Source organism: Lagopus muta, chromosome 3 (genome assembly GCF_023343835.1).
Source record: "Lagopus muta isolate bLagMut1 chromosome 3, bLagMut1 primary, whole genome shotgun sequence".
NCBI lineage: Eukaryota > Metazoa > Chordata > Aves > Galliformes > Phasianidae > Lagopus > Lagopus muta.
Window position 1 is genome coordinate 39,204,264 of NC_064435.1, and position 144,179 is coordinate 39,348,442.

The following is a 144,179-nucleotide window of genomic DNA, read 5'->3' on the forward strand; positions in this document are numbered from 1 at the left end:
TTCAAGACAAGAATCCTATTCACAATTTTGATGGTGGTTAGATTACACTTTTAACATATTTTTCTTATTCTCCTAAAGAGCAAATTCCAAAGCTGCAAAGCTCTGAAAGAGGATTCTGCCAGAACCCACGCCTGATCTCATCAATGAATATAAAAAACCTCCTCAGAATGAGTAATGAATGCAAGTGCACTCGGAACAGTCAGATTTTTTTAAAGTGATTTAAAACTTAGCTTAAATTAGTGTACTCCTACAGAATAATTTAAATGTGTAATTAAGAACGTTTGATAGGTAAAGCCTCTTTTGGAGATGCAGAGAACAATCTTTCTACTTTATTCCATTAACTGAGGTCAATGACTAATTCAGTGAATTGAGACTCTGAAAGCTAGAAGAAAATGATTGTTTTGTTTCCACTTCATTCAGGAATAAAAATGAAAGAAAAAAACAAAAAGCACTGAATGCTATAGCTTGCCAGGGCAAGGAAGAAAAGTAAATTCAATATGTCAATAAATAGTATTTTCTTTTCACATTCCATCTTCATATAGGCACAAAGTGAGTAGTATATATTTAGTTTAAGGATTCTATTAATTTAAATATAATTAATAAAATGTATTAAAGGAAGAGTTTCTGCATCTTAAATTTCAAGTTTATGTTAATAGAAAGCTTGTGGGTGGAGGGAGTTTGTAGGCTAATATAAAAGGGGATATGATTTATTTTTTTTTTTTAACAAAAAAGAAAGGAAAAAACACAAGTTCCTAAATTGCTGACTTAGATCATATGTAATTATACTTTTTCTAGCTTTTGAAAAGATAGACTACACATTAAAATCTAAATATGGAAGGACTGGACGTAGTCCGGAAGTGTACAAGTCTGTCTCAGGGCAGTCTCTGATGAAGGATCTTGCTGCAGGTAGTGTGCTGGGAGCTGGGGTGACTTATGGCCTGGGTTTCCAGATGGGTACACCCCAAAATTCTGTCTCCGGTCAATTTTGCCTCTTGAATTTCCTTTTCTGTGCTGTTCCAGGGGATACAGTGAGAAGTAAAGCTCACTGCAGGGGCTGTGATGAGCTGCAGCCTCATAGGTAAGCCTACACCCCTTAGCTTACAAATTATTTCTTTATTGTTACTGATCCAGGACAGTAACTGACACAAATCATGTACGGATATGAACAGGAAGACCATGAAGTTTTTTGAACACTGTTCTGCAAACGTGGACAACATATCTTGTGCCATAGCTGTAAAATGAAAACAACAAACAAACAAAAAAAGTTTTCTAGAAACATGGGCCAAATGAACTCCTGCATAATTTCTTCAATCCAAATATCTGCTTATATAAACTTCCTTGTTTATAGGAATTAGACAACATTTAAAACTGTAAATGTATAATGTAAATGTGACTTAAGTGCTTATATACATGTGTGCATAAAGCTGCTACAAGTTAAAAAAAAAAAAAGTCAGTTCTATTCACAATAGCATGAAATACTTAGTAATGCTAATACAACAGTGTCTTTTATATAATTGCATATAGCATTACTGCTGTTCTTTTAGTGCATTACTTCCTCAGCCTTGCTGTGTTCAGCATCCCCTGCGTGTTGTGAAGAGGTGGTGGGAAAGTTCAGCCTGTGTCCCTTTCAGAGCTCCCCTTTTTTACCACTTCTGAAAGTATGTCCATTCTGACTATTTCATCTGAGTTTTAAATATCATTTGCGCATTACTTCTTGGGACCAAAACCTAATCTCATGACTTAGATGTTAAATTGAAGCCAACTGTTCCCTCATGCACAAACCTTGGGCAATAAACTCAAAAAATCGTGTTACTCACTTATGAATTCAAAATGCGTGTAAAAAGAATTACAGAAACATACTGGGAAGAGTCACATGATGTTCAAATTACTGGTTAGGAATGATCCATAAAAGGGCCCAGAGGGAGTGGCATGCTTTCAAAAATGGCATCAGCTGCTCCTGAGTCACTGACCATTCAAAAACAAATTACTGAGAGCTTACAGACCAGTCAGTGCTCTGGTAAAAAAAAACAAACTAGTGACCAATCTGGATGTGCCACTGTGCCCTTAGTCCACAGTGACAGAGCTCCCAGCTCACTTGCCCTTGTAGAGCAGCCCATTCATTTTGCTACCCAACTACAGCCACACAAACACAAGGTTGAGGAAATGGATCCCTTGATACACCTAATGTAGCACCCCAAATTAGAAGCACATAGTGAAAACCTCCTTCAACTTCCAACTTCTGATCAATCCAACTTCTGGTCTATTTTACAGAATGTGAAAAAAATGCATAGGTGACAGTATATGAAAGAACAATAACCTAAACATGGCACAGTGCTTTGAAATGTGAAGAATTATCTCCTTTCCTTTGATATATCCTGGAACAAAATAATATTCTTAAAATATTTCTTTTCAGGGCACATGTACTAGATAAAATGTTAAACTTTTGTTTGTTATTGTTCAGACAGTCTCAGAAAAAAAAGCCCTGTAATTAGTTGCTTGACACAAAGTCTCTTGGATTGCTTTGAGAGGAAGCAACATAATGAAATGTTACAAGAACAAGCCAGATCAACCTGCTCTGCTGGCAGCTCTTTGCTGACTCCTGTTTCTCCTTCAGTCCTTCCTGAACTGTGCTGAAATCAAGCTGTCCTGCACGTGCTGCCCAAAACCAACAGTGCCTCAGTGCCCAGAGCCTTCCTTAATGCAATTGCTGAAAGCCTGAATTGCAGAGGTTGTCAGAAAACTATCAGGCCTAGTGGCACTGCAGCCTGTGTTGGAATACCTGCTATCAGCTTCTCCTATTGATGTGCAACAGGTCACCTCAGTATTATCTCCTTGGCCAGACAACTTTAATGAGCCTCCCTGGTACTTTAACTAACTGCCTGAAAGGAGGTTGTGGCAAGGTGGGGGTCAGACTCTTCTCCCAGGTAACAATGACAGAATGAGAGGGAACAGTCTTAAATAGCACAAGGAGAGGTTCAGGTGGGATATTAGGAAAAATTTCCTCTTGGAAAGAGTTGTGAGACACACATGGGCTGCCCAGGGCATGGTGGGGTCACTGTCCTTGGAGGTGTTCAGGAAACATGGAGATATAGCACTGAAGGACATGTTAGTGGGCATGGTGGTAGTAGGTTGATGGTTGGACTAGAAAATCTTAGAGATCTTTTACAACTTTAATGTTTCTATACATTTCAAAGTTGTTTTTTAACTTTGGTTTGTCCCCACTTAGAGTATGGACAGTGCTTGTTTTGTGAAGCTTTTCATGTTACAGATCACCCCATTGCATTCAAAGACTTTATGAAGGGGAAGGACATTTTTGGTGATACAGAAAGCAGAAGTTAACATCTGTAGAACTGGAGCTTGATCACTGGGATTAAATTAAATCTGCCTTGAATTGCTGTTAGAAACTTGTATGGTATTTCCCATTAAAATCAGTCTGCTCCTCTCAGTACCGTTCTCAACTCCATTTACTGCTGTACTCTGAGATGAAAACACCATCTTTCAGGATGTGGGTAACTACACCATGCTTCCCAACAGGATGCAGAAGCCAGAGAGTGCTCATCTATCTGGTGCCATAAGGCACCTGGTGACACTGAGGCCTTGTTGCTTTCAACATCCCACAGCAGCAATGTTTTCCAAGTACAAACACTTGGCTGCACAGGCTGTGGGTGCTCAGAGCTGTCTGTAACAGCACAGGCAGACAGGCAGCTCTTCAACCCAGCAGCAGGAACTTCTGAGGGCTCCCGTGAGAGCCAGAAACCTGTCCCAGCTTTTGAGAATGGGTATCTTACAAGCTGATGAACTAAAAGCAAAAGAAGTTAGGTGTAGGGCTGTGCATGTGAGTCTAAGAGAAAATCTCAAGACTGAATTTTGTATATAGCCAATCTAGTTATTGTACTAAATGCGCTTGTCCTGCATGCTGAAAATGAGGTGTCATGTGCTCCCCTCTGCATTCCCCTTATGTGTTTGCCTCATAGGCTGGCTGCAGGATTGCACTTTGAATTCTGCTGTGCCATGACCTGCTGCTTATACTGTATGGAAGAGGTGCCCAATCTTTTGGCTTGCCTGGGCCACACTGAGTGAACAGAAATTGTCTTGGGACACAAACACAAAGGTTGCTCCAAAAGTAATGCCTCTTGTGTTTCCATGGAACTGCAACTGATTCAAAGAGCACAATAGCACTATTTGATAGAGCAAATTCTCAGCTACAAAACACTTTTTCAACATAGTCACCACCATTAGCTATGCATTTTCACCAGCAATGAACAAGAGCATGCATGCCGCACTCATAAAAATCTGCACCAGTGGACATGATCCACCCTTGCTGTCACTCCTGCTGAAATACACCACCCACCATCTTACTGTGCTCACATCCACTGTTTCATCTCCATAAATGTTCACAAGCGTTGAATGGCAGAGGCTGCCATTTTTTCCACATGGAGGAATTCAGTTCCACACCTTTGCTTCATCTGCCAGTACTTCCATGTCAGATGCCATTTTGTCAGTGCTGCTTCACTACCATCTGTCAGACAGCAACAACATATAATGGACTGTTGGTGGGAATGTTCAACCTGTACTACCATGCCACCAGCATCTGCCTCTGACATTGTGGGCCAAGAAAAAAAAAAGCAGGCATTACTTTCACAGCAGCCCTCATAAAATATATACTGTAGTTCACGTACATAGGTAACAAAAATTATTTTAATCTTTAGCATTTTTAATTAAAACAAAACAAAGCAAAAAAAGACTAACAAAAACACAGAACTAGTGGGATATATGACCCTGTTGTTGTGAAACTACCACATCAGTCTAGTTCAACGGCAGCGGCTGCAATTCTTATTGAGCTCTCAAGGTGCTTGTCAGAGATTTTAGATGAACTTTTACTCCTCCTGTACTTCATCCTTGAAAACAATTGTTCACACTTGTTCACAATTGTTCACAAATGTGTGATGACATGAATAACATGTGAAGCGAGGATACTTTTTCTCTGGTAAGAGAGGGCTTATAAAATTAGAGACATGGTCAGATTTTTAAGTAGAGCATCTGATTGGAACTCTATATGGTGCATTAGAAAATTCCCATGTAATGTATTTATGTCAACTGAAGTTGCAAATATACCCCAAAAAAAGATTTTTTGCAGTCTTGAAACCTGTTCTCAAATTCTTTTATCAAAATGGAAAGCAAGACTGCAGAGTGTTTGCTGCTCACAGGGCTGCGTTTAGCCAATGAATGCATAAAAGTATTAGCTATAACTTGAGTAGTACTGCACTGTGCCCTCCCTGTGCCCTGGTTCCAGCTCAGACAGCGTTAATAGTGCGCTGACTTTTGGCTGTTGCAGGACAGTGGGTGCCTTCCCAGGGTCGGGCCCGCATTGCCTGCTGTATGGTAAAGCAGTGTTGCAGAATGCGTGACCCGGCCACGTGTTGCACTTTAAGGGAATACTATGCAGAACACCCCTAAAACCCACATGCAGTTCAGAGCGAAGCTTCCTCACACCTCTCTAATCTGCTCTCACTAAAACAGGCTAAAACTCCATGAGGAAGCCTGAAGTAAAAGAGAAACCACAAAGCAACGTGTGCAAAGTTCATTTTCGATTTCTCAGGACAGGCACGAGAGGCCGAATACGGAGCAGTCTCACGGCAGACTGTATCAAAGACCTTCCGAGCCCCCAGGGGCCTCAGCGCTTCCCTACGACCCCCGCGGGGAGGAAGCGCCAGGTCAGCAAGGTGAGCGCACCCTTCAGCTAGGGAAGAGTCGGTCCGAACGGAATACAACCACCCGCGTCGCAACCCGCGATGGAGAGAGCTAAATCCGGACGGACCACGGGCACCCCTCACCCTCCTACGGCCCGAGAAACGGCTTTCGCCAGCACCGCCGCTTCCGCCCCACGGTTCCTCCTCCGGGCCGCCCTCTCCCGGCATGCGCCGGCGCCGGAAGCCGCTGACGACAATAACAAACATCGGCGGCGGCTGCGCCTGGGCTCCCCGGACCCGCTCTCCCCGGCCGGCCCCGCGTCGTTCGCCCCTCCCTGCCATCGCCGTCCACCCGAGCGCAGCGGCCGCCGAGGCGGCCCTCGCTCCCGCCGCGCCGCGGGGCCTGGCCGCGCCGGTAGGGGGGCTCCGCCGCCGCAGGATGCGCGGGGCCGCCGCCGGACCCTCGGGTGAGTGGCGCCGGGGGAGGCGAGGGCCCCTCCGCGGCCCCGCTCCGCCTCCTCCCCGCCCGCCGCGGGCGCGGGGAGCCTAGCTGGGGGCTGCCGGCGGGCCTCCTTTACTGGGGCTATCGCGAGGGGCGGTGGTTCAGAGGTTGGCCGCGGGGTGGGCGGTGGAGCGTTGGGGGCTGGGGGTGGAGCGCGGCTCGGTGCCGGTTGCAGCCCCGGGGCGGCGGGGGAGCCCGCGGGGCGGCGGCGCCCGGCGGGCTGCGTGCGGGCTGCGGGAGGGCCGGGGCGCTCCCTGCCCGCGGTCCGCTGCCGGGGGAGGGCTGCGCGACGAAGTTACTCCGGAGAATGACTCAGCCCGTGCTTTCGGCCGGGCTCAGCGTGCGGCAGCGCCGTGTTGGCCGGTGCGCTGCCGCCGTTTCCAGTGTTTACTTATCGTTGTTCTCGAGGAAGCATGTGCCGAGCTCTCCCGTTGTTTTCTCGTTACTGCTTGTGAGCGTGCTGTCAGGCGGCTCTGTGGGGCTGAGCTGCTGCTCGTCCTCAGTGCCCCCGGAGTTGTGAGTGACTGCTGGCTAAGGGTAAAGGCGTGTGTGGGACAGCTGCAGGGGCAGATCCTTGTGACGCCTCATCTTTATCTAGAGATTAAAATGATAAATTGTGCCTAAAAGCAAAACACTCAGAAACAACCACCAAATGTTAGTTTTTTTCCTCCTTAAGCAGTAATTATTTCAATTTTTTATTTTTATTTTTATTTTTATTTTTATTTTTATTTTTATTTTTTTTGAGGAAAGATTCTTTTTGTCTGAAGAAGGCTGTTCCGTCAGTGAGCCATTTGATGAGTTCACTTTAAAAGTTTCACCTTTGCCTCATGATGGGAGGGAATGAGGAGGTCGTGTTGCTTCTGCCTCGATGTAAATGTGTGAAGTAGTTGGCATGGCAGCCTTTAGGGAAGATGCTCTTGAAATTGGTTAGTTCACTGCACAGTAGAAGATATCTTATCTCTGTTGGACAGATAATGCAGAGGCAGCTCCCAGTTGAGGTTCATATTGTTGGGCAGTATTTTTAGGATGCTAGGTACGAAACGTACTTCAATAAAGGAAACACTGATTATATGTTTAAGTTGTGAACTTTTCTAAAAAAGAAAAAATGCCTAAAACAGTCTAGTACCTTGGATGTTTTTAGAAGATAAAGTAAATGAACAAAGAACTGTGTTATCTATTTTCACAAAAGCTATAGTGTCAAGGAGAACACACAAGAAAGAAATGAGACATTACTCACTAAGTTTAGTTTAAATGAAACTAAAGAGAATCTAATGGTACTTACTTTAAAAGCCATCTAAAGCTCAAAATGGTTTTATTTTATTATACTGGGAGTTGTGAAGAAAAAATTAACTTATGAATGTGGAGTAAGGACCTTCAGCTGTGCCAGTTATAGATCCAGAAATGCAAGCAGGAACTTTTGGGATAATGCATTAGTGTAAGGTAGACTTAACTGCAATTTGGAAGTCTATTACCAATGTGCAGTTTGTATGGTTTTTGTTTTTTTTTCTCTGTAAGCAAAACCAAGTTGTGCTATAGTCTGTTGACCCAGCATTCTGCTTGACACAGATTTGGGTTAGTAGTCTCTGGGATCCTACTCAAGGGGCTGGCTCTGTCCCCATGTCATGTTACCATATTTATAATTAGAAGCATACGAGGCAGATTTGCATTTACTGGAGAAGAGGACATTGGTTATTTTGAGTTCTTTTGTGGTGTCTGGTTAAGACATTGCTTGTCCCTGTGAGATCTGAATGCAGCTAAGATTATGTATGGTTCCAGGAGAGCTAAGGTGAAAAGTATAATTTCTAAACCATGCTTAAACTTACGCTTTCAGTTATTGTGGTTAAATAGGGTAGGTGTATATGGAAGGAGAGGAATAGCATAAGTCCTGCTCCTTTTGATAAGATGGTGATGGAGTGGGATTGTTTGACAGAAATTTTCACTATCTTAAACTGTAGTGTTGGTGGTTGTCAGTGTGATCCTTAGACCCTTGTTTTTAATCTAGCAGCTAGTTTGAGTAGAAGGCTGACTTAGAACGGTGTGAAAATCTAGAGATTTTGTATTGTACAGAGTGGATTTGCTTTTATATTACAGTCAAGTGAAACAAGTCAAAATGAAAAACTGTTGTCTAAGGTGGGTGCTGTGAGCCATAGCATGCATACCCGGCTGTCATCTGAGCTACTCCAGAGCCATTTGGACACTGTCCCAGCTGTCATGCCTCTCCTACATGTGTATTGCACAAGAGCAGTTGTGCTCCTGATGTTGGGTTCAGAGCTACATGACATTACTTGAGGAATTTCTGAAGAGGAAAATGAAATGGTGAAAAGGTGAAATTCTTTGAAAAATTACCAACTTTGCACTAGACCATAAACTGTTGATATTCTCAGCAGTAGTGATCAGTGAATAGCAAACACTTGTCTACAAGAAGCATGATTGTAATAGTATTGTGTTATACCACCTGATTGAATGCACTGATACCAAACAGGCAAAAAAAGTATCACTAATATGGAAATTACTAACCTACCTGCTAGAGTTAGTGTGCATTTTGTAGCTGATTTGTCAGAGTAGTGGTTTGGGAAAACATTTTGAAAGATTCTCATGTGGTCTCTTAGTCATAAAAATGACTGATGATTGAGAAATCACTGACAGTAACTTATTTTATGAACTAGTGAAGGATTCTGTGGCTGTTGTTAAAGTCACTTGTCTATGAATTAACTTCTATTTCAGATACACTTTTAATTTAGTTTTGAGTTCAGTTGAAACGAAAGTTGGAAGACATTGGGTGTTTTCCTATGTGGGAAGAACTGGCAGTGGATGTACTTCAGCAATGCTTTCTAAAGCCAGTGGTATTTTAATGTATCTAAGTTGTTAATAATAAATAATATCTAAGTCTGAATTCTTGGCGATTGTTGATAGAAATATCAAAACAGATTTGTTGATTTAAAATTTTCACTCAGATTCAAATAGGGCGGATTGCAGTTGACTGATCAGGAGAACTACTGGCTGTCAGGAAAATTCTTGCTTATCTTCCATCTGTCTGCAGGTGTGTATTTTCCAGTAGGGTTCTGAGCTCAAACTGTGTACTCAGGCAGTGGCAGTTACTAGTGCAGCTTTCTATATCCATCCAAGATGTTGACATTTTCTTCTGGGAACTGATTTTGCAGCCAGGCCTGCTGCCTTTATCACATCAAGGTGAAGTGACTATATATAATCTATAGTAGTTGGTGTGTCTAGATCAGCTATTGAAGAAAGGAGTAGCCTACTTTCTGTATGAAATTACTTGCTGCTCTGTGATGGGCATTGTTCTCCAATCTTCATTGGTTACCTGTTGATTGAAAAAATAAAATACCAAACCATTTAGTTGACTTGGGTTTCAGATGTTCCTGATCTGTTTTGCTGTGTTATACTGTGTTCTGACTGCAGAGCTCTTTTTTTATTTCCTTGCTATGAAACAACTCGTTACCTCTCAAGGGTGGTGTTTTTTTTTTTGTTTTTTTTAGTGGTATTTTTACACTTACGGGATATTAAGAAAGTTTTGTTAGTGTTTGGGAAATAGTATGTTCAGCATTAAAATTGCCAGGTTTTTTTTTTATTTGGACAGAGTGTCTGTATGATAGTCACAGTACAGCAGTCTTCATTATTATGCTTGGTGATGCGCTTGAAAGGCTAGCGTTGTGCTTTCAGTTTGAACAGGTTGAAGGCAATCACAGAATCATAGAGTCATAGATGTGTATGTAATGTGTATTTCTGAGGTAGAAAGTGGCACTGGAGAAGTAATGAAAGACAAGTTTTACTTCCATTGCAAATTCAAAAAATCATACCTTTCAGTGAAACAGTTAGTTCTAAATGGCACTTTTGAGATCTGATATCTGTGAACATTTGAGTTAGCTGCTCAAATGGATTGTGCTCATGTTCTCATTTGTATTTGATGGAACTTATCTGCCGTGTTTTTTTGTATGAACGAGTATGTTTGTGCTACGTTCTGTCAAATGAGCTCTTTTGTCTGATATGGATTTTGCAGATATGACTGCAGCAACTTCCAGTCTTCTAACATATTCTGATACTTCAGGGATTACAAATGTCAGTATTCTGTCTCACGTTCTGTTTTGGGTTCATTTATGCCTGCTATTAGTGCTGATATGTCAAAAGTGTAGGTATTTCATCCTTATTTGGTGTAGTTGTGTCTGGAATGGCAATTTATACTGATAAATTGTGCTTTTAGTGATAGTTTTAGTTCCATTCTCCAGAGTGTATATTTCTATTAAATTCAGATGAAATGGAGGTTCTTATGTAAGAATATATTGTGTAACTGGACTAGCAGCTCTTTTCAAACATATTATGCTTATGTTAGATTGCAGGTATTCTGCTTGTAAATTGGAGATGACTTATTTGCCTATTCTAATTTAAAACACTTTGTATGGATACTTGTATTGCCTACTGATTGGGTTTGCATTAAGTTCCTTTCAGTTAACATTTCTTTAAACGAAAAGTGAGAATATCATTTAAAAATTCTCACATACCAGTCAGAGCAAAAGAGGGGGTGGAGTGTGTAAATTTGCCTTTTCTTATGTCATGTGAAAGACTCGAAGGCAAAATACCAATAAGCTGAACAAAGCATGTGTAATACAACAAAGCAATTTCACATGAATGTTCTGACTGCAAACACCACAACTGGGGTTGAATAAGGTAGAGGTGTAATTGTAGTGTATAAACCTTTGTGGGTGTGGGGTTGGGTTTTTTTTAATCTCTGAGATTGTCTATTTCTTAAGTTGGTAATATTCCACAGAGGCATTTATTAATATGCTTTGTTAGCTGCTTTAAACTGCCAAAGATTTATCCAGGAAAAGCAAAGAAGGCCTATTGAAAGCTACTAAATACTTTCTAGAGATATTATGTTCTTCATACCCATCATGCAGTTTTTGTCATTTCTCAATATGTTGCTCTTATCTTTTAGATTTGACAGTAGAGGCCTGAAGGTTATTTTTAATTGTGTAAAATGCAAATAGCTGACGTGCCAAAAATCTAGTTGTGATTTTCTTGAATGTCTTTGTAGGAAAGATGGGGTTTATGTCAGTTCTGCAAGTAACTGGTTCTTTGCTTGTCTGTTTCATGTAGTTGTATTTTAAAAAGAATTTGATAAATAGGAGGTGGTTCATAGGTGAAACACTAACTGTGAGGAAAAAAGTTTGGAAGCTGCTAATCATTTGAACACTTCAGCAAGACTGAGGTTGATTCCTTTACTGCTGGAAACTTTAATGTTATTCTAAACATTTACCATTTATAGGAAATTAATTCGTGCCTGATGGCATGTGTAGTTAGGAATTGGAGTGATGCCTTTTGAAAATTTGAGTGATAGTGCTGACTTGGTTACCTCTTGTATCCATCATCTTTTTTCCTGTCCTTAGCTCTGGGATAATAGTTTGAAGGGCTGTGTGGCAGACAGCAGTCCTTGAAGGAGTTCAAAGTTGTTGCAACAAAGTGATTTAGTTTACAGCGTGTAACTGGAAAGTTGAGCTGCTGAAAGCTGGTGCAGGGAGAGGATCAGGACAACTGGCTGAGGAAAGAGATTCATAAGGCTGGTGCTCAGGCTGTAGTCAGTGTTTTTGATCGTGGTCTTGGTTAGCCAGAGGGAGGGTTAGTGAAGGAGAAGCATTGGTGCTGACTTGTCTGATCTTGATCTAAGATGGAAAGGAATGCTCGTTGGCTGTTTCTTGCGGAATTGTTTGCAAACACAGTAAGATTTTACATGCTAATTATTTTTCAAAAGTTCATTTCTATAGGGGATGCCTTCCCACTTGTAGGGAGTTAGTCAGTAACTTGAATAAAACCACCTGAAGCTCTACATACTGAAGAGCACCATTTTTTGTAAAGTATTAATCACCGTAATGTGAGAGAGAGAGGTAGTCTGCATTTGCTTTTGAAATAGCAAAGTTATACATTTAAAAAAAGAGGAAAACTGACTCAGCCTTCAGTTAATTTTTGTCGAAGACACAGTTGCAAACAGCTGTGGAAAGACTGTTTCCATCAGTTAACAAACTACTACAAAAAGAGAATGCTTCTACAAAATGTAAGCTGTTTCCTAGCAATAAGAATGTCAGAAAACCTTGGCTTGTTTTCTGACTTGCATTTGTTAACCAAGATGCAGAAACTTCACTTTCTGACAGATGAGATGTGAGGTTTGGGGTTTTGTGAAAGCTAGTAAACTCCCCCCCCCACACCCCCTTTTTTTTTTTTTTTTTTTTTTTTTTTAAACTATTGGAGGGGAAAAAAATTGTCTGATTCATATGTGGATTGTATTTTGGCAGTTCCTCAAATACTATGAACAGAATAATATAAATAGATTCTAACCCTCAGAGCTGAAGTTTTATAATTATATACGTATGGAGTCATGACACAATGTCTAATAATATGCTTGTTGCTTCATAAACTTATTTGAAACTATTTATTTCCTAAATTCATAAGTTCTTTCTGAACTTGCAACAAGCTACACTGTTTTGGACTACATCAGTTTTAAAGCTATTCCTTAATACAGTGTTTTCTTATTGTTGTTTCTGCCCTAATGTTGCTTTTGATCTCTTGCTCTTCCACCATTGATGCTGAGGATCTGTGGAGGTGTCACTCCACCTGTACTGCTGAACAGGGAAAACAGAGGTAGCTTCCATGTTATTCAGAGTTGCTCCCGCATTCACGTGGTGTAAATTATATTTCCTGAAACTGAAAAGCTAAAGATGGAGTTGATGTTTGCAAAATGCATAATACAAAACAGAACAAAACAAACAAACAAAAAACCAACCCTCAAAAACCAAAAAGAGAAAGAAGTAAAACTGTGCCATACTTCTGAGTTTTGAAATTCCTCTTTAATGAATTGGGAAGTAGGGACATTTGGCACATTTCCTGATTGCAGTGCCGAAGTGCAGCATCTTTCCTGTTTTAAGAGCATAAGAGACTTGCTTGACTGACCAGTTGGTGAGTTTGAGAACAATGCAGTGACTGCTGGAGATGCTTTATTTAACTGGTTCTGTGCCTGTGCACATCTCAGTGCTGTATAAATAAAGCTACATGTGGCACTAGAAGCTGTTGTCTCCTCTGGACCTGAACCAACAAGAATGATCAGAGGTCTATAGCACATCCTTAAAGAGAGGCTGAAGTAGCTGGGCTTCTTTAGGCTGGAGAAGGACTGGTCTCCAGGGAGACCTCAGTGTGGCCTTTCAGGACCCAAAAGGGGCCTAGAAGAAACCTGAAGAAGGGGCTCTGTGTGAGTGAATGCAGTGACGGGACAAGGAATAATGGCTTTAAATGGAAATAGAGTAGATTTATTTTAGATCTTATAAGTAAATTCTTCTCTGTGAGAGTGGTGAGGCATTGGCACAGGCTGTCAGGAAGCTGTGGATGCCCTATACCTAAAAGTGTTCAGGGGCAGGATGGATGGGGCCCTGGGCCCTGATTTAGTGGGTAGAAACCTTGCTTATAATAGGGGAGTTGAAACTGAGAGGTTTTTAAGGTCCCTTCCAATCCAAACCACTCTGTGATACGTTAATTTAAGTGTATTTTAAGGAGTGTTTTCTTTGACCAGTCAGTTGTCCAGATAATGGTATGCATTTTCATTGTGTTTTTTGTTATTTGTTTGCTTGTTTATTTAAACTAAGCTGTTTGCACTACTAAAAGCAGTGGTAGAGAATGTGTACTATCCTTGTGAGGACATCTTGTCTGTTCTAGGTGATCATAGTGGCCTTCTGCAAAATGAAGATGCCTCTGATTAGAAGCATTAGTAGCAGTATTGAATAAAGCTCCTTTTAAACATCACTTTACATGAAGAAAGTTGTTTATTTCCTTAAGTTCAGCCTTAGTCTCTATGTTCCTTTTCCTTTGATATTAGGAAGAGTGCTGTAAAATCCTTTACTTGTGAAGTGAGGTGTGAAAGTTAGACAAAGAGATCATTTTTAGAAGGGCACCTGAAAAAGCAAAGGAAGTAGAGGCAGAATACAGATTTGCAGAAGAAAGATTCAACTGAAAGGAACCTTACATTCTCCTTGAGGGGAGGTGTATTCCAAATGAGATAACTCAGTGAGTAAGAAATAGCGCATGAGGTTTTTTTGTTGTTGTTGTTGTTGTTTTTTAGCATGTGATGGACTTGCCAGACTTTGCCTTGAATGAATTACCCTTTTGACAGGTAGAAATTCTATCTACATTGATCTACTGTGAGAAATTGGACTCATGTAATCTCAGGTAGTATTTCTGATTCATATGGAAGCAATATCAATTATTACCGGCAATGTAACCTTAGTGAGTCCTCAATAAGAAAATGTTCCTTTATCAGCATTATGCAGGTGATGTTCCTAAACAGCTACGTGAATGCCTGATAATTAATGATGTGGCATTGCAAGCTTCTGAATGAATAGTGGGGGTACTGCCTTGCTTGACTACTTAGAACTAGTTCTGTCTGTATTTAGAATTGTATTTCTTTCAGTCTGAAGATATGTGGGGGTAGTGTGGAAGGAAAGAGTTCGGACTTCTTGGTCTTCTCTGATCTCAGAGATGAAGCACTGATGAGTACAGCACTTTGCAGATATGAAGTAATGCTTCTCCAGGCACTAAAAGCAAGGTACCTTTTACTGCTGATGTGTTTCTGTAAAAGGAATGCAAAACACTTGGGATTAAAAAAAGCAATAACTTTGGCATCGTTTAGTTTAAATTCTAGCTAGTTAAATTAAAATGTTTTGGTAACTCATATTGTTAAAATTTGGTTCATAATGCCCCTTTAAGCACAGTCAGTGTAGATAAACATTCATTTTTGTCTTTGTCCTGCCCTGAATGCAGATTTTATTGTTTTGAGTTTGTAAAGTTGGAAAGAATTGTACTGTGAAGCAGTGGAACAGTCACAATTGGGTAATGGAGTAGGGATTCTGCAGTTAATGGCAGAAATGGATGGCTAATGTAGCCATAGGATTATTTATGGAGTGCTGTGAAACCCATGACGTCTGTAGTGTTTTTACAAAAGGGAAAGGTCTGTAAACAGACATTCATTTCCTTTTACAGATGCAGGAGCAATGAATGTGTTCTGAACTAAATAAGCTACATTTGAAAATTTCTGAACAACGTGCATTGAAAGTATTGATCAGCACAGACTTAAAAAGTTGCCAGTTGTTTCAGAGTTTATAGTGGGTAGGACAGTCTTGTAAGGTGAAGCAGATGTAGTTCTATGTACATGTTCTATGTATGCAATGTAAACACAATGTAGAGCAATGAAATAAATGTTACATTGTCAGCATAGCATATTCATGGCTGTTTTTGGTGTTAGGTAATGCAGCAACATACATATTTGAATTAGTTTTTGGAGGTTTTTCTACCACATTCTATTCTGACCTTTGTTTTTGTCACCTCATTCTTTTTCTTATATTTCATTTCTACCATATTCTGTCTGTTCTGGGAATTGCTACCGCAATTTCTGTTTCTAAATTTTCAACACTTAATGATGCTGCTGATAATTCCTGGCTGGTTATCATATAAATTTCTATAATCTGAAAGATAATGTATACTATAGACGTAATGCTGCAGGACAGTTTCCAATTACACAGTTAGCCTCTTTGTCTTTGGTAGTTAAGTTCTTTACTATGAGAGTGGTGAGGTGCTGGAACAGGCTGCGCAGAGAGGTTGTGGATGCCCCGTCCTTAGATGTGTTCAAGGCCAGGTTGGATGGGGCCCTGGGCAGCCTGGTCTAGTATTGAATGTGGAGGTTGGTGGCCCTGCATGTGGCAGGGCGGCTGGAGATTCATGATCCTTGAGGTCCCTTCCAGTCCAAACCATTCTGTGATTCTGTAGTTGTCAAATGTTGTAATTTTTCTACTTCTATTAAAAAAGAGGTAAATAATTTCAGCACTGAAGCACTAAGAAGCTTGAAACTTAGTGTACTGTGTCACAGAAAAGACTGAAATTCTCTTAACAGCCTATTGAAATAATGCTAAGAGTAGTAACATGTGTTTGTGGATATATATTCTGTTGAAACTTGATGGTTGTTGGCTTTCACTCTAGGCTTAAGTGGAAAACTTTTTTGTAATTGTTGAATTATATTCTTGAATTCTAGGAGTAAACTCAAAAAGCAGTGGGATATGTAGCTGACTTGGCTTGAATTGGCCTACTTTAACCTGGCTTCTCGAAGAAAAGAAACTTGGACAACTGTGAATAAATTTAATGCATCTCCTCCCTTAACTAATCTTGGGCTTTGTTGGTCAGCCAAGCGTTGTCCAGAGAAAAGAAGGGTAGCAAGAGCTCTCAACATTAGTTTTCTTAAAGAGATCTGAAAGCAGGCAGCTGAGCTTAGTAGTGTCCTCAGCAGGATGGTTTCTGCTGGAGGGAGAGCTGCAGCCTGCCCTCAGTAGGGCAGAGGTGCTGGCACAGCTTCCTGGAGAAGCTGTTGATGCCTTATCTCTGGGAGTACTCAAGTCCAGGTTGGATAGGGCCCTGGGCAGCTGAGCTGGTGGGGGGCAGCCCTGTCCATAGCAGGGGACTTTAACTGGATGATTTTTAAGGTCCCTTCCAAACCCAAGCCGTTCTGTTATTCTTTGAGTGCACAAATTTGTCCTGCCAGTCGGTGTAGCCCAGTTCCCCAGGACTGATTGCTAGCTTGTTTGTTGAGTGATAGAAGCAATGCTTGATTTCTAACTTTTTAGTGGTCTCAAAGGAATTAGAATGATAGCAGTTATAGTACTGGGGGCCACCTTTGTGCTAGTAGTTTGTTACAATTTGTGGTAATGTCCATTACTGCAATCTGAAGCAAATGTTGCGAATGTTGCTGGATATACTTTGTCCAGATACAATTACTGCCAATGGCCAAAACAGGGACGCTTCTATTAATAATTTTGCAATAGTGATTCTTAAACACATTGCTTTTTCCATTTTATTGCATCTTTGCTTCTGAGTAGGTGATGTCTGTACCTTTTGAATAGGTGGAAGGAAGGAGGCTCAGGAGAAAGGAAGACAACTTCAAAGCTCAGATAACTAGCTGCTGACAAAGTGACATCTGTTTCATGCATGTAAAATACAGTTGTGTATTTTTCTCCTTGTTCATAATGTTTGCAAATTTGGGACAAAGAGTTTGTTTTTGATTTACCCTTAGTCACGGGTTGTGTAAAATGAGTTACATGTTCTAATGTTTTTTTGGGGGCTTCAGCAATCCTATTTTTAGTAATGGATTATCACCCTTTATAGCGCCCGATCATCTTCTCAGAAAGCTTGCTAGGGCATTAACGGGGTAGAAATAGTATTTGTTGCAATTCAGAATTTGAGCGTGCAGTTTGCTGACTGCTGTTGTGGCAGTTGCACTCAGTGGGTTACTGAGCCCAGTTGTCTGCCGCTGCTTTTCCTGCCAAGGGTTCCTTCTCCTTCAGCACTGTTATCTGAGCAGTAACAGTTAAAATGAGCTATCTTAGCTTTAAAAGACTGCTGATCTGGCTCACTTTGGTTGTAGTTGTAACAGCAGTTCTGGAAGAGGAAGCCTCTGGCGAGGGTGCCACTGACAAGCAACCGCATCTGGTAACATCTTCAGTTCATAAGAACAACAACAACAAGAAAAAAAAATATATATATTGCAAATAGGTGACTGGCTTAACAAGGTTACCTAAAGGAAAGGAGTGTTTATTCCTGAAGGTGCTTGTTGGACACATCTGCAAGGTAGAACTGTTGATTACACAGCATAGCATACATGCCGTTTTACTCTGATTTCCCTTAGATCAGTTGTGTTGTGACTTTCTGTTTCACTGTTAGCATCATGTAAGAATTCTGCGCTGGTTCTGAAAAAGTAATTTCAGCTGATGGAAACTCAGGCAGTTCTCTTTAGTGAACTAACTCTCTTGTATGCACTGGAAAATGTTACAGCTATTTAAATGCAGTTTTTGTGGAAAAAGACTCAGATGTGTAGCAGTTTTGAGTAGACTTGTGACTAGATGGCATTGTTAATAAATTAAAAGAATACCACTTTTTTTTTTTTAATAGCATTGTCATACATATATTTCGGTGTTTGTTGCAGCGGTAGCCATAAAATCCTGATATTTTAATGATACCTGTAGTTACGTTCTGTGTATTTTCTTTACAGATCTTCTCTGGTTTTGAACAGCCATGCTACTCTGTTGCCAAAATCGAGTACAGCAAATGCTCATTTATTCTCTTGTATTTGAAGAAGGTGATAGCTGTGTGTAGCGCCTGAAGGTAACTCTTGCTTTACTTAAAGTGGGGAAGTCTGAGACTGCTGATGTATGCATGACAGATGCTGCCATAAAATATTTGATCTTCTTTCAGTGCTTTAAGTGGTTAGCTGTGGTGTTAAGAATGAGATGGATTGATTAAAATTTCTCTTTCTGTACATGAACAGAATGAGGTTTCTGGACAGATTATCACCAGATTTTGCAAAGTAATTTTTATATGGGAAGTAAATATAATGCAATTATTTGACTAAGTGGGAAAGAGGTGTTCCCTGCTGCTTGTGTTAACATTATATTTAATGTGTCTGTTTCTAATTTTACATGGAACATAGTCATAAATAATGCCTGTTGTGGAAATAAGTTTCTCTGTACTTTTAAGTCCCATTTGTTATATAGCTTAGGGCAGAAAAATTAATAATGAATTACTGCTGGTTTGTTCTTGAGGTTTGATAGTTTTTGTCTGTTTAGTAAGTTTCTTTATGGAATATATTCTCTACAGAGGTGATTTTTTTTATTTGACATGGTTCTCCTTCCAATATGATGTTCTTTCTTGGTAATATGCATGTCTCTGCTAGTTTATGTGCTACAATTAATACTTGAAATATGTGAGTATTCATGGAAGAAAACTAAGGACTGTCTGGAATTGTTTATCTGGTAGAACTACCTTCCTAGCCCTGCAAACTTCAATAGTGGTTTTGTTATTTTCCTTTATGGATTATGAGACTTTTTATTCTGTAGACAAAAATAAATGCAAATTCAAGCTCATTTTAGAATAATACAGTTAGCTGTGTAGATCTTGTACGTGTTCTTATTTCAGGGAAAGGAGCATCTTGTACTTCCTGTGAAGTAATTTAATGCAAAAAGTCTTTTCTATAATGGTCCAGAAATATAGCTGAGACTGAACGTCTACATCTTACTGTTTCATAACCCTTTTACATTAAAAAAAAAAAATTGCAGTGCTTTAGTGATTGCAGTGATAGTGTACTTTTGCAGCCACTCCATTAGCGCATAAGAAATTATTCACAAATTTAAGAGTTTCTGTGGAGCAGAAGAGAAATAGGTGCAGAAGTATGAAGCCTTTCAAAGACAAAATAACATATCTAAGAATGTCTTACAAAGCAATTAAATGTTTTCTTCTGATGTGTATACTGGAAAAAAAAGCGCGTATAGTCGTTTATCTAGAAATTTGTGGGGCACAGGAATGAAAGTATTCTGAAATGCACTGTCTTTTTTTGATCACTGCATAGTGGCTAGTAGTAACTAAGGCTATAGAGTTAGCTAGTGCTGAAAACAGAAAAATCTGTAGATTTATTGGTTGTGTCTGTCTGTAGTTAACTAATCATTTTTAAAAACTACTTTTCTGGGGGTTTGATGTTCTCTTTTATGTGAGTGGAAAAACAACACCTGTGGTAATAACCAGTAGCAAGGCTTTGTTGCTGTACATTGGGAGATGAGTACTTAGACCATTTTGTTATTTGTGAAGAGCAGAAAAGGTAACTAGAAATAACTTTAGCAGGGGAATTAAAAACGTATTTTATAATTTAAAAAAAAAAAAGCCAGGTAATGATCTGGGATGTTGCCCCTCTTCAACTGAAAGTTGTCTTCCCCTCCCTTCCTTGTCCATCCCCACTGTAACTTTCCATATGTTTCTCTAGCCCATTCACAAGTCAGAAGGCTTCCTGTGCCCACAGTTCTTGTAAGAGAAGCATCTGTATGTTTAGTATCAAAGAACTGGAATATGAAAAGCAGTGTGTTCACCCTCTATATAGCTAAAAGCTGTATAGCACATACTTCTTATAACTTCTATGTGAAACTGACTTTTTTTTTTTTTTTTTTTTTTTTTTTTTTTTTTTTTACAGTTTCTAAATGATTTTAGCAGTGGAAGTGATAAACTTCAGAAACCTAAAGAAATCATCATGAAGCTATATGTATTTCTGGTCAACACTGGAACTACTCTTACCTTTGACACAGAGCTTGCTGTACAAAAGTAAGAAAGTAAAGCGATTACTTTTTTTTGGAAAATCTGTCAGAATTATATCTGGTCTTCTGTGATCTTTTGCTGAATAGCATTTTTATGTTTTACTTATTGGCATCATAAGATTACACATTGTTTTTCTACTCACAGTATTTTACATTTTCTGAATAAAATATGTGTTCCATATAGACTGCGTAGACTGAATGCTGAAGAACAAGTATGTAGGTATCTGTCTTATGCCCATGGTGGAAAAACTTGGTTCTGTTATATAAGACTCTAATGTGTGTTACAACATTGTGTATGTAAAACATGGACTTCCGCACTGCCAACTGCTTGATACAGCAGTAGTTTAGATTCCCAGTGAAGTCCCAACAACTTGACTATTACTGTTCTTTTTTCCATTGCACAATAAAAGCATCTTGTAATCTTAATAATGTTTTATAAAGACCTATATGTACTAGGTATACTGAAACATGTTCCGCTGTTTGAGAGTACTGGTCTAATACAGTAGATCTTGTATATCATCATCATAGCTCATATGTTTGGTGCCAACCTTCCAAGCTGTTTTCCTGTTCTGTCAGTGGTGAATGACTAACAGGTAACAGATGTGTATGCTGAAACATGGGCTAGATAATGCTGCTTAAAAGACTTCCATGAAAGTGCTAAGGTCCACTGTTTCCTTCCTCCTGAATTTCTGTTTGTGATTTTCATGACTCAGCAAGTGAATTTGGATTTTAAAACATTGGAGTAGAAGGGCCCTAACAGTGTACATAGAGTGATTTTTTTTTTTATTTTATTTTTTTATTTTTTTTGTTCTATAAAAATAGAACTGCTGGGGATATTACTGAGGATGAGATAAAATATTTCATCTCAGCCATTTTGGATCTTCTGGGTCATGAAGCTTGTGAAGGGACTAGACTATAATACATGTGATGAGTGTCTGAGGGAACTGGGGTTGCTTAGCCTGCAGGAAGAGAAACCGAGGGGAGACATCATTGCTCTCTACAACTACTTTTAAGGAGATTGCAGTGGGGAGGGTATCAGTCCATTTTCTCATGATAGGACACAAGGAAATGACCTCAAGTTGCACCAGGGGAAGTTTAAATTGGAAAGCAGGAGAGCATAGATAGGCTTTGGAATGGGCTGCTTGGAATGATGGTAGTAGATTTGCCAATATTAAAGAGATGTGTGATTTTTCCAATTGATTTACAGATATGTCAATACCTCTGTGTGTTCTCTGGTACACTAAGACGTTCTGTCCTAAATTACAGTGAGGTACAACATCTGAACTGCCAGACAGGGTACCTAATGGCCTGACATGAGCCAACTTTTCACTGAGTCTGATATTTTTTTGAAGAAAAATGGATGGACAAGACAAAATAAAGACTGTTCAGTTGATCAGTTTAACTTGACACGTGTTGATGTTATCTTCTTGCCCCTGTTTTTTCTAGCGTGGCTGATCTGAAACATGCAATACAAGCAAAGTATAAGATTGCCATTCAGCACCAGGTATTGGTAGTCAATGGAGGAGAGTGTATGGCTCCAGACAGAAGAGTGTGTAGTTACAGTGCTGGAACAGTAAGTGCACACTGCATTCATAATCTAAACTGTCCTTTAAAGAGGAAGGAAAAAAAGTATTCTACTGAGGGATTTTCAAGTATTTTTTCTTCAGCTTGCTGCATTCCTTTACTTTGAGAAACTTTTTTTTAAATGTGTACAGCTTGTAAATGTAGAATGTTCTGAAAACGTTACTTGTATGATGGAATAATTGGTGATTGAACAGTGTATTGTCTTTACTTAATACTTGGTTTCATTTTCTTTCTGAGTGTAGGACACCAACCCAATTTTCTTATTCAACAAAGAAATGATTTTGTGTGAGCGTCCACCAGCCATTCCCAAAACCACATTTTCAGCAGAGAATGAGATGGAATTGAAAGTGGAAGAATCTCTCATGATGCCTGCAGTTTTCCATACAGTGGCATCACGAACACAGCTTGCTGTGGTAAGTAAATTCTTAGTGTACTTGAACAACAAAGAACAATAACCTTTCTGTATATCAGATTGCTACCTTGATACAAACTTTGAAATAGTTTGAAAATGGCATATTGGTGATGGTGTATTCATCAAAGCCTTTGTCTTTAAGATTCAAGGTAGGTACTAAAACATGCTTGCTCTTCAGCATCTTCAAAGCTTCTTACAAAAGCAAATCTAATACAGCTTAATGGATGCATGTGTTTTCAACATTTGCAAAATAAAAGCAATCTGGTTTTTGTTTTGGGCTCCTGCCCTAACGCTTTGCCTTATTTTCAGTGTCTTTACTCTGCCTCAACCTGAAAGAAGAAAAGTTAGTTTGGAAATGCTGTTGACCCGGGTAGAAAATTTGTGGTATATGTTTTCAAACTGCCTTTCTGATCTTCTGTTTCATTTTATGCATCTAATCAACTGGTGAGGAATTCATAAAACTGAACTTCCTTTTCCCAAAATGCATTCAGGTCTTTTCTTACTGAGTAGTCACTTCTAGTTGCATAGAAAGTAAACCCAGAATTCGAGGTTGATTATTGCCATATTACTCTGATAAGGAGGGACTGGTGCCCTGCTACAAGAGCAGTAAGGTACTGTGTATGTGCTACGAACAGCTGCATGTTCAAGAATGTGGCACAGCATATTCAGTAGCTGAATTGATTGATTTTTGCTGATAGTATCCTCACTTTTCAGATTTGGCATTCCAAATTTAACTGTTTCTGCTAACTAAGGATTATTTAAACTTCCAGCTGCTGGGACTGGGGGAATGGTTATGTTAACGCAGACTGAATAGTTGTATATGGTTTTAGCATGTTGGCTTGGTAATAGTTTCTGAGTTTCAGTAGCAACTTCTAGTCTAAAAGAATATCTAACATTTGAAGTGACTGTTCTTTTTTTTTCTGATTTCATACAGCTGAATTCAGAGGAAAGTGTCAAATCATGCATGTAGTATGAAAGTTTTGTTTTGTTTCTTTGCTTTTTTTTTTCCCTTGGCCTCTCAGGAATGGATGAAGGGGAAAGTCAACCTAAATAATCTAACACTAACTTTTTGTCTGATTTAAGGTGAGGATTGAGTCCCATAAACACTCTCTATTACCTGTTGACAGTTCTTGCTGACTTAGTAAATAGGACCTTGAGTAATTAGGATTCTGTGAATCATATGACTCATACTGGGAAGAGTAGTGATGTGAATTCATCTAAGAGTAGGAGGGTTTTCATCTCTACTACTTACTTGAGGAGTGTGAGAATTGTGTGGATTTTTTTCCAGCAGCTGAGACTGAAATGTTCTAAAACTGTTTTTTTGTGAGGTGTTAAGAAGATTTTATAAAAGTAATTAAGACAAGTATCTGTTAAATGTTTAACATATTGATGGATTTGATAGAAAAAAGTGTTATATTCTTCACATATGTGCTTTACTTGGTGTAATGGAAGTGAAAGGTGATGTTACCATCTCTCATTTCTCACTGTTGATATTTTCTTTACTTCTTTTACTCCATCTCTGAAGGGGAAAAATTAAAGTGGCAGTTATGTGATCTCGAAAATTTTTAACTTCAATTTTGGCCCACTGAAGTTAGTGTATGCTGGTAAATAAATTGATTTAATTATTCTGGATTAAGCTTTTTGTATTCCAGGAGTTGATTTTTAGTTGGTTTTTCTTTCTTTTTTTTTTTTTTTTCATAAGTGCACTAATACTTAAAGTTGAAAAGAATTGTTAGTCTTCTTTCTCTTCTCCTTCAATTACGAAGGTTATATTAATACGCACAACAAGCAAGTTCATTGCAGTATTTCTGTGTTAAAGTAGTTCTTCATATCTTAACTTGTTCTAGTGGCATGCCTTCTGTAAGGGAAGCACATATTTCAGAAATAATCTCCAAGCCTATGTGTGAAGTATAGATTTTTATTGGCCAACTGAAGCTACAGCATTTAGCTTAAGACTATAAAGTTTACTTCGTGATTGATCTTCAGCTGATTTCCACAGAGTAAAGAAATCTTTCCATGCTTGGTGGCATCTATTAATTTTTTTGATGAGGGGGATAATGATAATATTTGGAAGGTCCTTAGTTCTACTGTAGTAGAATTGAGTTATTCTAGTATGCACATTAATTTTCTGAAAAACTGTCTTCTGTCCTATTCTTTTGAAGAAAAAAAATAATAAAGACTGAATAGATAGTTTTATTCTTAAATCCGTTGTCTCTTTGTTAATTTTATCCAGTATTTAAAATTTTTCAAAATCATAGGCTCTGTATTTGGCTGTGAAAGTGCACTGGGTACTTTTCTGGGAGTTCAGGGGAATAAGAAAACCATCCTGCCTAATAGAAGATGAGAAAATAGGCTCTTCTAACTTAAGATGTACCGGAGTGTGAAAATGCCATAAAGGAGTATTGCAGTGTTATACTCCACTGATCTGTCTTGTTGCCTGCTTGAAACATATTGAGCAGTAATTCAGAAGAAACTGAGGGGAAGGCTGCGAATATGATGAGGAAATTGATCTTCTTTAAAGTTCTTTTGTAAGTGTATGATTTGGGAGAAAGAGGAAACATGGGAATTCTTCTCACAATTGATTAAGATACAGGAAGAGAAGGGAGGCTCTGAACCGTCATAGTTGTGGGAATGATGTGTACAGTATACTTACTGTGGTTTTGGATACTAGACTTAAAATAAAATGAAAAATATGCAGTATAAACATCCAAGTTTGCCTTGTTGTAGAGAGAGAGATTTTCTGTGTTACCAGAAAAGCAGAATTGCAGTAGTAAAGTGTTTTTGCCTGTTGTAATTATTCAGGGAATCTAACTAATGGTAATTTACTTATAGAAGGTATTAATTACAATGATATTTTGCATAAGGAAAATAGACGTTGCAATCTAAATTGTTCCTTGTAATACAAAATCTTATTTTGTCAAGAATGAGACAGTGATGTGCAGCTATTTAGAAGTTGTGGAGAATATTTTATAGCTGCCAATTTATTTTTTATTTGGAATATGGTCTGTTTATTAGACAAGCAGTAACATTTAAAAATCAGACTTGATAAGTAAATGTAGTAGTAAAAACTGCTTAGAAGTTGGCTTTCGACTTTGCAGAACCTCCTGTAGCTTATGGCCAACTTCTAATTTATTAATGGGCAAACTTGTTTTCTTCTATGGAAGGTTATGTGTGTTTTGGAGTGATGGCTTTTGTTTTCATTTTGTTTCTCCCTCATATTAAATCTATTTTAAACTATCGAAATCATTTTTTTTTTCTTGGCATCTGTGAGTTGTACTGTGCTGTAAAACTGTGTCACGGGGTTTTTTCATCCTTAGTTTGAACTTTATTTATACTGTAGAGAATGTACAGAGGTATTTCTGATTTGCATTCTGATCTGTACTTTGTATATACTGGTAAACAGTCTTTTACAGCTTCTATTTGCAAAACGAAGTGGTTCCACATTCTCCTTTAACAAAGTACTTTTTATAATTTTTTTTTGTTCGCATCATTTATTGCCTGAAATCTTATTTTATATCTTTCCTTTGTTAAATGGGCAACTATAACTGGACAGCATGGATTTTAGATTTTGCTGTTGCTGTCTATGCATTTTTTGTTATAAGTTTCCGATATCCTTAGTTAATGTTCCAGCTTAAACAAAAGTTGTCTTCTAGCTAACAGAGGAGGCACAGTTCTTCTCCTGTCTTACAGGTAGTTAAATCTTTCGAGTTGTGTGATTAGTCATGCTTTGGATTAATTCTGGAACATATGTACAACAAAATAGTTATAATTGGAATTATATCTGGAATGTAGCTGTTAAGATACATATGTAAATTTTGCTACTGCATGGTTTGTTTTTTCTTCCATTTCATCAATTCAGAAGCATGGAGATTAAAAAAAAAATTAGCAAAACTGTACCAGTTTTCAGTAATATCCATGGAAGGTTTTTGTTTGTGTTTTTCTTTCTTTGTCCTACATGTGCAAGCCATTGTCAGCTAAACAGCTTGACTACTTTCATGGTTTGAACGAATCAAATTCATTCCGCTTACAAGTACAGTTTTTTCATGAGCAAGAAACCTAAAATGTCTTTGTGAAATGTTTGCATTTTAATATCTTTTTTTTTCCCATATGGTGTAGAGATACATTAAAGCAGCTATTAATTTTTCTTTATTTTCTTTGTTTAATAATGTTCAATTTTTTAAACTTCTATGTAGCTTATTTTAGGTCTTTATACCTCCCAATACCTCCCAATCTTGCACTTTGCTTAAATCAAGTTTATTATCACCTGTTTCTTTTTCTACTGTTTTGCATTATTATCATACCAAGATAAAGTATTTTATTTTTGCTTTTGGTAATTTGATATTTATACAGATGTCTGTAAGTTCTTGTGTTGCTTTTTTCTTTTTTCATGGTTATCTGACTGTGTAGAATTCATAGTATAAAAGAAGCTTTAGAGAAGCTGCATCAGTTACCATCATTTGTTCCTTCACTGGTTAAACTGCAATTCTTTTGTCAAATGTGGCAGTGCATTGGCTTATTAAGCTTTTAAATTTTTTTGCCAAATAATCTTCATGTAGTGTTTTTAACATCTACTGTTTGGCATTTAAATCACAGTTAAAGCAGGTATTTCCATTTCCTGTACAAGCATCTTAGTGATAGGACCAGTGGGAATGGTTTTAAACTAAGAGAAAGGAGATTTAGGTTAATTACTAGGAGGAAGTTTTTCACTCAGAGGGTGGTGACACACTGGAACAGGCTGCCCAAGGAGGCTGTGGATGCCCCATACCTGGAGGCATTCAAGGCCAGGCTGGATGTGGCTCTGGGCAGCCTGGTCTTGGTGACGCTGCACATAGCAGGAGGGTTGAAAATAGATGATCTTTGAGGTCCTTTTCAACCCGGGCTATTCTGTGATCTTGGTTTCTCTTTGGTTAAAAAAATTGTTGGACAGCATGTCTTTCTTGCACCTTGTCTAGTTTCTTACTTTCAGTTCAGCAGTTCTGGCCTCGAGCTCTGTAGTACGTGGACAATGAGGTGCACAGAGTGCTTTCAAAAGTTACAAACTCAGAAATGCAGGAGATGACAAGCTGTTCTCTACACAGTGCATTGTGCAATAAACTGTGTTCTATGAATGTTTTCTAACTTTTCGATCTTTTAACACCAGTGCTAAAAATTTTGTGTTCGTTTTGTATTTTGTATTCAGCTTTTAGAACATCTTCTTAAGTAATTTAACTGAAAGTTCCACATTATTTGTTTCCAATAACTAAGGTTATTGGAAACTTGGACTTTCTGTTAGGAGCTGTGTTTCACATCTGAACTGAAACTGTTGCTGTCATCGTCAAACTGTCAACTCCAGTCAGCTTTTTTATTTTCCAGATGAGAGTGAGAAACTGTGTGGTTGTTTCATTTTGTTACCTAAAACTGCAACTGTAGTCATAGCACCTACATCGTTCTTGGTTCAGTTCCAAATGCTTTGTAACTCTTACTGAAGAAATACAAGCATGCTTGAAAGCTATGTAGCTCTATTTAAATAAATACTCTCTTGTCTTGACTAGGAAGCTACTGTGACATCCACTGGAAAAGAATTATTTTAAAATTTTGTTCTGGAAGGTGTTGTGAAGATTGTAACATCTGTGTGACTTAATTGTTCTTATTCCTTTGTTTTGGCTAAAAGGTCTAATAGCTACAAATACTTCTAGCTCCTCACAGAGGTCCAAACTTATTGTAACTTCGATTATTGATCAGTCTGACCATCTTTTAATATAATTGAGCTGGCTATGGTTAAAATATAACAGCATTTAAGATTAGATGTGTTTTGGTTGGCCTTTGTGACCAAGCTGTTTGATAAATCACCAGTCAGGAGAGGGGAAAAAAAGCTTGAATAACTTGGAATCAAGTTAGTAGAAGCTACTGCCTGCCTTGTACCCCGCTTTGTTTCACTGGCTGTTACATCAGCTTCTCATATCCTTTTCAGTGCTAAATGGTCACTTGACTTCTTGCAGCCTGCTTTTAGGATTACTGCCAAGAGCTAGTGAAAAAAGGACTAAGAAAATGTCACTAAGCTATGAATAGCTTGGTTCTGTATTGTGCTGATGGAAAAAATACCTTATGAATGTGTAATTAGCCATGAACTGTATGGACAAATGTCCAAAGGACACTGTTGCTGAAATTGACAGATTTTAAAAGGGGGTGGAATATCAGCTGACTAATGAAAGAAGAGAAATTGCCATGAGATCTCAAGTCTCCCTCACAAATCAGCTGTTGCAATTACAAGTTATAAAATTGAGAAGTGATTAGTCTAGTAGGATTATTGTTGTTTTTGGATGTGTATGAAAAGAGATATTGGCAATTAAGATATTGGTTACCTTTTCTGGAAGCACTTATCTTCTACTGTATTGTGTGAATGTGTGTAATTACACTTTGAGGAATCCTTTGTTGTGACCTGAGGTTGATTTTTGTTGCTGTTGTCCACTTTTTTTTCTTGATGCTGATGACTTAAACCTCTAAGGAGTCCTTTTTACAGAATTCCAGACAGATGGCAATAGAGGACTTTGATGACTTGTTTCCTTTTATCACAGGGTTGTAGAGAATGGAAAGAACCCTGCATTTCCTGAGAACTTTTGTTCTGTAGAGGTAAGTCCAAAGAGCACTTAAGACAACTGGACCTTCCCAAGATTTACTCTTTTCCATTCAGTTGAGCAAAATTAGGATGGCAAGATGCAAAGACAAAGTCTTGAAATTAATGAGAAATTAACTTCACAATGTTTTAGCTTAGATCATAGGAGGAAATAATAAAGTAAAAATTCTGTTAAAACATCCAGACAACGTTTAAGAAATCTTTCTAGTGGGCTTGTGAGTTTCTTGACAAACACAAAAGTGAAGATGCTTTTATTTACTCTTTGACATAAATGGCCAGGTTGTGTTTGTCTAGTCTTGTCTCAGTAGTGGTGCATTTTTGAGGTCCACATTCCAGCAGCATGGTGAAACTGTCAGTATTGTAGGTGTGCCTGAGTAAAATGGACATAGCTGTGCAAGGCAACTAGTTTTGGTTTTTATTTATTTTTTAATTCACCGTGAATCCCTGGGTTTCTCTAAATTACTTCTGAGTTGATCTGTGAAAAATCAATGACAAAGCATGCCAGTTGCTAGGCAGGCTTCACTTTTCTGTGCTGGAGCTGGCAATTTTGCTGAGAAGTGTTAATTAAAAAAAAAACAAAAAAAAAAAAACTTGTAGGGCTATGTTTATATGTCTGACATAGTTTGAGTTTTTAGACATTAGTTTGTATGCCTGACATAATTCAGTTTTAAAACGTTATTAATTTAGGAAGGAACTATTTCTGTGTGCAGATACACTGATTGTGAAGTAGATTGTTCTCCTAATGTAGCTTGAGGATGTCTTCCCTTAAAATCAGTGTGTGGAAAAGTCAGGGAAAATAGGCCCAATCACTTGTTGCTGCATTCTGTAGTGATGACATGATAACAAAGATACATCTATGAAGGTTTCTCTTTTTTTTTTTTTCTTAACTTCTTCTGAGCTACTGTGGAAACATTTAATTATCTCAGAATCATTCTTATGATTGCACTCATAATGGAATTTTTTGTTTTAATATTTGTCTTCAACGTAGAACAAAGAGCTGTGGCTCACCTCACACTGAAAAAGAATTTGGTTAAATAGTTAGATAATATTGGATGATATTTTTATATAGCATTTCCTAGGCATATCTCTGTTATGTGACAGATCTTGACAGTTAAGCTCATGTGTTATGTGGTTTCAAAAAATTATTAATTTGCTTCTGGGGGAAATACTGTTTAGTCTTTCACTTTTCTGGGACTCAGCTCTTTGACTTGGGTGAACTCAGATAAATCATTACAGGTCAGACTGGTGGGTAAAAATTATCAGTACTTCATTGTCTCTGGTTGTCTGTAAAGTAATGTAAAAAATGTAACATACCAGACAGTCTCAGTTGTAATGTTGTTTTTTTTTCCTACAAAAATGTTGTAACTTGCAACATCTCTTTTCACTTTTAAGTATTGTGTTGTGAAAACAACTTTGCTAAAACTAATCTTAAATTGACAACACTTAGGTTCTCCAGGGGGCATTGAGAATGACATAGAAAACTTAATAGGACAAAGCTAACTTAACAACTTCTTACTCCTATTTTGAATAATATAAATATATCTAGCTTAAAAACTCATAAATAAAGCCTGAGTTGAAAGTACATCTCGGGGCAGTATCTCATCTTCCTAAGCCTAGTGTAAGCATTTCCTCATTACACAGTTGATTTGTGCAATGCCGAGTCAATTTGTCCAAGGGAAAATAGAACCAACAAAGGCTTCTACCCAGGGCTTTTAAAGAAATATTTTTGTTTTGTGATGAGATAAATCCAGTCTTTATTTTCTAAATCATGCTGTGGTAGTCATTTGAGGGTACTGCTGCATATAAGACATATAAGACTTTATGGTCAGTGTAGGCTTTATAGATTGTTTTTGTCTTCAAACTAACATGTGGTTCTGCATGTGCTCTTGCCTTTGGGATTCTTGCCAATAGCTTGATTGAATTTAGGAAGGGAATAGTTTGTGGATTGGAAGTAGAATGCTCATTTACGTTCACAAGGCACACATTAGAACGCAATGGATAAATATAATAAATATAGTTGTCTTTTCAGCTTCTTGTTTTTGGTATATCTTCAAGTATATCTTTTGGCAAAATAATCTATTCTTCTGGTTCTCAATATGATAATTAAGACAATATATTCTTTTTTTCATCTGCTGCAGAAATTGCATTTGAGAAATTTGTTCAAGGTTTATTTTAATTCTTCAAGTTTTCAGTATCACACTAGTTTACATGTATGTGTTTAAATTGTATAGAAGGACTAGATACAGCACTGACATCCACAAGTCATTATCTAGAGACTAACTGTGTGCTGTTCAAGTTGTGTTACTACTTTTTTGACTTAGGAAGTGAGAGCTATGCTGCAAATAAAATAAATGTTCTCAAGCTTCCTGTCACACGTGCTGAAGGTGAACAGAGTTCAGAAAACAAGACGTAGCATCTTGCTGAAGTAATAAAGATTTGTAGTAGATTTTGATTTCCTTGGAGTTTCATGTATAAATGGTTGTGTATGTGTTGTTTACCCGCTGATTGCTGATACCAGTAATTTGAAGGGCAATGGAATCTTGTGATGCTGCTGGAGAAAAGGCTTGGATCTTCAAATTTGTTTTTAGAGGCTTCTTATTAGGTATTGTTCATATTCTGAAATATTCAGATAAAGAACTCTGCTGTTTTGTTATTTGTTTCGGGAAGACAAGTGTTATTGTTGGATTTGAAAATACTGTATGTTAAGCATATGTGCTGCTAACTATGTGCTCATAAGCAAACATTGTGTAATAGAGTCATAGGTTTGGGTTTTAGTACTGCTTTTTCACTGAATTTAAATAACTTGTTTCTCCATGCATAGTTTCTCACATGTACTAAAGCAAAAGAAAAATGTGCATTCAGTTTAGTTCAGCAACATGAACAAGCTGCATAAAGTTGTAGGATTTCCTTTCTTGGAAGGTAGAATGAGAAGAATATTTCCAATATATGTTGTTGATAAAGTGTTGAGCTGAAGGATTTATTATGATATCTGTTTTGTTTTCTCATTTGGTGGTTGGGAAGTAGCACTAGCGGATGAGGGTGGCAATCTGTTTTCTTAGTAAACTTTATATAGATTTTCTACTAATAGTTAGAAATCTAGAGTTGAACACAAGAAGCATTGCTATTAGTGCAATTTTAACAGGATAATATATACTGTATCAAGGACTGTGTTGAATTACTACCTAACTTATCAGCATCTCTCTCTGCGTCTGATGCACTGTGCTTCTGCTGGCTGATGCTGCAATTCTTTGTCTTGTTCTGAGTTTCTGTTTGGCTCATTAGTAGATTTCTCCTTAATCGACCTTGTTTACTGACTCTGGATTACTACAGATGTAATTATGAATTATGCGTGCACTGAGTAACATATATTGGCAGCATTTAATTTCATGAGGTTTGATGTTATGGTGTTTTTTTTTCTTTTTGCAACTGCAACTTTAATCTGCTTCTTCATAAGAAAAATAATTCTCAGTAAATGATTATTAATTACTCTATCTTCTGATTTTTTTTTTAATCTTTTTTTCTTAAAGAGTAAGGAAAGTTTTGTTGTTCTTGGTTGAAACTTACATGTCACATTTTATCACTTTTTATCTTAATATTTTCTTGGCCTCTAACTTTTCAATGATAGCAATATAAAACATCACAAATCTATCTAGAGTGACTTGCATTTTTTTTTTCTTGGATTTTTTTTTTTTTTGGCAGGAAATGTACGAAGTTGCCAAGAAGCTTTGCTCGTTTTGTGAAGGTCTGGTACACGATGAACATCTTCAGCATCAAGGCTGGGCTGCCATAATGGCCAACTTGGAAGACTGTACATACTCTTATCAAAAGCTGCTTTTCAAGTTTGAAAATGTATATTCAAGCTATTTGCAGTCCATAGAAGATATTAAGTTGAAACTTACACAGTAGGTTTGCTGTTAAACTTCAGTCTGTCTCCAAAGCTACTTTTTTGTGTGTGTTGTATATCTCTTGCTGGTTCTAATTAATCAGGCACGTAGTTGATTATGTTTCTGAAAATATTCTTTCTGTTGTATATTAGTCATTTTTAATGGACATTTTTCATTGCTTTCATCAGTGCTTAAAATCACTACTGAGTTATTGGGAAAATGATGTTCATTAATGAACAGCTGTTTAAGAGCTGGAGTCCTTCCAAATGTGCACTAGAAACGTCTAGATAATTTAACACATAATTTAGACATTAAACAATATTTTGACTACATAGTTGTACTTCTGAATTAATTCTGAATGGACTTATACATTAAGAATGATGATTTATGTTGCGAATTTGCAGCTATTTTTAATGCAGAATTTTGTTATATACACTTTGAATGTGTGTGTATATATGTATACTTAAATTCTGCAAATTCTGTATGTTACTTGAAGGAAAATATTTGACATCTTTCTTGACATTATAGTATTATGATATTTCTCTGAGTTATGTACCTAATAGAATGTCAGGTACTTAAAGAAATAAAATATAAATCCAGTTTACTTTTTAAAGTGGGGGGAAAAAAAAAAAGATGAACTCCATTGCTTTTAACAAATATATAGAAACTATTCAAACTCTGCAGATGTATTCAGCCAGAGGGCACTCGTCTTTGCTGGTAAGCATTGGTGCGTACCCATGCAGAATGCAAACATGAGTCCCAAGTGCATGTTTAAAATGTGAGCACGCGTCTGTTTGTCAAATGTTGTGGGTTTTGTTTTGTTTTTTTGTCATTGCATTGTACTCTGAAGATTATATTCTGCAGTGGAAGAGAGCAGAAATTGCAACTTCTTATGAAGTTGATATTAAACGTGGTACTTTGAAAGGATAGTCAGCAAATTCATTTTGAATATAAATAACACATTAGTTATGAGTGGTTTGTGTCAGTTTTTGTAATTGGATACTGACGGCTTTTTGTTTTCACCCTTTTTAAAAAAGCTTGGGTTCTGCTGTCTCTGTCATGGCCAAGATACCACTGCTGGAGTGCCTAACAAGACATAGTTACAGGGAGTGTTTAGGAAGATTGGATTCATCAGCAGAGCATGGAGTGGCGGAAAGTGAAGAAACTGAGCATGGGAAATCTTCTGAACTGGTGCTTTATTCTGATGTATCTAAAGTGAACAATAAATCAATGTTAGCATCATTTTGCAAGTCAGTTGAACATTCAGCTTTAGAAGGCACAAATCCCGAAAATGTAAAAGACGATAAGGAGTCTGGTCAAAATACTACTGTCCAGGACAATGAAACATCAGTAGAACTGAAAGATGATGATCAGCCTTCCTTCAATGTGTCTTTATTAGACTGGATAAATGTTCAAGACAGACCTAATGATGTTGAATCACTGGTCAGAAAATGTTTTGATTCTATGAGCAGGGTAAGTTAATAATTTTGTTTACACTCAAATTATATTGGGAATTTGCTGTGGAATTTTTTTTTTGTTTATTTTCCAAATGCCAGTTCTTTTGAAGTGATTCAGCTGTCTGTAGTTTATTGTTTCTCAAATAACTTTCTGACGGAGACCAAAAAAAGAGTGAGGGTGGAGGAAATACTTTGAATGGGTTCTGAAATTTTAGGAATTTGATCTTTAAGAAAATTTGTCATTTTGCAATGAATGCTCATTATCTTAGTATGTTTTTTGTTTGCTTTTGGCCCAAAGTAGCCATTCTTTATGATTAGCCAGTGGCTTCTTTTAAAAAAAGCGACTTCAGATCTTAGTTGATTGTGTTCTTATGCTTACAGTGAAATATTCATGGACCGAACTCAATATTATTCTAAGAAATACTTAAGTAATTATTAAAATATAGGTCAAATTCATGTGCTTGTGATTTTGTTTGAATACCATATATATGTGTGTATTTATATATATATGCATATGTATTATTCATCAGTCGATAGAGATGTGCTTACAAGAGCATAGTATATTGTTGTATTTCTGTGGGGAAAAGAAGAAAAATTACTCATATTCTTTCCAAATGTCTTCTAATCATTGTAACCTTTTACTTTGAAATTCCCTCCTATCTTTCTGCGCTCGTTCCTTTCACTATGGCTTATATGTCTTAAATAGTTTAACTTTGTTTGCATGTGTATAATATTATTGCAACTCAGTATAGCTATAAAAAAGAAAATAAATTTTATTGTCTTGGACACTTTATTTGCTTTTTAAGGTAAGTCTAGAAGACTCTCTCAGTTATGTCTGAGCCCCTGTTATAAGGAACATTATCATGTAATTGGTTTTGCACATTGATTTTGATGAGTTCTACTTTAAAAGTAATGGTCTATCTCTTAAAAATCAGTGTCTTGAGAGAGGTATTAAACAGTCCTTCAAATAAATTATATTAGTGATACTAAAGTAACAAAAATGAACAACAACAAAAAATCATTATCGTACGTTGTTTGGATCAGCTTCTAGTCTTATCTGTCACATGCCAGATATAAAGAAGAGATTATCTTGCAACTGTGTGCTTTTCTGTCCTTGCTTTTCTTATCCAAGACTAGTTAGAAACCCTTTGTTTCAATTATTACAATTGTTCTGTAATATAAGTTGCTATTTTGGGGGGGAAGGGGATTGCTCCTGCTCCTTTGTTTTCTTGTATAATTAGAATTGGAAGGCAGAAATGATGTTCAGGATATTCAGACTATGCGTGAAACAAGTAATGGTGATTCAGTCTTGAACTGTTTTGGTTCACAAGAACCCGAAAGCTTCCAAGTCATATGACAGTCCCTAGTTTTCCTTAGGAAAGCATTAATATGGTTTTTTGATGGTAGCACAAAGGATTTAGTCTTTATCTGCCATTGATTTAGAATTAGTTAAAAAACAGAATTGGCCTATTTAGATGAAAAGGAAAAGAAAAAATTACAAAATATCTGAAATACAATTGTTCTCTTAGCATCTACTTGAAATGACTCTTTGAAGTAGGAAATAAGACTATAAAACCAGTAATTCTGTTCTTTTTCTTGTTCTCTACCTGCCCTTCTTTGAAAAATGAACTGTACTAATGGCATGTGATTACAATTGATGACCTGAATTCAGTTTCAAGTAATATTTTTATTAAAATGTAAGGCATTAGAGTGTGAAGCTTATATCTTTGACAGTAGCAGTCTTGATAGAATTGGTGTGTTGCAGAGCACTGTTAGGTATGTGATTCTTCTAGCCTCTAGGCATTTGAACAGTGATGCTTCTGATTGCAGAAACAGAGGCTGCAATAAAAGCAGAGGGTAAGTAGGAGCTAACCAGATGTTATGAAGCACTTAACAGAAACAATTTAAGTAGAAAGAGAGAAGACTTAAAGATGAGGAGAACAATATTATCTATTTAGTAGTGAAAGTAGAGCAGAATGCTATCTATGCAATTAGGTAAAAGGTGGGGAAAAAAAAAAGAATGGATGGGAGAAATAAATTACAGGGTGAAATAAAAGGAACAGGTTTTCTTTATAAAGGAAATAAATGGGATAAATCATGCTTTTTATGGTGATTTTAAAGGGAAGGAAAAAAGAAAACATGGTCTTCAGTATTTTTTTTTTCTCTAGTAAGAAACTGTTCAGGTAGCTGCAGTTCATACTTGGAAGAGAACAAAATTCATAATATGATGAAAAGAAACTTCAGAAGTTTTGAGAAAACTTTGGGGATTTTGTAAATTAAATTTATTTCTTATGAAAAATTCTGGAATTACCAGGCTTTTGTATTTTCTCTGGTAGTATTTTAGTGTAGTCATGTTAGTACTGATACCATGTAAGTGACCTCTTTTCTGAGAGTTACTGGGCTCTTGTGGTGTGGGTTGATGTAAAAACTTCATGCTGATGCAAGAAGCTAGTATTAAGACTGTGTGGATGACCTCAGAAGACTGTATCCTTTCCATTAGATTCTCATGTAATAAGGTCTTTATTTCGCTACTTCTGTAGTGAAACTTGAAGAATTACCCCTACTATAGCTTCTGTGTAGCTTCTCATGCCAGTTTTTTTCCATGGATAATGGATCACAAAGGAATATGCTGAAATAATTTTCTAAAATGTGTTTTTATTAACAAAAATATCAGTAAAAATATTACAAGTGTGCTTTCTCTGTAGTTTGTGTTCCAGCTACTAGTACTGGTCTGCTTATCTATGAAGCTATCAAAAATATTTGCTCAGTAGGGAAATAACAGTGGGTCTTGCAACTCTTTGTTCTGCCCTTCCTATTAGACTTCCCACTGAGTCATGTTTATCTTTCTTTCTGAATGTGGCTGAATGGATTCTTTTCCACTGTAAACTGTTCAATGGTTTTAATTGCCCCTGTCCACTCCTCATCCCTTCTCCTTGCCAGAACTGGATTTGTGTGCTAGTCTATGTTTGTATGCTATTTGTATGCTAAGTCTAGTTGGAATACTTCAAATAAATTGATGTGGTGACTTGGGATATTCTATACCACCCAGTCTTACTGCTTCTGAAACAAATGAAAGATGTAGGCATAGGGTGTCTGATTCAAACAAAAATACTGGTGAAAATAGTATTGGTAACTAGATAATAGTGAAGGTAAAAATAATAAAGTTATAAAAATTCATGTAGTTATTTAGCATTATCTTTCAGAACAACAAGTGCACTTATTTATTTGTTTTTCCAGCTTGATCCAAGGATCATCCAGCCCTTTTTGGCAGAATGTCGACAAACTATTGCCAAACTAGATAATCAGAACATGAAGGCTATTAAAGGCCTTGAGGATAGGCTCTATGCATTGGATCAAATGATAGCAAGTTGCAGCAGACTGGTAAATGAACAAAAAGAACTTGCTCAGGTAATGTATACATATGTGCGTGTGAGACACTGGAAGATGTTAACTTTTGATATATGCATGGTGATAAAAATTATAATGAAACAATTACAGATTGTCGTGCAGGATTTTCATTATTCGTAATAATTAGAGATTTAGATATTGGTAATTTTTAATCTGATATTTTCTGTATGATTTTTGTATTTTTTTAAAATACTTTGGAGTATTTTTCTGTTTGGTTTTTTTTTAACTGAAAAGTTGAGACTCTACTATTATACGCCAGTAGTTAGAGAAGGAGTTGTGACCTTCAGTTTTCAATTGTGGAGGGATTTATTGTTATCCTTGTGGCTTAGAAATAGAGAAACGATTAGAAAATCAGAACTTGTGAGATGAACAGACTCCCTTTCCCTTTTGAATGAAACACTGCACTGTTTAACAGTGGAGCCTGTGTTCTAGTAATTTCAGCGACTGAGTCTAGGAGTAAGTTTGTGTTAAATCTCAGTCTTGTGTAAGTGCTTATGTTGTAGCCAGCTTCTAAATACAATGGACATTTCACATAATGGAAAAGATAGTATTCTATCTCTCTACATGGTTGTCCAGTGTTACTGATTGTGGTCTTCGCTGGATTTCAGTTTTCACTTGAATGAGAAGTCTGTCTCAAGCTTACCAATTTGTCTTGAGTGAGATGCCTAAGAGTCCCTTGAAAAGATTTATAAATACTTCTGTGTATTTTGGTTTTGTAACTTTTGAAATTTTACCAGAGTTGTGACTTTCAATTTGCTTAATCTTTTCTAAACTGTGTACTCATTTTTATAAATGACGTATGGTGGTGTTTTTTTTCTCAGAATGGTGAGATAGAACGGGAGATCATTTGTTTTTCTGAAGCTTCAATGAGTTGAATACTTGTGATTAAACCACTGATGAAGTATGCTACATGGTAGCATTTTCATATATGCTGTTCATGTATGTTGGAAAAGGAAGCATTTTCAGACCAGTTCTAACAGGTCATTGATTTTAATTTCTTAAGGTCTTATTATTTGGTCTACAATATTTAATGCAGTTGTTTAGATACTGTTTGAAAAAAGCAAGCACATTTAAGATACCAGAGCTAGTATCATGTTACTCATTCTAGTGATGGTCAGCATAGAAATCTAGAAAGAAGGGCTAAGTGCAAGGGTTTACTTCAAAAAATATAGATGAAGACATGAGTGTTCTTTAAAGCTGTTAATATTAGTGGTACTGGAAAAAAAAATTACTTTATGTTATACCTCTAAACAGTGAACCATTTCTGTTCATAAAGGGAACAGCAAGTTGATATACTTTATGGAACAAGGATTAGAAACATCTAAATGGTAATCCTAGTGGCAGTATGTGTATTGGAAGCTGCAGGCTTGTTTTTCCAGGCTGGAAGAAGCTGGTGTTTCATTTGAGTTGACTTTCTACTCCAAGTTCAATTTTATTACTGAAACAACAAACTTAGCTCACAGAACAGTCCATGTGCTGCTAGAAGGCTTCACTGCTTAGATAACTTGCTCATCCATGGACGTGCCTTAAGGGTTGTTTTTTCTTTTTTTTTGATATGATTTTCAATGAACTGACCATTAAGCACGCTTTCATATGAAAAATGACTTGGTGATTAAGTGTTAGGAACCGCTAACATTTACTGGAGAAATCTATTTTGTTCAATTCAAAACTTATTTTCTACGAAATCTGGAATTTGTATCATAAACATATTTAATTATGATCAGTAGGTGGCATTACTTACAAAAGTACTTTTCTAGAAAATTTGGAATTCCTTCAGTCTTTCAATCTAATTCTACTCAGTAGCTTGTCCTTTACATTTTCTTGCATGTATTTTTGTGTTGTATTTTTTCCGAATTTTCGCTATTGGTAGTGCAGCTTTTAAAAACATGATTACATCAAAATTCACTTCCAAGAACTAGGTTCATAGAAGTGTTATCCTATGAGAACTGTTAACCACAGTCAACACATTGATTTTTCATATGACTTTCTTGATTCTGGGGTAGTTCTATTTCACTTCAAGTAAGTCTAAAATGTTAAGTATTCTTGTTTCTTATTTGATTTTGAAGTAGCAATTGAGTAAATAAATAAAAGCATTATCATACCTGTTTCTCAGCACCTTTCTTAGTTTACCTGTGACAGTCACATCATGAACCCTTTCATCTTCTCATGGCTAGAAAAGCAAGAACTTGCGAGAACAATTGATTACTTGCATCTTAGTTTTCTCCCACATTTATTTTCCTTTTTTTTTTTTTTTGTCATTTTATGTTTTTGACTACTAGCATGTAATAGGAATTTGAATTTGAAACGTACTTTAAAACATACTCCATCGGGACAGAATATCTTCTGCAGTTTCAAATTTACAAATAGTCTTTTGGCACTAAGAGTAAAGTTGTACCTGACTTTACTGCCTCTTCTGTGTATGTCTATATATGTTATGTTCTGTAATCAGCATTCTAGAACATATTTAGATATGTGTTAGGTGGTCCATCTTCCCTATTCTGCCCCCCTTCCCCTTTTATGGATTGCCTGTACAACATATATGTACAACGAACAACAGATAATTCCTTACCCTGCTCAGCACCTAGTTACAAATAAACATCTGGCTGTACTTACTGTCTACTGTAAAGTTTATTCCTCACCCTCCTACGTTTTCATGTTTTCTGCTGGATCATGAAACAAGGAAAGTTCAGAGCAAATGTTGAAAATTTGAGTCTTATTAGCCCTTCTCACTGCGAATAGGACTAACTAGAAGACAATTTGCCTTATTATAGGTTTTTCCCAGCCTTGGCTGTCTGATCTTTCTCCTTCAGCTTTTTAGCTCACATCCTCTGCTTGGTCTCCATAAATGTTCAGCAAGTGTCAGTGAGTGTAAATGGGTACCATTTTTTTTTCTGAATGAGGAAATTGAATTCCACACCTTTGCTTCATATGCACTTCTGTGTCAGATGTCATTCTGTCAGACTGCCCCCCTGCTGCCATCTGTTGCACAGCATCAAAGTGTAATCAGATATTTATTGCATGGTTCAACCCCTGCTGCTATACTAGCAACATTGGCCTCTGATATTGTAGGCCAACATAATAAAATAGGAGGCATTACTTTTGGTGTAGTCCTCATATTACCAATACAGTTTGCAACATCATAATTCTTTTGTAGTCAGCTGGACAACTGGAACTGGATGACTGTTTCAGAGAATCTCTGTTGCTGTCTAGGTTCCAAAGAAAATGACGGTTATAATGGTCTTTTGTCTTTGCTTGCATCATGGGTACCCAAGGTGAATTTCTCATTCACATAATGAGTACTTCTGCGTTAAAAAAAAGTTTCAGTAATTATTACACTCAAACTTTCTCTGAAACGTATATTCTATAGAATACAGGAGAGCTAATGCCAGATATTTACTTTTTGAAAAGATTAAGGGCAAGTTTAAATCGGTTATTCTAATGTTTCAATACTGGGCATCCTTAATTGTCATTGTGTGTATTTGTTTTGCTGTTCTTATGGTTATACATTCAATGATGCATAAAGAAATTCAGTAATTTGTCTTAAGTGGGATTTATGTGGCTGAAAATGTAGTAACAATTATGATGTACTGCTAATCGATCCAGGAGATAATAACTGAAGATAATGTTTGAGTTTGTACGTGTGTTCATAGGGAAGAGAGAGGAAAGTAGAAGAATTTTGATATTCAGAAGGTAGATAATTTAGCCCGCAGTAATACTGAACATGTTACAATGCTAAGTCTTCAGTATGCTTGAATTTACCAAGCTGGCTGTTGAAGTCAGACTGATGGTTCATTGCCTCAGTATTGGTATCTATTTCTTTCTGCTGCATTAAATTTATAATCTTTCACTGAATTCAGTTTGTTGTGTTAAGGTCTCATAAGGTTGTGATAGTAATATTTGGAGAAGAAAATGTAAGATCAGATGTATTTGAATTGGATTATAGAATGAAAAGAATGCATGTTGGACAGTGACTTCACAATGTATGATTCTGTTAGCTCCCAAATATTTACAGGAAGTTTTAATAAACTCATTCATACAGAGAAGATGATCGCTTCAGTGCCTTTTTGCTGTCACAAAGATTTTTTAACATATGTCTTTTCTTTTCCAGGGATTTTTGGCTAATCAGAAGAGAGCTGAGAACTTGAAAGATCCTTCTGTGCTACCTGATTTGTGTTTGAGTCATGCAAATCAGTTGATGATTATGTTAACTAATCACAGAAAGCTGTTAGACATTAAACAGAAATGTACCACTGCCAAGCAGGAGCTTGCGAATAATCTACAAGTCAGACTAAAGTAAGTTACAACTGTTCAACTTGATATTGTGAATTCCATTTGTATTGAGGATTTTAAAAGTATTTTATAAGGAGATTTTCATTAATGCATAGAGCTTTTTCTAAATGAAAGAGAAAATAGAAGTTGGATAAACTTTTGAAACTTGCATTTGCTTATCAAATCATTTCTAAGTGTGAAATAAAATTTTAAGAGAAAAATTTCTTAGGCGTTTGTATGACCTTCATATCAGTAAAACAGTATCCTCAAACCTGCCTCCTCCATCAACCTCAGAAGCCATCAATGTCTTATTTAAAATTTAACTGATAATTATATGAATGTTTTCATAGGGCAGTAGCAAGCATATGAAAAATACTTGTCAGTAGCTTATGATCATATCAAAGCAAGAAAGGCATGCTGTTAGTTTGTGATTTACTAGCAGTTAATGAAAAATAATTATACTAACTTTATAAAAAAAAAAAGTAGTATTTTTCATGTGAGCATCGTTGCTGTGTGACACAGCCAGTAATTATTATGTATTGCTCAGTGATAAAGTTTTTCACACTACTAAACTATTTCAAGCTACTAAACAACTCAAATTTTAATGTTATGTCAGATGTGTAGGGAACATACACAGTATAATAATTTTGTTTAAATAGTTCTATTTGTGTCAGCAATTAATAATTAAGCAATATTAATGGAAGGTCTGGAAGGCGAAGCACATGAGAAGAGGGTGAGATGCCTTGTTCAGAGCAGGAGAGATAAGGGGAGCCCTCATGGCTGCTGCAGCTCCTCACAGGGAGCGGAGGGCAACCTTGAGCTCTGCTCTCTGTGACAGTGACAGGGCCTGAGGGTATGGCATGGAGCTGTGTCAGGGGAGGGGCAACAGGGGGTTAGGAACAGAGTTTCCTATGGAGGGCTGTGGACACAGAACAGGTTCCCTGGGGATGTCGATCACAGCCCCAGGCTGCCTGAATTCAAGGAGAGTTTGGTCAGTGCTCTCACATGTATGGTTTGGGTGTTCCTGCATGGAGAGACAGGATTTGGACTCTATAGCAGTATTCACAGAACCATAGACTTGCACACTGGATTAGATATCTATCAAGGAGAATTTTTTCTTCATGGCAAGATTACAGTTTGTATAGAAGAGGTAGTTTCAAGATACAGGAAAAAATAAATTAGCAGTGCACTAGTGACAAAGATCTTTACTATGAGAGTGGTGAGGTGCTGGAACAGGCTGCCCAGAGAGGTTGTGGATGCCCCATCCCTAGATGTGTTTAAGGCCAGATTGGATGGGGCCTTGGGCATCCTGGTCTAGTATTAAATGGGAGGTTGGTGGCCCTGCATGTGGCAGGGGGTTTGGAGATTCATGATCCTTGAGGTCTCTTCCAACCCTGGCCATTCTGCGATCCTATTATGTCTTTATTACTAAGAATTACTTATTGGTGGATCAGAATAGGAGTTCGTCTATACAGCAGCCTTTAACTTACTGAAAAGATGGCTTTTTTCTTTTGGCACCATTTTCACAAGTAATGGGAGTTAGTACCTAGAAGATAGCTTGCTGTAAATATCATTTTAATTTCCTGTATGTTAAAGTATTTATGTAGCTATGCACCAAACTAGTGAGTTATTAGAGGAAAAGGCTGGCATCCTCTTGGGAGGAAAAAGCTAATGTGGCAAGGAGAGTGAATGCAAGAAAAATGGATTTCATTGAATACTGAAGATTTTCAAAAAGAAAAGTAAAGTATTGTATTCTGGGTCAAACCAAATATTCTTCTAGCTTGTCTGTCTTCAGTAGCAGTATGTAGCAGATGACCATAATGGGAATCTAGTGAAAAGGAATCTTTTTGTCCAGGAGTATTTACTTACAGAAATAGTTCACTTGTATTTAATTGCTGGTGGAGATTTCTTCCATTAATTCTTTTTTGAATTCACAAGCTCCTGGCTTTTTCAAGGAGCATTATAACAGTGGTATAGAGAAAATACTTCATTTTTGTGCTTCCACTGGATGCTTGTTGGATTCGTGCAATGCATTCTCCTTCTTTCTTGCTACTCATTGCTGTGAGAAAGTTAACAGTTAAAAGTGATTTCTTTGGTGTAAAAAAAAAATCACTATAATGTTTCTCTTCGGTCTCTCAATTTTAGCACTGTTTCAGTAGTTAAACTATGATTTAATTATTTTGCTGACTGATTGAAAATTGTGTTGGCCATGGAATAAATGTTCAGATTTTCAATATAGGAATTTGTATGTTAAGAGTGGCTTTAGATGTTAGAGTTATTTGTAATGAATGAGTAGATGGCAGTCTATCTTATCTGTTAGATAGTTGTCCACACATTCAATATTTCTTACTAATGCTTTTCTGTAAATATTTTTAAGACTTATAAACAGACTAGTCTCTTCTAGGCATAGCAGCTTCTTTTTAAGTTCTTCTGGATAAAACTTCATTATCATTTATTATGAAGTTACATATGCTCAGACTTACTTATTAAAAACAGTACCTTAACTCAAATGCTACTAAGTGTTAATTATGGAGCACTTTCAAAACTTCCTTATTTGAGAAATTAATGGAGAAGACAATTAGTGAATTCTAAATTATTTGGTACTTCCAGATAGAATGCTGTTGTCCCACGTAAAATGATGTAATTGTTCACTTGATCCAAAGATGCTGCTAATTTCAGTGAAATTAAAATGCATAAGAGATGACTAAGTTGTTATCTTCTAATGTATAACCTACTTTTGTAGGTGGTGTTGTTTTGTAATGCTTCATGCTGACCAAGATGGAGAGAAACTGCAAGCATTGCTTCGTCTTGTGACAGAACTCTTAGAGAGGGTCAAGGTTGTAGAGGCTCTCAGTACTGTTCCTCAGATGTACTGTTTAGCTGTCGTTGAGGTTGTGAGGAGAAAAATGTTCATAAAACACTACAGGGAGGTAAGTAAACAAGATGTCAGGTTCAAACCTTTGTGTCACTGCATGAATTAACAACTAACTATGTATTTCCCATTTCACAGTGGGCAGGTGCTTTAATAAATGATGGGAAACACCTATATGAAGCTGAAAGGGCAAAAAGAGAATCTTTTGGTAAACTGTTCAGTAAGTACTTCCTGTTCTGTGGTCCGTGGCTTAGTATGACATTTCTCTTCAGAAGTAGATAAAATACTTCCATTATGTTTTAGTTTAAATATGCGTATGATTATGTTTTTCCATATAGTTTTATCAAAAATACTGTGAATGTTCTCATTAGTTTAATGCTCCTGAAAGAATAAATGTTATTACACTTGAATGCAGTTTCTGCTTGAACGTGTTCTGCAAGCTTTACGATTCCTTTAAAGGAATCCTTTTGAAATCATTACTGAGTATTTGAGCATTGGTGCAGCATCCTCTGTAATTCATTTAAAAAATGAATAAAAAGCTGAAGTTGCACGTCTAGAACACTTGACCAGAGGTTTTTTTCTTCAAATAGGAGAATTGAGTAAAAGGTTATCAAATGTTTGGAAAGGAAGTTAGCAAGATTTCAAAGAAGCAACTTCGAAGAATTAGCTGAGGCTTTTGAAAAGGTGAACAGTAAGCAAATAGAATTCATCACACCATTCAAGCCTCTGCTTTTATGGTGGATTTTACTTGAGGTTCTGTCACCACTTTTTGTTAAGAAAAAGTATGTTTGGAATAACTTCAAATTTAGTTCAACTGTTGAACTACAATAGCTCAATTGTTTTTTGTTGAGGCATTGTTTGTATGTTGCATTTATTCCTTTTAAAATAACCATTTTTTCTTTGCCCAGGGAAGTCTTTTCTAAGGAATCGCTTGTTCAGAGGACTTGATTCCTGGCCTCCATCCTTTTGTGTATGTACTTAGTATCTTTTTGTTGTTTCTTTCATTTTTGTGAACGGCACTTAGTAATTTAAATGAGGCGTAATTCATGATGTATACCTGTCACATTGCCCTGACAGATGAGATAGCTAGACAGTGTACTTTTTGCTATTAAAAGGGACCTATATTAACACTGTTTACCAACTTGTATTGTGGTGGGAAAGTGTGTATCAGTTTGTTCTTTCTTAAAGGAGTCATCTGTAGAACTGATTTAAAAAATTGTTTTTTATTGATGCTCGGAAAACAAAGGCCAGGAGGACTAATTGTTTATTTAATCCAATATTCTGAATAATATAGACCTAAAATTAATCATTTGGTAAAAACAAGTGTTTTCCTTTTTTCCTGTGATTACTGGAGGAGTGGAACAGAATTTTTGTTTGTAATTGAGCATTGCCTGTTTAATTTCTCACAGATTAGTTAATTAAAGTAAAATATTTTGATTCTAATATTGCTGACTTTTTTTTTTAGTATTGTAAATACTGGACTGTATTTGTGTATTAAGTTAGTCTTAAGTTTCAGAGTCATCTCTTATCCCTTAACATTAGTGGTCTGTTTAATAACTTTAGTAAGCTTAATAACAGGGAGAAAATGCTGCTGCTAGAGGCGCTGTGGATAACAATAAATTTGAGTTTATATATTTATTCTTTAGGGTTGTGAGGGTATGTCCAGATGTGCTTGTTTAAAGGGAGAATTAAGTCTTTGATGAGATAAATCATAGTTTAATTTATCTGTTATGAATTAGACTCCTTTTGAATCCTTTAGTTATCTTGTTATCATCATCAACAATGTATGAATTAATTTCTTCTTGATACAGACAAGAAAACCTCGCAGATTTGACAGTGAGCTTCCAGATATCTCGTTAAGTGACTTGCAATTTTTGCAGTCTTTTTGTCCTTCAGAAGTTCAGCCGTTACTCAGGTAAATCACCTTTTTAACCTCTCTGTGATATGGAAGTGTCTTCCCTTTCTGTCCTGCTCACTCCTCATTCAGACCCCCTCTCCCTCTCTGATATCTTTTATGTAAGGAACAGACAGTGATATTTTGTAAACTGGTGTCGTTCTTAAGTGATGCTTTTAGCTGACATACGACAGGTATGTTCTTTGTATGCTTCGTGTACTCAAGTTAAAATGACCTGAGCACCTATGTCCTATGTATTCTCTACTAAGGTGTAATTAATGTTGGGCACTGCTATGATGGATAATAAGCTTTCAAATTCATGTATTTTAAACCTGTAGAAATAAGATAGAGTAATGTTAAGCAAGTTAGCAAGCAAGAAATAGGCAAGAACAAGTATGGTGTGTAAGATCCTATGTCAGAAGAGATCTTTCTCTGTATCACCACAATGAGATGCTATATGTGTGGACTACTGTTCTGTTAGAACAGAGCTGTAGTTCCATTTTCCAGCTTTAAGGCCAAAATCCCACAGAAAATAATAAGTCCCGTGGAGATGCTCTGTTGTCATTTATTAGGTTTGCCAACAGTATCAGCCTGAAACCTGTTACTGGCGTGCAGCGTTGAAATTCACTGCATTTTTCATCTTTACGTTGTATTGGTATTATTTTTGATTCTGGAGTCCTGCTGATCCTCCTGGTGCTATGTCTGCTGGTATTAACAACAGGTGTAGTGAGCTTAGCCTACTTGACAGTGAATTTGTTGTCAATCATGATTTTGCTGATAAACCCTTTTAATTTCTCTTGTTACAGTGTTAGACTTGCTTCTCAGGGATTCTAAAGATAAAATGTAAACTATAGTTTTATATATTGCTGATATTGACATCATGATTTTGGGGGTTGTGAGAATTTTATGACTGTCCTAGGAAGCTCTCTGAGTCCAGTAAGAATTTTGTTGTGCTATTAGAGAATATTCAGTAACAAAGCTGTTCATGACTGATGTAGTGACACAGCTTTCCACTTGATGGCAATAGAGGTGGGATTATGTTGTGTTCACCTTGGCTTCTGGGTTCAGACTTGCATTTGGTGGTAATGTTGATGGAGGTGGAGGACTTATAACTTGAACAGGCCTAGCTTTCGCATATCTTTATACACATTGAGTTTCAGAACAAACTTTATAGCAGTTGTCTCTTCAGTGCTTTAATTGAACATCCCAAAGAAAACAATTGGCAAGCAAGCAAGCTGAGGATGAGCAGTGGGATTCTTCTCTATCACTGCTGATTCCCGGAGCTTCAGGATTAAAATTACGCCTCCATTTTCATACAGTGCTTCAGTGAAAAGTTTCTGAGGTTCTAAGTTTAACTAGTTGCTGAAATATTAATTCCATAAGAATAATACTAATACCACATGCCATATATTTCGACTAAAGAATGCAAAATACATTGAAACATCTGCTTTTGTCGTATTGTTAGTCTAAATGAACTCCTGTTTCGTTAATTCAGTGGAGCAATTCCAGACAAATTAAATATTCTAGAAGTACAGTCTCTCAAGAAAAATGAAATGTTACTTTTTCAAAGGTTTAGGAAACCTGTAACTTTTCAACACTTGCAATGTGATCACAACGTGTTGTTCAGTCTTTTCAGTGATAGGTAACCTAAATTAAATAGAATAATATAGAATTAATTGCTGCTTCAAAGTTGGAGCTGGATTGGAGAGAATCCAACTGAAGAGAATAATTGAGCCATTTGCAATTATAGGTGCTTCAGTTACAGATTTGATCACCATTAGTTCTCTTCTGGTATGTCTTGAAAGGAAAGACTTTGATGCAGTACTTCCCCATTATTTTTATCATTATGTGGTCCTTAAGAGCTCTGAAGTTCTTAATTTAAAGCACAAATAAAAGGTACTTGTGTGGATTTTCTATGCTAAATACTTGAAATGAAAAAAATATAAACTTCATTTAGAGGGAAGCTTTGTCTCGCTGGAATGTCTACATTAAAAAAATCAATCATTTGAATATTAGATGTAACAATGTGCCAAAAACATATCCTGTGTTGTTTTTAAGGGTTCCAATACTTTGTGACTTTGAACCTCTTCACCAGCATGTACGTGCTTTACATAACCTGGTAAAAGCAGCGCAGAGTTTGGATGAAATGTCACAAACCATTACTGACCTGCTGAATGAACAAAAGGTATGCTTTTTATTATTTTTCTTAACCAAAAAAATAGAATATTCTATTCAAAAAGAGCTGTGTATTTTCATAATGTTGTTTTATCTGCTTCAGGAAGGTACTTTGTTTTTCCAGATGTGAAGATTAGTTGATCACACAACTTTACAGTAGTAATTTACTTCATAATAAGTAAAGTAAGTCTATTTAGAAAATAGTCTAAAGGTATGAAATGCCTTCAACACATCAGATGCTTGTATTCCACAAAATTTGTAAAATTAATAGAATAAATTATAGTCCAGTGGAATTATTCTGATCATATTTTTCTGCTATTTTTATGATCCTCTTTGAATGTATGTATTTTGTCTCGTTTGTATTTTTCAAACATAAATATAAAAATATTCCGTTTTGGGCACTTCAGTACAGAAGGGACACTGAGGTGCTGGACAGGTAAAAAGAAGGGCAACAATGCTTGTGAAGGGCTTGGAGAGTATGTCCTATGAGGGAGAAACTGAAGGAACTGGGGATGTTCAGTCTGGGGAGAAGGAAGCTGAGGGGAGACCTTATTGCTCTCTTCCAATATCTGAAAAGTGCTTACAGTGAGATTGGGGTTGGTCGCTTCTCACTGGTGACAGGTGACAGGATGAGGGGAAATGGCCTTAAGTTGCACCAGGGTATGTTTGGGTTGGATATCAGGAAAAACTTGTTTCCAGAAAAGGTTGTTAAGCACTGGAATAGGCTCCCCAGGGAGGTGGTTGAGTCGCCATCCCTGGATGGGTTTGGATGTGGTGCTCAGGGACATGATTCAGAGGAGGGCTGTTAAGGTAGTATGGTTAGGTTGTGGTTGGACTTGATGGTCTTTGAGGTCTTTTCCAACCTGAGTGATTCTGTGATTCTATAAGCTTGTTACTTCTTTGGTAGTTTTCAATGTTTAAGTCTTTCTGCCCCAGAAAGATAAGGGAGAATTCAGGGACCCCATGACTGGTTGTAGCCATTAATCTGAAAACTGCTGGTTGCAGTCCTGCTTTCTGGGGAAGTGTTACATGCAGTCCTCTGAGTTTACAGGGAACAGATAGCTTAAAAACAAAACAAAAACAAAACAAACAACAACAAAAAAAAACCCTACCTTTTCCTCCTCTTCCTCCACCTATCAAGCAGATTCTTCCCCTAGAAAGAGTAGCCTGTCAGTCACTTTAGGTTGCTTCTACACATTCTGCCTCTAACATTCATTGTACACCAAATAGGATCCTTTTAGCTTCTGATTGTAACCTATTCTGGGGACTTAAGCAGTGTTTAACATTTTATGTAAAGTTTAGTGCTTCAGATTGACCTTCTCCTGCAGTTGAATATTTTGCAGGATTCCATGTTATAACCTAGAATAGAAGTGTTCAGATGGATTTTGATGCTGTCTAGTACTAACCTTGTGCAATTCGCTTCACAACGCCATGGTCCTAGTTAAGTTTATTGTATATACATTGAAGGGGCTGTTACTGTTATTATTTTTATTTTGTACTCAAAGTCATGTGCATGTGAAATTTTGAATGAGATAATTCCTGCTTAAAGCAGATGTGTGAAGTCCTCTGTCTTTTTACCCCTCTAAAACTTGAACATGAGATTTACTGTAAGTCTTTGATTCATTCTTTGGGTAAGGAACTGGCTAGAGGGCCATGCCCGATGGGTAGTGGTTAATGGAGTTAAGTGCAGCCGGTGACCTTATTCAAGTGGTGTCCCCCAGGGGTTGGTATTGGGGCCCATCTTGTTTAATATCTTTACTGATGACCCAGATGAGGGGATTGAGTGAGTAACGCTCAGTAAGTTTGCAGATGGCACCAAGTTGGGAGGTGGTGCTGATCTGCCTGAGGGTAGGGGGACCCTTCTGAGGGATCTAAATAAGCTGGATCACTGGGCTGAGATGAATGGGGTGAGCTTCAACAAGGCCAAGTGCTCTTTGACCACAACAACCCCAGGCAGTGTTACAGGCTTGGGGATGAGTGGTTGGATGACTGTGAAGAGGAAAGGGATCTGGGGGTGTTGGTTGATGTTCGGCTGAACATGAGCCGACAGCGTGCCCAGGTGGCCAAGAGGACCAACAGCATTCTGGCCTGCATTAGAAATTTTTTCTAATTAGAAATAATTAGAAATCAGAAATTAGTGTGGCAATCAGGAGCAGGGAGGTGATCATCCCCCTTATTCAGTGCTGGTGAGGCTGCACCTTGAGTATTGTGTTCAGTTTTGTGCACCTTGCTACAGGAAAGACATTGAGGCCCTGGAACATGTCCAGAGAAGGGCAGCGAAACTGGTGAGGGGTCTGGAGCACAAGTCCTGTGAGGAGCAGCTGAGGGAGCTGGGATTGTTCAGTCTGGAGAAGAGGAGGCTCAGGGGAGACCTCATTGCACTGTACAACTTCCTGAAGGGAGGTTGTGATAAGGAGTGGTTTGGCCTCTTTGCCATGGAACAAACAGGACCCGAGGAAATGGCCACAAGTTGTACCAGAGGAGGTTTAGGTTAGATAGGTTACATAAGGAAGAGCTTTTTCTCTCAGAGGGTGGTCAGGCACTGGAATGGCTGCTCAGGGAGCTGTTGGAGTCACCGTCCCTGGCAATGTTCAAGACGCGTCTGGATGAGGAGCTGCGAGAGATGGTTTAGTGCTTGTGGTAGCAATGGTAATGGGAGCACAGTTGGACTAGATGATCTTGCAGGTCCTTTCCAACCTTATAATTCTATGTAGAATATGAGATCTGGGCTTCTTTTTGATCTGAAGTGTAAGAAAGTGTGTCACTTCTTTCTTAATGAAAATTGATTTCTTTATGAGCAACTGTTATGAATAAGTATTTTAGGGCCTTTTCACTGTATTAGACAATGAAATGGCTAAGAATGGTGGCAGCTGTGAGTTTTCTGAACATATTCATTCAGCAGATCACACTATGATATGTAAATGTCCACTTCCAGCTGAAAGCATCCTGAAATTTCTTAGTGACACATTTTCTAGGGAATTTATTATTCACAAAAGCTTACAGTGTAAGGAAAACGTGAGATCAGTCAAAACAGTAGCTTTAATTCAAAATACATAACATTGGAACAAGAAAAAGAAAAGTTGCCTTACTTATTCCACCTTAATCATTTTTAGTATTCCGAAAATCCATCTAGAAATTGATTCAGACTTGTTTATCTGAGACATTTTTATTAGCTTATGGCTTCACAAAAAAGATGCTTGCTAAGTCAGGAGAATCTGTTCTTTCCACACTTTTCTTTTGCTGTGCTTTGACCATTTTGGATTCTTGGCTGACTCAGAAATGTCAAATGCCCAGACAGATTTGGGTAATTGTCTCTATCCATAGAGTAAATTACATTGCACAATCAGAGCTGGAACACTCATGATGTCATCTTGAAAGCGCCTATTTCTGTCTGTGATTTTGATGATTCATTTGAACACTTTTTTGTACTGAAGCAAATAGGCCTATTGAAATGATTTTCTTTGTGTTGTTGTTATCACCTAATGAAAGACATTAGGTCTCTTCTCTGTGTTGCTTTGGTTTGCAAACAGTCTAGAAGTGTCTTTTTTTTTTTTTTTTTAGTTTTATGTATGTATATACATACTATTTTTGCATATCTTTGTGCTTTTGCTTAGAATTACTGAAAGAGTATGAAGTATCCTTTTCTTATTCTTAATGTTGCTGGGAATTTGCACTACATAACTAGCAAGATGAATCAATATTTAATAATAGTCCTGAAAATGACTTCATCTTCACGCTCCTGCAAGTTGTTTGTGAACTGTAAGATCTTCCCAGCTTGCTGATGACTCAGTGGGCACTGAATTTTGCCTGTGTAGCCCACAGTATTTGCCCAGGGAGGCCCATCAGACCACTGGGGATAGGAACTAGTTGATTTTTAAGGTGACTTCCAACCTAAGTCATTTTGTGGTTCTATAACCTCAGCTTCCTATTAAAAACAAGTGGCAGTAGAAGCTTGGTTCATCAAGTTGGACTACAAAAGTTTTTCTCATGCATGTTGTTAATGCAGCAGTTGAGTTGTCTGATTCGGAGTTTAGCTCTTCTTGCTGATGCAGGAGGATGGTCTTCATGCATTTGCCTTAGGCAGGAGAGGAAAGCTGTGAGTGCAGCCAGGTGAACAAAGAACAAGTCAGAGAGGGATTCCAATACCGTTTTGGAGATGTTAGTGTGTTTTGTGTCTCCTTAAATCTTATTATGACAGCTTTTAAGTTCATGGAATGCTAATGATGAAATGTGTCATTGTCTGGTGAGTTTCTTCTAATATTACATCATAGTAAACAGAAATGAACAACATTGGTCTTTAATCTGTTAATTTTGAAATGTGCTTTTAGTGCTTTCTGCTTATTCTGTTTAATGGCCTCACACCAAAGAGATTGCTGTGCCCTTTCATTTTTCTGATAGAGTTTAATCGGATCAGCGATTAGTCTAAAGATATCTAAGAGAAAGTTAAGGTGCCTGTAGGACTGAGATAAGATGATTAAGGTGTCATCTTCATAGGTACCAGGTAATTAACACTTTCAATCCTGTGGTATTAAAATTTGCTCTTGTAAGAGGAGCTGGCTTTTCAAATGAGATTATGAATCTACAGCTTGTTCTAGTTGAGTTCAAAATTCAGCACTGTTTGTAATCCTTAAAAGAATTGCCCAATTCCTTGTCCATGAGTTTATCTAGTAACATAACCAAGGCAATATATGTAACCCAGTAACACTGCAGAACTTAAATTAGCTCTACTATATGCTTCCTATTTTTCTTTTCTTCCTCTGAACTCCTGTTCCTTCATTATCATGGGAATAACAGCATATGACATATACGTTGATTGCTGCCTATAGGCTGTAAATGGCAGACATTAGGTTTTCAGGGGAATAGGCAACAATCAACTGTCTTCGATCTAGTATCAATTCCTCGAAATGTGAGGCTTTATTCTTCATGAGGCTATAATCTAGTAATGCAACTACAGACCCAGCTCACAACAGCCATTGCAGAGCGTGGAATTTTTTCAACCACAATTTTTAAACAAGCTCCCTACAGACTATTGCTCCACACAGTGAAGAGTTGTGTTTTTTACTCTTTGTGCTATTATAGTTATTCTCTACCTTCTTGGTACTCCTGCAGGACCACACTGGAATTGATACCATCTTTGCTTTGCGTGTAGAACCTTAGAATATTCACTCCCTGAAGTGTTTTTTGTTTATGACGTCTCTGATGCTAGCTTTTATTACAATTGAAGCTCTGGTTTATCAATGTTAAATGCTTGTTGCTTAAAGCGTATGATTTGAGTCCATTTGTCGCCATATACCGTATCTTTCAACATGTTCCTCTCTAAATTTCTGTAGTTAAAAAGCAAGTTGATCCCAAGGCAGGTGTTGAAATATGGACTATTAATACCTTTACCAAAAGGAATGTTGCTCTTTAAGTTGTCTCTTATGATGTGTATTCATTTGTGATGACTAAAGACAGCATGAGAGTCAGCACATGTTCTTTGGAAAAGAGACACGAGCAAGATTACAGATAGTTATTCCGTATAAACCGTAGTCATTCATTTGAAGACTGAATGATCAGGAGCTCCAGAATCAGGCCTGGGTTTTATTCCAGTGTCCCTAGGCAAAATGACAGAAATTAGTAGTGTTGGAAGCAACATGGGAAAAATAAATCTACTCAAAGTGTGATATCCTTAGATCTGAACAAGGCAACAATTTTGTTATACTAAAATTTGTGGTAAACCTTCTTAATTTAATATTCGTTATCAATGACTGAATTACCCTGGTTTATAAAGCTGTACAAGCAAAAAAAAGTAATTTAACTAAACAAAATTATTAGGAAAAACCAATTTTGTTTGTCAGGAAACAAAGAATGTCTGTTTATGATTACTTCAGTTTTTTTGTTATCATCCAAACTTACATTTGACTCCTTTCAAATACAATTGTATGGGATTATTGTAGAATTTCTATATAAATGGTCTCTTGGTAATTAGGTATGTGTGCAATTTTCCAATAATTTTCAGAAAAGTACCATTTGCAATTTCTGCTATTTTTAGTTGAATTTTTAAGTTATTTATTTTTCATCCTTACAGATAAGACTGACTTGTTCATTTTAGTTTTGCCTGATAATTTTTAATCAGTTTCAAACATTTGCCAGGACTTTTACCTATCACCTTAAATATTTGTTCTGCATTTTTTTTAACTTGCAGGCTTCCAATAGTCAAACATCACCACAGTCTGCTACTACACCAAGGATGGAAAGTACAACAGGAACCACAATTGCTACCTCTTCCAGAACTCCTCCATCGCTCAGTCTTCAGGGTCCCCTGTGTCCTCCTGTGTGTCCCCCTGCTCCACTAGAGGAATTGTCACCAGACAGCATTGATGCTCATACATTTGATTTTGAAACTATTGCCCACCCGAACCTGGAGCAAGCTCTCAAGCAAGGATCATTGGACTTGGATTCATTAGCAGAAAGTCCAGAATCTGACTTTATGTCAGCAGTAAATGAATTTGTCATAGAAGAAAATCCAGTCTCTCCTAACGCTATAAGTGATCCACAGAGTCCTGAAATGATGGTGGAATCTCTTTATTCTTCAGTTATCAATGCAATAGATAGTAGACGTATGCAAGACACGGGTTCTTGCGTAAAGGACATTTCAGTAGAAAATGCTTCTCGTAGTGTTTGCATGGAGAAGTGTAAGGTAATTGCTCAAGATTCAAAAGTACGTCTAAGAGGTATAAAAGAAGATCTTTGCCACTTTAGAACACTTGTACAAAAAGAACAGTGTGACTTTTCTAATTCTTTAAAATGCACTTCATTAGAAATAGTAAATACTATTGAAAAGGTAAAACTTTCACTTGAAAAAACACTAAAAGATAAACATCAAAAAGAACTGCAGTCTCTGAAAAGTGAATATGAAACCAAAATTAATAAATTACTGGAGGATGATGAGGAAAGCAAAAAAAAGATTGTAAAGTTAAAAGGTGACTTGTTAGGCCTTGAAGAAGTACTTCAGAATAAGAACAATGAATTTGCGATGGTGAAAAATGAAAAGGAAGCTGTAGTTTCCCTTCAGAATGAAAAAGATCAGAAGCTACATGAATTGGAATGCCAAATGGAGACACAGAATTCTGAAATTAAGAAACTGAGACAGTCACGTGAGATAGTACTCGAAGACTTGAAAAAACTTCATGTTGAAAATGATGAAAAACTGCAGCTCCTGAGGGCAGAACTCCAGAGTTTAGAACAAAGCCGTTTAAAAGAACTGGAAAACAACCTTCAGGCCAGGCATTTACAGGAATTTGAGAAGGTGCTTGCTGAGCACAAGGACAGTTTAGATCAATTAAAAAAAGAGAACCAGCATAGACTTGAACAAATGCAGGAATCTCATGCAGCAATTGTGCAAGAGAAACAACAGCAGGTAGAAGAGTTAAAACTTAAAGTTTCAGATCTGTCTGATTTGAGGTGTAAATTAGAAGTTGAACTTGCCCTGAAAGAAGCAGAAACTGATGAAATGAAGCTTCTCTTGGAAGAAAGCAGAAACCAGCAACAAGAGACCTTAAAATCTCAGATTGATAAGGAAACTGAAAGCTTAAAAAAAGAGATAGAGAAATTAAACAGTAAGATACAAGTTAGCAGTGATGAATATCAAGTGGGATTATCAGAACTAAGAACTTTAATGACAATTGAGAAAGATCAATGCATTTCCGAGCTGGTAGACAGATATGAAGAAGAATCAAATTTGCTTAGAACTGAACTAAACAAAGTAACAGTTTTGCATCAAAAAACTTCTGAAGCAGAAAAAAGACTTTCAGATCAAATAACAGAACTGCAGTGTAAGTTAGAGTTGGAAAAAAATGCCCTAGAAAAGGAAAAAACAGAAAAAATGGCACTTTGTGAGCAGCAGGAAAAATATGAAGCTATCATCCATAGGCTTAAGGAAGAGAAAGATCTGTTAGTATCTAACCAAGAGCAAGACAAGCAGTTGCTGATTCAGAAACTCAATTCTGAAAAAGAAGATGCCGTACAAACTGCTTGTAAAGAATTTGAATTACAAAAGGAAGCTGTTGAAAAAGGGCTTTTGGAAAAAATACAACAACTTGAGATGCAAGTAAATCAGAGGTACTGTAAGGATTAAGTTGCTGTGCTATCTTTGTATTCTAAAGTAATTACTGCATATTGCAGCATGAATACATCGAATTAAGTAAAACTTCTATATATTTGTAATAGTATTTATGTTTTTTTATTTAAGTTACTTTCATTTTGTAGGTAGTGACATTCCTATGTGCAGTTAGTCACAAAGTTTGCCAGATGTCTTTTACGTATTATTTTCAGACAAGAAGTAAGGTTTTCAGTTTTGTAATGCTATGCTAAGGAATATTATTACAATTGCCTGAAATTCAATTTTTGATGATCTTAGCCTACTTCTCCTGTTGCATCCTTTGCTCTGGCTCTAGTACTGTGACAGCATGTGGTTCCTAAATTTTGGGTTGATAACGTTCTTATACTGATTGACTATATGCTTATGGAGGTGCTGATGTTGCCATGAAAAACTGCATGAGATTATATGAACAGCTGAGGGCAGTCCCACAGCCACCTGAACTTCAATCGACTTTAACTGCTATAGTTACATATATAAAGGTCTTCAGTTTGAGCTTTATAACGAAACACACTTGGGCAACATCATTTTAAAGAGCATCGTAGGATGACTGTTCTTCATTGTTAATTTCTGCAATATTTTTCCAATTTTGGAAAAAAATTCCTTCCCATAAATGCCAAGTTATGCTTCCTGACTTCCCGTTTCTAATCTGTCTGCTAGTTCGTAATGCTGTCAGCAGAGCAGACTGTGATATTGTGTAATGGAAATATTATAATTTTTCTCCGTGGCTGTGGCCTAGAAACAGTATTCTAATTTGAAGTGCTCAAATTTGTCATTAATGTTTTTGGATTGTCTCAAAACTCCAAGGTTAAATCTTGTTAGTACAATATCTTAAGGTTTTTTTTGTTCTGGGTATTACAGTATATCGAGTGTTTGAAATAGAAAAAGTGATAGAATGGATATAAAAAGAACAGTGCAGAACATGAACACAAATTTAAGTTAGCATTTAATTTTTAAATGTCAGCGTAATGGTGTATTTTCTTTCTAAGTTGAATGGAGGGAGGGGCTATAAAAAGAATCCTGTGATCTAGTGTACACACAATTCACTTCTGTGGTGCAAAGAGAAATGTAAGCATCCACTTCTCTTGAAATATCCAGATCATCCCCATTGCCTCAGGATTTTGCTATGCTAAATATCTGTCATTGATGTTGAATCAGTGTTGACATTTTATGTATCTCTGTACAGAAAAGATTGAAATAGTGATACACTTCTTGAATTCAGATTCAGTCATTGAGTTACAGTTAAGACCTCTTTCTTAAAATATTCTCTAAATTTAATAAGATGTGGTAGAATGAGGAGAGGGAAGCATCAAATGCTGTATTTAAACCTTTTCTTTGTATTAGTGCTTGTAGAAGATCAAAAATGTGACTCGGTAGGGAAGAGATGTAGCTATGTCATCAGACTTAAAAACAAACAAAAAACACACAGCAACAACAAAACCACCACCTGCATTTAAATTTTAACAACTGAGCAAAGCTCTGTATTTCTATACAAACTGGATAAGACTGATACCAATGTATTTCAAAGAAATGTTGTCTGCTTCAGTCTGATGAAGCATTAGTAGTTATGAGTTCTGTCAGGTAGCTTTTATTTTTGAAGTACAACATTATAATATGTATTGCCTTCTAAGGCTTCGCTTTATGCCTTTCATCTGCTGTTATGTGTTTTCCTTTCTAGCATGTGTTTCGTCTCCAGAGGGCGTATGTTATGTAGATTTGTCTTAATATTTCAAAGTCACTGTCTAGCTGCTTGGTTGTTTTTTTTTGAGTTCCTAAAGCCTTAAGTTATGTAACTCCAGTTGACTTGTTATCCTCGCTGAATTGTTGCTTAGAAGTTAATTTGTAATGTTAGAAAGAAACTTTTGCTTGTCACATAAATGTCCTTTTCTGCAAGATTACTGTTACGTTAATGTTCCAGAAGGCACTGGTGATAACTTAAGTTGTTAAATTTCTGAATATTTTGCTGGTATTAGGAGTTTCATTTTTGAACTTGAGTGTTACCTGTACATTACCAATATATGATAATGTGTGTTTTGGTTATAAAGTGCCTGGAAGTTATCAGGATTAGGAGAGGTAATAGAACTATAACCCATTTGTAGTTCTTCTATGTGATCTTACGTACATAGTGTGTACTGTGCTCAACTAAGATTGATGGAGATTAGTTGAACGATGCAATGTTTGTAATGATTGTCATTAAGCAGCTTGATTAATTTGATTTATAATACTTGGGGAGAAAAAAAAAGAAAAAAAAAAAGTATGATAGGACTGCTTTGTAAATTAAGTTAAAAGTTGGTATCTTCCAGCCTTGGTATTTTCCAGCCAGTTCCATAAGACCACAATTAGTGGTGAAGCTTCTCCATATCGAGAAACTGTATCATATTGGTCATAATACTTGTCACACACACACACTCTCATGGCTAGACTTTATTTATAAATAAATTGAAGTTCAATCAGTACAAAAGAGAAGAATGAGAATTTTAAATAGTGCAGATTTTAACAAAAGTTGCTCAGTGAAGGGATTTGTCTGTCTCAGTACTTTGTAAAGTGATGCTTCATGATAACTCATGCCAGACCACAGAAGTGGATAGGTAGTGCTTTGAAATCAATTATTAGAAAATATTTTATCCATTTAAGATTACCTGCTTCAAGAGCCACTTAAGGTTCTTATTCTTCATGCTTGAGTGACAGTTAATGCTTTTCTTTCTGATCACTATTGCTGATCTCTAGATTCTGCAACCCACAGAGTTCCTTTAAATCTGGATTCCTTATTGTTGAATTGCTTATTTTTGTAAGAGTTTTGGAGGTATTACATTTTCACACAGTAAAAATCTACAGGGAGTTGATCTGTCACTGTTTCTTGATCTTCTGCTTTGCATTCCGTATATTCAAATAGTAAAAACATGTCTTCCCCCTCAAGCAGATTTTAACAGTATTGACACACTAACAGTCACTAGAAAACAGAATGATCAAGAATAAGTATTTGGTGAGGTGCACGTGTTTTAAAAATAAAATTGAAGAGTAGTAATGACTTAATTTGAATACAGTAGAGTCTCAAAACTAACTTCTGACTTGTGTGCTTACTTTCATATTTCATATAGTCTGGGACTTATATATATGATGAATTTAAAACCTAAACGTTTTCTTTTAAGTCCTCCCACTGAATCATCTGCTGAATCAAGCTTGGTTGCTGAACTTCAAGAAAAGCTTCAGGAAGAAAAAATGAAATTCTTGGAGCAGCTTGAAGAACAAGAAAGAAGAAAGAATGAAGAAGTGCAGAACATTAGAACATCTCTAACTGCAGAACAGCAGGTAAAACTGACTCTTCATTGCTCTTCCTTCCCTGAGAAGGATGTGTTCTTTTCCTGTTTGTAAGTTATAGACTTTTTTTCTTTTTTTTTTCTTTTTTTCTTTTTGCTATTGTAACACTTGTGCATTCTGAATTTGCGTTATGATATTGTCTAGAGTCAGGATGTGGTACACCAATGGAATTCAACATGCTTATGACTTTTTTTTTTTTTTGGCTTAACTGTTTGTGAAGTGAGCAATCCAGATTCATTTTTTATTTGATAGTTTTGCTTGCATTGTTATGTTAGTACTCTAAGTTTTACCTGTTAATTTTCTGAACTTCAGAAGGATGTCGCTTAAGTATAGTTTAAGTTAATGGTATTATTTTTGGGCAACACAAATTTAATGCTTAGAAATACTAATTGATTTGGAATGCTTCTTAGTGCCTTTTAGACTTTATTAGCCTGAGTGGATGGTGTTTTAGGTTCAATGCAGATGTTTTTCTTCTTTCTAACTCAGATTAAACATTTCTCTGTACTCCTCACCTCAATACAAACTCACACTATACTGGATTAATTATTGCTGCACTGAATTACTTATTGCAGTATCTTTGCTGGCTCATTTTTTCTTTAAACATTGAATCTCAAATATTGTAGCTGAACATTCACTTCTAAAGTTGAATCTCTAAGTAACAGCTATTATCTACAGCTTTGTTGCATTTAAATACTAAGAAAGGATTTTCTGTTTTAAGTACTTACACTTTAACTATAGCAGGATCAAATAAGGACAAAGAGACAGTGAGTAATCAACTGGCTTGGTGAAATGAATGCTGCAAATTACTTGGTGCAGAGAGCCGAATATCACAGGCAATTATAAAGACAGAAGAAGTTCTGAAAGTTTGGGAGTGCAGACATGAATACTGGAGAGAGCCTTCTGTAGTTAATCTAGTAGTATTATTTTATAGATTACATAGACAACTGTAATATTTATTTTTCTATCAGAGTTGGTCTTGATATGCCATTTTCCTCGTGCAGTAATCTTCATGTGTGGTGCAGAGTACACTAGGAAAGGTTCAGAAGTGTTGACAGCAGATTCTGATGAAGTACACAATCTATTAAAAAGCAAACACGCCTGAATCAGTCAGTGCTAAAGATTCACAAAACTGTTGCTGCTGAATGCTGAATATTCTGGATATTTAACTTCACACTCTTGTAGTTTTTGTCCCTTTGAGATGTTACTTAACGCTTTTGGCGTATTGTGTTGGTTTTCTTATGCACACGTTTACCAGAGTCTGTTATGCACTATGTAAAGCTTATACCTGTCCAAGTAGCTTATGGTTTAAGACGGATGAATAGGCATGTTTATAGGCATAGAGAATCTAAAGCTAGTCAAGATCATGCCTGGCTCTTAAATTCCCTGAAGAAGTGAAATTGTAGCTTAAAGTGTCCTTTTCAGAGACAGTTGTAAATAGGTTTTTGCCTGTTTCATCGCAGTAACCTCAAAAAGTTGTAATGGTGAGTGCATAATGTTTAGTAGAAGGATTCAAGAAGTAGAAAGGTTTGTCAGACTGATACAGAAGCATGTAGTGCTCTTCTTTATATTAAATAATTCAAGAGAATTCGCAATGATTCCTGTGTAACTTCTGCATTAATGAATTCTTCAGCGAGGAATTACTGCATAACTTGAAAGCTATTTTAATGCAGATTTTAGCATATTGTTCTACTAATAATTACATTTGTCTTTTGTATTATATATCTTGATGCAGTGTAGCTTTGTCGTAGTGGCCCATTTAATCCCCAAAACAGCTTTTTAATTTAAAAAAGCATGCAACTAATACATAAATTGGAATATAAAATGTGTTTAAAAGCCCATATTCTTTTAATGATTGTTTAAAATTGTATGACGTGTTATGGACATGGCACTGATGGGATATGAGAGAAAATTTGAGAGGAAAATCGAGGCTGTTTCAGAGAATCCTCAAAATAAAATATCCAACAGTTTGTTCAAAAGAGTATGCAAACAAGCTTATTTCCTTGTTTAATTATAATCTAGAAAAACACATGTAATATCTCTTGTACTTCCTTTGTTTTAGTTACGTTGTTTGCATTCCGTTTATAATGTACATTTTGTATTTCAGTAGTACTTCTTTCTGTTTTCAGACCAACTTTAACACTGTTCTAGCAAGAGAAAAAATGAAGAAAGAAAATATAATTAATGATCTTAGTGACAAATTAAAAATGCTAACAGAGCAGCAAGAAAAAGATAAGGGTAAGCTAACTTCTGCAGAAATTTGTGTCTTTTCTAAAAGGATAATTCCGTTTGCTTATTCGGCTTTACTCCGTAGTACTTCTATTATTACAGGAATTTTTATTTACTTGTGTCACAGATTTGATTGAAACACTTTCTGAAGATCGAGCTCGTTTACTTGAGGAAAAGAAAAAGCTTGAAGAGGAAGTCAATAAGCTGAGAAGTAGTAATCTTTCTCCATCAACCTACTTAGCAGCAACTTCAGAAGCTTGTGGAGCCTGTGCAGCTGATGTTCCCACTGATACAGAGAGATTGGCTTCTGACATTGCACTTGAAGGAAGGATGGACTCTACCATGGAAACCAGTATGATGGCTGTGCAGTAAGTATGGGGCATTGTAGTAGAAATAGAGCATACTCTTTTAGATGTGTGTTGCTGGACGTTCTGGAGTACAGATGAGAGTAACACTCCTGCCTTTGACATTCTTGCTAAAATTATTCTTTCTATAGTACACGCACAATTGGAACATCACAATTATCAGAAATGCTCAGTTTTTGTAACTTAGAAGTAGGCAGCTTCAAGGTGAATCTTGATTAAAAGGTGAAGAAATACTGTTTACGTATGTGAAAAATAAGGAAAGTGGGAGAAGAGCAATTATAATAGGGTCCTAGGGTGAGATAGATGGTTGTATGTTATTAGCATATCTTTTGAACAGTGGCTGATTCTCATATAAAACAGAAATTTGTGGTTGCTATCTACAGCAGTCACATAAACAAGCGTAATTATGCTTCATAGTGAGTGGGAAGTGCTTAATAAAATTAAGCCAAATACTCCAAATTAAGAAAAAAGAAAAGCATGAGACTGAGTGGCCTTCGTGGGTTGATGTTTTGTTTTATTGGAGAGGAAGACAGATATTCAGCATTTCTTAATTTGTATAACCTCTGAATCATCAGTGTTAAGACACTTATTAGAAGGTAGTAATAGGACTAGGAAAGAATAACTGATATTTTAAATTCATACTTAAGAAGAAATACTGAGGGCAAGCAAATTGCATGAAAGGTTTACTTTTAAATACATAAAATTGATTCTTTGAGTGGTTCTGTTGTACACTGGTATTACAACAGATTGAAATAGCTTTTAGTAAATATTGCTCACATTTCACTGTTTATCACAGTTTGCAGAGGCTAGTCAACAGATAGCTAACCATGGCTATGTTTGAAATACTGAAGTGATTTAAGACATCAGAGGGAACTCCATGAAGTTCTATTGCAGTGATCAGCTTCAGTATATTCTGTACTTATTTGTCCTGTATATTCTGTACTTGTTGGTACTGTACTAATGGTCTGGAGAGCTTTATTCTTGCCTTCTAAATGATTCCCCATCTTGTAGTTCTGCTCTGGATGCTCTGTAGTAGTTTTATGTCCTTACATTATGGCAAGCAAACTGTTCACGGCAACTGAGGTGAGGCTATGCAAAACAGAGGTGATAACCTCTCCCCTCACCTGGCTGGCAGTGCTGGGCCTAGTGTACCCCAGCGAACATTGGCCCTCTTGTTGCCAGGGAGCTCTGCTGACAACTTGCGGTCAACTTGCTGCCAACCAGTAACCCCAGATCCCTTTTCTGGGGCTGCTCTTCAGAACCTTGTCCATAGGCTGCCCCATCCCAGGTGCAGAATCCAGCACTTAGTCATCTTCATGCTAATGGTGACCACCTTCAAATTTATCAAGATCTTGGTGCAAGGCCTCTCCTCATTCAAGGGAGTCAACACTCTTTCCAGTTTATCACTGTCCAAATGTGCTTAATATAACTTCCAGATCTTTGTTGGAATCATTCATGGAAAACATTACAGACAACTAGTTCAAAAATGGGACCCCGCAGAATCCTGCTAGTGACAACCAGGGCAACTCTCAGGCCTTCCCTTGCCCAGTTCAGACATGTTTTTGTTGTCATGGAACATTCTTCGAGGAAGGAAGATGGCAGGTTTGGGACTGATGTCTCTGAGCTGCTCTGTGGACAGCCCTGAGCTCCGTATGGCCTCCAAACTGTGTTAGAGAAGCTACAGAAGTAGCGGTTCCTTTGCAAGGTCAGGGTCAGAACACTTTGGTATGAATGGGAAGAAGGGCTGAAATTCAGCATGAAGGTCTGTTCCAGTTGATCCATTAGGACTTTTATTCAAGTGAGGATAATAAACAGTTTAAAAGCATAATACAAAATAATAACAAAAATGTCTTATCTTTTAGTTCTACCTAATATTTTGCTTGGTTTTATAGCACGTCTTGTCAGACTAGATGAATACACTATCAGTTCAAAAACGCCTCCGTTTTCCTTTCCCAACCAAATCAAGTTGGGTTTCACAAGGTATTGGCTCTTCCCTGGTAACCTGCCTTTCAAAATACAATTTAAATGTAAAAGGAATTACTCTGGGTTCTTAGGGAACTTCTAATTAAGTTGTTAGCATTATCTATCTTGTGTCCACCTGCTTTTTATCTCACAGATGGACAGAGATATGCACAGTTAGCAACACAGTATTCATATTGTCTTCCTCTACCTGGAATTCCCAAAGCACAGAGCATTTAAGCTGACAAGATTAGGGAAATACAGCATTGTGAAGCCAAACTGCAGTATCAAAGGTTAGCTGCCAAAGGCCTTAGGTCTGTAGTTCATACTAACATTTTGAAAATAATGTGAAATACGCAGAAATGACTCTATGCAACTTCGTAAGTTATTTATCAATGGCTGAAAATTCACTGGGTTGAAAATGAAAGCTACTTTATAAGATTCTGTCAGTCCTGATTCTTAAGGTACCTTTCTGCACTGTGTTTTTGTTTTTCTCCTCCCTCTTATTTGCTACTTTCCTGATCCTTTCTTTTCCTGAATATATGCCTTGTCTACATAAGATAGAATGCTAGGATCCAAAGTATTCTGTGAATTCCATTCTGCTAGCAGAATGATGGCATTTACCTGCAAGTGAGAGAAGAGGAAAGCAAAAGAAACATTTTGTGTGTGTGTGTGTGTGTGTGTGTGGAGGAGGGGGGGGAAATTACTTCTAACATACCTGTTGTCTTCTTTCTATTTTAGTGAAAATATCCACATGTCTGAAGAAAAACAGAGGATCATGTTGTTAGAAAGAGTGAGTAGATTGTGAGATTAAATGATGCAGCAAATTATTGTAAATATATTGGTTATGTACTCTGATGCAATATAGCATACTTGGTTTTTTGGTTGTACTAATTTCAATGTAACTGAAGCCATTCAAAATGGGTATTAGTGCACTCTATTTATACTAGGACTACTCAATTCACCTTATTCATGTGAACTTCCATACAAATGCATCAGGTGTAATACTTTTGTAAGTGACAGGTCCTTAATCTAGGGAATTCTTCACCGGGTGGGGAAAAAAGAACCACAGCTTTTTCAAATCAAAGCATCTGAACCAATTGGTCAGGAAAGAAGTTTGGTTTACTTGTATCTTTGAGAAACAGATATTTTAGTTCTGACTGGGATGCATTATAGCCTTGACAATTTTGCTTTCTTAAGAAGCAAAATAACACCTGTTTTGAATGTTTTATGTTATCATTATTCTGAAGTTATGGTTGTGCCCTTACATTAAGTATTTAATTAATGTGCAGGCTGAGATTTTAAGTTTATACCTAGATGCCCCTGCTTCCACTTCACCTTCCATTCACCAAATTTCAGTTCTTAGCTTTCAGGTTATAGTTTCCCTTGAAGTCTGAGATTAGCAGGAGAAATTGAATATTGAACCATATAATGCAAGTTACTGGATGTTTCTAACTATTAGCACTTGCATGTTTGATTCTGTCATCTGTTTTCAAATGATTTATCATGGTTTGTATCTGGCAGCTACAAATAGTAATAAGTTGATTTTCTGTTGCTGTTCTATCTGTGAAATGTTTTTCAAGTTAAGGAGAAAAACTGTGCAGATTAACATAATTTAGCACTTGGTATAGCAGTGGTGATTACTGTCCTTCAAACTTTGTATAGGTCTTTGAATTATATTTTGATTCTATTTTAAAACTATAGTATGTGCACTGCGCAAGAGTTCTGTCTCTGGTCATATTAACACTATTTAAGATGTTTATACTGTGAAAGTTGTATTAATTAACTAATCTGGTAAGTTTTTCTCTCAGACTTTGCAGTTGAAAGAAGAGGAGAATAAGAGATTAAATCAAAGATTGGTAAGTGTGTAACACATGTTTTAACTACCTTAAAAATTAAAAAGAATCACAAATGTTAAACTTGTTAAAATCTGTGAATATGTTTTTAATGCAGTGGAAAATTGATGATCTGATAATCTTTCAGAGTTAAATCAATTTAAGTTTTCTTATGTAAACAATGAATAAGGTTAGAAAGACCTCTTCCCAAAGAGAACAGACTATCCATACTTGATGTGATAGGAATAAATTCCAGTGGCACCGTGGCTCAGGTTTTTCAAGTAGAGTAGATTGAAAGTCAGTTTACAGGATTGTATATATGGTTGTATATAAGGAGTGCTAGCTAACTTAGAGGTTAATTTTGGGAATTGTTTCTTGAAGTTAGCATTTCGGAGGTTTCTTCAATTTTCAGAATATGGATACGGCATATAAAAGTCAGTGCTATTGTCTGTCACTTTTCTGATAAAAAGTATTTCTAAGTTACAAGCCAAAAATGTAATTATCCTAATAAAGCATCCAGAATATTCTAAGACCCTTTAACTTGCACTTGTATTTTTGTCAAGTGTGAAACTTCAATTCTGCTTAGATACTGAAAATACTCAAGTCATCATTTTTAACACTGAGGTCAGTGCCTAAAGAAGAATAGGGAGTATGCTGATAGTTATTTTAATTCATGAACTATGAATCCTTCTCTATTTATTTACCCACAACTTAGCCTTGCTAACCTTAAGCTTAAAAAAAAAATTACTTTGCATATGGGGAAACAGATGTATTTCTTAGCAGTATACTGGTTGGACTGGCCATGGATATCTCCCATTTCCTTAAAGTGACAAATGGTATCTAGTAATTTACTAGAAACTGGTACCTAAGTTCTTAAGTGAAGTTGTATTTCATAGCATGAATACTTTTTTCCAGTTGAGTTGAAGACCCTGACAGTCTTCTGTTTCGGATAAGATTGAAATTTGCTTTAGAGCTTATTTCTGTTACATATTCAGATATGAAATAGTTTTCTTTTTTTTTTTTTTCCAAAAATCTTTCCATTCCATGTTAAAACCAGTCCTTAATCACACTGCTAGCAAAGGTCATAAAGAAAAGATTGCAACACCTTTTCCACCATACTTCATGTTCTGAAACACGGTGAACACTCTGCCAAGCCTCTGTGTAGATTTTCTGAATTAAATTCTGGAGCTCTCCCCGAACATTTTCTACAGAAAAAGACCGTTTCCAGCCCATTCGATTTTGTAGAAAAGATGTGCGAGTTATCTTTGTGAGTAATAAAGAAGAAAATGGAGCTTTTAATGACAGGGATGTGGTTAAAGGATTTCTTTTGAGTTACTTTTTGTTTATTAGGCTATATTAGCACATTAGGCGTAGAATATTCTCAAGTTGTAACAAGTTCAAATGGAGATAATGTTTTGTGCTTTTTCTTTGTTAGAAATTAATAAAAAACAGAAATCAAGCTGGCTTGCATTTTCAATGAATTTAATGCTTAGTCCAATTTTTTTACAATAAAAACTTCATATGTTAGGACTAAAAAGAGCTCTGCAGTAATGTATATAGCAGGGAAGTAAGCAGGATGGGATGGAAACTGCGATGCAGTTAAAATAAATAAATAAATAAATAATGACCTAATTGCTCTCACAGAAACAGTAGGATAAATTGCACAGATGGAATACCATGATTTACTGTGTCTGGTCCTGAGGCCCACAGTACAGGAGAGAAGTGGAGCTGTTGAAGCAGGCTCAGAGGAAGGCCAAAAAGACTATCAGAGGGCTGGAGCACCTCTCCTGTGAAGAAAAGCTGAGGGAGTTAGGCTTGCTCAGCCTCGAGAAGAGGAGGCTCCTGGGAGACCTCACTGTGGCCTTCCAGTACCTACAAGCAGGAGCAGGAAACAACTTTCTACGTTAATAGCAATAGAACAGGGAGGAATGGCTGTAATAAAAGATGGGAAATATAGGTTAGATGTTAGGAACAAAATCTTAGAGGGGTGGTATAACACAGGCTGCCCATAAAAGCTCTGGGTGCCCAGGTTCAGGGCCAAGCTGGATGGGGCCAGCCCTGGGCAGCCTGAGTCTGTTGGGGGCAGCCCTGCCTGTGAGTGAGGGTTGGAACTGGATGGACTTTAAGGACCCTTCCAGCCCAAGCTATTCCATGAAATAAAGCAAGTCTATGAACAAGTTACATGCAGTTCAAAACTTCCATGTGAGCTGCAACGTTTCTTAATAATAAAAAGAAAGTATGATATGAATGAGTAAAATGTTGTCTAAAAAAGAAAATCTGGAGTTGGAATGCATAAAGGAAACTTCTGAAAGAGTCATTAAAAGTCAAGAGCATTTTGTGTGGGGCTGTGTTCAGTCTGAACTAACTTTCTTAATGTTAAAAAGGGTATTATGAAGTGAAGAAAATAATCTGTGAATAGGCTTCAAAATGATATCAAGACTTATATATAGGAGAAGAGAATTACATGCAAAAACTTGCAGAATTAGGTTTTTGTTTTATCTTAGTACATTTGACCACAGTTTTTTTACAGGGAGTCTCGCTTTAATTTAGCAGTAGACTTCAGACTGTGTGACAGACCTCAGTAAAACTAAGACCATATATTGAGTTCAATGTCTGGAGTTTATTTGCAGTAAAGTAGTTTAACTTCCAGTGTATCACCATCTGATTTCTTAGAATGCTAAAGGCATCTGTGTTAGAGTGCATAGCTACATTTCTTCTGTATACTCAGAAAATATCTTCAGTAACACTGAACTGGAAAGCACTTCTCACTGTTAAATAATAAATAATAAAGGAGATATCAGCTGTTTTGTAATCAAAGCTAGTTATTAACAAAAAAAAAAAAGGCTGCTACAGAGTTAAATGGCAGAAATGTATGCAGTTTTCTTAGGTAAACTGATCTGCAAGAACAGACAGGGTTTGAAACCTATAATGAGTCTTAACCTTAAATTTATACTTCATCATAGCTTGCCAGTTCTTTATAACTTTTCATTTTTGTTTTTTTTTTTATACAGATGTCCCAGAGCATGTCATCAGTATCCTCAAGACATTCTGAAAAAATAGCAATTAGAGAGTAAGTACTTGTTTAACAATTTCCCTATGAACAGATGACTGTGCTTTCAGTAATAGCTATGTAATTAAAGTTTGTCACAGTTCTTTAGTTCTTTCTTCGTGATGAAAAGACGTATAGATCTTCTCGATAGTTCACGTTAGTTATGGAACAGTCCTAGTTCAGCATCAATAAAACATTAAATATTTATTTTTCCTTTTAAAAAAAAAAAAAGCATTTTCGATTTGGTGAACTTGGCTTTCTTGATTTTATTTTTTTTTTTTTTTAACTTTTATTTTTGTAATTGCTATATTTTTTCCCTTTGCCGTTCTTTACATTATTTGTAAGGCGAGGACTTCATGGGCCTCCTAGAATGCACCCAATGTATTCTTTTAGGTTCCTTTTTGTTTAGCTATTATTTTGCAAAGAAAAGTGGGTGTACGTTCACCCTGAACGTGTAGTGCTACCTTGTATTTCACTAGACATCCTGCTTTGCCAAAGTCTTAAAAAATTTTTGGTTATATAATGAAGTGAACCCAAATATTTCATTAGGTATGGTTGAATTAATAACATAGAGTTAATAGTTGTTACTGGGGAGTGAGGGGAGAACTGTTAATTATTGCAAAATACAAAAGCCGTAGATGGTTGCTTAAGTAATGTCTCAATCAAAATTGCTTTTACAAAAGAAAACAAATGATCACTATTTCAATGTTTTCTGATTTGCACAAAATTGCATTTTTATTATAATAATGGTAGTATGTGCAGAATTAGCCTTTCCTTTGAGCAGAGAATATTGTAGAAATCTGTTGGAAGTAGCCAGGGAGAAAAATAATATGAAAGAATGCGCCTGTCCAAGCGGGATGTCTTTGCCCAAGTCTTTGAAGTCTGTCATCATTATCAGAATAGGGAGAAAAGCTTGTAGTATTGCTTATTTAATCTGAAAGTTTGCAATCTAGAATATGAGCTAGATTTCTCTGTATATATACTTACTTATCCCTGAGTAGATATCTCCACTCTTTGTTTATGAAGAAGAGATTTCCCCTTTCTTTGCTAATTTCTCCCCACTTTAAGAATAGTATCAGTATTTCTTACTGGATTGCTCTCGTAGTTTAATGCTTAATTTTTAGCTATTTTAAACTTCATTTCATTCATGGATAGTTAAATTACTTCAAGCACATTTGCATGGTGAAACAGAAACTGGAGGCAGAAAAAGTCTGAATTCTGTTACTGAAACTTGTCATAAGAATTTTGTAGCTTCCTGTGTTATCCTGATGTTAGAAGAAAGATTTTAAAAAACTTTTTATGTGAAGTCAGTCACCAAATGTTTCTTTTTTTAACCTTTTGATCAAAGTCTGACAAATATTCTGTCCCTCCCTTATGCTTGAAATTTTAATACCAGATACCTAGCTACTGTTGTAGATTTACAGTAATAATACTGTGGTACCGTTATCGTCATTGTTAGTATTGGTGAATAAAAATCAGTATAAATAGACCTCAGTCTGTTTTAGATATTCCTGTTCATGTTTTAAAGCTAAGTTGTCAGTTCTTTCAGGAAAAAAAGAAATGGGGATATTGGAAAACATTTCCAAAACATACTTAGTTACATTTTTTTTTCTGGTGATCCCACAAAATACAAAATATGAATGAGTTGACAAGCAGAAAATTATGTGCTGCTGTACAGAAGTCTCGTTTTGGGCAATGTGCAGAAATATGTTTTGTGTAATTTATGTTATCTTTAACTTTCTTGCTGTTTTAGCTAAATTCCTTAATTTCTTTAGTTTTCAGGTTGGCGATTTGGTTCTCATAATCTTAGACGAAAGACACGACAATTACGTTTTATTTACTGTTAGTCCAACCTTGTATTTCTTGCACTCTGAATCTCTTGCTGCACTGGACCTCAAACCAGGTGAGTGTGGTAAGTGTCAGATTGCTTTCTATTATTATGTCTTCTTCCAAGTTAACACTCTTAAATGATATTCTGATAGTAAATGATATTATAAAAACATCTGTGGTAAACATAAAAAGCATGAAATGTAGCTATTGGTTATCTTTGTAGCTTTTGCTATTTGCTGTTAAATGATATTCAGTACAGAATATTTTAGATCTAGCTGTGAAAAATGGGAGCATCTTTAAAGTAAGCTGTAATAAATGCCAATTTGTCCACAGTGGGTATATGTGAACAAAATCTTAGAACAGCACAAGTTAGAGTGAACCTCAGAAAATCATCAGGTCTAACCTTTTGTAGGAAAACAGAGCCGGATAAGATTGTCTAGCTCCCTGTCCAATTGCATCTTGAAAACCTCCAGTGATAGGGAATTATTCAACATCCCTGAGTAATTGGCCCTTTTCACTGAAAAAAGAAGTTCCAAGAGCTTCAGAGCCTCTTTAAGTGTAGTTTGTACCTGTTGCACATTGTCTTCCCTACGTAGATACTTGTGAAGAGATCTTCTGGCCTCTTCGCAGCTGCCTCTTTAGTACAAGAATGCTGTGATGAGATCCTTCCAAGCCTTTTGTTTTCTAGGATGAAAAGACCTGACTGCTTTAGCCTTTCCTCATAGAGCAGGTTCTCCAACTTTTTGATTATCTATGGAAAATATTCCTATTGTGAATATGTGCTTAACTGTTCAGAATCAGCAATAATGATGTATAACTGTATATATCTCTGGCCTATTTTTATGTGGATTTAAACTTTTAATGACTTCTTTGACAAAGGCAAGCACAAAACTCCCCTATATTCAGCACTCGTGAGGCCGCACCTCGAGTACTGTGTCCAGTTTTGGGCCCCTCACTGCAAGAAAGATATTGAGGCCCTGGAACGTGTTCAAAGAAGGGCAACGAAGCTGGTGAGGGGTCTGGAACACAGGCCATATGAGGAGAGGCTGAAGGAGCTGGGAATGTTCAGCCTGGAGAAGAGGAGGCTCAGGGGAGACCTTATTGCTCTCTATAACTTCCTGAAGGGAGGTTGTAGTGAGCTGGGGGTCGGCCTCTTCTCTCGTGTCATTAGGGACAGGACCAGGGGGAATGGTTTCAAGCTACGCCAGGGGAAATTCAGGCTGGACATGAGGAAGTATTACTTTTCAGAAAGGGTGGTCAGGCACTGGAATGGACTGCCCAGGGAGGTGGTGGAATCACCGAGCCTGGGGGTGTTCAAGGAAAGACTGGATGTTGCGTTGAGGGACATGGTTTAGTAGGAGCTATTGGGAATAGGTGAACGGTTGGACTGGGTGATCTTTTAGGTCTTTTCCAACCTTAGTGATTCTATGATTCTATGAACTCATTATTTCTTTCCAAACTATGCGTGCTCAGTTCTTATTTTTAATACCTGTCTTTATGATATTCTTTAAAGATTGTCTTTGGATAAATTTTGTTCTCTTTGTATTTAAATTTCTAAATTCCATATACATGTCTGAAATTAAATTCTATCTCTACTCTAGAGGGATTTGCAAGCAATGCTTTTGCTGATAAAATTTTTCCATCGTATCCAGTTGTGTTTATCAGGACCCATTATTCTTCAGAGAATAGTTTCTATATGTTTTGCTTATGTTGCCGCTGAAATTGGTGGTGCATTTGCTTCCCCTCTTTAATATTTACATTATTTGTCAGCTGTTTTTGGCAGCTCTGCAAACTTTACAAAATTGAAGCATTAATCTCTTTGAAATGAGGAAAAGAATGTTTAGTGTGTTGTACTAAAAGAAATAGATTCATATGAATGTTTTTAAACTGTCATACCTGATGTATGTCTTGCAAACCTTCCCAGCCCACTGTGCTCCATATTTTTGTTGCAAAAATGTGGTAAGAATACACGAAAAGGAACTTTGGTACTAATTCCGACTTCTCAGTGAAAACTTCTATATGGTGTTTCTTGTGAGAAGTTATCAACTTGCTCTCAATCAGCAGCCCTTGTTGTAGTTTTCAATCCCAGTAACAGAAAGCTACCGAGCTGTAACTCATTTCAAGACTGCTGATGAATCTATGCTTTGTTTTCTGGGACACGTAAGAGAAGAAGTGCTACAATACTTATAGACAGATATAATGTAACAATGGAATTGGTATTGCGTGTATCTGTGAAATATGATTGATTGTATTGTTTTTCATGCATAAGGTAACCCCTGTGTCAGTTTCTCTATTATTCTGCAGTTGTGATTCACTGAACTCTTCTAATTGATTTAGTTTGTTCCGTTCTTTACCACTTGTTAACTGCAGTTAGTGTTCAAATTTGAGAAAGTTGCAAGTAGAACAACCATGAGGACTTACCATTTGCTTTCAGAATGTTTATTTATAGCTCAGTGCTTTAGAAAACAGTGTCTTGGTTTTATCCTCACATCAGCACAGTAGAGAAAATGAGGAGGAAAAAAAAAGAGAGGATTATTAGTTCACTTTAATTTGTGATAAGTTATAATTGGTGTAGGGCTAGGCACTGCAGATTATTATTTTCAGGGCTACCAGAAACAATCTGAATCTGACCAACATGTATTGTATTAATCTATACAGATCTAACTGTAGTATTAAGAGTTAAATATTTAGGTTGTCATTGGTTGTTTCTGCCTTGCATGACACTGAAATTGGCTGAAGACTGCAAGGTTTCTGTGTTGTTACACATCATCTGAATATGGAAGTTTTCATCTGCAAATTTCAGGGGTAAATGAAATCTTCCTCATTTTTGTGAAATAAGTGAAGTCCATTGCTCAAGCAAATTCAGGAAAACTGTATTTTCTGATTTAAACGTTAGTTGTAGAGGTTTCAGGTCAGGTATGAGTACTTCTGATACTTCACACAGATCTGTAGAAGTTTGAAGCAGAATGGAATCTGCTTCATTATCGTTGTGGTTTAACCTGGCAGGTGGCTAAGCACCACACAGTTGTTCGCTCACTTCCTTCATTGGCTTCCAATTGAGTGGGGAAAAAAATAAAGTAGAGCTCATGTGTTGAGATGAAACTATTTACTAATGTAGAGGAAAGGATAATAGTTATGACAAATGCGTGTGTGCATATAACAAGTGATGCACAAGCAGTTGCTCACCGCCTTACGACCAATGCCCAGCAAGCCCCCTGAGCAGCTGAAGAGCATGATGGACTCGCACCCCTTTCAAAACTCTCCTATTGTGTGATGTCATATGGTAGGGAATATCCCTTTGGCAAGTTTTAAGTGAGCTGTCCTGATTCTGTCTCCTCTCAACCCTTAGCATGAGCTGAGAAACTGAACAGCCTTGGCGCTGTACAACACTGCTTAGCAATAACTATAAACAACGATGTGTTATCAACGTTGCTTTTCTCCTAGAACCAAAACATAGCATCATACCAGGCACTCTGAAGAAAAAAGTACTGTCCCTGCTGAAACTAAGACAATCATTAATAACCAAATTAATTTTCAAGAGTAAGAATAAAATTTCAGACAATGACTCAAGTGACTTATGTTCTTATCACTTGATACAGTTTTTCATAGTCATGCTTAGAGGAGCACTGATAACGCACTGCATATTTGAGCTGTTCCTTCAGTCTGTTTTTGATGCTGTATCCATGCCATTGATCATTGACACTTTGAGAAGAGCGAAGCAATTAAGTAGACAATGTTTTGTAAAATAGAAGAGAAATAAACATTTCCTACAGAAATTTATACAAGCTGAAAGTTTTGTGCAGAGACTATCTCTTGAAATACATCAAGGAATAACTATCTTAAATCAGACCCAAAGATCAGTCTGGGTTGACTATAATAATTTTCAGCCCTTAATTGAAGCTATAAAGTTTTGACTTGCTTTTGTTTTCTCTAATTCTCAAACAAAATCTAAATAGAAAGCATTTTTTTCATTCAAAAATTCCAGCGACCTTGTTTTTTACATCTTTGAACTTTTTTAATTTTTGTGACTGTTTAAAAAAATAAGAGAAAACTTGTTTCTGGTTCAACTTATGCTTTCAAGGATGTAGTCTTTAACCGTAATTAGTATAATATTCTGTTATGTATAGTTGAGTATCCATAATAATAAATATATTGTTTCTTTAGCTTCAGGTGCATCTAGGAGACCTTGGGTGCTGGGAAAAGTGATGGAAAAGGAATATTGCCAGGCAAAAAAGGTAAGGAAATGGAAGCAGAAACATCATCTGATTAAATTAATAGAGGAGAAAATAAGATTCTGTTTCTAAAAATATTAGAGTAATGAATGAGAGCTCTTCAGGATGAAAATTGTCCAAAGTTCTGCAATTCTTGCTCTGTTCTTCAAGTCATTGAATAGCAAGAGAAGGGGAACGAGAAAAAAGAGAAAGTGAGCAAGTGTCTTGGGTAGGATTGCCCCTCTGGAAAAGCTGCCTGTGTGAGAAAACTTTGCTTTCTATGGATCCTCCTGAACATTTCTGATTACCCCGTGCAAGCATATTTCAGTGACTGCAATTGCTAAAGTTAGCTTTGATTCCTAGAAAAACGTTGGTACCTTCAAGCATCAGGGGAAATAATGAGGCATCATCAAAGACCCGGATACAGAAATCATTTAGTATGAGAAAGTATGGAGGAACTTTGCCAGACTCTCTTGAGTCTGCCAAACTTGGAAGGATGGGAGTCTATTTTTTGCTTAAAAATATATTAATCAGAGGAATGGGCTTTCAGTTACATTTCTGATATGATTTGTTTTGTTTTTCTTTTTGATTTTTATAGGCTCAAAACAGATTTAAAGTTCCTCTGGGTACGAAATTCTACAGAGTGAAAGCAGTACCGTGGAACAAGAAAGTATAACACAGCAGAATTTCAGTCTGTTCTGTCTCCATTCTTTTTTGACTTGTCCTTCAGTGCTCATTCGTCGCTCCAAATACCAGGCCATGTTTTTATACTGAGTTCACGTGACAAGATACTTCACTGATGTACTGCTTTTACTTTTTAACAGGTCACATTTTAGAAACAAGAGAGTTGCATCAAAGTCTCTGGCCCTAACTGTTCCAATTTTTTACCCTGATAACTTTAGGAGTGTGGACCAAATGTGTTCATTTTCTCAAAGGGCAACCACATGCAACATGGTTTGTCAGCCATGTTAATTGCCTGTTAGATATACATTAGCTTGTATTTAGGTGTTAAGTGTTAGTTACCATTATTACCAGCATATGTCCTTTTGTGAAATCATTATCAAAGTACTTGCACTCTTTAACAGATTCTTTATATGTGTAAAATTCATCAACTATTTAAAGAGGAGTGTTCATTGCATGCAGATAATCATATAATTTTTCTTCAACATGAGTTTGCCTCAGTAGATGAATAAAAATAACTACTGCAACTTGTTTCATTACATGAAAATGCTCTTTAATGTTATTAAAAAAAAAAAAAAAAGAAACAAAAAAAAAAACCAACAAAAAAAACCCTTGTAATTTGATGGACTGATTTTGGAAATCAGTCACAGTTAGATTTGCAATCTTCAAAAGCACTTTCAATGGATTGATCACAGATTCTGAGGGGAAGACACCTGTGCTGTTGTTCAAATTGAAGCACTTGTTCTTCCTGACAAACCAGAAATCTTGTATTAATCTATTTAGAAAAATCATATTGATGAAATTGTATTTCATGGTTGAGTTTCAGGAAAAAACTCATTGTACATTAACCATACAAGAGTCATTTAAGTAACAAATTATTGTAATTGTAAAAGACATGTAGAATTTTAAAACAATAAAGATTTGAAACTGTATGTGTTTGAAGCATTTGTGTGCCTTTTAAATATTAACTTTCTATAATGTTTATTTTATATTAACCTGTTGTAGCTTTTCTCTGCTTACTTAAGCAAAGTTTCGTTATATAGAAATGTTTTCTCCAGTTCATGTTCGATAACATTCAGTAATTACAAGAATTACCTTGTAATAATAAAAAAGAATTTCAGTAGAAATAATTTTTTTCAGCAATTCAAACTGATAGGTGACATTTTTTGAAATGTAGTTATTTATTTATTTCATTTTATTTTTAATAACACTGTGAAAAGATATACCATGAGTAACTAGTTGAAAGCTAAATTCTTGGTTCAGTAATAAGCTTATGTCTAGAACTTAGTGGATAAAATCATGTAACTGGTTTATCTACAGGAGATGTAGAAAGGAGGAAGAGAAAGGTAAAGATACAATGAAAACATTGATGCTTTTGCCCATATGTTGCAAATAGTATTCCCGTAGACTAACCTGTTGAGTACCCTGAAACTCCTGTATATGCTTTACTTAAAAGAAAAATAGTTATTTCAAGTTACTTCAGATGTTTTAAGTTGTGAAACGCATAGACTTGGAATTGTATCTCATCTCTGATTAAAATAAAACTGAGACAGTTGATCTCTGGAAAATAGGATGTTATTTTGTCAAGTTGCATTTTATCTGTTTCTTAAATTCGTTAGTTGATGTATTGACTTTTTTAAAGTTAGCAGGCAGTGTCTTGTACTTCAGGAACAATAGTGCCATTGTTGGAGTTTATCCAGTGTCAGCTATGGAAATAACATCTATCTATAAAACAAAGCAAAAAAACAGCAACAACAACAAAAAAAAACAACCTATGATGCACTATTTTCACTGAATATTTTACTTTCAAATTCACAGGAATTCAGTTCTGTTTGGAATTTGTATGCAGCCTCATTCCTTTACTCAGTTGAGTTTAAGAAAGTCATGTGTAGCACTATTCACACTTTTTTTCTTCCTATGCTACATGTTCATTTGCACAAATACATTTTACATCCGTGACAAAATTTTTTCTACCTGAGGCAGTCTCCCTACTGCTTTGATAGTACTTGTCTTCCAGGTACCCAAAAGCCACGAGGATCACGAGGTCCTTCCATTCCTGGGAGGACACTTACTCCTGGAGCAGCAGCAATGGACCTGCAGAGCTGTATGCAAACCTGCACTACAACCTAAAGCCCCATGCTGCCATCATTGAATATCATACTTCAAAGTTAACTCCCCAGGTTCATTCTTCATGGAGGCGAGGATGTGTCTGTAAAGTTGTAGGTTGGAGAAAACTGCTGCTTTGATTATGGCCTTGCAGAACTATGCATCCACAAGAAGTACTCCTTTTAGAGCATTCAAAAGTTAAATTGTGTTTCTGGTAATCTAATCTCAAAAATCCTCTGTGTCTTGCTACTCTGCATCATGAAGGAGGTCACTGTGGGTTTGGGATCATATTTGTGAGTGCAGAATTGAGGTCAGTGCGGAACCCTGTGCTGAGAGTTTAATATATGAAATAAAACGTTTGCTGCCTGGATTAAAATATGTGTACATATTTATACTTTTATGTGGACAGTAGCAGCAGTGATATATGATGCTTTGAAACTTCTTGATTCCCTTCTGATTTCTGTCTTAACATAGACAAAAACATGACTGACATTTATATAACAAACACACAAGCAGTTTATGAACATGAACTTGTGAGGCAGCTGAATACCTTGATTAAAATAAAGTGCTATAATGCAAACCACGAGGGAAGAAAAAGTCCTTTCCTGCAGGTCTATGCCACTTAAGAGAATACCAGGATATATCTGTTATTCTTTCATGACATCATACTTACAAATTATAAATAACCAAAAAACCAAGCCATGGCATTGGTTTTGAGGAATATTTGTCATGTGTTTCATCTTATAATCTGTATGTATATTCAAAATGGAAATTCTGTCAAACAAACTCCTAACATATTCAGTAATGATTCTGAACAGTCATTGAAAAAAATTTGGTTTACATATTTTTTGTATGTCACAGCCTTACTGGTTCTTGAAACTATGTTTGTTATGCACCACCTATGTGTCTCATCTTGCTCCATAATAAAACTTTGTATATAGCTATATAACTTGGAGGAACAGAATATTCACAAGGTTGGGGGAATTCTGAGAATAAGTTAGATCATCAGAGATTTTTCTAGTTCTGTTTTGTTGAAAATGTATTGGTTTAAAAAAAAAAAAGTTTCTTTTTTGTGCTTTGATATGTTTATTCAGTAAGTCCTATTTGAGACAACAGCAGCAATATTTTGAAGTGCAAAATAACATGGATGGTGGAGAAAGCTGGTTGAAAGCAAAGCTTATGCTTTGGACCTAAACAAAAAGGATGAAAGGCTGTGATGATTTAAAAGGGCTCTTTTTACTGTTCTTGAAAGTGCTCTGAAAAGTATGTGGCCTTTTGTTCAGCATTGCTGCAGCAGGTCTCAGTCTGGTGCTTGTGCTTTTAAGAATTCAGTTGTGGTTCTTTTGAATCTTGTTATGGTCTGTGAGTAAGACTGGTTTAGTATATGCTGAAGTATATGTGTTTGTGTTTCCCTAAATATAGCTGCCACTACATTTGTTGTGTAACAAGACTGGGAAGTCAGCCCTTTGCAAAACTATTCGGTGCTGTCCTGCAGTATGAGATCTTCTCCGTGACCCAGTATTCCACCCCTTCTTGTTTTGTGGAGTTCTAGCTGGAAATCCCATTGGCTGTAACAGTAAAATTTGAAAAACGGTTTATAGTTCTTACTCATTCCTGTCAGTTTCTCATTGATAAGTTGTAGTTCAGAAAATTATTTGGAGTAAAATGATTAATGTTAGAAATGGAGCATTCATAGCTCAGCGATTGTTGCCTTTTCAAGCTACATTTGACTATTAGACTTCACTAAGCTGCCTCAGTGCTGTGTTTTAAGGTCACGGCGTCTTAAATATCACTTTACAAGCCATTCTGCAGTCCTAAAGCGATGATAAATTATAAATGTTAAACAGTTACTTCCTTTAGCACTCACTGTAATTAAATCACTTGTTTTAACAACATCCATATATAATACTGAGGAGTACTGGAAAGTCTGGTCCTGTGTTCTAAGTAGCTACTGGCGAGGAATTCAGTTCAATGTTGACATGCTCAAGTGGTCTCAGAATCACTGAACATTTGAGGTTGGAAGTGATCTCTCAAGGTCAGCTTGTCTGGGTGCCTGCTCAGGCACAATTGCAAGGACTTTTTCACTAAAGGATTGGAGATCACAACTAAATTACTGTTATTTCTGTGGCTGTCCCTAGGCAAATACACTGTATTTTTGTTTTATATATTAATTTATATTCCTTTTCATGGTTGTAATAGAATGCTTCAAGCCTTGAATTTATGGCTTATTGCTGCACTGCTGAATAGTTTCTCCGTATTTTTATCTTAATTCTGTGGAATTGATCATGGGCTGCAGCCTTGCTTTTCTTTCCTCAACTTTTTCTTTTTGGATTTAAATTTGTCTTCTATGTATTTATCTTGAGACTTTTCCCAGTGGACCCCCTTAATTGTCTCTTGTACTAAAAAGAACATTTAGACTAAATTCCTGTCCTGAACTGAGCTGGTGAAGTTCACCAAGATGTTAGTGGAGAAGCCTTGTCAAGTCATTCATGGAGAGTAAGAAATTCTGTTCCTGCCCCACGCTTCTACATGCAATCTATGTGATCTAAACACATCCTCTTTAAAGATACCTTGTAGCACAAGAGCTCTCCATCCACCAGTGCATGAAATCAGGCAGAAGGTGGTAGGAAACTAGCATGGCTGAACAAGGACCTGCTGATCAAGCAGAGATAGGAAGGATTTGTTTGGTGATTTGTTTGACAGGTCTTCAGAGAAGGTTATTAATCAGATGCTGAAGTTGCCTGCTTCATTCTGAAATTATGGTATTGCTTCCAGTACTTTGTTGAATAGCTGGTTCTGTCGAAATGCTCCATTTCACATGATTCTTTAAACCTTTGAACAAGCTTACCAAATCCTGCTTCATTTCTTCTGGAATTCAGTTTGTTTCGGTACTGCCGACTCCAACCCTGTCATCGTAAGCTCTTTGAAACAGCAGGCCATCCTGGCAGCTGAATTGTGTTGTTGGCCTTGACCATGCTCATGATGCAGGATCTACAGGTGGGACCTTTGGGACATTGCCTTTTGCCTCAGATTATTGTACAAAATAGTTTATTGGCCTATAGTGGGAGGGGGAAAAGGTAATAATTTATTATATTTTTCTTCAAATTTAATCCTTCAACTGAGTGTAGCAAGTGGTTCAGGATGGCAGTCTGTAGAATAGGTAGTGACGTTGTTCTTGCACACGTTCTCCAATAAAAGTTCAGGACAGCGCTTAAAGCTTATGTCTTTTCTTACAAAGTGTGGCGCTGCAAGAGATTCATGAACCTGAAGGAAAAAAAATGTTGTTATTCTTTTACTTCCAACTGCCAGAGTCCTAACCATATGTAGTTGTGGCATTCATCTATCTTTAATACACCTCCAGAAATGAGTGCTCACACTTTCAGCTTCTTACAATGAATTAACAGTTCCCACAGGACAGTGTCTGTCTCTGTTGCATGACCTTCTTTGGATTCTTTCTGAGAGAATATTTTTGTTAAGAAGATGGTTGTTAGGTAAATGAAAGAGCAATAGTAGCACTTCTTTCTGCGTGCATAGTTGATCCTTTTAAAACAAGCATATGATGATAATATGAAAGGCAGAATAGTTGGTTAGGTAGGTATGTTCACATCCAGAATGGAAAATAATAATAATGTGCTGGAATTCAAGTGCAAAGGAGGACTATTATTAAATTTTTGAAAGCATGAAATGACTCTCAGTAAGTTACTATTTCAAGTGTGTCCTGGCAATCCAGAAGTCTTTTTATAACATAAAATCCGTGGGTTATTTCAATGGAGACAAAGCAAGGTATTAGTAGTCTCATACAATTTTTTTTACATAAGTTATGTTTAAATCTATTTTTAAAAAAAGAGAATTAGACGCTTTTTATTTTAAAAACCAGAGTTTAAAAAAAAAAAAAAAAAAAAAAAAAAGATTATCTCTTATTAAACTGAATGCAATTATGTATTCAGGATAGTTCCTTCTTTACTTCTTAGACACTTTTTGTGGATGCTTACTTGGTGAACAATAAAATCACACAATAAACAATATGTTAATAGCTTCAGTGAAAATAATTGCTTGCTTTCTGCTACGTTTCATCCTTTAGAAAGTGACTGGGCATAAGGCAGTAAGCCCAAGTTTTTTTCATGCCCTGCTTCTAATCTGTGATTCTATAGAGGTTACATAGCACGAAAACAGCAATATGGTGTTGCTGTGTGGGTAGCTTCATGTTTGTGATGTATCTGGATGGCTGTGATGTGAAGTTGGTAATTCCTGATGCCTGTTTCTGTCTGATAGAAGATTAGACTTTACAACTGATATCCTCCAGTCCTGCTTTTTAGAAGTTGCATGTTTTGAGGTAAGACATTTAAAAAAAACAAACAAACAAAAAAAAAAAAAAAAAAAAAACCACCCTAATTTCTTACAAGGTAGTACTTCAAATAGTCTGTATTTCCTGTCTTTCATTAAATTCTACTTTTGACTTGTGAATGAACATATCTCCTGCTTTATGTATATACACATTTCACTGATGTTTAGCATTAGTGGTTACCCGTAACTCCACTCTCTTCTCTGTGTAACATCTTGATAGATGGGAAGAAGGATCTTGGCTGAGATGTTTCTCCAGGTCCATGTTTCACACAGGCTAGCCTTACAACCTGTAGCTGTTCTCTGTGGCTGTTCTGCATCTTTTTTCTTTCCTCCCATTTGTGAGTTTTCCTTTTTCCTTTGTATGTTTAACCCTAATTCCTTTCCGTGTTGATAATGAAAATGAGAAATCATGAGATTACTGTGGGAGAATATATAGATTTTTTTGTCTTGTTTTGTTGTTGTTGTTGTTTTTTTTTTTTTTTCCTTAAGAAGATTTTAGCATCTGCTTCCCAGAGTCCCAGAGTACTGAACTATGGAAGAACAGAAGGGAGTAGGTGGTGCCAGATAGCGTGTGATCTGAAACAGCCAGCACACCTTCACCAGAGGAAGGTCATGGTGGCCTTCTACAATGGAGTGACGGCATCGGGAAGACAAGGGAAAGGCAACTGATGTCATTTATCTTGAGCAAGGCCTTTGACATTCCCCACCACATCTTTATCTCCAAATTGGAGGGGTGTGGATTTGAGGGGTGGATCACTCGATAGATAAGAACTTGGTTGAAAGGCTGCAGATAGAGGGTGGTCATCAATGGCTCTATGTCCAGGTGGAGGCTGGTAATGAGCGGCGTCCCCCAGGGTCTGTGTTGGGACCGGTGCTCTTTTAACATCTTTATCATCTTTATCAGTGACATTGATGACAGAATTGAGTGCGCTCTCAGCAAGTTTGCTGACGACACCAAGCTGAGTGGTGCGGTTGACACAGTGGAAGGAAGGGATGCCGTTCAGAGGGACCTCAACAGGCTGGAAAGGTGGGCCTGGGTGAACCTAATGAAGTTCAGCACAGCAAAGTGCAGAGTTTTGGACTTAGGCTGGAGGAATCCCAGGCATCCATACAGACTGGAAGGAGCGGTCTTTGAGTGCAGCCCTGCAGAGAAGGACCTGGGAATCTTGATGGATGAAAAGCTTAACATGAGCCAGCAGTGTGCTCTTGCAGCTTGGAAAGCAAATGGTATCCTGGGCTCCTTCAGAAGAGGGGTGGCCAGCAGGGACAGGGAGGTGATTGTCCACCTCTGCTCTTGTGAGGCCCTATCTGGAGTACTGTGTCCAGGTCCAGAGCCCACAGTACAAGAAAGACAGGGAGCTGTTGAAGAGGGTCCAGAGGAGAGCCGCGAAGATGACCAGGGGACTGGAGCATCTCCCCTGCAAAGACAGGATGAGGAAGCTGGGCTTGTTCAGCCTGGAGAACAGCAGGCTGTGGGGTGACCTCATTGCAGCCTTTCACTACCTAAAGGGAGCTTACAAACAGGAGGGGAATCAACTCTTTGAAAGGGTTGATAACTGCAGGAGAAGGGGAAGTGGTTTTAAGTTGAGGGAGGGGAGATTTAGGTTGGATGTCGGGGAAATTCTTCACAGAGAGAGTGTTGAGGTGCTGGAACAGGCTGCCCAGAGAGGTTGTGGATGCCCCATCCCTGGAGGTGTTCAAGGCCAGGTTGGATGGGGCCCTGGGCAGCCTGGTCTAGTATTGAACGTGGAGGTTGTTGGCCCTGCATGTGGCAGGGAGGCTGTAGATTCATGATCCTTGAGGTCCCTTCCAACCCTGGCCATTCTGTGATTCTGTGATAGCTAACTTAATCTGTCTATTCTCAATTGAGCTTTCAATAGTTTGCGTCTAACCTGAAGAGTTCACACCTCCTGAATGCCTCTTTTATGGCAATTTTAAGGAGGAAATGGCTGCTTCCATTTCAGGAAGATACTATGAAGAAGCAAGAAAAATTTTGCTGTCTTGGGAGTAAGAATGAAAATTGATTACTCAGTATTAGCTTCTACAAAAAGCTTCAGTGCGTGTAAGTAATATCTGAGTGGAAATGATGCAATTCAATTGTGAGGTGGAAAATAGCTATGTGACATAGTTTTGAGAATAATACTGAAAGTTCACAGTCTCATAATAGGAATAGCTGTCAGCTTTGAAGGAGGAAAGGAAAATTCTAGCTATTGCCAACAGGATGAGCAGCTGGAGGACTGCTGGCTGCATACCACTGGAGGAACAAGCTTGGCAGTGGAGTGCCTTCGACACAGGAAAGCCAGTGGGATTCTGGGGAGCAAGTCCTGCTGGGGTGACATCATCAGAGCGGTATCTGCTAATGTGCCTTTGAGGCTCGTGAGAGAATTATGTTAGTACTGTCAATTGCATACACAGACATAATATGGCTCAGTGTAAGTTCATTGAATAACTATCAGATGTAGGAGTCCATCAGGTCCTACCCCTGCTCCAGCATGGGTATCAGAGCAGTGGCCCAGGCCCATGTCCAGGCGGCAGCTGCTGAGGACCCCACACACAACCTCTGGGCAGCCTGTGCCAGTACTCCATCACCCTTACATCTCAGAAGTGCTGTCAGAGGCAGTCTTCTTTGTTTCATGTTCCATTGTGCTGCTTAATTTCTGCAGAAAATAATGGATATTTTTGAATATGCTTCATCAAATATTCATATAGATTCTGTTTCTCCCACTATATCTAATTTTCTAGCATAGGTCTTTGACCACTTCAAACATTTGAGAAGGCCTTTTCAACGCTGTTTTGACTACATGTGGTCCAGTCAAGAAACATTCAGGGTTTTGCAGTATATGCTAATAACTAAGATAAACAAAAGAGACCAAGGTGCTGGCTAAGGACAGACCAAAGTCGTTATGGCTGGTTTGTGTTGCACTGGGGAAAAATAAGAGCTTGCCTTACACCTTTACCTGTAAGTTCTTGTGATGTTTTCCTTGCTGAGGCTTTGCTGTAACACATACTGCAGAGAAACAGCTCAGTGGCTTCAGCTGAAAATATCTGATAGTGTGATGTATGTAACGAGCCACTGTTTCAGTGAGGAATGCAGTGCCTGTAGAGAACTTTGGGCTTAGGGACGCAATTCTGACTGCTCACTTCCCTCTCCCCAAAGCACTGGGGGCAAGATGATGCTCAAGGTCAATAAAGGGTCACTAAAAGAAACTGGGATCTATACTCTCAAATAACTGCCATTTTCTGATGCGTTTAACAGAAAACCCTGAATAGCTACATCAGAAAGCAGCATTAGAGGAACTGCAGACAGAAGTATCAAAACATACAATGGTTAAAAAAAATCTGTGATTATTTCAGATGCCTGTGGCTGGCACAATGTCAGAAGCGTGATACTGTATGTGCAGAGAGAAAGGTGGTACATTCTGAGAAGCTGTTTAGGAGTAAGATAACCTTTTAAGAAAATGAAGTTATCTTCAAAGATAGGCAAGTAGAGAAGTGTGTGACTTCAACACACAAGGCAGTGAATTAAAAGCACGAGATCTTACATCTTGATGGAGGAAAGCAACTTTCCTTTCTGAAGCCTTTTGATGCCAGATGAAAGGAATGTGATGCCTCCTGATGCCAAAGCACCCCTATTTAAGGGAAGGCCCCTACAAATCCAGGCAACAGCAAATAACCTATAAACGTTACTCAGTGGATTGGTTTTAATGATTTTGAATTTGGAACTGGTTTTGTCAGTTTTTAGAAGGCAAGGTTTTGATTGTTTCATTTTTTCCTGTAGTAGAAGGCCGTGGTGGAATTTTTAGCTGAGTTTCTTCATTGGTGAGAGAAGAAAGTAGAGGTTTTTAGGTTTTTTTTTTTTTTTTTTTTTTTTTTTTTTTCCTGCTTGTGGAAGTAACTGGGTGAATATCAGTGAAGAAAGCAGATCTTTTCCAGTGCTTTGAATCCTTGAATATCACAGCCATAAGGGTGGTAAATTCCTATGAAGTTATTAAACTAATCAAAAACCTACTGTTGCTTTGAATATTTTTTTCCTTGATTAAGAAAAAGTCATCTGTGACCAATATGAACCAAAAGACAACTCATGAGATGTCCTTTGATATTTTTTCACTATTTCATATTTTTCACTATTCATTAGAAGTCTTATATTTAGTAAGAATGTTTTTTATTAGTCTCTTGCTGAGATGAACCTTTGACTCCTCTAACAAACACAATGCCATGGACAGGGTATTCTGTTAACTGATATGGAGTCTTCTGCAAGAATTTAATCAGCTCTAGATATTAAGCACACTGTGGGAGATGTTGCATGACCATGCAGTGGCAGAAAAATATTGTTGTAGCCCCTCACCAGCATATTTCTTTAAAATAAGATGAGCCAACAACTTTATCTACAAGGAAAGACATGCTAAAATAAAATTGCATTTCAGGTGAAAGGCTGCCTTCTGGTATTTTATTAGAGGTAAATAATTTTAAAGGTATATAATTTTTCACTATGTATGAACTGATGCTCTCAATATCTGTTCTGTAATGTTTGGAATTTATTTCCAATAACTTTTTTCCAATTAAAAAAGTAAAAACAGCAACCTAATCTCCTTTCCAAGGAGGTTGTGGATGCCCCATCCCTGGAGGCATTCAAGGCCAGGCTGGATGTGGCTCTTGGGCTCTTGACAGCATGGTCTGATGGCTGGCAATCCTGCACATAGCAGGGGAATTGACACTAGATGATCTTTGAGGTCCATTTCAACCCAGGCCCTTCTATGATTCTGTGATTCTATGATATGATTCTCATCTAAAACTGGTTTTCACAGGTTTATGTTAAATGTTTACACCTCTAATGATTAAGGAAAATGCAGGGTTTTTTTTTGAAGAAAGAAAGAAAAAATGTAAGCTGTTTCTAACTTATCTTTCTAATGCTAAAATGGCTGCATTAAAAAATCTCTTTGTATTGCATCATGAGACTAAACAAATGTATGTTAATAACAAGCTTAATATCTGGGTAAGTATTCTGGGAGTTACTCCTTTAGAGTAGTCTTCCATTCCAAACTAATTAGCTTGAAGTTCCCTTAAGAGTAATTTGCATGGAAACAAAGTATCTCATTTATGGATAAATATAAATTTATTTTACATAATTAATTAGATTTTTTTTTTTGAAAACCTGTTTTGTTTAGACTGTCTGATCTATTTTTTATGCTGAGTAATGTCTTTAAAATGACTGTACATTCAGCCAGTATCAATTCTTCCATCTGTGGGAATGCTGGTAATGCTATTTTGTGCTGTTGTCCTAGTGACTGCTTTCATATTTTTCTATTTATTAATTTTATTTTTAAAATATTTTTGTAATTGTGTAGACTTTAAGACAGAAAGCTGATTAGGTTATTTAGTTTGATCTCAGTTTGGCATTCTAAGCACTTAATGCTTTTCTCCATTATGACTGAACGCAACAACCTGCCTAAATCAAAATAACAGGCATGAGCCTGTTTTTCATGAGGATACTGGATCCTACTATCAAGACTCTCAGCAGCACCTACCAATTTGTTACAGCAATTAACATGGCTTTCTAAAAATGCAAACAATAAAAATGAGCTTGACTGCTAAATCACATGGCCCTTGGTCTCATTCTGGTGGTCTGTTGCCCTGGGCGTATTAGGGTAAAATGTGAGTTGTAGCTTGTACAAATGCTTTAGTGACCCTGTATCTACTGGACCATGGGGGAAGCAGGAAAGCGTGTTCCCTTCCTGAAGATAATTGCATCTTATTCTTCTTTTTGATTGACTTCATAGATTGGTCTCTTGATTGATCAAGAGAGATCCTTCTTCAATCTGGAGAGCAGCAGGAGAATCAGAGGTACCTTCATGAATGCCTGCCACCCACATCCATGCTGACCTAATCATGTTCACAACCAAGGGCAACAACTTCACAGTGCTAATGAGAGAGCAAGTGCTCCTCTTCCTTCGCCTGCTGTATGTGTCTGTACGTATGCTAGTTGGTATTGGTCCAGCCTCCAACTCTGTGACTAGAAATTCCAGAGCAGATTGCCAACCTGAGGATGACAATTGTTAAATTGTCTGTAGGATGTCTTTGCATTGACTGAGTACAAGGGGAGGCAGTATTGAAAACTGGCCCTTAATCCACGTAAAATCACCAACCAGAACTGGTTTCTTGTGCACGTTAAATATGAATAAAAATTGACTGTTAACAGCAGCTAGGGATGTTTCTAAGATATTTTAAATGATGTTGGATAAGATATTTAGATACAAAATAATATTTAGATGTTCTCACCCTATGTGGTAGTGTCTGTGTTGCTGCTCTGATTGGAAAGAAGAAAATAATTATTTGAGAGTAATGCTTGGAGACACATTTCAGAAGACTGATGGACAGCTCTGATGACTATGATAATACCAGTCTTATGCAGATAATCTTTTCCCAGCTTTGATAATATAAGGTAATGTGGATTGTACAGGAAATTACTTAGTTTTTGGTATGAAACAACATTTGTGATCTGTTAAACAAGGAAAAAAATCCAGTCCTAATGTCTGTATCAGGCACTTCTGGTCTCTGATGAGTGTTCTTTGTTACTGTAAATGCTGCTATGAAAACAGCTGAAGAATGGCTAATTGCAAACTAACAAGATTTTAGCCTTGTTACTTCTCTGTGGAACAAATTTCCCCTTGAGGACAGAAAGTTTCAACATGAATAGATATTTAAACTCTTTCCTCTTCTGTGTAAAAACCTGTACTTTATAAAAGGCAATAAGGAGGCTTTGTATTTTTTAAACAAAAATTGTGCAGACCTGGTAACAGGGACAAGATTTCATTAAGATCTGCCACTTAATGCAGCAGCATGTTTGATGAGAAAGTTAATGTTTAACATCCAAGTGAAGTGCTGTAGGCATCAGTACACGTAGAGATGCAACAAAGCTTCCAGGAAATCATTCCCTTGGCATCCATTGTCATGCTGTTAGACATGACAGCAAAATGTGCTCTAAAAGATGGTGGTAGAGGTGGATTCAAGTGCCCTCAAACAGGAGGAACAATTCAGCTTTTCCTTTTTGTTTTGGAGTTTAATGACTGAAGTATTATAAGACAGGACTTTTATGTACATTTTTTAATATGAATTTTTTATTTCCCCTCGCCAAAATTGGTCAAAAACTTGATTAATCTTCAGGCTTGTTCATGACCACAGATTTGAGTGTCTGGTGTTCTGTCAGCTGCTGGCCAGTGATGACCTTCCTTATAAAAGAATGCTAGGTTATTTTCATGAAATAAATAGTTTATCAAAAGTATTGTTCGGGTTTCCTCAGGATCACAAAGTGGTTGACTTCATGCCTCCTGTTACCTAGGCCTGTGATTTAAACCTCAGCACACAAGGAAGGAAGGTTGTGTGCTAAAAATACTAAACTTCCTCTCAGAGTTGTTTAGTGAACAGTTGTTTGTTTTAGATATCCTGAGTCCCATAGAAATGGGACTACATGGTTGATGTGAGTCCTTAGGAGGGATCCCAGGTTTGCTCTACCAATTCGTAGTGCTGTCTGAAGCAAATCATCTTCCCCAAGACTCTTCATGCTTTTCCTCTGCTTCTCGATGTGTTTGGAACTCAACTCTATGAGTTGGCCTCTGTGAATTTATTTTAACTTATCCTTCTCTCCTTAGCATCTTTTAGGTTGCCAGATGTGCAATGAAATCACTTTGAGAATTTAGTTCTGAAAATCTTTCTTCTGTGTCCCTTGCTGAAGATCAGGTCTCTACTAAGTGGATGGACTGACTACAGCTATTCAAAAACTGCAAGGACCAAAGGTAGGCTTTCTTTAGGAGAATGAAGTTCTGTCTTGCTCCTGTTAAACAAGAGAGTAATCTAATTTTATAAATCATATAAAAAGCAATTCATGCAGGTTCTCGTGGCCTTAGAGAGGATAAACAAAGCAAAGCACCAACAATTAATGAAAAGTATCACTTAATTTTCACTGTTCAAGTAGACACAATAGGCCTTCAAAAGCACTTGTTGGTTGGGCAAACCAAAATCTGATTTGATTTCCTCTTTCCAGGCTCCTTCAAATCAATATTTAATAGTCTCTTCAGGCTGGCCTTCTGAAATGAGGTATACTCAGTAGAGGGTGGAGTTTTGATTGCTGTTTTGTGGGTTTGATTTTTTTTTTTCTTTGTTTTGATTGTTTTTTCCCCAGCTTGGTCTGAAGCCACTTCTACAATCTCTGTGCTGTACACTTACTAAAACAAAATGGTTACCTATGCAGTTTGATAGTTTGGCAGTATCAAAGTTCACACACAAATTACGTATTTCTGACAGCTACTGCAGAAGGCAGAGGCACCTTGATAGCAAGTAAAGAGCAGGGCTTCCCATGCCTTGGGATTTGTGTCTAAGCAGAACACAGTGTGCTCCGAGAATGAGCAGCTGAGTGGAGGTATTCTTCAGTGTGCACCTCTGCAGCTGTTCCAGCTGCCTGGCACGGAGAGATTTGCAGTCAGGTTACCTGTCCTGCTACACTGTCACTGTGGGAGGTGGGAACTGTGCAGCACAGCCTCAAGGACTCATGAGAAATAATAAAAATATAGACTTTATTTTAAAATTGCTTTCTTAGATATTCACTCAGTGAGAATTTATCACTGAGGTAGCAACAGCCCTGTTTAGCAAGGTGTAAGCTTCCCTTTTTCCAAAACATCCAAGCTGTTAAGGAATTTGCAGCTTAAACAGCTGAGAGGAGCACAGCTGACGTATCTGAAGAATTGCATTACATAGACAAGTAGGGTCATAACTTATTAAAACATTTGCAAAACACATTCCAGTGAGATGAAGTTAAACAGCTAGAGCATCTTTTCACATAGAAAGGCATCAGGGAACACAGTCATGAAAATCAGCTGCTCAGGTGCATTCCTCAGATGGCTGAATTCACTTTTAATGACTGAACCCCTCAGAACTGGCTCATAGGGCAAATTCAATTTGTATTGCGATGTAAGTGATTCTGGAGCTCATGTAAGAGTTTTTCCCTTCCTACACCCCACTCTATATCTATCAGTACACCATCGTAGGCTGCTTTTCAACATATGCTTGGATTAGAAATAGATTGGCGTGTTATATACTTTTTCCTAAAAAAACAAACCCCTTTGAATATAAATTTACAGGTGGGAAAGACAAACCCAGCTGTCTTCCAGTTTAATGTTGGTCTGAAAACTGGGTTGTCTGCCCTTGGGGAATGATGTAATACTGGCAAGGGTAAGCAGGAACAGAGTCAGGGATTTCAGCTTCGCATACACAGGTCCTAGGCTGCTTCTCCGTGCCCCATCCTACATGCAATTAGTGCAGCTGCATGGTCATGACTCCTTCCCCTGACAGCCTGGTAGCCTCCTGCATTTTGAGGGAACATAGCACTAGCTGGGATATCCTGTAATGAAGAGATAAGCTAGATAGAATCTTCTCCTCCACAGAAGGCTGTGCAGCTACATGCAGCAAAGGTGCTTGTTTTAAAGCATGAGTGTCCAAACTTTTGGTTTGCCTGGGCCTCAGTGAGTGCAGAGGAATTGTCTTGGGCTGCACATAAAATATATCATATAACTTATAGCTTATTTTTTTAATATATATATTTTTATATTAAAACATTAAAAATAGCAGGCAACAAAACTATAAAGCTAGTGGGATGTCTGACCTTTTGTTTGTGAAACTAATACATCAGTCTGGTTTGATGGCAATGGTTGCAATACTTAGTGAGGTCTCAAGGTGTTTGTCAGAGATATTTTCATTTAATTTTACTCTTCCTGTGCTACATCCTTGAAAAGAGTTTTCCAAAAATTTAACTATGGCCAAAAAGTGATGACATGAATAAAGTGTGATTGTGAAGAAATAGATATCTTTCTCTGATAAGATAGGACTTATAAAATCCTTATAGACACATGGTCCCTTTTTTTTTTTTTTTTTTTTTTTTTTGAATGTCTGATAGCAGCTTTACATATTCAATTTGAAAATACACAGATAATATATTTATGCTGGTTGAAAATGGAGTTGCAACTATACAAAAAAAATAAAGATGACATTCAGAGATCCTTAAACCTACTCTCAAATTGCCCCAATGTGTTCAGAATACCGGAAACACTAATCAACTATATGTTGCAAAACTAATTTTAAAACTATTTCAACTTACGTTTCAATTAAAAACATAATTCAGGTCTTTGAAAGGGTAGAAAAGAGCAGGACAAGGGGAAATGCTTTTCAGTGGAGGGAAGTAAGATTTAGGTTGGATGTCAGGGGGAAATTCTTTACAGAGAGAGTGGTGAGGTGCTGGAACAGGCTGCCCAGAGAGGTTGTGGATGCCCCGTCCCTGGAGGTGTTCAAGGCCAGGTTGGATGGGGCCCTGGGCAGCCTGGTCTAGTATTGAACGTGGAGGTTGGTGGCCCTGCATGTGGCAGGGAGGCTGGAGATTCGTGATCCTTGAGGTCCCTTCCAACCCTGACCATTCTGTGGTTCTGAGATATTGCAAATTATTTTATAATTTTTGTGAGCTTTTTGAGGTGCTGGAAATTACACAATGTGTCAGCACTGCACTGTTGATGTTTAAGCCTTCAGGCAGCCCAGTGCCACACAGCCACTCACTCACTCCTCCCCACAGTATGAAGGAGAGAATTAGAGAAGAAATAGAACTCGTGGATTGAGATAAAAACTATTTACTAAGACAGAAAAGGAAAATGAAACAAAATAATGATAAATATTATTGATTAAATGATTAATCTCTGACTGACACCCAGACAACCTCTGAGAACCAGCCATCCCCAGCCAGTTCCCTGCAGCTTTATACCTCCCTGTGTGGTGCCAAGAAGTCCAGAATTAACCCAGGCTCATTCAGGCACCTATGTTGGCATTGGCCCATGCCATCATGGTGGTGGCTCTGCCACTGGGTTGCTAGGCCACTGGATGTACTCCCTTTGCTCAGCAATGACCAATACATTGATGCTAGTCAAGTTCCCTTCATTCAGTGTGGTCCAGGCAAACCAAAAGTTTGGACACTCATGTTCTACAGTATTCCCCATCAACCTTTTAACAGTGCACACAAAACCACCAGCCATGCTAACTGGAGGACTCAATATATTTGCATATCAAGTCTTGAAAGCTTCTTTGACTAATTCTTGCAAGTAAGAATCTGTAGAGAAATCAATTAATACTATAATTGAAAATGAGGAGATTCTGTCATTGGTCAGCTACTTATTAAGTCATTTAAATGTAGGATTAGTAATTCTTAAATTTTCTGCCAGGCTGAGGGCTGACTACCATCACACACCATTGTATTAACTGAAAAAAATGTATTCTTTTTCAGGCTTCTAGACTAAATAGCAACTAGCCCAAAGGAGATATCAAGGTGATATGATAAAGGCCCTGTTGAGTATTTAACTTAATTCTGTATAAATAGTAATGTACCACTTGTTCTACAAAGAACATGAAGGAAAATATGACTAATACATAACAGTAAAGATTAGTTTACTTGCTGGTTCATGATCATGATATAGATGGAATTTCCCTTCATAAAAATAGCATGACAAAGAATTCAAGAATATTTTCATCAGTAGCTAATGTTTCCATTCCCAGAGGAGAGCTCTTAGCCCACAAACAAGAAAGACTGATGCATTTAAGATTCTAGAGGATGTTACAAAATATAAACTGTAAGAAACTTTCAGCTTTGATAATTTTATCACATTAGAGGCAAGTGCATCACAACTGTGAAGTGCATCATAGCGCAGACGTGACCTATATTCACAAAAATATGTGAGTAATGTAACACTTTTTTTGCATTAGAAATCTGTGCTGCCCTGTAACTGAGTGCAAACCTGGGCTCTGCTGAGAGCACTGAGAGTTTGGAGATGGAGCGTTTCTTTTGTGTTACCATTTTAAGGAGAAAGATGCGGCTTTTTCACTGCTACAGGCATGTGAATGCATTTTCAGAGGATGGCATAATGAATTTTTATGCATTTACCATGTGACATTCAGAACTGTTAAAAAAATGAAATGGATTAAATTAAAAATTAGTGAGTAAGATGTGGATGCAGCATTTTTTTTAATATATATTTTGAGTGAATATGTTATGAAAATGATTGGCCTTGCTTAAACCAAATTCTTTCCTAGGATAATGATAGTTATCATAAGTGAATACAAAATAGATATAATCTGACTTTGAGGGATTGTGTAAATAGTTTATGAACTAAATAGATTTAAAAGATCAGTATTGATTATTTGGACCTAACTTACTTTCTGCAGAGAATAATTATGTATCAATTTAGTCGTTCTCTTGTATCTTTCCCAAACTTTATATCCCTTTTTGAAGTTGGAGGGGACAAGTGAATGACATTGGAAAGAATGTTACCCAAATGTGGGTAATAATAATAATAATAATAATAAAATATGGGGAAAAAAATCCAATAACATTCAAACAAAACAAGGAACTGATGATGTGGCAGAACTGTAGGAATTAACATGCAGGAAAAAGTAAGCTTAATGGTAAACAAAAAACAAGGGTGAAGTTAGAATAGTAGTCTTAAAAATGCGTAGTTGGTCTAATGGATTAGAGAAAACATGGGTGGGAGGAGTATCTTGCAAAATATGTTGTGGGAAGTGACTTGCAGCCTGCAAAATGTGGTGCATTAGAAAATCAGCAAGTCTATAAAGGGAAGAAGTTCACAAATATCTGAAAATACATAAATTTTTTAGTTGAGTGATGTGACACCTTTTCCACATAAGGAGAACAGATATTCAGGAAGTTCTTCTTACAGCTGTGGCACACACCCAAAAGGTCAAACAGATTTTTCCAAGTGCACATGAGTTCTAGTGGCAAACTAGTTTAAGAAAATAAGATAATTAATCTAAAGGATTACACATATTTACTTCTTAAACATCTCTACTGAAGAGACAGTTAGCCTTTGTCTGTGGGCCATGTAATAAAATCTTCAGTTCAGTGTGCAGAGCCATCCAAGAAGCAGCCAGGGCATATTTGGAGCAGGGGGGTGAATGATGTCTTCTATCAGCTGAAAGCAACCTGAGAAAGGATTTGGTGCCGTCTTGATGCTCTCTGCTTAGCACCCGCATGAAGGCAGACACTTTGCTGCATTACAGAGTGAATCCTTGACACCAGGTTTGGTACCACTGCTCTATGGAGTGCTGCTGCATGGGCAGCCCCAATCCACAGAGCCTGAATATCAGGCTATTTGGTAGTCACTATGAGGAATATTATCTCTCTCTCCAAGCAATGAATTTCCCATTATTTCGCCATCAATTTTTATAAAAGGTGCCAGTAAGGAACTATTCGGACAAAGAGAAGTTTATTCTACTTTTCCATGGAATTTGAGGACATTTCCACATAATGTTGTGAGAATAATCAAGGCTATGGGAGGAAGAGATGTTAGGATTTTCAAGGGAGAACAACAAAAAGAAAATAAGAAAGATTAGCACTGCTCAAAAGGAACAGACGTTACAGCAGAAGCCAAACCAAATATGAGTCAGCACTGATCACTCATTCACTTGTAAAGTAAGCCCTATTCTGTGTTAATTTACTTGGTGCTGTTTTGGCTGTTGCAACATACCCTCTTTTGAGTCAGACATGTCTGCAGATGTGTTATGTATCACATTGTTTTCAAATGTCAGAAGGAGACTACTCACTGGCCAAACCAAAATGCCTATTCCAGCTTCCAACATGACCATGTCACTTTAGAAGGACTTTGGAATACCAGCAGGACACACTTGTAGTTTCGCTGGCGAAAAAGATGTGGATTATGTTACTATGATATTAGAATCTCAGGAAAGCAAACATCAATCTAATACATGAGAAGTTAATATTTATGAAGGGAAATAGTGATAAGCAGAATAGTGCTTCTGGTAGGGTTGCTATAAGTCTGTTGCAACCTTTCTCTGATCTGAAATATATTGTTGCTAATAATGCAATGGACTAGTGAGCAGCAAGACCTCAAATCACAGGATAAAAGAACACAGCAGAATTGCATTAATGCAATTAGTATGCACTGATGCATCAGATGCCAGTATTTTGTTCAAAATCAAATAATTATAGTCAAATTAATTGATGACTTGAGGACTATCACCTTCATTTATTAATTTAATATGAGAAAAATTCTGCCTTTTGCCATGTTGAGTAGGAAAATCAACCTAGGTTCACTGCAGCTCCATGTCCTTTGTAAACCCCCAGTACATGCATTGAAAATATGTTATTTAGGGAATCGGTGTTGTTGAGACATCTCCTGAGAAAAAGCAGGAACTCCAGCTGCTGTTTCTGTACTTATTAGCCTAAGCAGACAGACTGTTGTCTTCATGGAGGAACAATATATGTTATTGCAGAAAATCAAGCATGAAGCATACTAGCAGTCAAGGAATATCAAAGGCACCAAGATGTGTCTTCAATAGCTCCAGAGGCAGCAAGGAATTTGGAAGAGATGACAGTTGCTATTTGTGCTTACAAACTGAGTGCAAAACAGAAAGAAAAAAAAAAGGTATCACATGAATTGTTTAATTTGGAACAATAAAGAAAACCTTCAGGAAGAAAAATACAATATTGTATTCATGCTTTTGTTCTCTTTAATCACATTCTTTATTTATAACAGAGCTGGTGAGTTAGGGGTTCCCTAGGAATCCTTTCATAGCTCTTTATGCTGATTTATACTGAATCTCACAGGTTTGCTATCAAGGGGATGTTGAATTAGTTGAACTATAGCTGGGTATAATTCTTGGCCGTGTTATAGCAATTCATAAGATGAAAGTCTGGTTCCAGGAGATCAAATAGGAGTTTTTGATTTGGTATCAAGGCTTTCCCCTGTATTTTCATTTTTTTTTCCACAGCTTGATCAGAGTCAAGGGAAAGAAAGAAAATACAACTGGTATGCTGGCTGTTTTGTAGTGGCATTAGAAAGAGAACTCTGAGCCTTTTTAATCTTATGTTGGTTTTGTTATTTTTTTAAGCTTTGAACTATGGAATTCAAAGCTTTATATGTATGAACTTGGAAAACCAGCTCAACTAAATGTCCTAATTTCAGAAGAGAAACTGCTTGAAAGTTGATTATTTAAAAAAAAACAAATCATAAATCTTTCTAAGCCTGTCATGTGATGCTTTGGGATCTGACCCATAGTACTGTAGTGCTTGGAATACCCAGTTGTGGATCTCCCTAGGTTTCTTTAATCCTGATGTATTTCAGACTGAGCTTCTAAACTTTTCAAAAATTGAATAGAGGTCTTTACTCTTTCCCTCCAACTCCAGAAGAAGGTGGGGCTGAGAAACTATTAAAGAGAAAATACAGTTCAGCCAATGCAGCAGGCACATCAGTTCTGTGTTTTCCTAAGTTAGCTTCTCTTTTTGCATTTCTTAAAGTTATGGAAACTGGGAGGCCTTTTAATAGAATGCTCATTCTCAGAGAGAAGGATTTATTTCCTCATCTTTATACAACGTACTGAACCTATGGGGGGGTCTTGTGAGAAATTCAGTCTAAGATTGCAAGTGCAGGCCGTGTGCAAAAGTTGCTTTTCTTCTGGGCACCTTAAGGGGGTTAATGGAAAAACTAAAAGTAGCACTGAGCTGGCGTATAGGAAATACCATCCTGTATTAGGCTCCAAACACACCTAATCCCATACCACATCTTCAGTAAAGATTACTTCAGAAGAAAATGGGATTATGTGGCCTTTGCTCCTCCACAGATATTTGCAGGCTTATTCTGAGTTGCAGTCGTTTGAAATTGGCTTAAATCCTGAGGATTGTGACTTCATGTCTCAGTCAGCTGTACCGAATCACGATCCTATGGATGCTCTTGTCATCCATGGAAATGACCACTTTTTCCACAGATTGCAGATTTTCTGAGCCTCAGTGCTTTTTGTGGCAGTACATTCATACCCCATGCTTTAATTGCACATGGGTTCTGGGATATCTGATACGAGCTTTTAGAACATGCCAGATTGTTTTAAATTACTTTCTTTTTTTTTTTTTAACAGTATGAGAAATCTGTTCTCGCAATCCACGTTCCATGTCAAATAAGGGGAGCTGCTTTTCAGCCTGGTTGCCCTGTAATCCGTTCATCCATCCCTAGCCAGGTATGGGACTTCCCATTGCCCAGCTTTGCAATCTGCAGCATTCTCAACTCTGGGCACACTGTAAACAACCTATTTCAAAGTCTGTGATAGAGTAATATACAGGGAATAATTATTCAGTGCTTTTCTTGATAAAAAGAGCAACCAAGTGGTATTACTAGGTGGCAAGTAATATTAAAAAAAAATAAAGCAAATGATAGTACTATTTTTTTTGAAAACAAACAAACAAAAAAACATACTAAAATTTGTTGCTTACTGTTATAAGATCTTTATTTAAAGGTACAAATACAACATCTGGACCAGAAACCCCTCAAACTTTGGAGTGCTGGAAACTGCATGCAAATACTGTTCATGCTTAAACTCTTTCCCTTTGCTTTTGTTACTGGCCACTGCAAGGATTAGTCAGAGCAGAGGATATCCAACTCTCCGGCTTGCCTGTGCCATACTGAGAGAAAAAGAATTGTCTTTGGCTGCAAATAAGATATATTATATATTTAATGTATGTCAGTAACAAACTTCTTTTTTTAACTTCTTTTATTTCTTTGTATTTGTTCTGAATTCACAGAAAAAGAAGAAAGAAAGAGTGGAACAAAACCAAAACGAGTGGGTTGGACACATGTGGCAGAGCACTGAGATGAGGTCCTCTATCTGGACTATATGGCTATTTGCACTTTCTTAGCTTGAGGAGGTAGAGGTTTGCAGGAGTTTAATTGTCTGTCATGAAGGGGTTGGAATAATCAACAATTTGGGACAACTAAGCAACTCTTGATTGTCCCAAATTTCCACAAATATTCCATCAGCTGTGCACCTGTGGTTCTGTATATTAAAAAAAAAAGGCACAAACACAAAGTGTTGTTATGACAACACCAAGTCTAACAACATTTTCGAAGTGTGAAAACATTTGTGAATGATAGAGATGGAAAAGATTTTTCTCAGATATCTAATCACATGCCACATGCACTTTGGAAACAGTTCAGTACTGAGCATTTTACAGAGGAAATTATTTCATCCCTACAATACATTTAAATAAGAAAAATTAGATGTCAGGGGAAAGAAATTGCTTAAAACTCTAAATTAAAATAGAAGTTATTTTTTATTTTTTGCTCAAATGTATTGCTCTTATGGCATTTTCAAATGACTCTGAGTGAAAATTACTGCATCCATATGTTCATTGAGTGTCTTGTTTTTACTTCAGAGTCAATCTTAGGCCAGATAGAGCAATAGCATATCAGTGGTACATTCAGTTCTTTCAGACAAATGCAAGTTTGGTTCTGAAAGGCTCCAGGTAGTAACGAGATGGGTTGAGTTTACTTCTACCCAGTGAAGTAGTTTAAGCCAAAAGTTCTCAGATCATTTGTCAAGAAGGTTAGAAGAGCATTGAAACACTGGGACCAGGTGCCAATTTGCACCCAGCAGCCCAGCTCAGGCTGATGGGACAGTGGGAGTCAAGCTGTGGATGAGCTTGTGAGTTGAATGGGCAAGCTTCGGCTATCATACATGGGAGAGGACGTTCAGGGGAACTTTTTGAAGAGCAGCATCATGACAGATCCCATGAAGTTTTATGCATCCTCTTCCCCACTCCCGCAAGCTGTCATCTGGGGATGGATATAATCTGAACAGTGGTGCTTACAACTGGGACCTGCTACTAGTACAGGACTCAGACCACAGGGAAATTTCTTTTCATGTTTGCAAGTGACACTGTTTACTTCAATCAGTGTGACAAATTCATTACATTTGAGCAGAATTAATTTTTGTCTTAGTTAAAAACTTTATGCTTTGTTTATAAGTTGGACTAACAGAGAACTGAAGAAACAGGCTGGAGCAAGCAAGAGAAAATTGACCTGTAACTTCTGTGGAGAGATGGCCCCAGTTCATTCAGATAATATGTACTTCAGAATGTTGCTATGTAGGATTGCACAATTGAGTATTCTTTCCTTCTGGCTAACTTACAGGTGATGTCTCCCATTGACACAGGCTGCTACAGAGATGCCGCCAGCACTGGTAAGATGTGGGCATGCATTAGTGACATTCTGGTTTCTCTGTGGAATCTACTAAAATGTAGTTTGGACCATAAGGGAAAACGTTTGAATGTTTTTCTTCTTCTTTTTTGTTTTTTTTTTCCCCACATAGGTGTAATTTTGTCTAAATTTTGGGCAAGTTTATACAAATAAAATAAGGTGGGAAATCCATATGGACTAGAGACTATTAAAGGCTGAAGAGCTTAGGGATATTCATTAAATGCTGAAATTACTACACTGCATTCCCAGTATTAGAGACCTAAAAGCTAGGTCCCCGAGGTCACTCAGGGAAAAAAAAACAAAAAAAAACAAAAAAAAACAAAAAAAAAAAAAAAAAAAGAAAAAAAACTATTTTAAGCTGCCACCACACTTTAACATGGAACAAAACTATTCTAAGCCCAACTTTTTAGAAAAAGCAGCACAAGTGAAAGTAATTGTGTAACTGTTTGAGCCCGGCCCAACACATGGCCTACATTGCTGTTTAATATCCTTTTTTAGCTGTTTGCCTGCTTTCTTGCTGTGAACACAGCCTTGTCTTTGGGACTGTTCAAGCTCTCCTGTACATGTGGTGCAGATCTGATGCTGAAGCCTTATGATTTACAAATGAACTAACCAAATAGCAAGGAGAAAAAATTATTACCTTCTGGGCACTGTATATAGTTTAGCAGAAGCTTGCAAGCTTGTTGCTCACCTTTGAATAGACAGATTATAAAATAGATTTAAGACTCCTTATTTCTATACAAAGGCCAGTATTAAATCCTGATTAATTCTAACTGAAATGTTTTTCAGCTCTAGCAGTAGCAGATAGATCAAGTTAAAATTCAGCAATGTACACTTAATTGAATTAAAATCTCTTTGCCAATTTTATTGGATTTTTGGTTGCTCTTGGAAACATACTCCTCCCCTCCTAACCACCTTAAGCTGTTCTTTCAGGGAAATTAGAGTATTTAATGGTACTGCGATCCAGAATTTTTAAGGCTACACTGGGGGCTTGAGTGAATCTTCAGAAATAGTGGCTGGTTTTTATGTGCAAGTGATAAAAGGAAAAAAAAAAAACAAAAAAAAAACAACCAAACACCATCACCACCAACAAAAAAAACCTGTATAGTTTACAGAAAAAAAAAAAATTAAAAAGTGAGCTCTGTGCACCTTTACTTGCTTGAAAAGAGAGCCTTTTCCTGGCAATCCTTTAGAATTTATATTTCTTTAACTCCTTTATAAGTCATAGTAAACCACGTAATTTCCTGCCAAAGCTTCGGTTGGTAGAAGCTTCTGAGTTCTCTGGCTGTTAACTGAAGCAATTACACACTTCAGATTAATGGCTGAACTGCCTAAAATTGACATCTAAAAAATGTTTCCTTCCATACAGAGACTTTCTAATATTTATCATTAAGAAATCCTGAAAGCTGTGTTTTTTTGAAGACCCTCCTTATCCTAAAAGCCAGAATAAAAAGAAAGAGAACAGAAATATGACAAAAAAAACCTGCATTTTTAAGTTAATTTCTTTCTCAAAGAAGTTTTAAAATCTAAACTCTTGTTGTTTTCCATTCAACTGAAGAATTTTTGATTGTTGGATGTCACCAATACATTCAGTGCAGGAAGTAGGACTGCAACTTTTCAGTATATTTTGTGCTTTGATAGGACTGCAACTTTTCAGTACATTTTGTGCTTTGAAATCCCAAGCATTTTATCGTCACTAATGCACATAAATGCATTTGATTTTCATTTGACTGGTGAAGTAGTAAAAGGCTAGAGTTTGTAATTTTTTTTTCCTTTCATTACATTACAATTGTGTTGATTTCTTTTCCCCAGAATAGATTCCTACTTCATAATGGCTGGTTGTAAATTTATGGAGCAGGTTTGAACTGCTTCTATTTTTTTTTTTTTTGTGTGTGTGTGTGTGTGTGTGTGTGGCAATTATCTCCCTTTCACAGTCAAACACATTTGGGCTGGTCCCACTCAGACAAAACCTTCCTCTGGTCTACAGCACAGTCCCCAATAGCACAGTCCCCAATAGCAAATATCAATGGGTAATGCCAGAGATGAAAAACATTCACTTGCATTCTCATTGCACGCTATTCAGCCTGCTGCAGTGGCAGACGAAAGTGCCAGCCTCCACAAATGGCATTAAAAAAGATAATCAATTATTTTATTTCAGAGGGTATCATACTTAAAATTGGTGAGAGACAATGTGGTTTATAATGCAGATAGCTTATTTATGGTAAGTTAAAGCTTTATTCTTGGAGTTTAGTTATTGTTCGTACCTTGTTACTCCATACAAACTCTGCTCTGATGTTGTATTAGCTGTATACAAAGCAAGAAAGAGGTTCTGAGAAAGACAAATCCTTCATAAAAATTATCTTCCAGACCATGTTTGTCTATTCAAAAGACAGAAACCGATACAAATGTATTAGGAGTTCTTGTAGGAGCCATCATCATACTGTATCAGAAAGTCCTGGTATATTTTACCTTCTTGTTGCTGCAAAAACTGGATTAGAGCAGAATATTATCCCTCCTGCTCCCCCTTAGAGACTCCTCTGTCTATATGGAGCCCTGTACTGAAGATGTGAAAAGGGACTGGTTATCAGTCCAGAAGAAACTCTTTGGACTTCTGGGTATGATTAACTGAGCCTCGCTTTCAGGGCTCTCCTGAGAGTATGTCTTTGAACTGTCCCTCCCAATGGAGTTAGGAGGACCCAGCAGAATGATTTTTTTAATGGAGACAGGCCAATTTATTTGTTTAGTAAGTTAAAATATTAATGTTATTAACCTAATATGGCAACAGAATATAAACCAAAACATAGTAAGACAGATTGACTTGTATATGAGATTTTTTTAATCTATGACAAGTATATGAAAATTCTATGGTATCTGACATCAAGAAATTTATATTTAAATACTTTTGATCATCTGCTATATTTTATTGGTCAGACAAACAGAAAATATATGGTTACATTTTGTAGAGGAAAATCAGTCAAAAAAGCCAGAGCTGTGAGCGCATCACAGAATTGTTTGCCAAGCTTAGCTGGCAGTAATGAGGTTTGAGGTCAATCATTAAATGTTTTACACTGATTCACTTGGTACCTGGAAGATGGACTCATCCTGAACTATATGTAACCTTCCAGTTGCTCTCTGACTGCAATCACTTAAAGAAGGAAATCCGTCTAAACAGCGTTCCTAGTGAACTATATCAAATGTACAACAATAAAAGTAGGGAAAAGAAGTTCCAAAAAAGTGGATAACTGTTAATCTCTGGCATGGGACATACTGAAAGATACATGGACTGGCTACACTTTAATGGCAAATTTGAAACTTATCTTCATTGAGAATTTCGGTATTGAAAATATGAATGAGGGCAGGTCTATAGCTGAGTCTGAGGAAGTACTTTTGTAAGGGCATGTAGTGATGTGACAAGGGGAAATGGTTTTAAACTGGAAGAGGGTAGATTTAAAGTAGATATTAGGAAGAAATTCTTTACTGTGAGGCTGGTGAGACCCTGGAACAGGTTGCCCATTGGGGTTGTGGATGCCCCCTCCCTGGAAGCATTCAAGACCACGCTGGATGCGTCTCTGAGCAATCTGGTCTAGAGGGAAGTGTCCCTCCTATGTAGAGGGATTGGAACTAGATGATCTTAAAGTCCCTTCCAACCCAACCCATTCTATGATTCTATTATTTTGGCCAATTTATTTTTATTAGTTGTTGTTTTTGCCACTGAGATAAATGACTCATGATTTAATATGGTTAATAATTTTCTTTGTAAATTTTTAGCTTATTGGCATCTGTGGGTAAAGCAACATGTAGATTTCAAAGTTGCCTGGTCACTCATGTGATTTAGGAAATACTTTTCTATGTCTTAAGTATTGAAACCATCTGTCTTCTGGCAGTTAGGGAATCTCTGTTGTGGGGGACCTTTGCATGCACCAGCAACTAAGGGAGCAAGGTTTGTATATTCCTGCTGAGCCACTTAATAACATGCAGTGAACTGGTATGTGACTGAATATTTCTTGTGTTTAAATTTTTGGCTCCACTGTGGAAAAATAAAGCTGGGTTTGGGGGTTTACCAATATCTCAGCGAGGCACAGTGCTGCAGTTCCAGACAGCTCATGAAAAATGAGTATGTATCTGGCAGATTCCATGGAGTGCTTGCAGGAGAGAGAAGATGAGTAGAAATTTCTTTTTCCACTTTGCCCCACTATCTACCTCCAAAGAGAGATGATAATTTGGATAATTCAGAGTATTCAGTTAGAGGACAAGTGTACTAGAACGAACAGATCAGCAGTAACAAATGCTTTGAAATTACATGCTGACAGTTGCAGGAGTTAAACAGCAGTGGCAAAGAGCTTTCAGAACTTTGCCATGATAAATCAAGGCAAACAGAAATGCAAAATAATAATCTGTGAAACATCATTCACTGTGTCAACAGCCACACTTTGGGGTATAATGCCACAAGAGAATGAGGAGTATTGTAAAGAAAAAAGGTTGTATGCATATGAAATCAATGCTTCACCCTGAAAAAAATAAGGTTTTTATTTAATTTTAACTGTTTTTGCTATTTGATTCTTCTGAAGTATTTAGCTGATATCTGTGTGCTGTTGACAAAACAAACTGAATTTATGCTGCTAGAATAATCACAATGAGTCATTAAAATAATTAAAATGAGTCAATGAAATGAAATGAGTCATCCAATGAGAGTTAAACCTGCAACAAATTCTTGTCCCTACATTATACAATGGATGATGGGCTTAAAACTTCTGGCTGTCACGTTTAAGTGCTTTTTTTTTTTGTGGTTCATACTGTGATCTGATTGTAGCATTTTGTTCTTTTGAATGAGTCTTTGTAATTGAATTAACTTGTTAGTCACAGAAAATAGAATCTGAAAATAGAAACAGAAGGGGAACATTGATACTTCAAAAGAAGTTTCCTTTCAGAAAGTTTTTATCAGTGTATGCTTGAGAAGATAATATCAGGTTTAGCCTACAAAAGCAGTAGGTATTATGAGGATATATCCTGCATTTCAGATCTGGGTGTATTTTCATCTTGGTTCTTGTGCTGGTCAAATTTTCATTTATAAGAATGAAAATGGCTTGGTATTTTGGAAAGTGATATTTCACTGTGTAAATAAAGCATGTGAACTATTTAAGGAGGGGGATTACATACTGTGGGTATCTGCAAAACATCTGCTAGGCTTATTTCTCTCTGTTGGAGTTGGTAAGTTTATGATTTAAAGAAAAAATGTAACTAGTCTCAATTTTCCTTAGGTATTGGATGTTATTTATGACATACCAATGATCAGAAAATGTTTTATAACTATCATTGATTGAAAATACTATTTTGAGGATAAATTTGTTAAGTGCCTTCATATTTTTAACTGACTGTAAGGTGTAATTATCACAGCCTGAAATACTGACTTCAGTTCTTTTTCCCTTTTCAGATCTGTTGAACATTCGGCTTGATTTCAGGTGCCTAACAGTAAATTTGGCTGGCCACCTGTACAAATAAACCTGTCAAACTTTGACCCTAGATATTGATATCAGGCTTTAGGCAGGTTAGTTTGAAAGGAGAGTTTGATGTGTTTTGACCATCCTTTTATGATGGCTATTAGCTACTTTCTGACTTTTTTCCAGACAGTACATGGTGATATAAATAAGGCATATAAGAAAGAACAGTTCCAGTTCTTACCTGATTAAGAAGAGTTTCAGAATGTTTTTCACAAAGTACTGATATAAATAGATCCATAATTCATTAATAAATTACTGGTTCAACAGGAATCCATGAATATTTCAGAGTAAATTTATTCACCTCATTAAAAAATGGCATGGATTTAATTCCATCCTTTCATTTTGTATCTTTTCACTTTCATTTCTGGACTATTTTTGGCTGACAGGGCAACTGAGTATCATACCAAAGCTGAAGGTGCCTATTGTAGCAGGTATCTACAGGCAGTAGGGGTTTTGTGTGCTGAGTATGCTGACTGTTTCACCTCAAAAATCAAGGCATGCAAATGCCTGGTTCTGCTTCCCACCAGGGCTTGGAAAGACCATGGCTCCCAGTAACTTCAGCACTTGGTCTCAGAAAGAAAGATGAAGATTATTGGTGGATTGACTTTTTTTTTCAAGAGTTTAAGCTGTTTCATAAGCAGTGTAAGATGATGGAGGAGGAAAGTCACACCTCTTTCCTGCCTGCCCAGTGCTTCTCCTTAAATAGGCTTAAGAATTTCACTGAGGAATGAAGAGGTTTTATCCCTTCTTACAGGTAATCTGGTGTAAATTTATATCATGCAACAAACCGCCTTTCAGAGACAGATTACACAAATTTGTTCCTGGAGTCTATTTCATAATCTGTCAGTTTGCACAGAGGTACCAATGGGGAACTGCCTTTCTGTTTGTGTTATGGTTTTATTTTAAAAGTGAATTATAATTCCCAGGCAGCAAATCAGAGTAAAAGAAAAAAGCAAATCAGAGTAAAATTTATTATCACCTTTCTCTGCGGACTTCTGAGTGTTTAGTAAGCAAAAGAGAGAAAGTCCATCTTCTGTGGGTAGTACATCATCTACACAGTCTTGGTAATCCTTCATTTTAACTTTGGCTTGCATGGACTGGGATATGTCAATTCCATTGAAAATCTTCAGTCCCTTTCCTCTTACAATGATAAATTGTCTTATACTGAGCTCTCTAGAGAGTCCTTTGGTCTTGATTTGTTTTTTCAGCATATGGAAGAATGCATTTTTGGCAGTAACCAGTGACTCTTTCTCTCTCTCTCTTTTTTTTTTTTGTTTTTAATTTGTTTGCTATTCATGTGTATTGTTTGTGGATGGGCATTTACTGAATTCATCATACTTGGGAGTGACAGCTAATCTGGGACAGAGAACGGAAGGAAAAAAAAACTCGATTTTGAAAAACCTAGTTTTCAGATAGAACATTTCAGCTTTTTGAAGCTAGACTAAGATGTGCTGAAGTAAAGCAAAACAACACCAAGATCCTTAGGTGTGTGAAAATGCTGATACTTTTATAGTATAATTCCTTTCTGCCCTCCCCCACTCCTAAATGTTGTTGTTGGAATATTTCAAGTAAATACATTCTCCAAAAAATAATGCCTCTAGCTGAACTCACTGCCTTGCTTTATCTTTACTTTCAAGTTAAGTAACAGAGGATGAAAATCAAGAGCAGTTTTCTATCTATTACTTTCTCAGTTTGAATGTTTCAAAAGTCTGAAGGGAAATTCTCCAAGGACTCTAATAGGCAATTTCAGTAATGCTGCGATGTTATAGATTCTTGGCTTTTCTGTAAGTTGGACTATGATTTAAGAGGCAGATCTTTTTTTCTTTTTTACTGGCCTTAGTCTTCTATTAAGGAGTTCTCTGTCTTACTGGAAAAATGCTTATTTCTATTTTTGATTGATGTCTTCAAGTGAACCTAGTTCAAGGGTTAGGTAATTCTTGATGATTTGATTTAATATTTTCAGATAATAACTTTTACCTTTAAAATTTAAAATAACAATGCATTTGAGTTGCAGGCTGTGTTATTGTACCAGCCACTCCCATAATGAAGACTGTAGAATGGTTAGAAAAATTATTTTGCAGGAGGAAACAGTAAGAAGACAATAGGCTTCTCCAAGGCTGTTTCTGCTATTGACCCTCAGAAAACAAATGACCAGTACAGTCACTAGTCTTCCCCAAAGACCTGTATTACCTCAGGAGACTGAAGTTTTGATGGAGATTTTATAATAGTCTTCAATAACATTAAAGGTAGACATGAAAGAATAATTACACTTGGCCCATTTTAAATAGAACCTAGGAGTAATGGATTTAAGTTATAATGTGACAAAGAAGTATATTGGAAGAAAACTTTCTTACAGCATTGAAGTAGTGTCTGTACTGAGATGGTAGAGTCTCCCACCACTGTAAGCTCCTCAGAATAGACTTGACAAGCATCAGTCAGACATATCAGTGGTGTGTTCTGAAGAGGGATGAGAGACTGGATGTCTTGTGATCATCACTTCCATCTCTATGTCCCTGTGAGAAGAGAGAACTTAAGAGCTTCATGCAGAAAAAGCAATATTGATCTCTTCTAAAAACAGACACTGTAGACTGTGCATCCCATGGTGCAAATGCTGGACAATCAAGCTGCATAATGCAAGCAGGAGAAAAGCACTATGAGCAATAATGGAAGAATGATGACAAAGGCAGAGCCATTTATCTGCTGTTCCTGCAAGGCTTGTACTCACTCTGCTTTCATCTTTTCTAATGGAAAAGGAAGCATTTACTAGCTGGATGTTAACTCCAGAGCAGACACTGGTGTAATTTCCTCTTACACTGTGTGATTCCTATAGGCTCCAGACCCTTAAGAGCTCAGTTATTTCTCGGCTTTCAGCAGTTACTGCTTTACTGGAGCATATAAGAATTGCACTTATGTAATGTCTCTCAGCTGAGGATCTCAGGATTCTGCTCTATTTTACAGATGAACAAAATGGGTCACAGAGTGGCTGAGTGGCAGTTCAAGATCACACAAAACCAGTCAGGTACTCAGAGCTCCCTGTCAACCTTAGAGCACAGAATTTTGCTCAGTTGTTCTTGGCTAAATGGAGCATGCAGTCATTCTTACTGTTGAATGGACAGGCACCATATTTCCAGGAGAGAAAAAGTAGAGCAAAAGTTTTTGGTAGAGCAAAAGCAGCTAAGCAAAACTTTACACATTCTTTCAAGGATAATTACAGCAGTAACTATTTCTGGTTGCAATCCCAAGTTAGTAAAAAGCTAGCAGTTTCTGACAGTGCATTCAGTCACAGAAAGTGAAAAATGTCTTTTGAGTTATGAGACTGAATTTTCTTTCTTTCTACAGTCTACTGCACACTACACGTACAGATGCGTTCCAGTCCCTCTAATGACATCTTTATACTCTTCCTTGGTCATTATTGGTGTTTTTCCCTCTGCTTACATTTGTCCATGACAAGTATATTTTGTTCAACACAACAGTTATATTTCTCGACTCTGACTTAATGTGACCCTGGTCTAGAAAAGAGGGATGAAGGAAGGCAGTTGTAGTTGTGTGTATGTATTTACATATGTATATATAATATATATTTGAAATCTGTACTTAGCAAGGGATGAAGAACTAAACAAATTAAATTAGTATCTTCATGGGGCTGAGTTCAGCAATGCTGTGAAGTAATCAAACCTGTAGGAATTATAAAAATTTTGATGTGAAGAGGAGGTTATTGATATTCATGACAACAGGTTAAAAAGTGTCCATGATTCTATTCTGATTTTTATTTCCTTAATGAGTGAAACATAACAGATACATGTATTCTTTTCAATGATAAATTGAAGCTTTGTCTTCAGAGATAAAGAAATCAAAGAAGAATTCTAAAGACTCCCTAGCTGTTTAAATAATTTCCTTCTCCTTTTGACCAGCTGGACATTTTTTTTTTACATTTCACTTGCAGATCAGTGCAAGCCCATTTTTCAACCCAGCAAAAATGTATTCACCCCTTATGTCATGTCAAGGATCCTGCTGGCTATCATGTTATTGGGGTTAATACAGATGGACACACTGTCCAAAATGAATCACAATACTTATTAAAATACTGATCTCATAGGATTCTATCGACACATTTATACTTGCAGTGGAACCAAAATCTAATCAAAGACAATTGGTGATCTACTTTAATAAGTACAGTTGAGTGATGCTCTATTGAGAATTCAATTTTGTGTGCATGTGTTTTGCAACCAGATTCCTCCCTTCTATAATACATTGGTCCCTCAATGCCTCATTTCATACAAAGAAGGAATAATTTAGATTAGCTATGGACTTCATCCAGTAAAAGATACGTAAATTAGAATTAATGCCACCTTTAAGCTACAGCTGTATCGACATTGAAAATAAGGGGTTTACCAAAAAGTTCACTGTGTGAATCCAACCTGAAATTAAATGTTTGTTTGATTGGCACAAATTCCATTTTTTTCTTTGGGTGTTACAAAGGATCAAACATTTGTTTCGTTGTTATTAACTGTTTTTTGTTATATCTGTGCCTCATAGTCAGTGCAAAAGTTAGTCAAATGAATGGAAAACATTTCCTGCTCTTGAATTTTTGTCTTTACGGAATATAATAAATAGCCGCTGAAAAGAACTGCTACAGATCCATTTGAAAGAAAAGAATGTGGAACAAGAAGTGACTTGGAGGGAATGAGAGAGCTGCGAATATTATTTTTCCAGCATGTCCTCATGAAAAGAGGATCATCTGACTTGATGGTCCTCTTGATCAGATTGAGACAGACTTCAAAAGGAAGTGAATCAGGGATGTTGTGTCTCGAAGGGAATACACATACTGCCTACTAGGGAACTACATTTTCTCCCAGAGTCCTATTTAGGGCATTTGGATTCCCAAGTGACTGCTGGTATGTGAGCGATGTAAACATTTCTTTTTCACCATCAAGTTGTATATCTCTAAAGTCTATGTAAGTAACATTTCTATTTTGGCTACCTTTTACCTCTTTGCAGCAGCTCATAATTTTAATGCCTTCATTAAGTCTAGCTATAGTCATTTCAAAATTTAGTTAGAGCCAAAAATTAATCATTTTTCTTTTGCTCTGTTTTTTTGTTTGTTTTGTTTTGTTTCATTTTGTTACATTTTGTTTCATTTTGTTCTTCTAAATGTTGAAGGTTGGAGATGTGAACAATGTTTTAATAGAAAGTAGTTGAGTTTGTAACCCTGGTTTATAAGCTGAACAGCAAGTATATTGAGAGATCGGGTTGTATTTTAATACTTATGCGCTAATATGAAATTTTTAGATTTTGCAAATGAGATTTTTCTAACCAACCAAGTTAGCCAGAATCCAGGAGAGTATTATGTTTCTGTCATGATTAAACACATTTATGTTACCACTAAACTAACTATTCCAAAACAGAGCCTGTACAAAACCTGCAAATGGGCGAAAAAGTTAAATTGCATTTGTTGTCTTATAACATGTGGAATAAGATTTTTGACTTTAACATAGCCTTCTTGCCTTTTAAATGAGTAGTTTTATACCTAGCCCTAAAGTCTTCAGCCACCTTTTTTCAGCTGTGTCAGTGACAAGAGAGAAAAATCTTAATAAAGCTATCAGAGGACAAAAGCCACATGCAATTATCAAGACTAGCAGATACTGTAGCTTCTCTGAGGCATTTGGAAAAGATCCCAGCTGGTGAACACTGGTTGAAACATGATTCTGACAGTGATGATTTGCGCTTCTAAAGGTCTGCACATTATGCATGGGTCTTTACAAATTAGGAGACTATTTCTAATCCGAATGTATATTATATTATTATTGAACTGATCTTGTGTTCTCTCTGTGGTTCTCTCATTGAATTTAGAAAAGTGTTTTTTTGACACCTAAGCTTAACAAATAATCTTTGTTTACTGTCATTTATTATGCACTGATTGATTCAAATGTGTCACTTGCATTACTGAATATGCTTGTTATAGATCTTAGTCTGGAATGAAACATCTAATACCATTTTCTTGCTTTTCTAGGAATTCAGAAATAACAAGTGTACTTTTAGCCTCTTACTGGTATCTATTCCTTTCATACTTGTGTTTAAGGACAGCAATGAATTGTGGCATCGTGACCTAGAAGTCATTGCAACCATAAAAATTCCTCTCAGGCCAAGTACATGAGGAGCTTAAATGTTTTAGAGCTTCTGTAACAGGTGAGAAAAGAGGTACTTATTCACATTTCTGAAATGTGAAACTCATGCAGACCTTAGGTAAGCGGTAATGACTCTGGATTTATTTAGAAGTGAATGAAACATCAACAAACCTCACAAATAAACAGCAGTTTATTAAACTAAGCTATTTTCTGGCACTTACTGGAGGCTCAAATAATCATCAAGGCATTCTGTAGCTGCAGTTCGAGAGCGGTAAGTCTGAGCTTCTTTCTAAAAAGGTCAAAGAGAAATTATTAATACTTATCAAGGCTCAAATGAAAAAAGATGTTCTGATCTAAGAAAACTTCCTGCTTTTCTATCTTAGTGGTATTAAGTTCTGTGTCATAAATCACATTATTTATGAATGTCATGCACTGAGTCAGCTGTGGAAGTGTGGGCCACAGCCAAGTTAAAATTTTACACTGGAATAAAATCTAGTTAAATACATGTCAAAAAACATGATCTATACTTCAGGAGTCTTAGATGATTCTTCAGACTCAAAGCAGAAAACAAACCTAATGACAAATTGAACACAAATTTATACATGAAAAGAAAAAGGACAATACGTATGTAGACTGATTTTTAAAAGCTTTCTGGCAGATTAATTTTTTAAGATAAACCAGGAGGACAGAGGCATTTCAACATGTTTTCTTTTTCTCTTCTCTTTCACTTGTCTACCCTTTCTTTTCCACCCTTTTCTCCTTTTGTGTTATACTGAATAATGTTGAATAGGATGTGATATTGGTACCAACCACCGAAGAGGAACACTTGACTGCAAGTTCTGTGTTTTGCTTCAAGTTTTGGCCACTTCAGCTGTATGCCTATTGTTGAAAGTATCCCTGAGAAGAAATATAACAGATTGTCTGCTATTTTTTTTTTTTTTTTTTTAATCATATGTGAGGTTTTCTGTACCATGGTAATTATTAGTTCTGCTGAACACTTGCTTACATGGAAAGTGATTTGAAAAAATTGTGTATCTAGCATCTAAGTGGATTGTGTAAGCAAAAAGTTGCACCCACACCAACACAATATTTTAAAGTCAAACTTCATGTAATCAAATCATTTGCAGTCAGAATTATAGAACTACAAAGAAGTGGTTGCTCCACTATTTATGTATGTTGCAAACGTTCGACAATTACTTGCTCATTTAATGTTAATTTCCAAAGAAAATAAGAACAGTAATTTTATAAATTGTTTTTTTAAATACAGAAGATTGCAATTTATCTGTTCCTTAATATTCCAAAGCATTTCTCTTTATTTTTTTTTTTAATCTAGGACACATTCTAAGTTGCTGTAATGTGACTTGTACATACTTGCTTCTACTTCTATGTTTCTTATTGTTAAGACTAAGATTTATTCCATCTTGAAAGTTAGAATTTCAAGCTCCTCTAAAAGCTGTCAGAATTGATTCAAGAGCTCTTATTTTCTTGGAGGTTAGTGACAACAGATATAAGCTGATTGTTTACCTATAAATAATTACAGACTTCCTTAAAGATGATGGACATAAGAGCAGTTGTTCCCCTTCCTCCTCATCCATCCTTCTACTATCTATTAAATATTCCCTGATATCTTGACCAAACATGGTGTTTACAGGCTATTGTTTTATATGCAGATTGATAAACAAAGGAAATCACATTATTGAAGCCTCACCTTGTACAACGTATGGGCATTCTTTTGGTAGCTCTCTTTTCTCCACTACAGTGATCTGTATTCCTAGCCAAAAAAGCTGTTTTCTATGTACCTTCTGCTAAGAGACCACCCCGTTGCTTTATGTAGAGTCTACCTTTCTTTTTGTTTTATCCTGAGATATCAAGTGCCAGTGTGGACAGCTGATTATATCTGTTTCTTCTTAAAAGCAACTTATGAAGGTTTTGAAGTTCTCTGATTCTGTATACTTTTTGACCTTCAGACCTAAATCATTTCATGTAGTGAGTAAAAGGTTAAAATGGGATTTATCATAGTTTCTATAAGCTAAGGAGATCCTGTGAATAAATTTTAACTTTGCTGTGTTTTATGACTTGTCAAAAAATGTAGAGCATTTATCAGAAAACAATAAATTTAGATATATTCCCTGTTGAAACAAGTTCTGTTGTCAGCCAAAGTCTGCCTGCATGTTTCCTAGCATCTCTAAAGCTATAACTTTTAGAAGATGACCCAGAACATCTCTTTCAAACAGGCAATGCTTGGCTTGGTTAAGACTGAAGTAAAAGGACTTGTAAGCATATCTTACCATCTTTTTTCCTATCCTTTACAGAGGCAATTATCTCTAGTCAAACTGCTTTCAGTGATTTCCTGTACCACAAAACTCTCTCCATCAACAAGTTCTGAGTACTAAACAGAGTCAAATTACTCTGTTCCAAATAGCATTATACAAGGCCATACAACTACTTGCCCAGTATACTATACTGTTGGCTGTATAAATGGCGTTAGTTAGATGCATTTTACAAGAGTTGACCCAAACCATCAGGGTAAAGACATTTCTCTGAATACACTGATTTTTTTTTTTTTTTTTTTCCTAAAGTCTCACAATTTTTTTCCCTTTTCAAGATTAAAAAGTTATTTTTTGGAGAACCAGAATACAGACAGTGCAGGCAGGTTAAAGATTTATAGATGGCAGAATGATGCTTTGATCACTATAGCTTTCTACTTTATTCCTTTTCTTGTAATTCCTAACATTTGGTTTGAATTTTTTTTATTGCTTTTGTGCTCTGAACTTCTATTTCATGAAGTTATTATTCACTGCCCCAAAATCTTGATCCCAGTGCTACTGATCAACTCAGAGCTTAATTCTAATGTAGATTTAGAATTATTTTTCCCTATGTGAATCAGGATCCATTTATTTACACTGAACTTCCTCTGCTGGTTTTTGGTCTACTCACATGATACTTCTGCATCTCCTCAGAGATAGCTCTTATCTTTGCCATCTTAGATAACTTGGTGTCAATTCACTGAAATATCCAGCTCACTTGTAACAGAAAAAATAATTTTGCTTCTCTTTTCACGAAGAAATGTGATGGCAATGGGGGAAGAAGCAATGTTAAAGCTTGTTGTTGTATACAACATACATGCTCGTTGACCAATGCTATCTATTGTCTATGTATTTACAGCCATTGCCAATGACAGGCCAACTCAGCAGTCTGACTTCACTCAGAAATATTTACCTGTTGGTGAGCATCTCTTCTGATGCCATCTTCACCTTTTTTTAAAAAAAAAAAGAGTAATTTTCTTGCCCTTAAGGAGGTGATGTGTAACTTCAGAGACCTTTGATCAATTTCTGTTGCTACAGGCCTAAAGTGGACAAGGCATTTAATTTGTTTATACCTTGGTGTCTCATTTGTAAAACACTTGCACACTGGTTTTATGTTGTCTTGTCTATACTGAGAATTTCTTCAGGCAGTTTTGTTACCTGTAAGAATGCCTAGAATAAAAGAGATCCTGTCTCACAGGGGGAGTTCTTAACGCTGCTAGGAGAAATCATAACTCTTACTGGAAAACACACTTTTATTGTACATAAAAATTAGGAAAAGGAAATATTCAGACCTTTCAACAAAATGAGCCAGGCATTTTTTCCTTTATGCAACATTTTTGGCACCAAGGTAAATGCAGATTGGAAACACCAAATTAGCATAAGCAGGTGTTTTTCTGGTATTTCTAACCTGAATGAAAAACACAGTCTCTCAGCTGACCTATTACTGGGCCACTTAGAGAAAATTACCACCTAAGTGTAATAAAGCAGGAGAAATTTGGTAAGTGAGGAATGACTATTTATTCCTACAGTGATCTGTCTTAAAAATCTAAAACAATTCCAATTTAAAATATGTAACCAAAATGAATAAAAAATTTTCATCCTTACGTATTTATTAGTCTATACTAATTAGTGTGTTGCAGCTGAGATGTGGACAACCTGGTCCATTTGGTAGCGTAGACTTTTGCTTCCCAGGAAAACATACTGGACGCAAATACAGTCAGCAATGACAATGAAGTAGAAATTTGGTTAGTACTAGCAGCAGTACAGGGAAACACCTCTTGTCATTCTGAGAGGCTTTGCTATGCATCCACAGCAATCACTTTTTCCTCTGAGGAGTTAGGAGCTTATCTTGAGGGTAAGAAAGAGGCTTCCTTATGGTGCTCATACTGTAGCACTTATCTTGTAGTTAGGAAAACCTACACACAACCCAAGTGGTGGTAGGAAAGAGAAGAGGGACATGGAAGTTAAAAATGATTTAATGGCTTCAGATGTCTTGAGGGAAGAGAATTGGGATCAGCCTCTAATCCTGTGAATTTTCAGCTATTCAGATAGGAGCAGCCGGAAAATTTCAAAACACTTTTGTCTTGGAGTCAGGGCATTGTCATCAGAGCTATGATCTGAAAGGTCTTTAGGTGAAAAATAAAATTAACCTTGCTTTTCTCCTTTCCGTGTATGTTTGTAACCACAGAGCTAATGAGGACAAATTGGCTGCCACTATTACTTCTCCTTTGATTATAAATAGTGTTCTGAGAATGAGCTCAGCAAGAGAAGTCTTCATTTGTGAGTCTTGCTGGAGATTTGATGTAGTGTTAAAGTTTATCTGACCATCAAATATTCAGAAACAGAATTGCTTTCAAACTACAGATGCGGCCATGATTAGGTGATAGATCTGCGTGGTATTTTGAGGATCTACAGTTTGGACATAGGTATTTAAAGCAAGAGTTAAACTCCTAAGCCCTTTAATGGATCTATGGTAATTAGCCAACTCAAAGACTCCAGAAGACTCAAGAAACATTTGGGATGGGCTCATATTCCTTTACAGCAACTTTTGTAAATACCTGAGTGGCCAATGGAAGTAGTAAAGACAAAGAACAGAGGTAATTAATTCCTTCATCAAAGCTATGAGATGGTTAGAGTTACCTTGTATCTCAGTAAGCTGTGCAAGTAATAGAAGAGAAAATTTTTAGTGTTACATATTTCACCATCTGGATACTCAGGCCTTCCAGGAGTTGGCTGATTCCTCCTAGGAGTAACCACGACTGTTTAACTGCTCTTATTCACTGAAAAGACACATACCCATTGCCAAGAATTATGGAAGACTCAAGCCCAGTGAGAATCATCTGGATCAGAAAGAGAGCGGAGTCCAGACTTGCTTTTCTCTTCTGTTTTCATACTGACAGCACATACTGACAGAAATTTTGAACTTATATACCAGTTGACAGGACTTGTTTATCACCAGTGACACAAAACCATTTGTTCAGAAAATTCCTCATTCTTGTCCCCAGAATGTATTATTCATCAATTCTGCTTCTGAGTGCTCTTTTCCAAGATAGTGTTGATTGCCTACTGAGTCACCCTTGGTAGCTGCCCATTAAGCATGTGAGACATGGTGGAAAGCAGAAAGGGAAGGCTGTTGAGAAGAGATGTCTACAAACCATGAGATATTTGTTAGCGAAGGAAGTACACTCATCCACTTGCCTCCTGAGGAGGAATGGATAACTCAACGAGAAGGCTTAAATCCAGCAGGTTTTAACTAAGACATGGATTTGATATCACAGTAGGCATTAAAAGAGGTTTCCTTAATCCAAGGATTACCTGAACGTATGTGTGTAATAAACAGAATAATAAGAACAATACTCCAACATTTACAGGTGGATCTTGAACACTGACCCACTTCCCGACACCTGACTTTTGATCCACATTTTTTACTCCCGCAGGAAACTGAGCGATCACTGCCATCTATTGGTAACAAATAAGCTAACCTTATTGTCCCACTAAGATAAGGCACTAGAAATCCCATAATTTACCTGAAATCAGACATACTTTGAAGTTAAACATGATCATATATCTTCTCAGCCTACCACAACTCATGATGATGTTTTAAAATGAGAAACTGTCAGCACATGAAATGTACTCCAATTATGCTAGCTTTTCTTTGTATTACTTGGCTGGTTTTGTCTGTTATAATACAACTCTCCATAATTAATATGAGACTGTACTCATGTTTTCAGAAGAAAACACCTAGTTGGTGTTAAGCGGATTCTAGGATTCTCAAGTTTGAGATAATGTGGTTGCCAGTGAGAAATATTTCATGCTGTTGGGAGAATCTCCTAAGAAGTACCATGATATCTTCTAGATCAATGGTACTGATTGCCACAGTTTGATTTATCATTATCACATTATCCTTGATAGAAAAAAAAAAAAAAAACACGGGGAAATACTTGTTGCATGAGTGCTCTACACTTCAAATATGTAAAGGAGAATCGTCCTGACCAATACCTATGAAATTAATCAAAGTAAAATAAGTGATTAACCTCTTTTTAATATTTAAAACATTTATCTCTATTTCTGAATAGTACTTAATGAGTGTAGTAAGTACACACAGAACTAACAATGGAATAATGAGCTAAGTAATTTTCTTCGACATCTTATTTAGAGTGTTCATAAGATCTCCACACCTATGAATAAATCAGTCAAAACTAATTTTAAGCAAGACTTCAGTGGCTCATGCCACTAACTGTATTAGAATTTCTAGTGTTCCTTGAGTGATAATTGCAGATGTGTTATAACTGACACAAAAGTAAAGTCTCTTACCATTAATACTTCCATTATATCATTTGGACTTTAAATTAGAGAATTCAACAAAACATACATTTAGAAGAAATAAATTATTCCTGTATTTTTAAATAAATGTTTTACAGACCTTTCTAAATACACTGGGATATTAGATCCTTTGACATATTGGCTAAGGATTTATTCTTTCAGAAGCCACAAATTTCATCCATGTGTTGCCAATTATAGATTGAGATTTGAATTATACATTGAGATTTGAAATGATTCAACTGACATCTTTTTTTCTATAAATATTCACTATGTATGATGTGTATAGATTCAACAGAGAAGATGAAAACTGATCTATATAAAAGCAGAATACTGATTAATGTATGTATGTATCTTAAAATTCCATTATTTTTTCATTAAAATGAATATTTCCCAGGTCCTGGGAGCAGTGAACAAAAAATTTGAAATATTTTTCAAAAGGTAAGATGAATAAAGATAAATGATATGTGTTGATTACAGTTTAAAACAATTAAACAAATGAAAAAACAAACAAACAAACAAACAACAGTGTTGCCAGAGTTAATGAGAAGCTATATATTGAAATATCTTATGAAAAAACACTGAGGAATATTTATTTTATTCTTTTTTATATAGGAAAATTTATTCTAAAAATAAATGGTTATTTCCATGCACTTAGGACATATTTGACTTTTTTTAAAATATATGTTGTTTAATATTTAGTAGCATCTCTGGAGATGGAAAAAAAAAAAAAAAAAAAAAAAAAGATAACATGGTAATGTGAATTCTGGTAGAATGAAATGAGCTGCTTTGCCAAGCAAAGCATCACCAAGAAGACCAGAGCATAAATCCATCTGTGTGGAAGTGCACTAAGCTCTTACCCCAGCCATTGGTAGGGTGGCAGCCTCAGGGAAGGACTGTCCCCATGGAGGCACGAGGGCTGCTCAGTCATTAGAGCCATAGGCTGAGCAGGATTTGGGTGCACTTTTCACACTGTATGTGCAAAGCACGGGGAATGATGTCATACCCACGGTTTAGTAATGAGATTTTGGCATTGTTTTGCAACGAATGTTTAACATACCCAAACAGTACTATGTGCTCAGCATAGACCGAGGGCTTCAGTCGTGTGCTTTGGAAGTACATGGCCAGGAAAGCTGTTTGACAAGTTTTATGAATGTTTGAGTTTTGTAAGAGAATATTGTAATAGAGTTGTAATCCTTTTATCTGAGAAAGGTTGTTGCTTAATCTACTGTTCACAAAATCAAAAGTGGGAGGTAGAAGGGGCCTGTCGGTATTAAGATCAAAGCACACAGGCATTGACAGCTATATTTATGTTGCAAGTCTACTTGCAACAGAGGTCTTTTGAAGATAAGAAAGTTCTCATTATCAAAATAAGAAAAATATTTTATTGCTAATTTTAGTTTAGGCATTTAATTTTTGGGAGCAAGTCTCTTTCATTTGGCATTATATAACAAATACAATTTGGAAAATTATTTTAGAAGAAAACAAATTGTTTCTCCACATGCTTATATTAGATACTACTCAAATAATGTGATTTTTAAGTTCATTAATTACCCTGATCAATAAAAAACAATCCGATGAAAAATGCTGACATCGACTGTACCTTCATGAGCCTTCTCACTGCATCTGACATTAGACAGGTGTTCTTAAAAGTTCAAAGCAGCCAGGTATGTTTAACTATTGATTTAGGATTTTCCATGCACAGTTGTTGTTTGCACACAGGCAGAGGGAACTGGCTAAGTCCCTTGGAGACATCATACTGATGCAACCAGAAACTGTTGGAGAGCCAGGAAAGTCATTATTTGTGACCTGGGAATGGTGAGTTCAGCGAGCCAGTCAAGACTGCATCACTCTACCCACTATTTCAGCTTTTGACTAGATGAAAACAATGTCCTTAGCAGATTCACATGGACACTTTAATAGGCAGCTGCCAAGACAGCTTGCTCACCACTCTGAAGTTGTGATGCCAGAGGAGTCCACACTAGAGACAACAGCATTTCCTACCTTTGCTCTTATTTTCTTTAATCCTTCCCTTAACTTGATCTTTGACTTCAAGAAGCAGGAACAGAAAGTTCTCAGAAAGTGCTCAAGATCCTCTCAGCTTGGGTTTTATATATATATATATAAAAAAAAAATTATATATATATATATATATATTTTCATGAAGATTGCCAAACTGAGGATATTTTTTGTTATAAAGAATAAGGGCAGAAGAAAGGTAAGAAAAAATATTACTGATGCAGTAGTTCTATTTCAAATGCAAATATAAGTATAAATGTATGTATAAGTTATAAATATGTTGAGTATTTATAAGTATAAAGTATTATGTTGTAAGTGCAATGATATATTTTTTTATAAGGATAAACATTTATAAACTATATTACTTAAGCTTATTTTCTCTATCTTTCTTATTTTTGTTATGCTTAATAGAGCTTTAAGAAGTATTTTGTGATGATTGCTTCATGCAGGACTAAAAAAGCTACACTCTCTCTGTTCAATTCCATCTCATATTTATTTGTAGTGATAATGTTGTGGCACTTCCTTTCATCAGCTAGGCTCCCTGAAATTTGTTTCCCTAATTTCAGCCTATATTGGCCTACTTGTAATCTTCATGGCAAGGGTAGCAACAATTCATCACAGCCAGCTGGAAGAAGGATTTCCTTTCTCACAAGAAATAACATTTAAAATAGGTATACATATACATCAATATGCTTATATATGTATATTATAAATATATTCATATAGCTTCCTGTATCAAGATGAAAAGCCAGAAACCTGACTCTTTCCATGGGAATGAGATAACTTTAATGTCCCTCTTGGTTTGCCAGCTGCCAAACTCTTTAACTCCCTACTTCTCTGATTGCTTTCCTGGATGTTCTGTTGCCCATCTGCCAAGCTGGCTTGTGAGATGCCTAAGGACCCAGCTGCTCTGATAGGGAAATTGAGGGTCCCAGGGAGCCGGCAACCTGCCCATCTTACTGCCAGCCAACTGGCTAGTGCCTCCAAAGCTGGGTTATTTCTGCTGAACTTTATTATGGATTCCTGCAGGATACATATGTCCTTTTTAATCAATTTTCTCTGATGGAGCAGGTTTCCTTCAAAAAAGCAAAAACTAATGTGCATCAATGTTTCTGCGGTGTGTTAGAAGAACCAAGAATTGCTCTCAGGTGTGTCCTTTAGCAATCACTGCAGTAATGCTTGGTTACTTTAAAGATCACAAAATTTTTGGAGTTGGAGGAGGTCCTTAAAGGTTATCTACTCTTTTGCAAAGAACAGGGACACCTACAGTTACATCAGGTTGCTGACTCCCATCCAGCTTGACTCTGAGTGTCTCCAGGGATGGATCTTCTACCATCCTGTTCCAGTGCCTCACCACCCTTATCCTAAAAAACTTCCTTATTATGTCCAATCTAAATCTCCCCTCTTTCGATTTGAAACCATTTCCCCTTGTCCTATCACAACAGACCCCGCCAAAGAGTCTGTCCCCTTCCTTCTTACAGCCCCCCCTTAGATACTGAAAGGCTGTCCCCATGTCTCCTCAGAGCCTTCTCTTCTCCAGGCTGATCAGCCCCAGCTCTCTCAGCCTGTTCAAAAGATGTAGAGAAGCATTAGAACAGTATTCAAATAGGGCTCGAGAGAGATGAAAAGAAAGTCATGGAGGCACTGGAAAGCTGATGACAGAAAAAGGGCACATGGGTATTACAAAAATAGGAAGCAGAGCATTTCAGAAGGATAGGAACAATCTAAGTGAATGGGGGACATTTTGAGGCGGGGGAAATTCTTCCTGAAGCTTTTAGACATTAGAAAGCTATGAATGTGTCATGCTTTAGAAAGGTTCAGAGTCACTTTATAAGGCTCAGAATTGTTCCATGAGTAGACAGTAGCTAAAGAACATAATCTGCAGTTATGTAGCAGCAAAACCAAGTTCACAATTTTTCATTTAGTTCAGTATCATGCCAAATGAGAGTCTAATACCCTATGACAGAGAAAATATTTTGTTTGGGGATGCTTTTGGCTAGCAAATACCATAAAATCAAACTAACATGCCAAACAGCATCTATTTAAGAGAATTAATGTCTTAGAAAAGTTTATGAAATGTATCTGATATTCTGTATGTGTTGCAGGTATGTATTTGGTGATATTTGAAATGGTGCTATTTGAGAGTAGGCATTTTCCATAACTTTTAACTTTTTTAAAATCAATATTTGCCTCATAAATGCTTCTCCAAATCATACAATTTATTTTTCCCCTTTCTTTGTCTGTTTAACTCTTCCTGTGGAAATAGTTCCTCTTTTTCTAAGAAAACAGGCTGAGTCTAATATTTAGACAAATACATTATATATCTCTCAGCATTTCTTCTCCATGTAGCAAACTTCTAAATTCCTTCCTACCCCAAATTTTTTCTTCTCTACCTAGCCTATTGTGATGACTTCTTCTGCATTTGCTTCAATTTCTTCATATTTATAAAAGGTTTGGAGTAGAATTTCCTTCCTTCAACTAATTCAAGATTTTGCCTCTTTCTATATTTTCCCCTCACTTTGATCTCACTGTAACAAAAATCTTCCTTCCTTTTAACATTGAAATTTTTGATTCCTTCTTAATCACCTCCTCCTACTCTACGTTGACTCAGAATTTCTTTTCCTCCTCTCTTAACCCTTCCTTGCCTTGCATCTTTCCTTCTCCCTGTATCACTTCTTCTGTACTATTCAACAGTCCTTTCAAAAATTTTTCTACCTCCTCCACACAGCTCATTATCTTTCCTACTTAAATTCTTACCTTGACTCATTTAGTGTTATTATTGTTAAGAATAGTAGAAAAAAAGCTTTTCATAGAGAGCAAAAGACAAGGTCTCTGCCAATGAACGTGTCAGTATAAAAAGAGATTACAGAGATAAGGGTGAAGTGAGTAGGACTAAAGAAGGCAATGGCACCTAATGGGAAAATGAAGTCTTCAATGTGTAGTTCTCCATCATTTTGTTGTTTAAGTAATCTTCTAGGGGAAAATGAACTTGGGATTGAAGTAGCTGCAAAGTACATTTGAGATAGCTAGCTGCTTAGAACAGAGGAGTGTGAGTGCTTTGACCGCATGACTGAAGCCATTTGTCAAAGACATATATCTTCTTTATTTTCCAGCATTGTCTGCAGTATTTATTCTTCTGCCCTGCAGAGATGTGACACTGTGTCACACAGAAGAAAAAAGGGGGCTGCAGGGATTTTTAATCTGAATTACTCACCAAATATTTAGTAGGGATTACATCCAAATAAGTTAAACCTGCTCAAATCAGATTTAGTAAAGGTCCATATGTTGCAGGCAAGCATTCTGAGAGGCTATCCCTACTTTTAGTCTTCCTCCTAAAACAGCTAAGGGTCTTTGGGCCAAGAAGATCTGCTTATCTTAGATCTGCTAGCTTTAGTAACAGATTTTCCACAGCACTTTATGGACCCTCTACAGCATCATGCTGACAGCTGAGATCTATTTTATATTCTTTTATTTACAAGGGAAGGGAAGAGGAGGCTTGGGAAATATGATTGTCTAGCTTTCCTTGGTGCTGCTGAGCAGGTGAGTTCCACAGCTGCTGCGGAAGGCTTTTGCAGTTTGCTCAGCAACATATTCAAATTCCTGCAATGATAATGAAATGAGAGTGGTGGAGGAAGGAAAACAGATGAGACAGGAGAGATGGAGCAGTAATGAATGCAGTACTGAGCCTGCTTCCTGCTTAGCCAGTTCGCTCTCAATCTCCTCGGACAGATGACAGAAGACCAAAGCAATCCCTGTAAAGGTTTTTTGCTCCATTAATTCTCCAACATGTTCATTTGGATAAGAAATTTGAAGAGCAAGAAAAGTCATGAGGTCTCATAATATTTGAGGGCTCATACCAAACACAGCCACAGAGGTGGATGATGTGTGCATTGTGATGAGAGTGGAGCTGAATTTGAATCCTTGCAGACCGCTGTCATGAAGGCTGACATTCTTCTATAGCTCTCACATGCAGCCATATAGGAGGAAAGCTATTAGCATATGTTGGCATGATTTCTGCAAGGAAAGACTGTTAACAAACAGCCACCTGCAGCCATGTATCTGTGAACATCATAAGTCCACGTTCTTCTGGAAGGTGTAGTCCTGCAACCTACTCATTGACATCTTTTATACTCTCTGCTTCTACACATCTATAAGAGGAGCTATGTGGGATGCATGGGAAACCACCCATTTGGAATAAATTTTAGCTTGAACCAGTATCCTGACCCAGTTCATTAAGCAACAAGCTGAGCTCTTAGAATCATAAAATGATAGAAATGCTCAGGTTGGAAAAGACCTTAAAGATCATTAAGTCCAACCTCAACCTAACCATGCTACCCTAACTCTAACAACCCTCCACTAAATCATGTTCCTGAGCACCACATCCAAATGGTTTTTAAACACATCCTGGAATGGTGACTCAATCACCTCCCTGGAAAGCCTATTCCAGTGCTTAACAACACTTTCTGTAAAGAAGTTTTTCCTGACATCCAACCTAAACTTACCCTGGCGCAACTTGAGGCCATCTTGTGCAAGTATTACAAAGATGGCAGCCCAAGGGCAGAAATCTGGTGGCCAGAGGTGTGAAGTGAGTTCCATCAACATTTCTGGCAGCCATTCCAAATTTTTAGTTTGAATGGTGCTTGAAACTAGACAACTAATGTAATTGGGTGAGAATTCACTGGCCCAGGAAAAGAGGCCAAAGAAAAAGATTGTAATGAACTATACCAAATGTTCATATTACTTTTCAGTTGTGAAAAGTGATGTTGAGAGGCAAACTGATCTGTGGGTAAATCACTGCAAGTGAACTTCATAGGCTGTCCTCTCTGTTCACATGAAACACATAACTGAAATGAACTGAAATGACCATTTGGCTTTGGTAGAACCAAATAGGCTCCACGTGGCATTGATCAGAAGAAAAGTAGCCATCAACCAAAACCAATAAACACCCATTCATCAGTGCCCTGAGATGTTCCCACTAGAAAAGGCAAGGCCCCTTGTCTTTGTGCCTTTGATTCATCATCTGGGAATCAGATTCCTTGGCCAGTCACCATTTCACTGTCTGGTAAAGTAAGGCCATCTTCCCCAGGCAGTGAAGGGATCTGTGTGCTGCAGACATGCTGCTTCCACATGTGCACCTTTAGGGGTTCCCTTAATAACCTGTAACACAACCTCCTGGTTTGTTTTTGTTTTCTTTCTTTTTTTTTTACATCTCTGCCAGCAGAGTTTCTTTTTCTGTTGTAAAGTGCTGATGTTGATGTAAATTTGGTTGCCTTGAACTGAAGAGCCACTTGAGTGCACAAAGAGGAGAGCATAGAAGTTGTAAGGCAGGCATTGCTTAGTTCTCATAGGGTCACACTAAAAGGATATGTGGCAAAAGATGCAGTAATTCAGAGTAAGGAATTTACAACTGCAGCAAAACTTCCAGCTTTCAACTGATTTGAAAATAAATCTCCAATGACAGCACACCATGTAATTAAGACAGCTTGATTTTCTGTCAGTCAATCTTTATTCCCTTAAAAACGTTCAAGTCAATTTGAAATAAAAAAAGAAAAGAAAAGAAAAAAGGATAAAAGAAAAAATACCACCAGCAATAAAAAAATACCACTATGAAGATGAAAACTTAAAAAAATATAAGAACTATTACTTAACTCAGTTATTAAATTGTCATAGTTGACGTACCAAGTAAAAAATGCTAAGCAAAAATTTTATATGTGTTTAGGATGTTTTTTTCTTTGGTAACAAAGAACTCTGTATATGGCTTGTTGTTTGTTAAAAATACAAGGGATGTGTAAAAAAAAAACTTCATGAGTGACATCTTCGGTACTTCAGCTGCAGTGTGATGTGTCATTTTCAATGAAAAAAAAAAAAAAAAGAACAATGTAGGGGAAGGATGTCAGAAGAGAAAGTCAGGATCAAATAACATATACCGAAGAGAAACTGAGGCAGCTGAAGGAAGAAGTAAGGTGAATATTTTAAATGTAGGGCAACTATGACAGAGAGAGAATAAGAAAAGAGGAAGGAAAGAAGTATGACTGAAAACACTTAGAATCACAGAATCACAGAATCACCCCTCTTCTGATGGAAAGATCAGCTACTACTCTGAGGAAAATCTGCTTCTTTTTGGTACAGTATTGGAGTTGGGTTCCTCAACAATTCAAACTTGCAATACAAGAGAAGGAAAAGCAAAATGAAATGAGCTTCAAATAATGTGTAATGTACCTGTACCACTCATGGAAGCTCATGAGAGCTCATGTACCACATGAGCTCATATACCACTCATTAGCTCAGGAATGGAAGACGAGGAAGAGGCTGGTTTTTTTTTTTTTTTTTTTTTTTTTTATCTTTCCTTTGAATCATCAGAGACTTTCATAGCTGGAAACAGGGTGTCAAAAATACCCATCAGCAAGTCATTACATTCTCAGTTGCTCAGCTTGTGTACCTCAATCATGCTCTTAGTGAGATACGAATCAGTCACCAGGGCAGGAGTCATCATGAAATTTTTCCTTCAAGACAGGTAGGCAGAAGCATTCTGACACTCTTAAGCAAAGGAATGACCTGGTTTCTTGGGTCAGTTTATTCAAAAACTTCCCTACTCACGCAGGGCATTCTTAATTTTTTCCCTTGATTTTCCTTCAGCCATTTCAGACACCATAGTTCATCTTTTGGTCTCTTCCATAGATTTTATGTTTGCTTAAGAGTGTTTTAAAAACCTTTTGTGACCCAATGTGTCACAGAAATGTCAGTATGGGCATGTAGAGTGCAAGTTCTATACATGCACTAAAGCAGGTATCTACAGCATTCTTTTTGGTAACTTCAGATTTTATTGACTGAAAGACCATGTCAGTCTTTTCCAAATTCGTTTTCCTAAATTAAAGTTCCCTAATATCATTTCTTTTTTCTTTTCTGGATAGTCTGATTCAGAGTTATTTCTGATAAGCTTAAGCATTTTAACATATTTTTTCCCAAAATTTAAGAGCACGTTCCTAATTTGTCCCCAATTTTCCATTATTCTCAAGGTGTGAATTAGTGACACAAGTAAAATACTTGAGTGGTAGTCTCATCAGAGAGGAATTGCTTCAGTTGAGATTCCCCTCTCTGGACATTAGCAGCACTGGTTTAGCTAATTATGACTCTTATTTTGGAGCAACTGTTTATTTTGAGGTTGGAGTGTAACATCAGATAGCTTTACTCTCTACCTTTGGTTGCATCATGTTTAATTATGCCTTCCTCATCCCAGTAATCCAATCTGGTTTGCAATGGAGACCAGTTTTCCTTATTACTTGACAGTCCACAAACTGATTTCTGCTGAAAGTCTCTTCCTAACTAAACAATCATGTGCATGTTATTTAAATAAACAGGGATGCCACATTTGATTTTTTGTTTTGAAACACCTAGTGAATCATTTGTTAACCCAGAGAATTCAGCATGTTTTGAAAATTCCTGATTAAATTACCGCACAGCACAAAATCAAAGGCTTCTTAGAAATCTCATGCACTGATGCCATCTCTGTGCATCTGTGCCACATTCAAAGGGAGTCCTGAGTCCTGAATGCCTGATCATCTCTGCACAGGATATGCCACATCCAAGTTAATTTAGGGCTTCTCTTAGGTAAATTTTGAGGTTTGTTTCTACTGTCATCAAATCAGAGAGATTCAACTAGTTCTTCCCTTTCCAGAGATATATTTGCTGGTGTATTAAGAAACTGGAAAATGGTCATCAGAGGTCATCAACAAAGGACCATTTGGAAATATATTCTGGATAAAATATAGGATCAGGAAATGTTTTTGCTGTAGGGAATGATATCTAATATCTGAATCTCAGCTCTAGGTGCAGGTGGCATGAAGTTGAGCTATCTGAGTCTCTCCTTTGGGGTAGACACTGCAGATCAGTTTTTTTAAAAAAAGCTTTTCAAGATTCTTCATTCACCAATGTGTGTTATTCCTGAAAGGACATTCTTATCAAAAACTTCTTTTTCTTAAGAATGACTGCCTTGGCAAAGCATGTTGGTAAGCTCTTGCCTCTTAAGCCATCCTGATGCAGCAGGCATGCAGTGACTTTCCTTCCATCTGTAGAGAAGGCTGCCACTTAATTATTGCCTCCAAAAATCCTTAAATCCAGGTTTCTCTGATTGAGGCTTCTTACTTAGAGAAAAAAATTAGATACTTTCCTAAGCCAGAAAGCCAAGACTTGATTGTAAGGTTTCCTGCTTGTTATTGCCCTTGCTACTAAGCTCTGAAAATGATTCTGTATTTGGTCTGTAGGATAAACTGTTTGGATTAGATTTTTTTGTGAAGTAACATCTAGTCCATGGATTTCTAACCTTCTGGCTTACTTGGACTGCACTGAGTAAAAAATTTTCTTGGGCTGCACATAAAATATATAATATAGTTATAAGTATATGAATAACAAAACCTATTTTTTTCTGTATTTTCAATTAAAAGATAAAAAGAAAGAGAGCAACAAAAACATAATGCCATTTGACCCTGAGTTTGTGAAATGAATTTGTCATTATCTCATTCAATGGAAGTACTTACAATTCTTGATGAACTTGAGTTGAATGTCTGTTTGCAACTCTATACATTCCATTTGAAAATTTATAGAAAATGTGTTTATGTCAGCTGAAAATGGAGTTGCAAATATACAAAAAAATTGATGATTTCTTTTTGAAGACCTTGAAACGTTCTCAAATCCTTTATCAAAATGGAAGGCAAAGGTGCATATTTTTTGCTGTTCACAGGATTGTGCTTAGACCACATATCAAAATGTATAAAATTATTTGCCATAACTCGAGCTTGCCATAGTTTTAATTTAATTTTGAACACTAGTATAGTTTGAAATATTGCATAGATATGTCTATTTTCACCCTTAAGATGGATTTTCCACTAATTCAAATGAGTGGTCTCAAATCCACCAGCAAAAAACTCAGGGCAAATTATTTTATACTTCTTTTCTGAGCTTTATGAGGTGTTGTAAACTGCTAAATTTGTCAGCATCACACAAGTACTCTGGGTATTCCTTCTGCAGTGAATGTGTTATATTATTAAATTATCTTCAATTTCACTTTACTGGAACAGGTTGCCCAAGGATGCTGCGTCCCTGAAGGCATTCAAGTCCAGGCTGGAGGTGGCTCTGGGCAGCTTGTAGTGGTTGGTGACCCTGCACATAGCAGGGGGGTTGAAACAAGATGATCATTGTTGTCCTTTTTAAATCAGGCCATTCTATGATTCTATGATCTTACGAAATAACACAAGATCAAGTTTAAAAATTAAATAAGAATACTTGCATGTTTGCTTAATAACAAAAATCATGTGTCTTCGCAGGCACACACACTTGTAGGTAGGTTGAAACATTATTAGCGGCAATCATTTTTTAACCCACCAAGTGACACACATGCATGTAGCATGTAATAGGCATGGGTTTCCATTCAGCTGAATTTGTGTAGTGGGCACAAGAGATGGAGCTTGCTCTGCCCCTTGCTCTCCCCTCCATAGCCTTCTACTGTTGCCTAGTCAGAGTACAGTAGAGCCAAAGTTGCTCCAAAAATGACTTCTTATGACTTTGTGGTTGCATGGGCAAAACCCCTCCAGATGAAAACAGCCTCAAGATAAACTTCAAAAAGGGAAAAGCCTATAATGATCATTATGACTCTGAAGTCAAAGATATTTAGATATGCTTATAATAGTAAAATTGGCCCACTATATTTTATTTGGAAAGACTATGATACGATTTTATGAAATACATTTTTAAAGTTACAGCTTAAATTCCACTGTAGACTCATTGAAATAAAGAATGGCAAAAGATACACAAGAGATCACCTGATCAAGTCCTCTACACCGAGACAGGGCCAAGTATGTTTACATCAGCCTCAACAGACACGTATATGCAGCTGTTTAACACCTCTGATATTAAGGAAACTGTGTGATCTAAAAAAAAGACAGAATGCTCTGTTATTTATCAGAAATTACAGCAGACATCTATAATTTACTGTCTTGGCTAACACATTCACATTTTTGCAGTCATTTTTCACTTCTTCATCTCACCTTTAGTAACAACCCTGCATTAAATCCCAGCTTAATAAAGTCAACAGAAAAATTCCCATGGACTTCAACAGAACGAGGTTTTCTCTCTGTTTTTCTTCTTGATTTACTTTAGTGGCCACGGAAATCTATGGCTGACAGATTTATTTAGAAACAGTAAGACACCGAGATTTTAAATCTTTCTTTAACCTGCCTTTGATTTGAGTGTGTGCTTTGGGAGTATATTTAGATAATTTTTTATATTTCAGTATAAATCCTGAGATTAAAAAAAATCACTACTAAACCAATATTTACCAACTGCACTTTTAATGGATTTGGGTTGAAGTATTAAGATTGATGGGAAAAATAAAGGTCAGGTTTCTTACTGAGCTCTGGTGACATAGGTTCAGCTGGTTCTACCTTGGGCAATAAAAAGCATTAGATCATCTCTCCAAGTCCCTGTCAGCCCTATGATTCTTTGATTTAACTAGTCTGCTTTTAACTTCAATCAAAGATATTCTTGAGGCTAAGCACCATCAGAAAATAAGAACGTGTCACAAGAAGAAAATAAAAAAAAAGTGATTCACTTGTTTAAATCCGCTGGCTAATAGAAGCAAATAACCAGACTTATTTAAGTTCATTCTGAACATGTTTTCAGTTCCCAAACAAGACGCTGAGTGCAGCCTTAAGAAGCTCTCTTTGATGTAAACTTCACGCTGGGGTTCTTTCACCATGTAATGAGGAGGAGGCATGGTGGGGCTACAAACAAAAAAGGCCACTGTGATTGTGACCTGAAAATGGGTTTTCAATCTTACAGAATTGCCTGAGCTTAGTTAAGGAGACATCTTCCTCAAGTTGTTCTCTGGCTGTCCTGCTTTCAAATACTCTCTGAAGAATTCAGGTATCTAAACGATTTGAAAAGAGATGGGGTTTGGGGGGCTTTGTTGTTGCTTTTAGTAAGTCTTTAAGGCTATTGGGCATAAAAAGAATTTGAAAAAGCTACTTAAAACTTGTGATTTCGATGTGATCTGGCTCTAATTGGCTCTTTTCATTTTAAACTCTGATCCAACTCCTACAGCACTGAATTGGTCTGACTGCAGTAACATTAGGGCCTGATAGATCTGCACTCTTCAAGAACGCTCACCCTTTTGTTTTACTCGATCTCTTGAATATCTCGTTTGGAAGCACAAAGGGTAACATTAGAGAAAAAAAAAAAAAAAAAAAAAAAAGAGAGAGAGAGAAAAAGTCCTGGTAAGAAATGAAGCGCCCACTTTTTCAATTTGGTTTAAAACAGTAATGAGAAAAAAAGTTTTTGTCCTCTGGATGGGTACACATTCAATCCAAAGAAAGAATTACACAACTCCTCCAAAGGAGGGAAGCAAATAACAGTGCAGATAAAGGAGGAAGCTAAAACAGGTTGGCACAATGGTGAAGAGCCTTGTTGGGCTCTGAAGTGGAGCATTTGAACCCAAAATCTTCATAATATAATTTTTAAAAATTGCAATAATAGTGTTGTATATAAAAAACTCATTGAATGTAGGTGATATTTAGTAGCATTTGTCTAGGAACTCATAAACTTTCCCAAATTGTGCAAGTGCAAGTGCAATGCCACCTACTGCAGCTTGCAGAGTTTGGGGATCATTTGAGGGACATGTGGGAGAGATGGCAGGCTATTTTGTTGCCTTCTGTAACATTTCTTTTAGTTCCTTTGAGTATTGTGCTATTTGCCTTGAACATTCAACTGATAAAGACTGAGTGGTCTCAATGTTGTGCCAGAGGTTCAGGTTGGATGTTAGGAAGAAATGAGTCTCCAAAAGAGTGGTTCAGCACCAGCACAGGCTGCGCAGGGAAGTGGAGGTGCTCAAGACATGCACAGATGTGATACTGAGGAACATGGTTATCGGGCAGTACTGGTGGTAGTAGATGGTTGGGCGTGATGATCTTGGAGGTCTTTTCCAACCTTAACGATTCTATGATTCCATGTGACTTCCTTCCAAGGCTAGAAGATGTGGACCTAATGCATGACCAATTATGAAGGTGCACAGGGAAGCTCAAATCAATTCAGTCCCATATTATAGTGGCAATATATGCCTCTGAAAATGAAATGAAATAAAAACAAACAACAGCAGCAACAACAAAAAGTGTAGAGAAGCTTTTGGATTTGTTTTGGAGCTAGTAAATAAACTTACTGGTTTATTTCTCAGTCTGTAACAGCTCTCTTTTTTTTTCTCTTCACTCAACCTGACACTTTGACCAGAGAAAACTCCTTGTATGCCCCCAGTAAAGAGGTAAAAGCAGTAAATCATTCAGTGAGAGATTACCACTTTTCTTCTGTTACCCTGGGAATCCATGGGCCAGACAATCTCATTCTGTGCAGTACGCTGGCCTCTAAATAATAATAATAATAATAATAATAATAAATAAAAATAAAAAAGGTAAAACCCTTCGTAACCTTTTAAAAGTTCAGTTTGAGCCCTAGTCTATGTTGTATTGCCCAACCAAATGTAAGGATAGCACAAATGCAGGAAATGTTGCATTCAAGGATACTACAAATGCTTCTTACTTTTCTCCCACTCTTATTAACAAAATATCTCAGTGGTACTTTCTGACAAAGTGCTATACTTTCAAATTCTGTAGTAACGTGTATAGTCTTGACATTGTATTGCTTTTCAATCTGCTCCTAGACCACCTGCATGCACTGCTCTCTGACAGAACAGGTTTCCTCAGCTAATTGTTTTCTCACATTTCTGTGGTTCTAGGAGGCAAGTTTTTCACCATGTGTGATTAATGGTTTCATCAGATCAGCGTCTTCTGTTGCTAGCTTTTCATTAAGTCTCGTTGTTAAAAATTAAAGAAGTTGTTTGGGAGAAACAGACTTTTACAATTCACCCACCAAAGACAGAGCACCATTTCCTGGCAAAACAGACCCAAATTCATACAGACTTCGCTCGAGGCTTCTTTGTTTGGTATGAAGAAGGTAAAAAAGTAGTCCTCCTGCTCTGCTCCCAAGGGAATCCCCCTAAGTTAAAGCACAATTTAATCTCTTGAGCCGGCAGCTTTATTAGTAAGCGTTTCCCGGTCTTCGGGGAAATCTAATTTCACAAACAGATCAGAGCCGCTTCAGACTCGGCGTGCAGTTGCCATCCACCGGGGGACAAACAGGGAGGAGGAAGTTTGTCAGAGGAGACCTTCTCCGAGCCCAAGAGTGATTACCAGAGATGCCTCCACCGGCTGCCACCCACCTAAAGTCGATAGTACTCGGATGAGCACGCCGGTGCGCACTATATAAGCGAAGCGCATGGCCCTGGCGGGCGCATCGCCCCTCTACGGGCGCACCACTGAGCGCCCCGCTCCGCACCCGGCGGAGCCTCCGCGGGGACATCGGCTCTCGGCCGACGGCAGCGGACTGCTCCTCGCAGCCAGCAGACGCTCGCCGAGGTTTTTCTGCGCTTGAAGGTAAGCTGCTGCCTCTAAGGAGGGGGCCTTTGGCCGGGAGCGCCCGATGGTCCTACCTTGTTCTGGGACCCCGCTCTTCTCTGGCGCTGCCTGCGCCCTGGTGGCGAAGGAAGCGAGGGAGAGCCCGAGGCCGTCGGGGAGAGCCGACTGCTTCGAGCTCCGGTTAACTTTTTTGCCAGAGGGGATTTGCCGGGGAGGCCAACTGTGAGGCGGTTGGTAAATAACTGATTTTTTCTTCCTCCTCCTTAATCCTAACTGTTTGCTATAATTAGAATAGCTTACTTAGGGGCATTACGCGCCGCTTCCGAAGCTTCAGACTCTTGTAACTGCTTTTGTCCTTTACATTCCGGTTTGCAGCACTTTCCGATGTAACTCCCTGGGAACTCGCCTCCGTCCAGTGGCCCTCCCGTGCGCTCCCGCCGCTGCGGGGCCGGCGGCAGCCTCCGGCGCGGGACCGCCGGGGGGCAAAGAGAGCTGAGCAAATCGCTCGCCTGCGCTATGCGCGGCGAGGCTAATAACCTTCCCCTAATCCGCCTCTATAAGGCGGCGGAGCCGTCCTGTGGCCGCACGTCGGAGCTGCGCTCCCCGCCGCTGCCGGCTCCCCGCGGGGCCGCCCCTGCCCTGGTGTGCGGGGGTCGGGCTGGCGCGGCATGGGGGGCGGGCGGGAGGGGTGCGGGCCGGGCCCGGAGCTGACCGCCTTCGCTCTCTGCCTCCTCCCAGCGCCGCAGAGATGCGAGGGGCGAAGAAACGCCAGGCGCTGCCCGCCATCGTGCTCCTGCTGCTGGCCTCGGCCCCGCCGCCTCCCGGTGCCGAGGGCAGGGACGTGCCCGCCGCGGGAACCGAGCGGGGGAAGCTCCTCGACCTCATCCTTCAAGCCCTGGACGACGACGGGCGCCCGCTGCCGCCCCGCCCGCCGCGGCGGGACCGGCTGATCTCTCGGCGCTACAGCGGCGGCGCTCCGCCGCCCGACCCCCGCCCCATCGCCGCCGCCGCCCCCCGGACGCCCCCGGCCGCCGCCGCCGCCCCGCCACCGCCCCGACTGTTCGCCGCCGCCCGTGCTGGAGGTAAGAGCCGTCGCGGTCAGTCCCGCCGCCGCTCTCCTGCTGGACCAGTGCTGGACCAGCACCGCGGGGGGGAGTGGGGAAGCGTGCGATCTCCTGACCTCACGGAAGCTGCACTTTGGGGATCCCCGGGCCGAGGGAGGGAGGCGGCACTCGGGCTTCACCGCCTTCAGCTGTCGCTGACTCCCGGTCTGCTCTGAGCGCGCCTCCCAACTTCCCCGCACTGCAGAGCTGTCAGCTCCCAGGAAGCCCCGTTCCAAAGTTAGAAGTGCACCCCTGTTTTGAACAGAGGAAAAATGATTGAACTGAAAGGCAAATATCTCCTGCAAACTTTCTCGGGCATGATGCCTTTCTCTATCCTTGCTCGGGTGGATGCAGTCTGTGCATAGGAACTGGTTCTGTCCTCTCGGAGGATGCTCTGTAGGGCAGAGACCTGTCCTTCTGACCGTGACAAATGGGGACAGTCCGAATGCAGCTGGCCGGTGCTGATCACGGACAGTGCTAGGCCAACAGGTCCCATCTACCATAGCAGCTTTTCATGCAAAGCTACCCAAAACACTTCTGAGCTCCTGGAGAGATTTGTGTGAATTAGGATGATGCAGCTCAGAAGGAATGAAACAACGGCTGTCCCCTCGTGGCTGTAGCCCACTCATATTTTTCTCTTAATGCCTGCTAGAGACCCTACCGGAGGGAAATAGGGATGTGGGAAAGCACAGGAGTTTGGCTTCTTAACGATCTGCCTCTCTGGAGAGCACCCTTGTGGCTGAAACTGCTAGATTGCTCTCCTTTGACCAGTGGTCCATTTTAATGGAAATTAAGCATCTCATTTCAGAAAACACTAAGGGTGTGTGAAAGGTCCAAACATCAGTAGGTGAATTTCTGAATGTTAGGGCGGACACTCATGCAGTGTGGTCATTGCAGTCTGAAAAAGGCACCAAGTGGTCCAGTAGTAAGATACTGGAGTGTTCCTACAAGATTCCTGATTTCCTTCCTTTTTCAGAGGCAGCCCAAAAAAGATGTTGCAGGTTTTCAATGTGACTGGTCATGGGTGATTACTTGCTGAGGCTTAATTCTGTATGTGCTGCAGGCAAAACTTCAGTGTACACTTTTCAAGGAAAAAAAAATGCAAGCAGGCTTTTTTCGAAGCACAATTGAGATGCCTTGCATATGTTTTCCTTTCAAGAGAATGAAAGACGTATAAACTTGAGAGCAGTGGTTGCTAATACCAGGTGGCTTAGGGGAAAAAAAACCTATTATGGACAATGGTTATCCCCATTTGAGATGTTTATTCCTAACTGTATGGTTGTACCAAGCCATGAGATATTTATGCAGCTTTGAAGAGGAATTTTCTTGAATTTATCATATATAATATATACATAATGAAGTTTGCTTTCTATTAATCATTGATTTTAGTAAATACACTATATGCTACAGGGGTGGGAGTGCAGAACATCCTTAGAAAGAGGAGTTCCCCACTTATTCCTGGTGCAGGTGCAGCGTCCTATGGCCAGCCACCAAGCTAGCTTTCTGCAGCCCAGAAAGGACAAATCTAGAGTGTGAAAAATGACCATGTTTTCATATTTCTTCCTTCTTTTTTGAATGTCAAATGGCCAGGATAGAAATTAGCACCTGTTTTGATGGTATGTGTTGCTTTTGGGAGCAAAAACCAGCAAAAAGGCTATACTTATAAGTCTTCAGCCATTGTAACTCCAGCACAGGAACAGCGGATTTCTGCTCTGGCTGGTGTGACCTGAGGGTCATCTTCTCAGAAATGGTCATCTTCCCACCACTCAGGAGAGGTTTGTTATATTCAGCTGCATGCTGAGCCAAGCATTTAGGATCAGTTATATATTTGGATTAGCTCCACTTGTTGCAGAAGGTGAAATCCCAGTGTCTGACATAGAAGAGAATTGAGCAGCTCAACTGCTTCTTGCATTTGAGATGCAAAGCATCAAGCACATAGAATCAAGTCAAGCATATAGAATGAAAAGTACTCCCATTTTTGTGTGTTTTGCTGTTTTTTGAGGATGCTGGATGCCAGGAGGGTTTAATGTACTTTCCTTCCTGTTCTTCTTTGAGGGCTGGCTCCAGCTGTAGCCTAACCCCACCATAATCTAATTCAACTCATTGATCTGCATCTTCACACACCTGTCTTCTTGTATTTTCATTCTTGGGACTTAGCTGTTCGTGTAGTGAGGAGAGCTGGCCTGGTGTGCTACCCAGTGAATTGCAGGAGCAGCTTGATGCAATAGGCTAAGCATAGGATGGGGGACGAAGTGTTGAGGACATTGTCCTCCTTGCTGTGATGGCCCAGGCCATAATGGAAAAGTGCAACATCATGGGGTTTCTTCAGTGAGTCTAGAAACAGAAAGGTGAGACACTGTCAGACATCCTACAGGTATCTTTCAGTTATAGATATATAGGAAAAGATGTAAAGCAAGACCAGTTGATCTGCGATGCTCGATCTGAAAGTGCCTTGTGGCTTTGGCATTGAGCTATGTCATGGAAATGATAGCCACACTGCTTCATTGGGATTTGTTGGGAGGTCCTGGAACTAGACAGAATGGGCAACCATCGAAATACGTTTGACTGAAATAGCTGCACTGAAATATGTTGGACACTCAAACCTGCAGTGAGCTGTTGTGGACTCCTGCCTGGAAATGATTCCCCAAGTTTTTTTCCCCTTTTCTCAGACATCAGAGATGTATCTTCTATTGTGCACTTCTCATCCATATGAAGATTTGCATCATGTATCTTATAGGGTCATGAAAGGCACCCACACTTGCAATAAAGGCACCAGTTTTGCCCTCACTTCAGCTGTCTTAACTTCATTCAGAAGAAACAATGTATTCCAACTAATCCAAAAGCAGTCTTCAACTTTTGCTAGGATTTCTAGTAGGATTTTACTGAAAATATAAGTTGTTCCTCTTAGTTATTTATAGCTAGTGGGACTGGATTTTCTGTCACAACATGCTTTACCTGATTTGTGTGAAGTCTCTACTCCTGAGGTGTTTTTTCTTCTGCTTTTTTTACTTTTAATTTATTAATTTATTTTTTATATATATATATATATATATATATATATATATTATTAAGTGCCTCATATATTTTTCAAGCCTAGTTATGAAAGCTCTCCATGGCCAATTCTTTTCATAACTATGCCTAAGTTTCTGATGTTTTTTTTTTGTTTTGTTTTGTTTTTTTTTTTTTTTTCATGAAGAACCCAAATATATTTTTTTCACAAAGAGAGGATTCAACATCAAGTTATTTTTGAATATCGTGTTGGGGAACTAGAATAGTTCACCATTTTCCTGAGATTATCTTTGTTACCTTTCCACAGAACCTACATAGCTTCCATATACTTAGATTTAAAGACGTTTTGGGAAATAGTAATAAAAAAAAATCTGCTTTAACTATTCTTTCCCTGCATATTTCCCATGTCAGTGAAGAAGTGAGCATCTAGACTTACAATGGGAAGCGTGCTGAAATTTGTCTTTGTGCTGAGAGACCAGCAAGACTTTTTAAAACATTTTGATTAGTTATTTTTTAAGCAGTATTTATCTTCATTCCTTCACGCTTTTAGTTTACCAGTATGTTCAGATTAGCCTCCTGAATGTAACTAATTCAGATTTAGAATAACATATTGGAAAGAAAATTTAGCCCTCAAACTATTTAAACTCTGTGGTTAAACTTAAGAGTTCAGTTTTATGCCAAAATTTGTTACGCATCATCAAAAGAAAACTGCACATTGTGCCATGACACAATGCTGTTTTAACCATTATTCATAACAAGTTACATTTGAAAGATGTTTGATATTTATTTTACTGTACAGTTGAATCAAAATCACTTTTTGCTCACTTAAAAAAAATCTCATGAAAGTGCAGAGACAGTTACAGTTGGAAGTCTCCAATTCTGCAAGACCTGCTGTGCCTAAGACTAAACTACTTCAGTGAGTGTAATTGCAGGTCTGGATTAAAAAAAGGATGCCACAGAAGAATGTAAACTTTGTCCCTAGGAAATGAAAATGTATGCCATGGAATAACACAGGGCTCTTTGTGATGTCTTTGTCTTCTCCAAGTATTCCTATTAATGTGTATTTTTAAAAGTGTACAGGGATACAAGGAACATGAGAGTTAATAAAAATGACATTTTCCAAAATTATGACTACCAAAATTCAAAAATCTTTTTTTTTTTTCCTTATAATAATCATTTTCTTTACTGTAAAGTTGGTGAGTATGCTTTTCTGGAAGTGAACAAGGCAGATATATTCTGCTTTCAGAGGCTTAATATAACCAATATTCCAAATGGTTATGGAGTTCACCTTTCTTTACTGTTACTGGGGTGGGCCTGATGTGTGAATAAATCACGTATGTGATCTCACTGCATATGTGAGATCCAGTAGTTAGGGGAAAATATATTCTCATAGAATTAGCAAACTGAATGGATTATTTGATATAATTCCTCTCAGCAGAACATCTATGAATGCCCACTAACTTGTGTGCTGGGAGCAGTATAGATGACATATGTTGCCCAGGCTAGTGGATATGAGACAGGGTAAAGAGGGGATGTAAGTTTTTCTCCATATCATATTTCTAAAATCTGAGCAATACCCAGTTTGGTAGGACTATCCCACTGATAATCACTGCCTTGGATGGTACAAAAATTAGGTGTCAGTACTATCTGCAAAAATGCAATTAGTCCAGGTAGATTTTTTTTTTTTTTTTTTTTTTTTTTAAACACAATGTTTCATGAATGAGTCAAGAATGACTTTTCATTAATTATACTGATAGTATTTCAATCTCAGCCATAGTGGTGGGTTGTTAGAGTTAGGGTAGGATGGCTAGATTGCAGCTGGACTTGATGATCTTTAAGGTCTTTTCCAACCTGAGCTATTCTATGATTCTCAAATTTTCCATGATAAATTCTCCTAAGCAATTTGATATTCACCACTTTTTGACTCGTGATGTACTGTTTCCTGTCATAAGGGTACAGTTCCATACCCCAAAGTTTTATTTCTGACAAGTGCAAATTTGTAACGTTCTTTTCTCATCATTTTCACTATTTTAAATGGAATGACCCTGGACTTTTGTCTAGGACAGCTGCTACTTACCACAGCTGTTCCTTCCAGAATGTGTTACTTCTGTGTTTGTTCTCTAAACTGTAAGAGGTCGATGATCTTAGTGCATCTAGTCTACTTCCAGCTTTTGTAGTTTCTTGTTGAAGTCAGCCCAAATGCTGCAGAGCATATATAGTCTTTCAACCTTCCATTCAAGGGCCTGCATCTGTCATTATGTCTAGATCCTTCATGGATATGATGTCTATGACTTGTTTTGCTGCTGCTACGTTTGTTGTCTTGTCTGCTTGGGTTCCTAGATGTACTGTGCAGTATGCCTTGTAATAGTGATGCTATTACATAATTGCATAAATAGTGATTTTGGCAAGTGTGTTACCAGCCAGTGGAGCTAGGCCACTGAATGGAACAGATATGAAATCTAGGATAAGCCAGAGATTTCCATTACCATGGTAGGGAATGTTGAGCCATGGACCAACCCCGATAGCTTATGAATGAGCAATAACAAAGCTATTTGCTACTGCAGTGTAATTACTACACACTTTGGATTTAAAAGTACAAGGGATCCATCAGAACAGTCCTTAAAATGAAATGTTTATATTAATTTTCAGGGGCCTCTGTTCTTATCTCCATTATGCGTAATGCAAACCAAGGGTCTCAATTATTGGACATGTGCTATGCTGGCATCTGAGTGGAGAACCCTTGTGGATTTGCAGTAGACTGGACTGCCAGATTTTGCACGGCACTATACCACAGCAAGGGAAAAGAGATGATCTTTGCATATTAAAATTTTTTTTTTTTGCTCAGCTGTTATGCACAAAAGTGACTTTTTTATTCATTAGGGAGATTTCTTCTGCTTTTCATTTTAGTCCAATTTTGTATTTGAAAAGAAATACCCTGTATTTATCATGACAACAGATATTATTGCTAATACGGGAGATATTTTACTAATATGTTCAATTCTAGCCCCAGAAAAATGGCAGGTTCTCATCAAATTACACCAGATTTTAACTTGAAGTACACCAGGGCTCCTTCAATGTGTGGGGCAGTGAACAACAAATAAAACAGAAGTTTCACTTCAAAGTAGATCCAAGTGCTTAACTGTCTGTAATCCAGGAACTATGGCATGCATTTTGAATTAGTCTACCTTGGCGCTGTTCCTATGAACAAACTAAAGGTTTGAAATATTTCTTTTTTTTTATTTCTTGTAGGCATGAAGTTCTGATTATTATTAAAAAAAAAAAAAAAAATTAAAAAGAACAGCAGGTTTCAGTGTTTTACTAGTATGTTATTTCAGGTGTTAATTTACTGAAGGCTCTGAAGTGTAACAATGGTAGTACAGAAGTGTATAGGTTTGCACGACATTTATTGTCTAGTAGATATCTTTTTGGCCTTGAAAATACACTCCCTCAATTCTGAAGATTATTTTAATTTTTAAATACATGTGTAAACATGGAGAAAAATTTAAAAAGTTGGGAAGTGCAAATGTATTAAATATATGTACATCCATAGGTATAGGCATGTATGCTTACGTGTACAGTTTCTATGTAGGATGGATAGACTCTGGTAAGCTGCAGAAAGAAAAGGGAGGCTGATTCCATTTCTAATCTATATTGTCACTGCCAGCTTAGAGATCATTCTTGAAGATGATCTCTCTTAGTGACCAGAAAGTACTTTGGGAGGCAAGAGAGAATGTCTCCTCATTGCCTGTGCTATACCAGCTATCTAGAGAACTAAAATTTTCAGTAGTATTTAGTATTTTCCACAATAGTTTAAAACACCTTAAAGATGAACAAATAGATGTGTATTTTTCCCCAGGTAGCCTTTTGTAAAATTTGTTTCTTAAACACAATAAATTAGTGCACTCTAATGTCCATAATAAATGTATTCGCTTTTGGTAAAAACATTCTGTATTGAAGAATAACATTTTTTTCAATTCATTGCTTATATTTGGTTTTGAATATGAGGGAGAATATTAAAGCAGACTGTTAAAAAGATTATGACAGTTTGGAATGTATGCAGACATAAACAGTGTTAAACAGAACAAGATTTTTTTTAATTGGTAGGAACCAAGTTTTCTGGGACAAGTGTTCTTTTAGAGTCAAAGATTCAGCAATTAGCATGCACTCCCTGCCCAAGAGACCACAAGTGAATCTTAACTCTATTGAGGAGAACAAGTCAAACATGAATCTCAAAAATGAGAAGAAATCAGAAGATGCAATAGTGGAAAGCATTTTGCTGGCAAAAGAGCAGCTAATCACTGTTAGCTGATGGTTAGGCATTTCTCTTCAATTTAAGGATGCATACTTCATTTTGACACTTGTGAATTAGAGGTTACTATTTCAGTGGAAGTCCTACAGGCACATTTGTGTTTTGGGGCATTTTTAATGTCGGTCAAGTGGAAAGCATTTGCTCTAGTCAGAGGATTGATTGAATATTGATTACATTTGAGGGTGCGATTTTTCTATGTCTAGGCTATAAACAACATTTAACACATGAAGGATCCAAGCATTTCATTGATTAGTGGCCATTTTTATATTATCCTAAATTTTATTATGTCTACTGGGCAAAAAATCCTCAATTGCTCTACTGTCTTTACTCAGGAGCACCTAAAAATGTGTTTGTTTAATACCAACTTTAACACCAATGGAAAATACTGTTTAGAGTTACAAATTACGGTTGCTTTATGAAATTAATACTTTGTTTTTAAAAGACAATTAAAGTGGTGAAGTAATAAAAAAAAAAAAAAGGAGCACAGCTTTGCATGCAAAAAATATGAAAACACTTTTGAATTATTTATTGTAAGTCTCCTAGATCTTTCAAGATCTCTTAGGTTGATCTCTGAGGTCAATCCAAGTTAAGTTGGCTAGATTGTATTTTAGGACATGTGCTCTTGCGATATAGTTTGGAATCTATGGGTTGAAAATAAACATGTTTAATTTTGCATCACTAAAGCAATTATTGTAATGTTCCTTGCAGATCTTACACAGTTTTAGGGGCAACGTGACAAAAATTTAGTAAAGGCCTTGCTTAAATTGTTTTGCTTTCTACCTGGCTGTGTAATATATAGCTGACAAACAAAAGCAAAACATTACTGGAAACCAGTTAGACACATTTTTTTCCCATAACCCTTATTGTTTCTGATAAAGATATATGTGCTTCAGGAGAAGAAACGTTTGAAATGAAGTATTAGGAAATGTGTGCTCATCAGTATATGTGGCAGCACAAAACT

The 144,179-nt window shown here is 37.3% G+C and overlaps 1 protein-coding gene across 3 annotated transcripts; it reads left to right on the forward strand.

The window, feature by feature from the left end:
- The first annotated feature begins 5,947 nt into the window (after positions 1-5,947).
- On the forward strand, positions 5,948-77,474 carry RB1CC1 (RB1 inducible coiled-coil 1). Of its 3 annotated transcripts, none has more exons than XM_048939113.1 (24): positions 5,948-6,157; positions 18,278-18,390; positions 20,243-20,370; positions 21,810-21,936; positions 22,190-22,360; positions 32,672-32,874; positions 33,894-34,329; positions 37,551-37,721; positions 41,830-42,014; positions 44,734-44,920; positions 45,001-45,082; positions 45,771-45,832; positions 46,674-46,777; positions 48,815-48,941; positions 55,116-57,031; positions 60,218-60,377; positions 62,513-62,621; positions 62,740-62,980; positions 65,678-65,729; positions 66,748-66,795; positions 69,783-69,841; positions 71,596-71,732; positions 75,815-75,885; positions 76,460-77,474. In XM_048939113.1, exons 3-24 carry the CDS (start codon positions 20,300-20,302, stop codon positions 76,535-76,537), a joined length of 4,797 nt encoding a protein of 1,598 aa, XP_048795070.1. In that variant the 5' UTR covers positions 5,948-6,157; positions 18,278-18,390; positions 20,243-20,299; the 3' UTR covers positions 76,538-77,474. The 3 variants fall into 3 exon arrangements, with proteins under 3 accessions (XP_048795070.1, XP_048795071.1, XP_048795072.1); XM_048939114.1 differs by having other exon boundaries at positions 71,596-71,723; XM_048939115.1 differs by lacking the exons at positions 5,948-6,157; positions 18,278-18,390; positions 20,243-20,370; positions 21,810-21,936 and adding an exon at positions 28,914-28,968 and having other exon boundaries at positions 22,251-22,360.
- Positions 77,475-144,179: the final 66,705 nt, after the last annotated feature.

Bases quoted from the DNA above. Each gene is read 5' to 3' on its own strand.
- RB1CC1 (XM_048939113.1), top strand. From the start codon at position 20,300: ATGAAGCTATATGTATTTCTGGTCAACACTGGAACTACTCTTACCTTT. The intron at 20,371-21,809 runs GTAAGAAAGTAA...TGTTTTTTCTAG, and splicing joins ACAGAGCTTGCTGTACAAAA to CGTGGCTGATCTGAAACATG. The intron at 62,622-62,739 runs GTAAGCTAACTT...CTTGTGTCACAG, and splicing joins GCAGCAAGAAAAAGATAAGG to ATTTGATTGAAACACTTTCT.